Source organism: Zonotrichia leucophrys, chromosome 4A (assembly GCF_028769735.1).
Source record: "Zonotrichia leucophrys gambelii isolate GWCS_2022_RI chromosome 4A, RI_Zleu_2.0, whole genome shotgun sequence".
Lineage (NCBI taxonomy): Eukaryota > Metazoa > Chordata > Aves > Passeriformes > Passerellidae > Zonotrichia > Zonotrichia leucophrys.
Window position 1 is genome coordinate 13,634,130 of NC_088174.1, and position 139,180 is coordinate 13,773,309.

A 139,180-nucleotide genomic window follows, 5' to 3' on the forward strand; every position below is an offset into this window, starting at 1 on the left:
TGAGGCCACCATGTGGGGGCTGCTGGGTCACAACTGAAGCTGAAGGACAAATTCACCTCACTCAACTCCTTCTGCCTCACTATGGTCCAGCCACCTCTGTTCACATCCTGCATCCTCATATCCTATACCCTGCATCCCCCTGCACAGCTCACCAGGACCTACAGGTCACAGGGGAGCTGCTGACCTCCCTGACCATTCCTGTAGCTGTAGGGCCTGGCAGCAGGGTGACAGCCACCATGCCAGCACTGGGGGTGAGCCACATGCCAGCAGGCTCCAGAGCTGCCCTTAGAGACGCCTTGACTCCTCAGCAGAAGAGCATGCCAAGCTCACAGGAAAAAGTCCAGTTACCATGAAGAAATCAACTGAAAACATGGAAAGATCATGAAAACCCTAAAATGGCCTCATGCTTTAAAGTCATTTATTTGTTCTTGTCCTCATAGCACAAATTGGGATGTTTTTAAAACAGAAGTTCTGTTTCCAAAAATACTGACGAGTTGTCAAAAAGCCCTTTCATCAGTTCCCCTCCCTGGGGGTCTGGGAATGCCAGCACTGTGACCCTGCAGTGCTGGCAGCCAGCCCTGTGTGCCTGCCATGGTGTCAGGGTTGTGCCTGTGCTCTCAGGGCGGGCCAGCGGCAGCCACAGACCTCAGTGGGGTCACCCTGACTCAAGTGCCCTGACACGAGGGACAGCAGTCAACGCTGGGGTTTGCTCCTTACCCAAAACTGCTGCTGCCTCCCTCTGCCAGCAGTGGGCAGGTGCCAAGGGGAAGACAAACAGGGCCTGCTTGGCATGCCCTGTGTCCCAGCCCATAGGAGCAGGGTGGGTGCAGTGGCACGGTGTGGTGGCCACCAGGAGAGCCTGTGGGGCCAAGGCACTGAAGGGAGCTGGGGTGTGCAGGACACAGAGTGAGGAAGGATGGAGCTGTAGGAGGATGGAGCTTGTGGGGACTTGCCCCTCTGAGCCTTCATGGGCATGGCCTATTTTATACAGGATTTCAAGAATCTTCAGAAGTTCTGCCTTGCGGGAGCTCTTAGAGACACTGGCAGAGGCTGTTAAAGCACTTCTTAAACTTCTGAAAACACAGAGAATGGAAAACATTATGGCCTTTAGTGGTTCAAAGCGTCTCCTGATTGTTTAAGCCAATCATAGGATTTTTTGGAGGCCTGACCTGATTTAGAGCCATGTGTACGGGCCAAGAAACCTGCTAAGGGCTGCCAGGAACCCGCCCAGCGCAGGGAGCTGCTCCCAGCTCGGAGCATCCAGATGGGTAATGGTGCAGTGGGATGGGTCAGGGAGAACTACAGAGCTGAAAACTATGGCTCTGATCCTCCAAGGAATCCCACGTGGGTGGATTCCAGCGCCTTCATGGGTCTCTGTGTAGCACATAAATTTCAGATGTCAGTGCTCCACTAAGTATATTTCAATTCTAAATTTATCACACAGATGTGTCTGCTGCAGAGTCTTTGGCCTCTTCAAATCTTCCTCTGGGAAGAACTCACTGAGGCTCAGGCTCAAGCTTTGGAACTGATTGTTTTGTTATCTTCTCTATAAAAACCTGAAAGGTTTTACTTGTGCTGGAAAATAATTTTCTTGCTCATATTAAATCCAAATGTTTTCTGTAAGAAGGCAAGCCAGGCACCTGTGGGTTGGCAGACAAGGATTGTTGGGGCAGTGCTTCAATGCTTGTTCCAGTTCACCATCACTTAATACAAGGTCTAGTGAGGAAAGGAAACAGTTTCGTTCCCCAAACACGGCTGTTTTGAATGCTTTCAGCCCTGGAAAAGTTACAGACCCACAAGGAAACTTTTGAGAGAAACAAGAAGCCAGAAAAAACAAGCAGAAAACCCTCCAGCTGCTGCTCCTGGTGCATTGTGTCCATGCCCGCCTCGGGAGTGCTCCGGCTGCTTGGGCCCAGAGCCAGGGCACAGCACAGTGCTCTGGGAGCTGGCAAACCTGGCCTGGCAAACCTGGCCTGGCACAGACCTCTCAGAGCTGGCAAACCTGGCCTAGCAAACCTGGCCTGGCAAACCTGGCCTAGCAAATCTGGCCTGGCAAATCTGGCCTGGCAAACCTGGCCTAGCAAACCTGGCCTGGCAAATCTGGCCTAGCACAGACCCCTCAGAGCTGGCAAACCTGGCCTGGCAAACCGGCCCGTGCTGCACCAAGGGCCCGCAGGCGGGGGCCGGGCCCGCACAAAATAATTGCAGGAGGATCCCAAAAACACGGAACAGCCCTGAGGAGAGTGTGGGTGGGAACGCTCCCCTTCTCCAGCTAGGAACCCTCGTGGCTGTGGAGGCAGCTTGGCTGTCCCTGTGCCCCCAGGAACACCCTCTGGAGCGATTACTTCCATCAGGTTTTTTCAGAAATGCAGGCTCCAAAGCTGGCTGCAAGATTCCCGTGCCAGAGAGAGAAGCTGTTCTCCCTGGGAGAGGGTTCACTGCTAAAGGAAAGCAAGAGGCCTGAAAAGCAAACATTGGTGTGCAATGTCAAAGGAGGGGGAAAACAGATGTGAGGAGGGGAAAAGAGTGCTGGATAGATGGAAAGAAGCCATTAGTCACAGGAAAAGTGGATTCTTGGTGACCCATGGCACAGAATGCTGTCCAGGCACTGCGGCAGCGCAGGAATATTCAGCATATTCTCCAGTCAGAAAAATGCAGAAAACCAGCTTTGGGGACTGCAAACCCAGAGTGGGGCTATGGCAGAGCCCGGGGCACTCCCAATCCCATGGACACAGCCCTGTGTGGCCTCCCTGGGGTATAGAGCTGGGTCCCACAGCCGGGCCTGCCTGCAGAGGGGGCACAGTGGGGGCAGCGCTTGGGCTCAGGGTGAAGAGGAACAAAACACACCGACATGGTTGTTTCACTTCATAGAAACTTTATAAACACTTGCAGTAACCTAAGCTTGTACACATCACAATGGCTCCAGGGCTGATGCTGGGAGCTGCCATGCTGCAAAGGATGATCCCACATTCCCAGCTGTCCCTCCTGGGCCACTGGCAGCAGGGACTGTGCTCACAGTATCAGGGATTGGGCCCCACAGCAGCAGGAATTGGACCCCACAGCCCCCTGCCAGCACAACCAGCATCCCCACCGCTCCAACTGCTGGTCCCCAGTGTTCAGCTGCACCCACAGGTGCAGGAAAAATCAGCACAGACATACAAGTGACAAAGAACTTTATAAGGACACCATGAAATAGTCTGCAAGAAGCTGCCTCTCCCCACTGCTCACACTGTCAGACTGAAACCCAGCCACCCTTGGATTCTCCCTACCCATGGAGCCCAGCTGGGGGGTCTGTGCTGGGCGGTGGGCACGAGCAGGAGGAGGATGTGACTGTCATTGCTCCCACAGAATGTCACCTCCAGAGCCACGTGCATCAGCACAAGCCAAGGAGCTTCCCAAACTGACAGGCTCAAGGGGTCCCCAGACAGTGTCCCAAAGCAAGAAAAACAGTAGGGAAACGCTGGCCTTTTGTGTGGGAGCCACAGGACCAACACCCCAGCAGGGCCAGGGGGTGATGTGCTGCAGGCAGGTGGCCCCACTGCCAGGCTGGTTAGGGCAGCTGGCTCCAGCTTCAGCTCCATTCCTGTTCAGAGATCCCTGATCAGAACCCCTGTGCCTTGTCCTTGAGCCCCTGGTGAGGGCTGCAGCAGGAGGGGCCCAGCATAGCCCCAGGGGCGACCAGTGCATGTGGCACAGCCTCAACTGCCACAGCACAGGGCTGGTTTGGTTTTAAAGCCACTTTCATGTGCCAGGCCTAAAGGAGGGAGCAGCTGGGGCACTGCTGAAGCCAAGGGAGTGAGAGCACCATGGACACGACACACGTGAGCTGTGTGCCATTCAGCAATAAGAGACACGAGGTCACACAGAGGCAAAGTGCCAGGAGGTGGGAAGGACCTGCACCAGGCAGGACACCATGCTCCAGGGAATGGAGCACCTGGGAAGCAGCTGTGGGAATGTTTGGCCACTGGTTTGCAAAGGCTCTCAGCACCTAAAGAAAACCATGCAAAAGGAGGGAGTCATCTTTGGGCAGATGGAGGAAGCAGGGAAATAGCTCTCTGCCATGCACAGCCCTGGAGCTGGGCCCTGGTGGCAGCTGGAGCAACAGACAAGCTTCTAGTGCTACAGAGATCCTGGCCAGGGACACCTCCCAGGCCAATGGGCATCATCCACAGGGCCATGGCTGAGGGACAGGCTGGCCATCTTGTACAGGAAATGAATAAACAAGCAAACAACAAACTGGGCAGTTCTTTAAAAAAAAAAACACCAAACAATGGGTTTGACCCACAAACAGTGAGTTTCAGATCCTCAGCACCTCTTTGCTGGCCACCATAATCACCCAGGATGGAGACTTCTAGGTGGGCCTGTGAGAAGTGGATCTGGTGGGAGTGTGGCTCATGGAAGAGGAGGCAGTGGAGGAAGAGGAGGAGCACCTGCTGCCTCCCCCTCCCAGCTGCATCCCTGGAGGCTGCTGACCCAGGGGTGCTGCCTGAGAGCTGATCCCAGGCAAGGCTGTGGCCCTGGCTCAGTCCAAGCCTCTCTGTCAGTGTAGTGTCCCAGGCCAGGGATGTCCAGGAGGAGATGAGGAGACATCCCACAGAGCTGAGCACAGTGATTCCTCCATCCCTGCCCAGCTTTTGTCACCATGGGCAGCGTTAACAGGCACAGCTGTCCCACACACTGACACTCACCAAGTGAGGGACACAAGCACAAAGGAAGGGGCTTCTCAGGGCAAGCAGGGCAAGAGGGGACTGCAGCTGTTTTGCCCTTGCATCCAAACAGAGGGACTCAGCCCTTGTGCTGTCCAAACACCCTTTTCAAGGTGTGTTTCCCAAAAGTGTGCAGGTGAACAGGGGCTCCACTGTCCCTTCCACAGGTGGTCCGTGTCCCCCAGCCCTGCCCATGCTGCCATCACCTGCATGGCACACACAGGAGAGAAGAGGGAGGAGAGCTGGGAGGGCAGGGAACAGTTCAACACAGATGTGTGGGCAGGACCTGCTCTCCATCGTGGTCTCCCTCTCCTAATTTCTTGGGCCACTTGTGGCTTGGAAATCATCGTCCAGTAAGATAGCTGCTCTCCAGGGCACTGGGGCTGGCAAGGCTCAGCTCTGACTCCTGGGTCACAAGCACAGAAAGTCTCCTGGGTCCAGGGGGGCTGAGGTGTGCTTACAAAGCCTGGAAGAAGAAAACAAGCTCCATGTTCTGTGCAGCAATGCAAACCCACCAGAAATGGCAGAACCACTGGAATCTCACATAATTTGTTTGTTCCCTCCACAAACCCGATAAATGCTGATTTGTCTTACATGTCTGCTTTCAGTTTATTATTCTATTTGTTGTCGTAAACACATACCTTTAGCCTCAGCTCTCATCACTTGGGATCCTGCCTTGTGGTGATGAAGAACTGCATAAAAGGAAGTAGAAGAATAGAGAAAAAATGAGTGCAAGGAGCAAGCTCCAACTCAGCTCCACAAGCTCCTCGAGGCTGGGTAAGGGCAGGGAGGGGTCTGTTTTGCAACAGCACAAATGTTTTCTCTCAGTACCTGCAGCAGCAGCTCTCAGACTTACACACAAACCTGCTCTCTCTTGGGCAGAGATTGGCAGCTTTTCAAAGCAGGAAGCTGAGACTTATTTGGACAAATATTATCACAAATGGCACCTGCTGCCACTCACTGCTGAGGGCTCTGCCCACACTGTCCCCATAACCCCCTAGCTCCCTGTCTGCACACCCCCTTTGCTGGCCCAGCCATGCTCTCTTGGCAGCTGCTGGGACCTAACCAGCCCTCATCACCTCACCCATGACCTGATCTTCCCACAAAGCCTGAGTACAATGGGCACTACACCACACAAATCCACACACCTGGTAACAGGGACCCACAGGGATGTTTCTCGCTTGGCAGATTTAATTTATCAAGTCTGTATCTGGAGTCACATTTTATGCTTTGTGCTCTTTGTTTAGTTTCAGCATTTTAGCTGAGCCCCATCTGCTGTTTGTGAGTACAAGACAAGGCAGGCCTGGGGCTGGGGCTGTCTGTGCTGGCTGTGCCTCAGAGGGGGCACCCTGTGCTGCAGGGCTGCTGCTCTCCACACAGAACCTTCCCCGTGCCAGCCTTACCTGCCTGTTCTTCGGGACGCCGTCTCAAAGAACTTGGTCCTAGAGGCCACCCTGCAAAGAAAACAGGAGAAGTCTCTCCTGATTCGACCTGGCAATTTGCTAATGAGATCTGCTCTGTGCCAGGGGAACGAGCTGCAGCATTGGCAGCACTGCAGAGATCACCTTCAACTGACAGTTCTTGTGCCAAGGCATAGCCAGGCTCCTTCTGTGCTCGCTCCACCCGCACACCACCTGCCAATGCCTGGCTGGGCTGCTTATGGAACCATGACATCATGGAATCATTTAGGCTGGGAAACATCCCCAAGATCATGGAGTCTAACCTTTGACCAAACATCACCACACCAACTAAAACATAGCACCACATGCCACATCCAGTCATTATTTCTGTGCTCTTGCCTATAATCCTATGTGCATCTATGACCTTTATGGTCTTTCCTTTAGTGTTTATGTGCTCCTGCCCATGCTCAAGAAAGAGAAGTTAAATTATCCCAGAGAAGGAATTAAGGGAGTTTTGGCACAGAGCTGACCCTCATGGCACCTTTTGTTTTCTTTAGGTTAATTCCCACTACAGCCAACAGGGTTTCTGACTCTTAAAATCTGAAAGAAATTTGAGGATGAGATGAAGCTGAACTCCACCCAGTTGCCTTAAGATCGAAGCTGGATCTTGTCCTGTCCCAGAAAGTGTCTTGTTTGAGAGGTTTGCTGGAGGCAGGCAGGGAGAGGCTCAGCTCCACCAACCCAGGAACAGCAGGGAAGGGGATGGGGCAAGGCTCAGCCCTGGGGCTGTGCTTGAGCAGCTCCAAAGCTTCGTGTTTGCCTTCACTGTGGCCCCACTTCCCCCCTTGGCCACGCCCTCTGCTCAGCTTTCCAAGTGACATTCAAACCTGCACTTGCACCAGTGCCAAGGAAATATCCACAGGCTCCAGCCACTGAGCCCCCAAGTGTCCCCACCAGCACCAAGCACCCTCCACGGGCTGCTGGCTTACACAGATGAGGGCATCTCCTCTGCTGTCCCTGCTATCAGATCTGGCCTCTGCTCCAGCTTTGGAGGGATGGGAGTCCGGCACGGTGGATCCGGAGGTCTCACAGGGGGACGTGTTATCACAGGCTTATCACCATGGGAACGTGGCTTAGGGACACCGTCACAGTCACCTGCAGGGATGGAGATAACAAACACTGAGCAGGAAGCTCTGGCAGAGGCCAGATATTTATGAAGGGGCATTGAACAGGTCTGTGGGTTTAGTTCTGCCCCTTTGCCTCAACACTCTCTCACTGACAGTGCCAAATAGCGAGAATAGAGGGACAGAGTCCAGGGAATGAAGTTCCCACACTACCTGTTCCAGAAAAGCTTTCCTGGCACTGGTAACAGGGGCTGGACCTGGACCTTCAAGGACAAACTCAATGTAGTTGCTGACTGTGAAGCCGATACTTCCTGGGAATCACAAGTGTTCTTAACCAAACCCTGTGCTGTGCTGCTCTGTGAATGGGAGAGGAACAGCACAAACTGGTGATTCCTGGAGCTGAGCTTTCATTCTGGACACTGGGACACTGGACACTGGACGCTACCTGTCCTCTCCTTGGCTTCTTTTCTTCCCCAAGATCCAGCCAACCTTACTATTCACTTAACCCTTCAAAGTCTTTAAGAATCAAGTCAACAAGGAATGAGTATCAGACTTTACCTGGGCCCACACCTTAGGCTGTTCTGGTCTCCCAGCCACTCCTGCTGAACTACACTGAGAGGACTCAAGGGTAGAGGCCACCACATGCCCAGGGAGGGCTGACTTGGGCACTTGCTTGGCTCTGGCCAGGCCCCAGGCACACACTCACCCTCTCTGCCACAGATGCCTGGTCGGGGTGCCGGTCTCCTGGCCTGCAGCGTGGCAGTCCTCAGGGTAGGGCTGGTCACCACGCCATTGGCTGCCCTGCCAGGTGGCTTGGCCCCTCCATCCTGCAGCCCTTTCCCCAGGCCCAGCTTGCCCAGCTCGGGCTCAGCACGGGGCTGGGGCCGGCTCTCGGCGGGCGAACGCCCCAGCTCGTCCCCCCCTGGCCGGGGCGCGGGCAGGCGGCTGCGGTGCAGGGGCTTGGGGGCCTCCACAGCGCCGCCATTGGGGGTCTGGCTGAGCCTCTCTGCTGTGGAGACAAGAGAGCGGAGAGCCATGGGGTTAGCTGTGTACTGCACTTGATGTGCCTCCAAAAGCCACTCATCCCAGCCCTGTTGTTGTGCTGCAGAACCAGGAGCAAGCAGGGGCTCTGCTGTGAACCTGACTGCTCCCTGCAGCCTCGGGGCAGACCAAGGTGAACAAATGCTTCTGCTCACAGGTCGAGGAAGCATTGAAATGCAAGGCCAGCCCCAACTCCATTAGCAGTCTGGGAGTTTTAAAGAGCAGTGTGAATCAATCATGTTCTGCCAGTGTCAAAAAGTGCACTTTATACCTAAACATCATCACAGCTCTGAAAACTAATGGAGAAAGAGACTTCCAATCTCTTTGGTGACTGTGGAATCAGGGCACAGCCTGCAGTGGCAACTAGAGCAAATCAGGTTGCAGAAATATAATTTTAAGGTGATGTGTCCTTTGCTGTTAATCCAGCTGACTGTAAGGAAATCCTGAAGCTGTTATGGTAATGTCAGAGTAGAACTTGGTCTAGGAAATACCTTCACTGCATCCTGAAAAAGTTCTTTGGAGTTCTTGCTCTGGATGTGGAACTGCCAGCAGCTGAGCCAGCTTGAGACCTCCTTGGGACTCCTGCAGCACAACCCTCCCTGGCTACCATCCCACCAACACTCCATGCAGGTGTTTTTGCCTCTGATGCCACAAAACCTCTCCTCTGGGTCTCTCCTGTGCCAAGAACCAGCCTTAGTTTAGCTAATGGAGCATGCAGCAGGTAGCAGAAAAACCCAAATCTCACAAAATCTGACTTGTGACACGATGCAATCAATGTATGAGCATTTTTGGCTTTCCTTTCTCTCTGAGCAGCCCTCACTGCCTGCCTGGAAAGTGCAGCCCTGCTGCTGTTACCTCCATTGCTCCTGGAAAGGTGTAACAGAAAGCAGGAGGGGTGAGAAGCAGGTAAGGCATCAGGGAACAGCCAGACTGACCTGCACTCTCCTCCACAGAGGCATTGAAGAAGACAGGTCTTTCCCTCAGGGGACGCTTGGAGATGGTGATGGGCTTGTGCCGCCGGGCAGCCACCCTGGGTGGGGGCACTGGGGGGGCTGTGGTGTCTTCTGGGGGGCCGGAGTAGATCTGTAAAGGGAGACACATTCAGGTGACCCAACACAAAGGGGCTGCTGCCCCGCCTTCTGCTGCAGGTGTCCCCTCCCAGTACAGAGAGTGATAGAGGCCACCACTGACACTGTCCCCAGCACTGACACTGTCCCCAGCACTGACACTGTCCCCACCATGGCACCATTCCCACCACTGACACTGTCTCACCACTGACACTGTCCCCACCACTGACACTGTCTCACCACTGACACTGTCCCCACCATGACACTATTCCCACTACTGACACTGTCCCCACCATGACACCATTCCCACCACAGATACTGTCCCTGCAGCTCAGCAAGAAGATCACAAACAGACAATTTGTAGAAGTAAATTCCCCTGGAGCAGATGAGGGAGGCTTTGGAGCTGACAGCTCCTGACCAACAGCAAGATTCCCATTGTCACAGACATAAAATCCCTGAATCACCCAAACCAGCCCTGCATTGTTCCAGATCTAACACTAAAACCCTTCAGCTCTTGGTTTACAATGACACATTTGGCACCAGGAAATTACCTGGGATGAAATACTGGCATAAAAGCAATGCTACTGAGAAGTTTTATCTCCTTTTCTCACTGGTAATGTGGCACCTATTTAGTTGGGATTAATTGAGAGGTTCTCATTTATGTCAGGGCTTTTTTTAAGAGCTGAAAAAGAAATAAATCTGAAGAGCTGAAATACCCCATCAAGGCCCACAGCAGTTGCTCCTCTGCTCTTCCCAGGGATGTTAATTGAAGTTTTATCAGGCTTTAAAGCCTGAGTTACTGTGGAGAGGTGGCCTGAGCTGCTGAACCCAGAGGCTGCACTGCCTGTCCTGGGAGATGTGGAGCTGGACCCTTCCTGGCTCCAGCCCAGAGGAGGAGAGCTGTGCCAGCCCCACTGGCATGCTGGGTCACCACACCCTTGGGCCACACTTCAATATGGAAAAACAGCCTAATTGCATCACTCAGAAAAATCTTACCATGAAGAAGTGTAACATTCTGCTTTGATTAAATGTCTCATTTTGGTAATTCAAACCAAAAATATATTCCTTCTTCTCCAAGCCAAAGAGCAGGGCTAGGAGACCAAGATGGGGGATGGGAGAGGAAAACATGTCCCTGGTTTAAATTCCTTGGTCCCAAGTGTGTGCCTGGGGAGGGCTGGCAGTGGCAGACAGCTCCCACACCCCACGGTCAGGCTGCTCTGGCCCAGCCTGGCTGGCTTTGGATAAATCCATGTGCCAGATCCACGCTCTGCTCCCAACAGCCTGGCCCAATCTGCACGAGGAGAGGAGAAACAACACAGAATCACAGAATGGTCCAGGCTGGAAGGGCCCACAGTGGCTCATCTGGTCCATCCTTGAGCAGGGTTTCCCTAAGGAGCAAATGGCCCAGGATTGTGTCCAGACAGTTCTGGAATATCTCCAGTGAGGGAAGATTACACACCCACTCTGGGAAAAAAACCCCACACTCAGGGCTTGGTGACACAGGGCGGGTGATGGCTCACTGCCTGCTGGGCTCTGGGCAGGGGCAAGACACATTCCCTGCTCCAAAACACAAGGTCTGGAGCACTGAAGTACTCTCTTGCTGTGACACAGCAGCACATGAATTAAAAGCAGCTTGTGTATTATTAAATCAGCAAAGGGTTGCCTGTAGGAGGGAAATTTTTTGGAAATATCAACCTCATTCCTCTATCCTGAGCAGAATCCAATCCTGCTTTTAAAAGAAACATTAAGCTCCCCATGGACACTTATACAGGTACCAAAGAATACTGCTTTCAACACCTGAAACCCAAGCTAAACCAACCACAAATGACTGTGTTCAAGAGGTGGGTGCAGGCTCTGATTTACTTCTAATTGAAAATCAAGTTAAATAACATAAATGTACAAAGATATTGACAGACCCTCACCTTAAGGAGGTCTGTACAGGGAAGAAGGTGTTTTCAGAACAATCAACCTATTTAATTGAACCACAGCATTGAAACATGAGCTGTGGAAACAGCAATTATCCACAAACACTTCATGAATAGTTACTCTGTCCTCAGAGTCTTCAGATTGCACCATATAACCCACATCCCCTCTTCCTCCAAGTCTCATCTGAGCTGTTTGCTCATGTGTGAGCTGAAGACTGTCAGCTCCAACACCGAACTTATACACCTAATCCAATAAATGTGACTAACTAAACCTTATTGCTGAAGAAATTAAAAGCAAGCAAAAGGACATCTGATTTAATTAAAGCTGTCATGCCAGCTCTCAGAGGTGGCAGGGTGTGTTGATTCAGACTGTGCTGCAGGCTGAAGGAGGGGAGCACAGAGCCCCATCTCTGGAGCCAGCGTGTGAGACCCCAGACAAAAACCAGTTCCTGTTTTTCTGTGGGAACTTATTACGAGTGTTCATAGAGACCTACAAAGGAACTGGCTGGTGTTTCCATGAGCTTCTGCTCTGGGTACTCAGAAGCCTGTCTGAGCTCTTCCATCCCATTTCAATCCTTGGCATCACAGCCAACTCCCACCCCCTCATCTGGTCCCACACCCCTTCTGTGGTCCCCACCTGGTTGCTCTGGCTCCACATTCCTGTTGCAAGAACCTTGCTGTTCCAGCTTTGGGGGCCTTTTCCCTTTCCAAAGGGAGCTTTTCCCCTGCCCATATGCTGCCCTGTATTCTGGGAGCTGCCCCAGCCCCTCACAGCAAACAGCATCCCTGAATGAACAGCTCCACGAGAGAGGCTTGGACACTGTGTACTCTGCTGTGAAAAGCTGGAGGACCCAATTCACTCCTTGGAACCCAGGGCTGTTCCCAGGGCAGGAATCTGCTCCCTGCTCAGGATCTGCTGCTCTGGATGCAGAGGCTGGTCCAGTTTTCAAAATTAACACCCAGCTCCTGTCATCCCCCAGCCACCCGACACCCCTGAGCCAGTGTCAGGTATCTGAGAGCAAGGGTGAGCACAGCCACAGTGGAACATTCTGCTCTCCAAAGGCACACACGACAAAGCTGCTGTCTGCACGTGCATCTTCAGCACCATCCCAGCAACCAGAGCCTGGCTGGGTACATGGGTGATGCTCAGGCTGAAATATGAATACCCAGAGCAGATCCATGGAGGGCACATGAGATGCTCAGTTGTGTGAGAGCATGGCCCAGGGACATGGGCACCAGCCTCTGCTCCTCTGAAAGCTCCACCCCAGGCAGCAGCTCCCTCAGACTGCCCCTCAGTCCAGGGAGCATCTCCTTCAGACTCCCCATTCCATCTCCACACCATCCCTGTGTCTGTATCTGAACGCAACCACAGCTGAATTATTTTCATCAACCATTCAACACTTGTCTGCTCTAGTTTTTTTTCCCACTGATTTAACAGTTGTGCAGTGTCTCATCTTGGACTGTGCCCATTAAAACCAATTCTCCTCTGGCCTAGCTCCTGTCTAGCAAAGGAAAGAGTGAAGCCCTGTAATGAGCAGTCATACAATAGGTTTTTTCCCCTTGTTTAAAAAGAAAAGGCAAAAATGCTCGGACTCACTGTTTCCTCTGGGACCAGATAACAGCAACATTGAGGATCACACACCTGCTACTCTTTGCTTCCTCCTGAAGCCTTTCAGAGCAGCGTTACATAAAGCCAGCCCAAGGAGGCTCCAGAAGGAGCCGGAGCTGCCGTGTTGCCACAGCAACAGTCTGCAGGAGCAGGCAGAGCAGCCGGGGCTGCTCCGGGGCTGCTCGGGGGCTGCCCCGTACCTTCCCAAAGTGCTCGATCAGGATCTCGACCACGATGTTTTGGAACTTGATGTTCATCATGGCTGCCACGGTGTCCTCCTGTGCTCGCATGAGGGTGGGCCCGAAGATCACCCCCATGTTGGACGGTGACATCAGATTCTCCCGGCTGTGCTCACACACGCTGCAGGGGCAGGGGAAGGGGAAACAGAGTTTGGTTTGGTTTTTCTCAAACAGATCTTATTCCAAGGAAAAAAAACCAAAAAACAAAAAAAAACAAAACCCAGGATACACTAAGAATCAGTAATTCAATTTTCTTCATTGTGTTTCAGAATTTGTTTTCCAGCAGTGACAAACATGGCTTTAGGTCTGACACACACATTTGGCTCGGGCAGATGCTGGGGAGAGCAATGTGCTGACAGCATCTTCATTTGATCTCTTCCCACTCCCAACTCCTCTTTAACTCTGCAATCAAAGTCATCTGCACAACATATGCACAAAAGCAATCATTTAAATACTATATCCTTTTTATCCACAACTGACTTCTGGCTTTAATTTTCTTTCCTTCTGAAGGAAGAGAACTGAATTTAGGGAGCACGCTATGGTGGTTTCCAATAAATTTCTGAGGGGTGACAGTTTACAGCCCCTGCTCTCAGAGAGTATTTTTATTTTTAAATCATTTGCTGCTCTGTGCATATCTGAAAGAGGATGGAAGGAACCACCAGAAAGAGAAGCATCACTCCATGCAGAGGGCAGCAAGGACAGTCACCGCCTCTGGACAATCCACGTAGAAATTCACAAGGAAATCCACATGGAAATTCACAAGGGGACTAGAGTGGGTAAAATTTTGCAAACCCGACCTCCCAAAAAGCTTTGTTCTGCTGATTCCATTATTCCCCTTTCTTTGGTTTTAGAGGAAAACATCTGCTTACTTGACAAGGTGCTGGATGAGGAGTTCTAACATCTCCCTGTTCTTGTCAGGCAGTTTATAGACCAGTGCATGAATGGCTCCCAGCCTGTAATCCAGGTTCTCAGACTCTGGAAAGCAGCAACACAAAGAAGAATTTGTAGCCAACACTTTCAAACTAAATACACCAGAGAAATTTAAAGCCAAAGGAAACCTGTGGAAGCTGTTCCCTGTGCAGCATGGGAGCAAAAGGCAGCAGAGGGAAGTGAGATTTCACAGCAACAGGATGAATACTGTGAGAAACAAAATGAAGTGGAAAGAGGAAGAAATGGAGCTTGAAAGGGAGCCCAAAGGCACACTCCAAAAGAGGCTGGGCATGGGCAGGTCCTCCCCTTCACACCCTTGTTCCACACACCTGGCAGCACACAGATTCCCTCTGGGAGTCTATGAGCCCAGTGAGCTCTGACACTGAACAGCACCTAAAAATATCCCACAGGGAATAAACCTGAGTCCCTGACCCAAAGAGGTCACCCTTAGAAGAATAAATAATCAGGAAACAATAAAATACTCTGTGTGAAAAGAATAGGTGGGGTCTGTGTGGCTGGGAAGCTCAATGGTGCAAGTTCCTGAGGGAGGGCAGGGAAGGGATAAATGTCCTGTCACACCCAGCCATCAGGGGCTTAACCAGCTCTGAAAATAATAAATCCTGGGCTTGACTACCTTCAGCAAGAGGTGGAACATTTCCCTTTCCAAGAAAAATGGGTGTTATTCATTCTCCAGAGGGACACATGAAGAAGAAGTGGGCATCCCTCCCAGTCTCCCTGTGACATGTGGAGGCACAATGGGATGAGGGATGCTCTAATCCCACACATTTCCAAATGCCAGCACTCCCATGCTAAGGGTGATGACCCTCATTATGCTCTCTGCCTTACAGGACACTGGCTCACAGCTGTCACAGCTTATCTCAGTGGCCACAATGAGGTGACAGCCACATAGCAGCTTCTTGGCTGACCTCTGTTAGTCCCAACTGTGACTCAATCCCAACAGCTACAGCAGAGAAATGTCTTCCATGGGCTGTTTTCAACATCCCAGGACAAATTTCATAACCTAAAGAGAATGCCTACTTATCTGGGGGGTAACAGCACATCCCATTTCCTCACAGGCTTTAAAATAAATATATCAATACTAGAGGGAAACAATTCTTGTGGCTGCTCTCAAGTGAGTGACATCCTCTGGCTCTCCAGACCCCCTGAGACCACAGACCCTGTCTGAGGGAAGGAGCAAAGGAGGGAAGGGAACATCCAGCACCACATCCCCTGCACAGAAAAGCACTTGGAGAAGAGAGCACTGCTCTCTCTACAGCTGAAGCAGTGGGACACACAGAGCTGGGCTGGCAGAGCTCTGCCAAGTGACTTTGATGGACCCTGGCTGGGGAGAGCAGGCCCAGGGACCATCAGTGGGGAAGCTGTGGGACTTACTGGCAGCCAGGACCAGCTCTTTGTGGAGCTTGTACGTCATGACGGGTTCAGACAGGTTCCTGCAACAACCAGAAAGAAAACTCAGCTCTGCAGGGCACTGTGACCCACTTGTGACCCATCTTGGACCAATGGGCAAACTGGCTCATTCCTCAGTGCCACCAAGTCCCAGTGGCATTTCCTTCTGCAGTCAATAACAGTGAAAGAGCCCTCCCCATGGGACTGAGGGATTCTGCAACATCCATATTCATCATCCTTCTTCCCAAAGCTTTTGTCACTTTGCCCTTTTCCACAGCCAGATGTGAATATCTGGCAGCTCATTTCAGCTTTCATCTGGGTCAGGCCCAGTCCCCTTTCCTTGGGGCAGGTGTGACCTGCAGTGCTACCTGAGATAGAACTTCAGTGAGCTGGTAATGGTCTTGATGTCCCAGTCCCCACTCTGGAGATCCACATCCCCAGGGCATTTTGGATCTGGAAGGAGAATGAAAAAGTTTTAGAATAAAGTTCATTCAGAGGTTACTAACAAACAATCTGTTTGGGCTGGGGGATTCCCCTTGAGACACATGAAATCACAGCAGCACACAAAAAGAGTTCCTAATTCCCATGGCTAGGAAAAGCAGAAAAACAGCACCAGTGTCAGGGTTTTGGAGAGGCTGGGGAGTAGTGCTAATGAGGACAAAGAAGGAAACACAAGGTAAAATTTAAGCAGGGCTGAGAAGTCACTGAGAGCATATTCTCTATAGTTTATTTTTTCCCAAGGTTGGCAGAAACAACAGATTTCAACAGGTCCAAGACAAGCTTTCTGACATCCAAAGTAATCTGAATGCCAGCTCAAATCTCTCATTTGCAGCTACTCCCCTGAAGGCTGTTCTGGAAGCATTCCCTCTTGCATGGAGAGGAGGGAGCTCAGGGGAGGCCCAGCAGCATGGAAATACAATTTGCTCCTGCCTCCCCCCCAACAAACCACACCACGTCTGTGGCGCCACAAAGTGAAGGATGTAGTTGTAGGATGGGGGGAAGCTGCACTACAGAAATAAACAGCAGGGCTTGTTTTTGAAAATAAATAGGACTAGAGACTAAAAAAAAAAAAAAAATTGTCTCCTTTGAGTGGTTAAAGATGAAATCCTGCTGCAGCAATTATTTCTGTGGTGTTGGACTTTCCATTATGCTTTCATATTCAGTGGGGTAGCAAGTGGTTACCCAGACCCACGCAGATAAACAAAACAAAAAGGCACTCACTGGTGGGATTCAGAGGAGAAAACCACAGGGCTGCTCACAGGGAGGGTGAGAATCAAGCAGCAATAGAACCTGAGGCTTAGCAATGAGTCACGGGCCAGCAGAGCTGGGCAGATGCCCGAAGCCATGGCTCTGTGAGAACTGGGCATAGCCAGACACCAGTATGAACCAATAAACAACATCCAGAGTAGAAGCAATAGGAAACAGCCAAAGCCTTTGAATGCTGCATTAATATCAGATGTCTGAGCTGGCTTGAGCCCGAGGCACGCCTGAGGGAGGTGAGCTCAATCCCTGCCCGTGCTCCAGCCCCAGGCAGGGCCGGGGAGAAAGGTTTGGCCTTGGTAGGTGGGGATCTACCCCAAAGGGTCCCTTAGAGGCTCACAGGTGACCACGAGGTGAGGGGATGATGGCCTCAGCCAGGGTCCAGCCCAGAAGGGCTGTCCTGGCACAAAGCAGTGCTGCTGAGCCCCTAAACCTGCTAAGACTGTAAACACCTCCCCAGTTGCCAAGTTTGTGTGACAGACAGATCCAGCCACAGGAAGGCTCACAGCAGGAATGGATCCACTGGCCTCTTAACATACATCAGCTCCTTATGGTACACACTGCACACAGTGGGGTGTCCCCATCCTTCCAGAGACAAACCTTACACCAGGATGGAGGGCTCCATGCAAAGGCCACCCTCCCAGTCCAGCTCACTGTGTTATCCCAGGAGAGAAAGGGAAGATGAGCCTCAGAGGGGCCACAGGGACCAAAACCCATGCTGGACTCTGTCCCTCACAAACAATTCAAGAACAGGACAGTGTCATTGCACAGAATAATCAATTCTTACCAAAAAAAGCATTCAGTAACTTCTGCACCTGGATGTTGCTGCCAACAGTCCGGTACACGCCCTCCGTGGTGATTCCTGAGAGGACAAAGCCAAGAGCGTCAGCCGAGGTTTCCTGCTGGTGATCCACAAGCCCCATCTAGTGGAAATGTTCTCCTGCTGCTGGGCTCTGTCCCACACCCCGGCTTCTGTCCCTTATCCCGGGTTATGTCCCATATCCCGGGTCTTTTCCCACATCCCGGGTTCTGTCCCGTATCCTGGCTTCTGTCCCATATCCCAGGTCCTGTCCCACACTCCAGGTTCTGTCCCATATCCCAAACCCTGTCCCACTCCCTGGGCTCTGCAGGCAGGGTCTCTGCTCACCCCAGCAGCCAAGGCCACCAGCACCACCGTGGTCACCATGTCATAGCCAGGTGAGCACAGCCAGGGTGTGGGACACACCAGCCCACACCAGTGTGATTTCTTTACCACGGATTTGCTCAAACCCCCACAGAAGACAAAGGCATTAAAAACACTGGCCAGTGCTGGGACAGGCAGAATCACTCTCTCTCCTAGCTCTGCCAGCAGGGTCTTTGTGCCCCCACTGCTCCCCACTCCAGTGGGCCTTGGCTGCCACAGCCCCAGCAGCCCCAACCCCACATCTGGAGATAAATCCAGGCCCCTGTCCCACACTGGTGATGTTCACTGGTGCTGGACGGTATGTGACAGCCCAGAGGATGAGCTGCCACACTTCCACCTGCTGCTGCTGCTTCACAGACTGGGGCTGAAGCAGCCTGTGGCCACCCCTGCTGCCAGAGCTGCTCTCCTGCCCAGCACTGGGTGTGCTCAGAGCCAAAACTGAGAAAAACCACGAGTGAAAACAGCATAAAGGTGGAACTTCAACCCCAACAGCCTTGGTACAACATTCCAAAGCAGGTGGGATTTTTGCTCCCAAAGAACATGCATTTAACTGAAGAGCCCCCATTCCTCAGCTGAAAGCTGCAGTCCTGTGCCAGTGGCCAACCCTGTACTGCAGGAACCATGGTGTGATCAAGGTCATGGGAAGCACGGCCAGGCTGGGTGAGCTCCTCACCTTTGGTCTCCACTGCATTGATGCACTTCCGAACAAACTTGAAGCCCACCTCATTCAGCTCCACTGTTTGGGACAAGAGAGTTGTGTTAGCTGCCTGAGCCCTCCTGGAGACCCCTGAGAGCCCCCAGGCCACCCCCAGCCTTTCTCAGCACCCAGAGCCACAGTGCCCCACCACACAGAGTGCTCACACCGGCACCCACACCCCCTCAGGAAACACCAGTGATCTGGACATCCTAACAAGGAGTTATTAGTTCCACATGTTCTCTCCTTTTTCCTCAAATCTATTTTGAGTTGCAGCACTGCTCCCTACCCCCTCTCTGTCTTTAATAATAAGGTTAATAATAATAATGATGATGATGATGATGATTATTTGGATTGTATCTGATAAAGACTTAAATAATACTCTCCAGAGCAAAATCTCCCGTAGTTAAAGAGTAGTTAAAGTTATTCCTCATCATGGACTGTGTAATGTCTGCTTATCTACATTACTAGGATTAAAAAGCAAAACCAATTCAGCTTGATGTGCTGAGGAAAATGAGCACAGGGCTTCCTCCACTGAGCTGGGCAATCCTATGGGATCCCTGCATTTTCAGCAGGTTGTTTATACTGATTCTGTCTGCTCTGAGCAACAACAACATCAAGCTTGGACATCTCTTAGCCATGCCCTAGGAATAAGCACAGAACCACCTGGTGCTTGACACTGAGGGCTATGATACCACTGGAATTCTTACCAGCTTTAACCTATGGCAAATAGAGAATGTTTATTCAGTGGAACCCTAATTTACATTCCTCCCAGTGTGATGTGAACACGGCCACACAGCAGGGTTGTGCTCATGCCTCTGGGAATGCTCTCCCCATGCTCATTAGACCCAGCTAGCTACAGTGCTGATGAAGTGAGCTCTGGGACAGAATGCAAGTTTCACCCAGCTGACAGAGCCCCAGAGGGGTTCCAGGGCTCTGCAGGGTGCACCCCACAGCTGACAGGGGGGACACAGGACATGGTGGTGGGTGGGAGATCCAGGGAACTCAGTGCCACCTCCATTGCCCTGTTACAGCCTTTGTTAAGGGACACATCCTCAGAATCTCTCCCTGGGGTTTGGAGGTGCTAACTGAACCTCACATCCCACTGCTCCTTGCTAAATAAAAACTGCTCACTGCAGTTCTGTGCAACTCATCTGGGCTCAGTGCCAGGCACTGTGGTGTGAGAACAGCAGTGACACTGCTGTCACGGAGCGGGGACAGTGCTACTCAGCAGGATTTGAGGATGAGTGTATCTGCAAGGAAAATTCTGCCTGGCCTCGAGGCTGTGAGAGCCCAAAGAACAGCAACAGAAGTGACTCACTTTCTTCCTGCTTCGTGATGGGACTGTGATAAATCTGAAAAAAGGGCGGGAATGGGGAGGGAGAAGCAAAAACATCATCAGCATGATTTGGTATTTATTTTTAAAAGAAAATGCAGCATCCCATAAATCATCCCCAGATTACCCAGAGGCAATCACAGCCAAAAAGACAATGTCCCATAGAAATCTCATTTTATAATTAGGCAAGAACCCATTATCTGCACAATCAAGGAGCTTCTGCTGCCTCCCTGTGTTTCAGTGGGGCACCTATTGCTGGGGAAATTCTCTGTTCTGTAGGCAAACCACAGGGCTCTGCGCTCTGCTCAGACTGAAGGGGCACCAATAGGCACAGAAAGGTGGGAGAACACAGGTGCAGGGTGGGCAGTGACACCTTTGAAAAGAGCTAAGGGCTGCTAAGAGCAGGGACAGGCCAATCATCTCCAGCAGGCAGTGAGGAGCAGGAGTGAAGCAGCCCGGAAAGGCTGGGGTCTGGCACAGCAGAGAACACCCCGAGATTTCAGCGGGAAACCCAAAATCCCCAGCGGGAGCTGAGGGAAGGGCAGGGAGCCCGTGGCGATGGTGCAGCTGTGATCCTGAGCAGCAGCCGCCGGCAGAGGACACTGCTGGGCAGCGCATTCCAGCTGGGAACGGCTCCAGGGACACTCACCGGCTCCTTCCCATCCATGGCCTCCATCCACAGCCTCCGGTTGGCCTCTGACAGCGCCTGCAGCGTGATGGTCCCGGACCTGGGCAGAATTCCCCCAAGGACAGGCAGGGAAAGCAAGAAAAGTTGGTTTCAATAGACAGCAAAGAGGGATTTGCTGCAGGCCCGTGGGGTTTGGGGCCACCAGACATGAAGCTTCTCACCTTTCATTAGTTTCAATGTCAAAACAAAACCTTTTGTCTATGGAGTCAGTCTTTCTCCTTACACAGGATTTCAGGGTCAGGTCCAAGGTGCCCTAGGAGAGAACATGAAAGGCAAGGTGAGAGGACAGAAACATGGGAGAGTTTGGGCTCCTCAGGCCCAGCCCAGCACTGCCCATGGCTCCTGTGCTGACATTCCGATGGCATTGGTACCAGGACACAGGTGGTACTCCCACCATCATCTGTGTAATTTCTGCTTATCTACATCACTAGGATTAAAAAGCAAAACCAATCCAGCTTGATGTGCTGAGGAAAATGAGCACAGGGCTTCCTCCACTGATCTGGCCAATTCTATGGGATCCCTGCATTTTCAGCAGGTTGTTTATACTGATTCTGTCTGCTCTGAGCAATGGCAACATCAAGCTCAGACATCTCTTAGCCCTGCTAAGAGCCCAACTCAGGCCAATGAGGCTCTGAGTTCCAGGCTTGCTCTCAGCCAGAGAATGTTCTGGACTCAACAGCACTACCCCACACAGCAGCACCCTGCCCCTACAGTGCTGGAACACTGCTCCAACCAACCCAGAGAGGCACTCCCTGTCTCTGAGGCCAGGACCATGCTCACCCATGCTCTGACACAGCTGGGCTCTAATTTTTACCAGGACTGGCCATCAGTACGAGTTACCCACAGCACCAATGAACCAAATGACTTTACACAAACACTGTGGGGCACAGAGAGGTAGATTTCTTCACCCCAGACAGAGCAGACATGCTCTGGAGAGGCTCAGCTCTGGCCCTGGGTGTTTGTGTCCCTGCACTGCAAAGAAGAGTTAATTCATAATTTGATTGTGGGTTTGTGGCCAGCTGTGACCTGATGGTGCAGACTACCAATATTTGGGAAAGGCACTAAGTATTCCCAGCCCCTTCCTGCAGTAATGGGCCTTACTAGACATGCTTATAGCATAAATGACAACAAATTTCTCCATACGATAGTTTGGCTATTTCTTTGCCCAGCTCTCTGCCAAGGGGTTGCAAAACATCTATTTTATTTTCCTGCTGCAGTGTGCAGAGCCCTGCCAAAAGCAGAGCATGAGCTCACACACTGGAGCACACAGGCCTGGCTGGGAAGGCCCCGGGGACCACTCCATGGCAGAGCAGGGCGGGGGACTCAGCTGGAGGCACTGGCTGAGCTCCATCCTCCCAGCCCTCCCCTGTCACGAGGAGAACTGAGGGAACTCCCAGGCTTTGGTAAGCCAAAGCACTTTGTGAAAGAAGCAGTTACCCAAATTGCTGCCTTAGCGCAGTTTGGAGCTGCACTGTTACCCCTCTTCTCTTCCCACACTGTCCCAGTCCCACAGAATCAGTGCTGAGAGCAGAAATCAAACCACAAACCAGTGCTGTGAGCACACAGTGCTGTGAGGAAATGCTGCATTTGGAAGCAGGAACTCCTGTAGTAACTTGAGTCATTCAGGCCCTTCAGTGGCTGCCACAGCTCTTGTGGGGAAGGATCAACATCAGCTGGCCCAGAGAAGCACAAGTTTCACCCCAGGCTGAACTCATGGGCCAGCACCGTCTGGTATCTCTCATGTCACAGGACCCACATCTGCTGCCAAACCCTGCAGGGCCTGGGCTCTCAGGGACACAGTGGAGTGAGACCTCTCCTCACGGGGGTGCCTCTTCCAGGTGACACCGAACTGCCCTGTGTGGGCAGGGAGGGCACAGAGCCCACCCCTCTGCTCTGTGGCACCTGCAGGGCTGGCCGTCAGAGGAAGGGAGGCCATACATGGGTGGAAGGTGGGCCCAGTGGTTGGGTCAATATTTGCAGACATCCAACTCACCTGCTTAGCTCCAGGCTTCTGGTCTATGGGTGTCATCCGTAAGGTTTTGGCCTCTTTTTCATACTGGCAGTAATACTTCACCCAGGAGATGCCCAGAGCCCCTGCAGAACACAGGAGAGGCTGGAATCAGCGACAAGGCTGTGGCTGGGTGCAGCCAGCAAGGCATGGTCAGTGCTGCCCACACGTCCTCCCTTCTCTGGGGATGGACACTGACAGCCCTGGGGACATCAACCTTGAAGATGTCTCCATGGGCAAGAGTTAGGAGGAGAAGAGGAGGAGAGGAGGAGGAAGAGAGAAGCAGGAGGAGAGGAGAAACAGGAGGAGGGGAGGAGGAGAGGAGTACAGGGCAGCAGCTGCCTCCAGCACCCTCCCAACTCACAGCTGGTGAAAGGGCATTTGTGGGACTCTGACCACAAGACAGGCTGGTTTGGCCAAGCCCAGCCAAGACCTACACTGACAGGATCCTACAAGTCCTGAATGTCTGTTTCACAAACCCCACTGCTTTTTCCTGTGGGTGAAAACTCAATAATGAAGACAACAGCAGCTTTGAAATACTCTGAAGTTCCTATTTCCAGATTCATAGTCACTTTCCTCTGTTTTCTTACCTGAATCCATTTATAGGAAATAATTAAATTGGTATTTTTTCTGTAATTTGTTTTTAGGTTGCAGTTGTCAGGAAGAACAACTTTTCATACTTGATTTAGAGGGAAGCATAAATAGAGACAGAAAATAGCCACTGGCCTGCAGGAACATGCCACATTTAGGATTTAAAATTACTGAGTGTGCTTTCTTTTAAAAGCAAGATAAACAGACTAAAAATATATGTATAAATAGATTTCTACGTAGGATTAAGAATGAATGCTTACAAAGTTGTCTGTAGCCTCAGAAGTCACAGTTTTGCACAGACTTACGTCCCCTGAGCATTCCTGCTGCGTGGCCATGGAGAGCTGCAGCCAGGTTTTGGAAAACGCTGTATTTGGTCTGATTTTCTTCTGCTCAGAATTACGAGTTTTGCTCTGAGCAGCTTAACTCAGCACTGGTTCCACCTTGGCTGTGCTCAGCTGCTCACAGAGGCTGCCAGAGGGAGGCTGGGCAGGACACCAGATTCATCCTGGTAAAACACAGCCAAGGCAGAGCCTGCCAGAGCTCCAGGCTCTGGAGTCATAAATCCCATCTCAACAGAGTGCAGGGCAATTATCCCTGTGCTGTCACAGATATGTCACTTGGACAGAGCTCTGTGCCATTGCTGCCAGCTGAGGCTGCCAGTGCTTCCAGGCACTGCAGGCAGTGACAGCTCAGCAGTGGCAGAAGGTGACACCCTGGGCTTGCTGTGCCTGGCTGTGGTGACACCCAGGGCAGCAGGGGGTTATGTCAGGGCAGCCTTGTTCCCTATTGCATCCAGCCGCATCCCAGAGCCATTACATTTCTCCTGAGTGTACAGGTAGCCCTCGATGGTGGGCTGCCCAGGCAGCTTGCAGGTTAGGGGTGCTTCCTTCATCCTCTTCTTCAGATCTTCCAGCTCCTCCCGTGTGCTGGAAAAGTGATTCCTTGTCTGGAAACAGAAAATAAACAGAAGCATATTTGAACATGAGCAAAAAGTGAGCTGCAGGTTATTTATTCCTAGAGGAGTAATAAATAAACAAATCTGAGGTGCTGTAGCAGAAATGAATCCGTTCCCAAGGTACAAAACATGGAAACCACTCCACAAATCCACTGGAAACGGGCTATAAGAACCACTGAGCTCTAACGGATGACTGAAGAGACACATCATGTGCAGAGAGGATGCTGAAGGCCACAGCTGGGAGGCCACTTGTTCTTTTAATTAAGGAACTTTAGCACATTTCAAGGTTGGCTGGAGCAGAGGAGCTCCCATTCACACCATTGCTTGGGTAACAGGTGTGTTCTCCTCCCAAAGGTGTTGATCATGCTACAGTGCTTAGCATGAAAGAGTCACATCAACAGGGGGTACCAAATCCAGGCATTTGGATGGAATACTACTTGGACCAATTAATGAGCCAGCAGCAAAACCATCCTGGCTCAGATTTACGGCTGTTGTTCCACAGAAATGAAGGCCAGTCAGGAAAGACTGAAGATAAAGGAAACAGGACTCAGATATTCTACCCCATGAGCAGACTTGGCCAGCAGAGGAGCTTACCAAGGCATGCAGCAAGCCTGCAGGAAGCCAGCACCATTAAGATCAAGGTTAGAGGCCTTCTTATAGTACAATTTCAATCTCTTGACTGAAAGAAAATCTCAGGCTTGTTTATGCACCAGGTTAAATGATGCAACTGCAGTAGCCCCTTCCAGAGAAAACAATTTCATAGACTTGTGAACTGTCCCATGAAAAAAGGGGAAAACCCACGCGAACTGAGAAGGAAATATCTGTATCTGCAACAATGCAAACATGGCCAGACTGCTTGGGTGGAAAGACCTTGCCATCAGAGGTGTGTAAATACAAATGAGAACAGAAGTCACACAGAAAAGTCCTTCAGCTGGGCAGGGACTCACGTTCTGCAGGCTGAGCTGGAGCTGCTGCTTGTATGGGAGGAAATCCTGTGTCAGCTCCACTGTCAGGTTGTTGTAAGTGAAGAGGCTGTGGAGAAATGCCAGCACCTGCAGTGGAGGGAAGGGACACACTGAACTTCTCTGTTTATAATGGAAGGAAAGACGGACAGAGTGTGGGGTTTCAGAAATTACATATGCAATTATTTTTTCCTCACAGCTTTGGAATGCCAGCCTTGGTATGGCTTATCCACCAGTGTCCCTAAAGCCCAAGCTACCAGCCACACATCTGTCTGAATAAAACACCCAGAATGAAAGACCCTGTAGGGAGACCCAGAGCAGATCTGTACAGGATCCCACATCCCACTGCAGCTGGCACTGGGGCAGAGCCACCATCCAGGGCAGGGTACCTGCACTCAGCCAGGCTGGGACAGTTGAGCAGAGCAGGTGACACCTCTGTCCCTCTGCAGACAGACAGCACTCACCAAACCCAGGAGGCCAAGATAAGTTATAATAAGACCTGTAGCTCTGTACAGTGTCCAGCCTGTTCCTCAGAATCTACAGACAGCCAGAAGAAACAGGACAGGGGCTTCACAGTGCTCCAGCCCCACAGGACCTAATCCAAGCTGGCAACTCATCCCCTGCCAGCACATCTGAGCATCAGCAAATGAGACTGAGAGCAAAGGAAGCTCCTACCGGCTCCACAATACTGAATTTCTTGCTTTCTTGTACTTCCTGAATCTGGTACACATACTCAAGGGAGGACTCAAAGAAATTGTGTCTCTCTTTGTCCACCTGAAGATCAGCCTGGAAGAAAGAAGGAAAGGTGGAAAAAGAAAATACATCACATGTAGTTTGAAAATATTTGACTCACTTTTGTCTATCAGCCCACACACAGTTCTGTCCTCACTGAAAACCTGCCTGATGTCCAGCCCAGCTGTGAGCTGGAACATTGGATATTCTTTTAAGTCTGCCCATTTCTGGCTCCCTTTCATTCAAGCATTCAAAACCTCTTCTCACTCTGCAAGGAAAAGGCTTTCCCAAAGCTCTTTTATTACTTTAGCACAAACCTCTTCTCCTGACAAGGCCACCATCTCCACCCTCTTGCCTGACTCCATCTGTGTCCCAGAACCAGCAGCTCTGGAGCTGCAGCAGTGGCAGGAGCACACAATGAGCTCACACACAGTCTGCCTGGCAGAGATGCTTGTAGGTTAATGTGACAACTGGTCTGACAGATCTGACCAGATCCAGCTGCTCTGGTGTGGGCTGGAACAGCTGGCTTTCCTTCCTTGCTGCAACATGCCTGCAGCAGCACCAGCTGGAAGGAACCCCCCTCCTCTGCCTGCCCCCATAGCCACCCAAAAGCAGCAGGGCAGGACACCAGGCCAGCAAAAGGAAAAATAACTGGTTACTTTTCAGCCAGAGCACTTCCCCAGGTGAAAGGGTGGCCAGTCCCCCACTGTGCCAGTGCCACTGGTCACTGCCCTTCACCATCAAGGTGACAACAAGCAATGACAATGTCTGAAGCCACAACCAGCATCCAACAGACACAGGAGAACTATGAGCTTGATTTCCCTGATCTCACAGAGAACTCAGGCTTTGGGTAGATTTAATTGATTATCAGTTTCAATTAGTTATTTTAAGGGATGATTCCTCTCCTTTTTTAAAGACCTAGAGCAGCTGGTGCTGTTGCTTCTGGATCTAACTCTGAGAAAAATTCCATACACACCTCCTGTAACTGAGATTCCTTCTTTTTGGAAGACAAATGCAAGTGGCGATCCAGCATAGAGTAAAACTTCTCTCCATCCTTCTCAAACTTCTTCTTTCTTTCCTGTAGATGCAAAGAAGTTGAAGCAGAACCAGTTACTGGCAATTTCTAGATAAGAACATGCATCAACACCGAGATTCTTTGTGCAATTCTGTATTCCCATGGACAAATTTTGGTCAACCCAGGCAGAGAACAGAAGGCCACTTCTCATTTGCTGTGATTTCACAGCCCCTTGCCTACCTTGGATGCAATTACACCTCAAGACCCAGTCTAGCAATACAAGAAGTATTTTTCCATGCCAACATCATGGCAAAAGCCCCACTGAGGAGGTGCTGTTCCCTCTCTCAATCTCTTCAATATCCAGTAAACTGAAGATGTGCTCATGCATCAAAAACCTGTTCACCACCTCCTGACATGCTGTTCACACAGCCCAGAAACAACTGGGCAAACACTGCAATGTCAGGGACACAGCAAGGTCAAGAAAAGGTTCATTAGATTTTGGCAACTTTCTGCTCTAAAGAGTTTATAATTTGTTTCTGAGAGTACCAGAAGGAAAGCTGAAGCCTGGCAGGTCATCAGGCAGGCAGGAAATCCTCATCTGCCTCAGCAGTGCTGCAAAGAGCACAAATGAACAAGAGCAGCAAACAGAGACATTCAAGAAGGAACCCCTGAGAGCAGGCAGGGAGCAGCAGGACTGAGCACCAGGCTCTTGGCTCCTGTCTGCACTGACTCTGACATTGGCAATCACAAAACAACCAGAGTAGGGGCCAGGTTGACAAATACCCACTTCAGATGGTATCTGACACATCAGGAATTCCTGGGAGGCAACTAAATTACTGAAATCAGGAAATTCCAGCCTGGCAGCAGCCTCAGTGCCAGGTCCAAGCAGCTGAGAGCTGGTGTACACACAGTGCAGGTGTGTATGGGATGCCCAGATCTTCTGTCTGGCTTTTGAAAACTCAAGCAAGTGGAATGCAGTTCCAGCTTTCTGGGGAATTACTAGCATCTTTCAACATCTATCTCCTGAAAGCCCTGAAATCCTGTTCTCTTGCCCCCACTCAGAAATGCATGGATAAGCAAGCATACACCAGTGCCACAGCCAGAGCAGATGGGCTCTGCTGGGTATTAGGAACTTTCCTCACAAATTCAGGAGCGACCACAGCTTCCCCTGCCTGAAGTTTTGCTTCCCTGTTCCAGTTGCAGAGCCTATTCCATCTGTCTGTCTGGATGCTCTGCAGCAGGATGCCTGGGGGCTCCCAAAGCCCCAGGGCTCAGCACAGGTGGCTCCCAATAATAGGAACAAGCATTCCTAGCAGCTGCCTTCCAGGGAAGAGGATTCTCTCCCCACCAGAGTCCTGCCATGGCTGCAGTGAAAGCACAGTTACCATGAGGAAGTGGCACCAGCCCCTGTGTAAGTGTCTGGAGCAGGGCAGACTTAGCCCAGCAAACCTTTTCACCTCAGCAATTGCATATCCTGCTGTGCAGAGCCTGGAATTACAAGGCTCCTGAAGGGAAGTGCATCCTCTGCAATCACCCCCTGCAATATCAGGTGCTGTGACTCTGTGCTAGCAGCCTTACACACCAGAACAGAAAGATCTACACCAAATCCAGAGCAAGAGAGAGTCCTCCAAGGGTGAATCCTAATTTAAGCAGTGCAGCAATTGTGGGCTGAGGCCAGGAAGGAGGATGAAAACAAACCACCACCCTCGTGACTGAGGCTCTGATCAGCAAACCCAAACCCAGAGCAGCAAAAGCATTTGTGGAGCAGCAGTTCCTGTGTCTGTAAGGTCAAACTCCTGGGCTGTCTGTGCCATTAATGCCCAGTCTAATACAGCCAGGAACTTTTCTTGTTTCCATTTCCTCAGAAAGCCTCCAAGCCTCTCAGACAGAGAGTCCGAGCCACAAACCTTTGTTATCATTCCTTCTTTCTCTATTCTTAGCTAGCCTTCTGATGAAATCTTTTCTTCTATTCTTTTAGGATAGTTTTAATATCATATTTATCATAAAATAATAAATCAAGCTTTCTGAAACATGGAGTCAGATCCTCGTATCTTCCCTCACCCTCGGACCCCTGTGAACAGGGTCACAGCCAGGAGCTGTGGGAAGCACAGGGCAAGGGAACCACCAGAGCCTGGTGCTACCATGGCCAGGCATGGCAGAGCCCATGGGCAGGGGGATGTGCCTCTGGATGCAGCAGCCTGGGAGCACATGGCCCCTGGCCTGTCCCAGGGGAGGTGACATTGCTGTGGGAGGCTGTGGTGGCCGTGCACATGGCCACAAGAGCCCATGGAGGAGGCCATGAGCTGTGTGTGGCTGTGGTGCCCACACAGATGGCCACAGGAGGCCACAGCCTGCAGCCACAGGGAGACCACAAACCACCAGGCAGCAGCTCTGTCACCAGCTTGTGGGCAGCTCCCTGGTGGGTTCTGAGGAAGAGAAGATATGGCAGGTTCTGAGGAAGAGGGGTCATCTCTGCTCAAGGAAATACTGGTGAAGAGAAAGGAAGAGCCTGGGAGAGCAGGGGAGCTCCTTCTGCAGCAGGAGCTGGGGAGCCAGACAGGAACAACTCTGGGAGTGCCTCCTCCTCCGGCAGCAACCAGGCAGGCAGGGGCACACTGGGGACAGGGAGCACTGAGCTCTTTCTGGGGATTGAAGGGACTGGGGACAGGGAGCACTGAGCTCTTTCTGGGGATTGAAGGGACTGGGAATGATGTCCAGGATGGACCCATGTGTGACAGGACCACAGTGCAGTGTGGCATTTTGGGCCACTGAGAGGGAGCTGGCCAATCATTCCCACTCTGGTAATTAGCATGTAACTGAACAGCAGAAGGATGACCTACAAATCCTTCTGAGCTGGCTGCTGACCAGAGCAAGCCAAGACAGAAAAAAAAAACAACACAAAAAATCACCCAGACTGAAGCACAATCTGGAAACACGAGCACAAATTAATTCCTCATGAATATTCATCAAAGGGCAGCACCACGTTTGCACTGAGGTTTGCCAAAAGGCACCACCCACCTTCCCTTTGTTTCTCACTGGGAGACACTGAGCAGATCCCACTGAGGGCAGGCAGGAGGGGGCTCTGAACCACCCTGTGCTGGGAGCTCTGGCAGGCACTGCTGTGCCCAGGGATGGCACAGCCCATGCTGGGAGCTCTGGCAGGCATTGCTGTGCTCAGGGATGGCACAGCCCCTGGGACAGCACTGCCTGCCTGCTGAGGCAGGTGATGCAGCAGCAGCTCTGGCTGCTCTGTGTGTGCCAGGTCCTGCTTGCACCTGGACTGCCACCAGCACTGGGGTGACACTGAAGCCCCTCAGCAGCTTCAGGTCCTGCTCATCAGGGGGAAAAGGGCAAACAGACTTGCCAAAACTCCCCCTTAACCATTAGTTGCTAATTAGGGTCCTCTGAAATTACCCTTTTCAGGGAGGTGGAGTGAGTGGCAGGTGAGAAGCCCAGCTCATGGGCCGCTTCTCCTCTCCATAAGGAATCAAACACACTTTTCCTGCTGGGAGCCCCCACCTCCATGCACACCTGAGGGGTCTGGGTGCAAAAGTGGTGGATGCAGGATCATCACAGTTCATTTTTAAGAGGCATCTGCAGTTAATTTAAAAACAGACTTCTAAAAAGTCAAGGCATGTAGAAAGAGCAGTTTTGTTAAAGCACACTCAGTTCATCCTGGCATTTTACCCTCACCCACTGCTTTCTCTCAAATGCTCCTTAGGCCCTGCTCCCCCAGAGATGAAAGCAAGCAGAAGTTATTAACCTCCCTTTCTTTTAAAATTATAATTAATGAAATTAATAACAGAATTACCTAAGACCTTGTAGGAATATGTTATCTCCTATGGAAGAAATTTTGATAAACACTGCAGCTATTCAGCATTCCTCTTGCTCTTACAGTACATCCCAACAAAATTCTCCCTCTGATTTTTTTAGTTGGCTTTGTGTTTTTTTTAAAAAAGCTGTTTCCTTCCAAGTGAAACTGGAATTAAACTTTTCTATTCAAATCCTCCTCGGCCAGCTCTTCCCCAAGGGTCCCAGCCCCACATTGTGGAGCTGAGCCCCAGGGCTTGGAGAGAGAGGGATGGGACCTCCATGTGCACCAGCTCCTTCCCAAACTCACCCTGGGCCATGAGTGCCAGAGCTGGGCAATAAGTCAGCTCAGGGGATCCCTTTTATCTGTGCAGTGTCACCCACAGTGACAGCAGGTCCCAGGAGAAGCAGTGACCGTGGGGCTGTGCGGGAGGGAGTGGCTGGAGGGGCTGCCCCGTGTGGAGCACAGAGGAGACTCCCCTGCTCCCGGCTGAATGCAGACTCAGATGTGCTGCTCAGACTGGCTGTGCTCCAGCCAGAGCCATCACAAAGCCTCGATTCAAGGGCTCTTCCTATTTGGCTGCAGCAGCTCGCACAGGGAACAGAAAACATCTCACAGAAGGCGACGCTGCCAAAATACGGAAACTGAGCAGAGGGCACAAATTCCCTGTGTCATGTCTCCAGGCTGCTCCACAGCCTGCCCTGGGCTTCTGCCCCTGGTGCAGATCAGAAAGGGTCCATGGGGTGATGGAAGGCTCAGCAGCGATGGGAGGAACCCACACTGACAGAGCACAAATGAGGAGCCTCGTTTGTACTCCCCCCCCTCCTGCTGCTGGCTGGGGATGGCCCAGAGATGCCCTGCAGGCTGGCAGGTGAAGGAAGGCTCTGTGCCCAGGGTGACACCTGAGGGTGCAGCCCACCAGCAGTGTGGCTGCTGTCAGGGAAGCATCAGAGCTGAGGACACAGGGCTGGAGTGGCTGGGGCTCACTCCCAAACTCGCACCCTGTCAAGGCTTTGGGGTGGCACTGGGGACAGGGGTACCTCCCTGTGCATCCCTGTCAGCATGGGCACAGCTGGATCCTGGCACGGTGCAAGGTGCTGTCCTGTGAGCTCCTGCATGGAGCCACAGCACAGCCCTCTTCCCACCACAATGCCCTGGCACCCCTGCAGCTCATGCTCCTCACAGGAAACAAAACCCCAAACCAAACCACAATGGCTGAGCCACCTGCAACACCCTCCTGCCCTCTGCCACCTCCCCAGCTGCTCTGAGCAGTGTCCTGCCACTGTCACCACCCTGTGCTTCCACACAGAGTGCATGCCATGCACAGGAACTGAGGAAGGGCTGCAGGCTGCCAAGTGAATCCGTGCCAGTGCTGGGGCAGTGGCACCAGCCCTGCTGAGACCCGTGCCTGCCATCAGGGAAGGGAGCAGGACATGGGCACAGGCCTGTGGGTGCAGCCAGCTCAGCTCTTGGGGCACAGCAGGCTCTGGGCTGGGGGCAGAGCAGCCCTTACACACCTCCGGGGCTCTCTGGGACAAAACCAGCCTGAAGGACATGAGGCAGGGGCCGTGGGCAGCACCTGTGCCATGCTTGTGGCTGCAGCTCTTCAGAGGGCTCCTCACACCAGCCCTCAGGGCATGGCAGAGGGCAGGAGGGCCATCAAGTATCTCTCCTCAAACCCTGTATTTATTAAAAGTCAAAGCCTCCAGATGGGCTGGGCTGAATCCAAGCCTCAAGTGTTCTCCAAAACATCTCCATTTCAGAGCTGGGCCAGAGCCAGCCCCATTTTAAGCTGCCGCTGAGTAACATGGAACCTGGATTTCTTGATAGCAGACAAGGGAAAAATGATCTTTTGTGCTCCACATGTGCAGAATTTGCTTTTTATAGCTTGTTTCTTTAAAAGTTTGGTCCATCTGAAAGACTCATTAGATGCTTTATGTAAATATTTCATAACAAAAGCCCTATGACTATAATCAGGTTCTGCCTGCTGGCCTCTCCTGCTTTCCCTCCTTCCCTTCCTCCCTCCCACTCCACCACACACTTCTGTGCAGAAAGTATTTTATTCTCAAAAGCACTGACTGAACAAAGGAGAGGGGGTGAAGCAGCAAGAAGGATCTCCTGGCTGAAACAAGCACTCCTTGCTCAGGACAGAGGCAGTGCTGGAATCAGGCCAGGAGAGAACCCAGAGAATTCAGGAAAAGATTTTGGAGACTCTTAAGATTGAAAAATCAGACTAAAAGTCACAGCACGAACCCTCAGCCAGCAGCTGAAAGCCAGCATTGAACAGGGAGTTTGTGAGTGCCTGAAGTCAGAATGCAGTGCAGCAACTGCTTGTTAGCAACAACAGGAGAAAAATCTGAATTCAAAGACAGTAACAGAAAACAAATCTGTTTACACTGAAAACAAACAAACAAACAAACAAACCTTACCTTGGTGAACCCTATCTGCTCCTTCCGAAAGTTTTCCAAAGGTTTGATCAGCAAATCACTCGCATTCTGCACCTACAGGGCAAAGAAAAAGCATTTTAATTGCAGGGAGCTGATCAATTTTCTCCTAAACAGAGGCTGAACAGGGCTAGAAGCCAAGAGCTCTGAGATTCTAATGTTTTTGACTGGAAACTTCTTCTCTGTCTGTAGGTGAATTCACTTAAACCATCTGTAGCTGCTCTTTCCCATGGGTGACACACAGCAAACCCCAGCCACATCCCAGGAGGCTTTGGGGACACCCTGTGGGTGACAGGGAGTGTCCCCCACCTCAAATAAAGGATGGAGTTCCCTTGTCTCGAGATTCAGAACAGCCAGGGGAAAGGGAAAGCCTGCCTGTGTCCCTTCCACTCCTGCCTCATGTCTCAGAGATCTTTCCTGGGTGGTGCTCTGCCCACCTTTACCATGAATCCACATGAAAGTGAGCTCACCCCAGTTTGTATGACTGGCTCCAGCTCCATTCTGGCACTGGGACCAGCTGCTGTCTGTTCCCATCCCCACTCCCCTGACAGGCTCTGTCCCAGGCTCCAGAGAAGGGAGAGGGGGACAGAAGGGGACAGCACCCCACAGCATAGCCCCTCAGGGGATTTAAATCTGATGAACACAGTGTGAAACCTCCTGAGGGAGCTGCTGGAAAACACAAGTGGTCCTACAAGTAGCGGGGAAAAAAACCCCAACTTTGAAAATTGGACAGTGCCCATAACCCCTGAAACACCTTCCACTGCTGCCCCCACTGCCAAAGGAGCCACTCTACCTGGGATGTAATTCATAATAAAGAAATATCTCAGTGCTTTCCTGGTTTCCTGCAGTTCCTTGCCTGCCCATGGCCCCTCTGGCCCAGCCTGGCAGGAGCTCCTGCTGCTGCACGAGGCAGGGGAAGGCAGAGCCAAGCAGCACATTCCTGGCACGCTGCACGCTCTCCACCGAGCCTAACCTTCATGTTTTTCCTGGAATTAGGGGTGGAATGGGAAGCCAGCACTGGCTCTGGAGGAGCCTGGAGAGGCTGAGGGCACATGGCAGCAGGAAGGTGATGGCAGTGCATTGTACTGGACCAGCACTGATGGGCTCAGGGACACCTGCCTTCCTGCACCCAGCAAAACTGAGCAAAAACACTTCTGATTCTTTAACCCTTGGTTTCCCCACAGTGAGCAGCCCCTCCAGCTGCAGGGCCTGGGGCTCTGTGCCTGCCTGAGCTGCCTGGGAGAGCCACAGCCCCCCACTCCTACTGCTGTGCCTGCCCATGCTCAGGGCTCATGGACAGATGAGTGCAGAGCACATTCCCAGTGCTCCCAGCTTCCCTCTGCTGAGAAGCCTGACACAGAGACACATGGTGCTGTGGCTGTGATTTGGCATTCAGGAATGACAGAGCCCAGCTCCCATCTCCTTACCATCATGGACCTCTCCAGCTCCACTTCTTGCAGCAGCTCTGCAAACTCCTTAAAGGACTCAGCTGTAAGAGAAGAAGAGGCTGGTCAGGGGAGCTGGGACATGGCACTGGATGTGGCACTGGAGTGTGTGACACACATCAGGACACTCCAATGTGGCTGCACCCCCAGCATGGCCATCTAAAGGCTGACAAAAAGCCAAGAAGAGGTGGCTCCTTTTGGCAGAAACTGAGTGAGGCAATGCCAGGTGCAAGCTGGCCTTGAGGGGTATTTATGTATGCAAGGGACAGGAGGGTCTCCCACCCAGGCAATGAAGGAGTAAAGGCCCTGGGAAGGTGAGAGGATGTTAATTAGCTTTTATTAGGAACTGTGTTATAGAGATGGCAATATAGGTGGCAGAGAAGGGGCAAATGCAGGGAAAGGCCAGAGAGGTAGAAAGAGAACTGGCATCCCCAGGGCCTGCAGCAGGACAGGCCCTGCCACTTTGGGCAGGACAGGGGTGCCTGGCCTGGCACCACCACAATGGACCTGGCACCTCTGTCCCAGGAAGAGCTGCAGAGGCTTGCCAGGACCAGGACAAGTCAAATGAAAATGGCCTGGAATGACAAAGATCACATGCAGCACCAGGAGGCACAAAGTCCATGCACAGGAGGAAAGGCAGTAGGTGTAGACATCGTCACAGACACTGACACCACTCCCCAAAATGTCAGCAGTGAAACAAAAAGATCTCATTGATAAGCAGTTGGGAGTCCAACTATAATAAAAAAAGCATGAAACCTTTCCTTTAACAAATTGAAATAACACTAATTCAGCCTGATGAGATAAAGGACTAGGTGGGAGCAGCTGACCCCACACCAAGGGGGAACATGCAGCCCCTCTCCCTGCCCATCAAAGGAGAACTTGGGAAGGGGCTGGATTTGTCCCAGGGGAGAAAACCCCTCAGCAGCAGAGCACTGACAGTGCCAAGCCAAACTCCCCTCTCCCTGGGCTGCAGGCAAGGCTGGGCAAACACCTGCCCATGCAGGTACTGTGGCTGTGTGCTGGCTGCCTGGGGGAACACCCTGATCACCCCAGTGTACCTGGGAGTTAGCTGGGAAAGTTTCCCACAGCTCCAGCCTGCTCAGCACAGTGTGGGACAGGTCTGGTGGGTCCCAGGCTCCCTCTTGCCCTGGTGGAAACATCCCAGAGTGGCTCTGTGAGACCCCAGAGCTCTGCAGTTCAGACCCTCCCTCCCTGCTGGGCTGGGCAGGGCAGCACGTGGGGGGCACAGCAGCTGTACAGCAGTGCAGGCACAGGATTCACTTGTCCCACAGGTCAGGGAGAAGTTGATCCTGTGCTCCCTGTGCAAGCTGAGAGTCCTCTCTCCTCATTCACAGCAGCACCTTGGGAGAGGTACCTGTCCTAAAATCCAGTGTAAGGATTCATTCTGCAGCTGCTGAGACACACAGAAGGGAACAAACAGCCTGGTGACACGGGCACTCAGCTGGCAGTGGCACAACAGACCTTCCTGATGAGTCAGGAGCTTCTGAGCTCTCCTCCAGTGATTGCTCCAGCACCCAGCAATGCAATGGCCCTACAGCTCATGGTGCTCACACCCAGGGCCACATGTGGCTGTCACTGTGGCTCCCCAGGATGGTGGAGTGCATGGACACCAGGGACCTGAGCCAGGAAAAGAATTATCACAGGGAGAAAGAATCCAGCCCCAAACTTACAGGGAATATGTCAGTGCATAAAACGTTCCCTAGCTGTTTTTCCCTTTGCTCTACAGGAAAAGCCCAGGAACATTTTTCCTGGCTCCAGTCACAGAACAGCCCACTGAGTGTGACCCTGCAGCACACAAAAGGCTCAGACCCTGCTGCCAGCCCAGCAGTGCCTGGGGTGGATCTGTGCTCCTGGCCTGGGTCAGACTTTGCCAGCCCATGCAGGGCAGTGTGGAGCAGGGGGGCCACCAGCAGCCACAGCCTGCCCAGCCACACGTGGGCAATGACACCTGGAAATGCCAGAGTGACTCTGCTGAGCAGCCAGAAGCATTCCAGGAAGATCCTTACAGGATTCCAGGTTCCTGTGCCTGGGAGGGAAGAACATTCTCCCCCATTTCACTGCCCCTCCATCTCTGCAGGAGCTGCTGATTTGTGTCATGTGAGGTGACAGTGGAGGAGCTGCAGCTATGGGGTAACACAGGTGCATCCATGACCTCTCACATGCCCAGGGGAAAGTGCTGCTCACGATAGACAACATCAGCCCAGTGTCCTGACTGCCACCTGCAGTGTCCCCGCTGCCACCCGCACGGGTGCCAGGCTGCGCTGTGCCCACACAAGGAGAGAGCAGTGTGACTTTAGCTCTATTTACAACCCAAACACGTTCTCTTGCAGAGCATAAGAAGTGCCTGGAAGTGTTGTGCTTCCCTCCCATGCCCTGCACATGAAATGAGCTCTGCACTCCCACGCAGACCCTGGCACCCTGGCAGATGGAAGCTGCTGTGTCAGGAATAAGGAAGCCTCAACCCCTGCAGGCACACCAGGGCCTGGGTGGGAGGAGAACACAGCCCAGGCTTCTTCACAGGGAAGCTGGGGACCTCTTCTTGAAAAAGCAAAACAAATCCTCCCCAGCAAAACTGAAGGGAAACACGCTCCTTTCACCACTGAGAGTTTTACATCTGCTCTCTTGCTCTCCCCCATCCCACACTCCCTTTATTCAACCTCTGTCATTCCCAGCAGCCTTGCCTGGTTGCTGGAGCTTTGTTCCTTCCAGCCAAGAGGAGGGACACTCCTTTCCTTGCATGGCTGTTTGCCTCAGACCACTCAGCTCCCAGGAGGGGCATTTACATGGCAGAGTTCCCCCCTCCCTGACCCGTGTGTGTTTGGAAGCTCAGACCTCTGCTGCCATCACATTTGGAGGCTGACTCATTTCCAGTGGGTTTCACCCAGAGACTTTCCATAAAGGAAACAAGCTTTGGAGGGGCAGGCTGCAGTCTGCTTCATGTGGCTTTAAATACAACAGCCCAAGGAGCAGGCTCTACTTCCTTCCCCTTCTGACAGCAGCTGACAGATCTGACACCAGCAATGTCACACTGCTGCCACTCTGCAACCACTGCCTGACAAAAGCTGGTTTTCTTTTTTACCCCTCTGTGCAGCCCTTGGGAGCAGCCTGGAAAAGACCCTCTGCCTTGTGCCCCACCCCATGAATGCCCTTTGAATTCTCCTTCCTGGACAATGCCCTGTGAGCCTGTGGGCAGCCCCAGCTCCTCAGCCCAGGCTGGTGGCCCAAGTGTTTTGTCTGATGGGGCAGGGTGAGAACCTTGGGGGCTGAGGATGCTCTGTTGTCCCTCCTGCACCCCCTGTCACCCCCACAGAGTGCACTCACCTCACTAAGCCAAGAGCAGATTCATGTGAAACGTGCAGGGTTTGGGGCATTAAGGGCCCGGGCTGTGGATGCTGAGTGACTCCCAGAGCTGAGCTGGGGGAGGGCAGGGATGTAATATAGCTCCAGGATCACTAATCCCCAAGCAGATGTGCAGGCAGCAGCCCTGCAAGGCTGCCCAGGGCACAGATGGCCATTGTTTTCCATTTGAGACACATCCAGCAGCCCTTTTTCCCAGCAGTTTGCAGCCTGGTGCCCTTGCAGGGCAGCGTGGGGCTGTTTGTTCCAGCACAGCAAAGGCAGCTCTGGGAGCAGCACCCAGATCTGGGCTCCCAGAGCTCTGGGAAGAGGGGCTGGCTGGGAGGTCAGCACCACACTGCCTCCTCCCCAGCACCTGGCAGCACAGAGCAGGCCTGGAGCCATGGAAAACCTCTGCAAATTATCCGCTGAATTGGGAATGTGAAACTCAACCCGTGACTGCTCAACTTCAGAAAATAGGCTGTGGAAGAGCTGCCTGGAACCCGGCTCCTGAGGCTGCTTAAAAACCATCAGGCAGGCTAATTCCTAGAGAGGGAGACTGTTCCAATTGCTGGAAATCAGCTTCAAAAAGCAGAGACTCACCAATATTGATCTCATCATCTGTTAGTGTGTCACCGATGAAGTCAAACTGGAAGGACTGCAGAGTCTGGGAGAACTTCTGCACTGCTGAGGAGTACCCTGGAAAAGGACAGAGCAATCAGATGTGGGTTTCTGCAATTGTTTTACAGAGGCTGCATGTCCTAGGAATTTATCCTGATGGAACAAGACCAGAGGAGGGTGGTTATGAAAATCCACAGGCATTGGGAATTTCAGCGCTGCAGAAAATGCTGCAGCATTAATAACCCTCAGAGGCTGCAGAGAGAATTGGATTTGGGTTTTTTCTCTCTCTGAAAAAGCTTCTGCAGCACTAATGGATGCATCACACAGTACAACAACTGATCAATGGCCTTGTGTCCAGCCACAGACAGGAAGGGACACTTCCCTGCAGGAAAACATTGAGGAGATACTTCAGGGCTCTGTGTGCACAAGCACAGTTCCTTGGAGCACAGGGGCTGTTGGACAGGCTGGCCACTGTTCACAGAAATTGTTTCATAATATGAGAGAAAAATCTGTAGAGTCAGAAAATAAATGTGAGGGAAAAGGCAGGACTAAAAATAACTGTTCCTGTGTGGGGTCATGGACACAGGCAGGCCCTGAGGGAAGGACAGTGCCACAGAGCACACAGCTGAGCCAGGGGCACCCACAGATGGCCCTGGGACCTGCTGCTCCTGCTGGTGAGGAACAGTCTGGGCTGGAAGTAGAGAAATGGCCTGATGTTTCCTGTGGCTCAGTCCAAATTATTTTTGGACCTTGCAGAGAAGTTTCTGGCCCAAAGGATGCTTTGTGTCTTTGCACCCTGTGTGGCTGCAGGACGTGTCTGGATGGCGTCTGCTGGCATTGGCAGAGGGGCCCTGGGACGTGACAGTGACACCAGCACAGAGCCTGACCCAGGGCCAGCAGGGACAGCACACTCACTGCACTAACCACATCATCCTGCACAAAGCTACAGCAATTCCTGAGATACAAACAGAAGGAGGCTGCACTTGCCTGACCTCAGAGAGGAGCATGCAGGCCACAAAAAGAAAAGCAAAGGAATAATGCAAGACTCTGATTTGCATTGCTACTTCTAATTTGGGACTCCAGCTATGGGCACAGTTCCAAGCTGGACTCCTTTGTGGCAGTGCACAGAGACAGGACTTTCAGAAATTCATGAAATTACAAGAGGGGAAGATGTGACAGCACAGACCATATGGGCAACCAGCTCCCACCACTGCTTTGCCAAGCCAGCACCATGACTGCTGTATAGAGGAACTTGGTATACATGGATGGGTTTTTTTGATTTGAAAATAAAACTTACTACTGTGGTGGCAATCATGGGATGCTCTGAAATGCTGCTGTGAAGGGGAGAGAAAAATTGGACAACATTGAAATAAATGAATGTTGGGGAAAAGAAATCAAATGGCCTGTGTGGGACCCTGGCAGGTCCCCAGACCGCCCTGCTTTTCCTGTCCCCAGGTCAAGAGCTCCTGACCCTCCCCAAGGTCCCTGGGCAGGCAGGGGTGGGGGCACTGCCGGGTCCCCAGTGCAGGCTCAGAGTGCAGTCCCTGCTTCTCCCTCAAAAGCCTCGTTCAGCAGCTCCCTGATGGGTCAAACCTTGGCTCCTGAATGGGCAGATTCAGGCCTGAATGTCACTATTTAGCCCCAGCTGCCAGGGGCTGGAGCACGTAAATGGGTGAACTCTCACAGAACGATGTCATTGACTTGATGGAAAACCTCAGCAAATAATTCCCCCTCAGTGCCCCAGTGCTCACTCAGGCCAGGCTGGAGGCACATTCAGCCCTTGCTCAGGGGAATCTTTGTTCATCCCCTGCAAATCCTCGTCACTGTCACCATCCCTGACGCTGCTGTGGCCCCATCCAGCCCCTCCCTGCTGCTGGTCACAGGTGATCTTCAATCCTTCCCTCCCAACACCCCTCCCAGCCCAGCGTGTGTCCTTGAGCCCCTCTGAAAGCAGCAGCACCCCCATCTGTCTGTCTGTCCGTCTGTCCCCTCCATGGGTGCTGGCTGGGGGCACGTGACAAGGCACACAGCTCCAGTGTACCTGTGAGCAAGGCAGCACACACAGGTCCCAGGGGTGACACCTGGCAGGGACAGAGGGTCTCCATGTGCTGTGTGTCCCTGTCAGCCCAGGAGAGAAGGAGGGAGAGAGGGAGGGGGGTGTGAGCCCGTACCCTGCGTGCTTGGCAGGCTCTGGAGCAGCTCCTAATGGAAACCAGGCTTCTCCAGAGCAACACAACTCCACTCCCACACGTAGAGAGCCTTGGCTGAACATTGGCTCCTGACAGAGCTCCTGTGTGCATGCACAAGGCAGCATCGCTGCTGCTGCAGCACTGCCACAGCCCTGGGGTGTGAGTGGGACACAGCACAGGGATCAGTGACTGCTGGCACTGTGGGACAGCTCTGGGGTGTGACAGGGACACAGCACAGGGCTCACTGACTGCTGGCACTGCCACAGCCCTGGGGTGTGAGTGGGACACAGCACAGGGCTCAGTGACTGCTGGCACTGTGGGACAGCTCTGGGGTGTGACAGGGACACAGCACAGGGCTCAGTGACTGCTGGCACTGCCACAGCCCTGGGGTGTGACAGCGACACAGCACAGGGCTGATTGACCACTGGCACCATGGGAACAGAAGATGTCCCCACTCGGGGTCTGTGTCCCTGCAGGGCCCAGCACCAGGCCCTCAGGCAGAGAATTGGTGTCAGTGCTCAAACACACTGGGTGGGATGTTGCCCCTTCCCTCGGTGGCACCCGAATGGCAGTGGTGACTGGTGACACCCCATCAGGCAGGACAGGGGGGCTGAGGAGAAAGGGATAAGCCATGGCCACAGGAAAGAGGCTTGACCAGAGGAAGGAGCCAGCAGGAAAAGATTTGCTGTGGAAAAGCGGGGCTCCATCCCACGCTAGGAGAGATAACTCTGTGTTCTCCCTTGTTTCAACTGTTGGAAATGTTTCCCCTTCCATAAAAACACTCATTTGCCAAAGGCTGCTGCTCTGCACCCCAGAGCCTGGCAGGAGGCAGAGGCAGCTGCAGGGCCTGTCCTGCTCCCCCAGACCCATAACCAAGGATCAAGGAACAGTGCCATGCTCCAAGCTGGAATATCCCTGCAAACAGCACTGCCCCACAGACCCTGCCTGCTCAGCCTGTTTCCATGGAAACACACCAAAATGAATTTCATCAGGAGTCCTCAAGGACTCCTCTCCCTTCCAGCCTCAGGAAGCAATGCCAAATATCACCATTTGTGGTTACAGTAATTTACTCTCCTAGTCAAAGTGAAGTTCCATCCCTGCACAGAGTGGCCCCAACAGGGCTGCAGGGAGCAGCAGTGCCAGCCATGCCAGCCTCAGGAGGCACACACAGAGCTCAGGGCTGTATTTATGTGTGGATAAACACACTTCCAGAGCCATCTGGAAGGATGTGTCTCACAGCTTGCTCAGTAAGAAACTACGATTCTCACTTCAAACTTTGACAGCAACCACAGGTAACCAAAAACCACAAACCAAAAAGTGCTGCTACCACTGCAAAACCCACAGGTCTCTGACAAATCACAAACACAAGCAGAGCTCCAAACCAGGCTGTACTGCTTCTTTTTCCTCCAATGCTTAGAATTTAAACCAGAAGGAAGCCATCACCACAGAAAAGAACCCTGGAGGAACAGGGTGAGCAGACACAGGCAGAGAATGGGGCACGGAGGTGCTGCTGAGGGTCTGCAGTGCTCGAGGTACCACAGGTGCACAGCCTTAATTAGCTCTACTAATTGCAACCCAGGTCACAGTCTGTGTGACTGCCATGGTCCTCTGTTCCCAAGAGAGGAAACCATGCCCCTGAGCACACAGAAATGGAAGTGGCTGTGACAACCAAGCAGTGACAGCTACGGGGACCAGCAGGATCCTGAGCCAGGACAGGAGGGCTTGGCCTGGGCTGCCTCATGGAACACCACAGGACACAATGGGAAGTTAGGTGTGACACAGGGACAAAAACCAGCCTGATTTCTAGAAATAAACACTTTGAAAACCAACAGAACATCTCCAGCTGTGCAGGAGAGTGGGTGTGGAGGGTACACATCACATTGGCCAGGCTGCCAGCACCCTCACCCCTGTTATCCACACCCCAACAGCCCTTGTTTAGATGACATTGTGCAGCAGCTGGTATACAGCACCACTCTGCTTCCTAGGAAACAGCCAGGTGGGAACTGCTGCTCCTCCAGAAGCTCAGGGGCAGAGCAAGCAGTGGGCTCAGCAGCCCTTTGGCTAATCCTCATCACATGCTGCTCCCAGGGAGCAAATTAAGGAAGAAAAAACAAAATAAAAACACCACCCCTCTACTCATCATCTTTGCAATCACTGGCCAGTGACACTTTCAGTGAAAGGCAGTCCTGAGTTTAATCTGATCCAGCTGAGCAGTGATGGGGCTGCAGCATCCCTGCCCCGCTCCTAGGAAGGGACAGGATGTCCCAGCCCACACTGGAAGGTGGGAAGTGACTTTCACTGCTCTCCCTGTCCGCACCTACACATGGAGAGCTCAGGGAAGAGCAGCCAGCAGGGATTTCCATGGGGGAAAAGGCAATTCCTGAGGTTCTGCACGTGCCCAACCCACAGATTGCAGTGCCAGAGCAACACAGTCACAGCTTCAGCTCTGAATAAAACTCATAAGGAATCAACAGGGAAAACACAACCTGGGTTTGATTGTGGCACTGCAAATAACCAGAGCAAAGCTAAGCAGGAGCTCCATCTCTGCACTTTGCTTTCTTCTTCTCCAGCTTGAAAACAGAACTATCAAAGCTGGCCACACACTTTCCCTTCAAATAAGCAAACAAAAGACAATAAAAGTTCACTCTGCCCTTAAACAAGGGCATTTTAAAACATGGAAATTTTTGGGTTGGGATCTCAACCCTGGAAATCCATCTTTGTCAGGGAAACATTGCAAGACCCTGACACACAGCAGCTGAGGACACACCTTCATCTCCTACCAATGGTCCCTATGGGTGATTTTCTCCTCCCTGGTGGAGAGCTGTGCACAGCATACATACAGCCTGATAAATTCCACTTTTCCCAGCACACAGAGAGATGGCTGTGATTCCTAAGGAGACAATAATGTGCCCATTGTTACCAACTCCGGCCAAAGAATTCCCCATGGGGAGTTGCATCACTAAGGAGAGTGATCACCATCACCACCCTGGGGAGGAGGTTCTGGACACAGTACCCAACCCACTGCTCCTGGGGAATTCTCTCTCCTTGCAGCACTTTTAGGAGCCAGCACACAAAGAAAGTGGCCAGACTCTGCTCCAAGGTGTTGGATTTACACTGTGTGTACTACCTGCATGAAGCCCCCAGTCTCTGTCCCACAAAAACAGCTCAGGCTGGGAAGCCATGAGCTCCCCCTCTGAGCCAGATGTGCCATCAGGATCAGGAGCAATGAGCCCTGACTCATGGAACACTCCCAAATACTCCACAGCTGCTCAAACACAGAAACATGTTAAACAGGTTAATTTTCTCAGATGAGGATATAACCTTCTAGTTATAATATATAATATAACCTATTTATAAATAAGCTTACAATTAGCCTTCTAGGTAGTCCCAAATCCACACAGGATCCTGCAAGGACTGCAGCCCAGAGGAGAGATGCTCACTACCAGGGATCACTGAGTGGCCCAGGACAGGCAGTGCCTGGCACTGACCCAGGCCAAGCCATCCCCTGAAGGCTCTGTGGGGACTCAGAAATCCTGACACATTGGACAAAGGCGATTTTTCCCACACTGACACGGGTTTTCCATTTGCCAGGAGTAAGTGGCTAGCATGAAGTGCTAAAAATAACTTGCTATATTTAGCTGTGCTTTACAAATCTCTTGTGAAGGAATTGACTGGATGTCTCACACTGTCACACATTTACCTCTCCTAATCAGCCCTTCATTGACTGAGTTGTTCATAAGCTGCTGCTTCCCTTTCACAGCCAGTCCAACCCAGAATCCAGGCATTAGAGCATGGCTGTGCTCCCAGTAAAAGGCCATTTCTCAGTATCTCTCCCTGACCTTTTGCTCTGCTAGTTGGTTACCTGCCCTCTGGACCATCGCCTCCACTCGCACATCCCCCTCCCACTCTCCACAATTTCTGTTTCCTGTCCTAAACTTCAATCTTTTATTATGAATTATTCTCCTTGCCCAGCCAGCCTTGTGGGAAGTGCCCAAACGAGCTTGACAGGCTTATTTTCTTATTTACTGTTAAATTAAATACCCAAGGAGCCAGACAGCAAGGGTTCACACTCATCACACAATTCTCACGCCTGCTTTATCTCCCTCATTGCCTGAAGGAAACCGGCTCTGCAGAACCTGCCATGCTCCAGATGAGCTGGCAAAGGTTATGAGGCTGCACCTCAAAGCTCAAGGCAGTTAAACACACACAGGGGCTCTTTCCTGCATGCCTGGAGCACAAGGAGATCATGGATCTCATCACCAATAGCTTGGAAGTTTGGCAACATATCGGCCCAAAACCCCAACCAAAACACAAAGCAACCAAGCAAGACTGGAAGCACAACAAAGTTTTGGGGTATATTGGTCTGTTTTGGGGAAAACTGGGAGGGAGTGATGTGAGATATAGCTTCTGGGAGAAGGATGCACTCTCACCCTCCCTGGGGTTAAATTATTCAGCATCTTCTTCCCAAGACCTCCATAGTGACAGATCCATTGATCAGGAAGAGAATCATGCAGCAGATGATGCCTTCAGAATTTCAAAGCAAAGACATGGGGCACACCATTCTCCCAGTGACACTCACTGGCTTGTACTGCTTTCCTAGAGAGCACCACTTCTGTACATTTAATATTTTTATAAGGGACAGTGTGCTGGATGAATTTTTTTCAGTGATTTGTGCTTCTGCAACACAAGGGCAGCACAGGATGCTGCAGCACAGCCTCCTGCCTGGCCCAGCTCAGCCAGGGCACCTCTGCTCTCCCCACCGCAGCAAAATTCCTGCTGGCATCAGCACCTCCCTTAGTGCTCCTCAGGATGAGCCACGGGTAAAATTGCACTGAGCCATGGGTAAAGCTGCACTTTGGAAGCCTGAACTTCTCAGAGATTAGTTTTTTCCCTTTTGCCATTTTGCTGGCCTTTCAAATCAACCTTGCAGCCCTGCAAAGCTGGAGGAGTTGCTTCAGCAAAACTGGGAAGAGACACAGGGCAGCCCGCCCAGAACACGTGGCCAACCGAAATGGAAGTTAAGAAAAGATGAGCTGCCTTAGAAATCAGCAAAAGTGGTGAAATGCACAGTAAGAAATAATGCAACTCCTGGGGTTGCAGAGGCAGAGAAGAGTCACAAAACACCGTCACAGTTCTTGGTTCATCACAGACCAAGCCCAAGCACAAGGCTGGTGCTGCCACACCTGCAGGAATTTCAGGCCAGCTGGTGTCCCAATCCAGTGTCAGCACAGCAGGGATTGCTCAGCACTGCCCTGGGGCACAATTAACCCGGGTGCAGGAGGGACAGCCCAGCTGGGGGACAGTGCCCAGCTCCATGGGCACCAGAGCTGCTGCTGGAAGTGGTGGCAGCTCCTGAGCTGGGCAGTCAGCAGCTCCCAAACCCTGCATGGGAGGCTCCAAGGGTGGCAGCATCCTCAGCTTTCCTGAGAACTCCCAGCACAGAGGCTGCTGGGTGCAGCAGGGATGGCCAGGTGAGAGCTGGGTGGGGATGGTGCTGCCAGGTGAGTGCTGGGGATGGCAGGGCCAGGTGAACTGTGGCTGAGGGTGACACTTTGGGGCTGGAAGCCAAGCAGGCAGCCAGCTGGAAGCAGGGTGAGGCTGGCAGGTGGCTCTGGCTGCTGCACCTATTTATACACCTCATGTGGGACATCACTGTCTCATAGAAGGCAGTCACTACCTTCAGAGTGCCAGCCTGGGGACAGGTCCTCGGGCTGGGGAATGAAGAACAGGCTCTTTGAAAGATAAAAATAAAAATACATGAAGCTGAGCCACGGAAAACAAATGGATTTTGCCCTCCCTTGGGAGGAGTGAGCTGTCAGGGAGGGGCAGCAGCCGCTTTCCCAGGGGCATCAGAGAAGCAGCAGGGATCCCTGCAGTGCTCCAGGCTGTCACTATGATATTTTCTGAAAAATCCCTTTGCTAGGATTTTTCTCTTGAGAAGCTTCAGAAGAAAAGAAAAACAATATTTATCTGCTGCTATGGAATGCAACAGGTGCATCTTTGATTGGCTTATGTTGATTGTTTCTAATTAATGGCTAACAACAGCTGGCTCGGGCTCTGAGAGTCATGAGCTTTTGTTATTCATTTTATTCTATTCTTTTATATTCTTTGCTAGCTTTCTAGTGAAATCTTTTCTTCTATTCTTTTAGTATAGTTTTAATATATAATTTTAATATATACATAATTTTATATATATAATTAAATATATTTAATTGTAATATAATATATAGTTTAATATAGAATTTTCTTAATACATATATATTAATATATATCATAAAATAATAAACCAGCCTTTTGAAACATGGAGTCGAGATTCTCGTCTCTTCCCTCGCCCTGGGACCCCTGTGAACACAGCCACACCACCCAGAGCTCCCCGAGCAGGCTCCTGGCACGGAGCTCTGGCTGAGCAGCACACAGGGTGTGCTCCAAATCCGCGGCTCCCGCTGCTGCACAGGCAGGACGGACACGGGGAAAACAAACATGAAAACAACGGACTCTTATCCGGGGCAGAGCAGAGCGATCCCCACGGAGCCGTCTCATGATCCGCATGTCCCTGCAGCCCCCCTTCGCGGGCAGGGCAGGCTCCGGCGGGCGCTCGCTCCAAGCCCCGATGATTTCAGAGTTTCCCTCGATAAGGGCGCAGCGGGGCTGGGCAGGGGCCAGCTGAGTCACACAGCGCAGCCAGGGAGGGAGAGAGCCCTGAGCCACCAGGGCGGCTCAGCAGCGAGCCGGGGCGGGGAGGGACCGCATCCCTCCGGGTCCAGGCTGGGAATGTGCATCCCCCTGCATCCAGATGGGAATGTGCATCCCTCTGGATCCATGCGGGAATGTGCATCCTTCCGGATCAGGCTGGGAATGTGCATCCCCCTGGATCCAGATGGGAATGTGCATCCCTCCGGATCCATGTGGGAACGTGCATCCCTCTGGATCCAGATGGGAATGTGCATCCCCCCAGATCCAGGTTGGGAATGTGCATCCCTCCGGATCCAGCTGGGAATGTGCATCCCTCTGGATCCAGGTGGGAGCGTGCATCCCTCTGGATCCAGGTGGGAATGTGCATCCCTCTGGATCCAGGTGGGAGCGTGCATCCCTCCGGATCCATGTGGGAATGTGCATCCCTCTGAATCCAGGCTGGGAATGTGCATCCCTCTGGCTCCAGGTTGGGGGATGATGCCAGCCTGTCCTACACCAGCTGGCACCTCCTGGGAGGCTCCTTGGCACCATCAACCTGACCTGCACACTTAGGGGAGCTTTGCCAAGAGCTACCCCCACTCTGGGCACCTCTGCAAGGACTTGGGGGTCTGGCTTTGTGTTTCCACATCAAAGGGTCCCCCAATGCTCTGCAAGTCACCAGTTCATCCTTGAAGTGTCCACAAGTGTCCAAAAGTGTCCCTTGTTCTCCATTCTCACAGCTGCAAGGTTTAGTAACATTAAAAAATCTATTCTTGTTTTAAACATCCCCAGGCTCTTCAAAATCAGGCTTGGCTGAGGGAACAGGCTAAAAAGGAGCGAGATCAGACCGAGAGAGCAACTGACTTCTGGGCTGTACTTGTATTTATAGATTTTATCTCAGGCTATTCTGCTGCTCTTATCACCACTTGAACAACTCATGACCGCCTGTTCACCTGCACGGAGAATTCAGTGACAGGAAAGGACAAGGGGCACAGACACCGTGTCTGAAAGTGCCCCAGGAGAAAACAGCCTGGCCTGGGATCACTGCTCCCATGCAGCAGCTGTGAGACACAACACAGGCCAGCGTGGACAATGCACAGAACAGAAACAACAAGGTTCCAGAAGCTTTCTCACTCACACGTGTCAGATCTTCAGACAGAAGCTTTATGTGTTTGGAACACTCATTTAATGCTGAGTAAGGAAAAATAACTGCTGCCTCCTGAACTTCTCCAGCAGTTCCAAAGCTGCTGCATTTTGGTGCTCAGTATCTGTAAATAGTGCTGACTGCTCACCATTTTTTTTCTACTAACTCACAGTTCTCCAAACCTGTGTTCCTGCCAGGCAGAGCCTCACAGCAGCACCTGCCCCTCTGTCCCTGGAGAATGGCCCAAGCTGGCACTGCAGGCTCTCCCTGCAGCCCAGATCCATGGCTGGGCAGCCAGGGATCAGTGCCAGAGCCAGGATGCAGCATGGCCAGGATGTGCCACAGGTGTCTGGCAGAACACAGCACTGTCACCCCACAGAGCCAGGCTGGCACCCAGCAGGACAGAAAAGCCTGGGGGCAAGCATGGGATGCCACATCTATAGTTATCAATGTGCCACCAACAGCATTAGGAATAAAATATTCCAACAATACCTCAAGGAAAAAGCCAGAAAAGTTGAGTCCTCATACAGTGACTCAAGAGGAAACTCTTAGGTCAGCAGCAGTGCTGCTGTGAGCCGTGGGCTGTGAGACACACAGAACATGGATAACACCCACATCCTCCCAGGGAAGGAGCCAGAAAAGCCAGCAGAAGATGGATGAAAAGCTCCCTGCATGCCTCATGTGCAGCACAAGGAAAAATATCCTTAAACACATGAAAATGATTTTGCCTTTTGTCCTGGCCCCTTGTGCTGCTCTAGGCAGGCGAGTGCTTGGGAAGCATATCTGGGCTGGAAAAAGCCATCACAAAATATTGCACATTGGTTTGTTTAAGCTGGAATAAAGCTGGCCCAGAGCCCTCCCACCAGCCCCTGAGCTGGCAGGGACAGGGCAGGCTTGGTGCTGCGTCCAGCCACCCCTGCCCTGGGCTTCCTAAAACAAACCCAAGCCTGGGCACACCTGGGCATGGATGGAGCAGCTGGAACCAGCAGGAGCCAGGGGGGAGGCTCAGGAGCTCAGGACTGCAGCAGGGAGGGAGCAAGGGACAAGGAGCCAGGCCTGGGGACATCACGGCATAGCCAAACCATCCTCAGCCACGGGTAAAGCAAACCAGCAGGGACAACCTGTCCAGCCGGAGAGCTGCTCCAGGGGGAGCAAACCCCAGCAAACACCTCCCTGAGCCCCAGAACAGGGAGTGGGATCTGGTAGAGCCTGTGCTGGCCCCTCACCGCTCCTGCCTGCACTGAGGATCAGCTCTGGTGCTGGGGGTGAGTTGGCTTTTGGGAGGGTTTTTGTTCTTTTTTTTCTGTTATTGTGTTTTAGTGTCTGGTTAAAGCCTGTCTGGTTTAGATTTGCACCAACTGGGGCCCCAGTGCTGTGCTCAGAGCTGGGAGCCCAGGAGCAGGAGCTGCTCCATCAGCAGCTGCAGAGATGCCCTGTGCCCAGCTGAGCTGAGGGTGCTGCAGAGATGCCCTGTGCCCAGCTGAGCTGAGGATGCTGCAGAGGCTCCAGGGAGAGCTGGGCTCTGGCTATGGGTGTGATTTAAGACAAAGCTGGGAAGTCAGGAGACAATTTGACAAGTTACCAGCTCTAACTGGTGCCCTTACTGGCTGAAATCCCCACTGGGGATGGGGAAGACCAGCAAGGAGCCAAGAAGGGATCACATTATTGCTGGAGGAGAGTGATGTGTTTTCCAGCAGGTCATTTCCCCCTGCTCCTCACTGTCTCATGGCTCAGCTGTCCTTGTGGGACAGGTCATTGTCACTGCAGCTGTGCCTCCCAGCAAAGCTGATGCTTGCCTGGAGAGCTGCAGCCTCCCCTGTGTGGGATAGGCTCGTTCCTCTTCCCCATTTTCGAGAGGAGCTTTAGAGTTGTTTGGACAGTCCCCAGGATCTGGCTGTGACATGCTGCAGGAACAGATTCCATTGCCCCACAGCCTTCCCATGAACCAGGACATGGGGCTCTGGGCAGACAGGTCACTCTGGGTGCCTTCAATCCCATTAAAATAACCTGTTCCAATGCTTCAGTCCCATTAAAATAACCTGTTCTAATGGTTCAGTCCCATTACAATAACCTGTTCCAATGCCACGCTGCTTCCCACACACCACAGCATCAAACCCCCAGGCACCACATCCAACAAGAGCACAGAAACCTGTCCAGAACAGGTCTGCCATGCTGGGGGACATAGGAATTCCCTGAGGGGACACGTCAGTTCCCACACACAGCACTGCAGGCCTGCAGGGGTGATGATGATGATGATGGAGGGACCTTCCCTGGGTGTCCAAGGAACCCCATTCATGGGGAAAAACTTACACAGTCCCTACACATTCTTTGTCACTCCATCCTTCAGGATGAAGTGCTCAGAGTACCTGGGGAGGCTGGGAAGTGCCAGCACAGTCCCAGGCACTCTGCAGAGCTCCAGGCTGGACAGAAATCAAGTGCAAAACCACAAACACAACATTTGCATGAGAGCTCACAGCTCTTCAAGCTTCAAAGGACAATTTTCACCATCACAGCACTCACAGGTACTAATGAGAAAAGCCTCCATCTGACATTTCTCCAGCTCCATTTGATATTTAATTGGGAGAGAAGATCAAAGACCAGGGGAAATAGGTGGTTTTGCTTTATCATACACACAGCTGAGCACAGTGAGCAGGAGAGATTAAAGCACAGAAATAAACTGCAGTACAGCAGCCATTCTTACAGCCACAGTGATGCCAGGGAGCCACAACTGCTGACACCCCTGTGGCCTGGAGCACGTGCCCTGAGCAAGCTCCTATGTCCCACCATGGCCATGGAGAGCTCTGGGAATGGACAAGCTGCTGCTGGAGCTGAATCCCCAATGCCCACAGCAGGTCCTGATCCTGGCCAGCCCAAGGGGATGGGACAGACACCTCCCAGAACTCCTCCCTGCCTGACCAGGGACAGGCCATGGTCTCAGCAGTGCCAGTACAATCTGTGGGACCAGCATTGTCACTTGGCACTGCCAGTGACTCTCCATACTGCTGGCACAGAAAACAAGGGATGCAGCCAACTTTACAGCAAAAATAATTTCCATTTCTGACTGAAAGCATTATTTTCTATTATTGGCTTTCACACCCAAGACTGTTACAAATGAACAATATTATTCCCTGCTTTAGTCAGTTTAATTCCCCACTTGGCAATACTGAATTTTGTCCCCTTGTGGTGTCCTGTGTATTTGTGACTACTCAGCAATACTGAATTTTGTCCCCTTGTGGTGTCCTGTGTATTTGTGACTACTCAGCTGCTGGGGGGTGTCAGTACCACACTCAAAGGCAGCACTGGTGGGGCTGTGGCTGCAGGATGACCCTCCCCAGGACATGGTGGGCTGCAGGCCCCTGGAAGAACTTCACCCCTGGAATTTTATTTGCTCCAGCTGGTGACACAGTTGGGTGGAGGGAATGGAACCAGTTTCCCTTAATCCATAAAAGATCAAATGAATTTAAAACCCCCTAAAGACCCCTCTCATTCAGGTAACCTGGTCTTGAACACTTCCAGGGATGGGACAGCCACAGCTTGTGTAGGTAACCTCTGCCAGGGCTCACAGGGAAGAATTTCTCCCCATTATCCCATTAATTCTGCTCTCTTTCAGTGTGAAGCCATTCCCCATTGTCCTGTCATTCCATCCCTTGTCCAAAGTCCCTCCCTGCCTTTCTTGCAGGGCCCTTCAGGTACTTCACCCTCTCTCCACATTGGATCTCACTCTCCTGATGGCACCACCACCACTTTTGCTGAGGGCACCTCATTCCCACCCTGTCAGGGGGCACAGAGGGACTGTCAGCCATGGCTGTCCCACTGGGATCTGCCAGCTGGCCCTGGTGAGGCCATGCCCAGTGAGTACCCCACATACCCACAGCTCCACATGGATAGGATTCAGAAATATATCTATTTTTTTAAGTTATTTATTAACAAAACACAGGGAGCTGATGGAAGCCCAGGCAGGATTTGCCCCAGCACCTCCCTGGCAGCTTGCTGGATCAGCTACAAAAACACCCCACAGCATTTCAGGCAAGAAATCCTCATCCCTGGGGGTTCTCAGTGCTGTCTGGGTGTGCTCTGCTCTCTTCTGCTTCTGCCCTTCCTCCCTGGGCCGGGTCTGCTGACCCAGCGAAATCCCTCACATCCCTGTGCACTACAAACACTGAAAAGGGAAATGGTTTTGAACAAAGTGATGAAGAAAAGCATTTCCACTAGCAAGCGTGTTTGTTTTAATCCCTCTGATTTCCATTTTGCTGGGGGTTTTTCTTTGCCCTGGACTGTGCAGAGATTTGAGTTTTTGTACCCACGTTAGGTCTCACAGCCCCGTGACATCGGCAGTTTCAGTCACACCAGCTTTTGTCTCTGTTGCTTCCAGATGGGCAAACACGGGCTATTCCAGCCACAGCCTCGATAACAAGGAAGCTCTGAATTATTCTGAACAAAAGGGCAGCAGCTAAACCTATTAACACCAACTGAAACCAACCAGCTGGCAGCAAAACCGCGTGTGACCAGCGTGGATTGTCTGTGTCCCTGCACTGCCCCCATGGATGCTCTGCTGGCCTGGATAACAGCATGGACAACAGCAGAGAATCATGGAATCATCTGGATTGGAAAATTTTAGATCATGGAGGCCAGGGAGACGACACAGGGAAGGTGTGTATGAAGGTGGATCCAGCTGTGGGTAAGGAAAACAAACCTAAGCAGTCAGAAGGACAGTGTCAAACACGTGGGACTCGGCGGTTTCAGGTGACACAACCTGGCCCAGGCGCTCTGCTGATCTGTCAGCACTTCTGAACAGGCGACTCCCGCAAAGTCAACACTGAGATCGGCATTCATTGGGAAAAATGCTCACCGCGGTTTGCAGGATGACAGAACGCCGACAACAATGGGAGGATTTCCAGCAGGGCCCCTCTCACTCACGGGGGTCCCGCAGGGTGTCGGGATGGCCGGGACGGACCCGCCCCGCTCCCCCCGCTCCGGGGATGCGGGATAACGGAGCAGCTTCCCCGAGCGGGGATCACCGGCCCCAAACCAGCACATCCATGGCAAGGCTCGGCGGTGCCAGCCCAGCGGGACGGGGGATCCGGCCCGGCCCGGCCCTGCCTGGGGACAGCGGCGGTGGCCCCAGGGATGGCACTGCGGGGACAGGGACACGCCGGGGATGGGAAGGGAAGGGCAGCCCTGCCCGGAGCGCTGCAGGGCACGGCCCAAAGGAGCTCCAGCCGGAGCTGCGGGCGCTGCCCGGGGAACGGGACACCCCGAGCCCTGCCCCGACCCCCGCCCCTCCCGCTCACCGCGGATGGCGGCGATGAGCGCGTTGCCGTCCTTGATCACCTCCTTGATGAACTTGTTGGTGCGCTCCAGCTCCTGCTCGTAGCACTTGAGGCGCTCTCGGAAGTCGGGGCTGTCCAGGTAGCAGTCGCTGAACTCCAGCGGCGGGTGCCCCATGGCCGCGCCTCGGCCCGGCTCCGCCGCGCTGCGCCTACCGAGCGCTGCCGCTGCCGCCGCCCCGGGCGCCCCGCGCCGCCGGCATCCCGCGGGCCCGCCCCGCCCGCCGGCCCCGCCCGCCGCTCCCCGCCCGCTCCCGCTGCCGCGCCTCGCCCGAGCGACCCCCGCCCGCCCGCCGAGCTTCCGGCCGCGCCGCTGCCGCCGGGAGGTGTAGTCCGGGATGAGAGGCCGCCCACCCGCCTAGCCTGGCCCGGCCCGGCACGGTTCGGTTCGGTTCGGGCGCTCCGGGCCGGGCGCTGCCGCCGCCCCCCGGCCGCTCCCAGCGCGCCCCCTGCCGGCGGGGCGGGGCCGGTGCCGCCTGCACGCGTTGCCATGGACGCCCCGGCGGCGGCGCGTGACGCAGCGGCTCGCGGTGATGACGTCAAAGTGGCCTCCACGTCGCCCGGGCGGCCAAGATGGCGGCGGCGGAGGGGAGCGGGGCCGGGGGGACCCTGGTGAGGGCGGCCGGGGGAGCCGCGGGGAGCCGCGGGAGGGGAACCGGGGAGGCCGGACTGAGGGCAGGTCGGGGGCGTTCGGGCCCCCCTCTGTCCCTGAGCAGGGCCGGGCAGCCGGTCAGGTGCTGGGCAAAGGCGCAGCGGGGTCTGGAGGCCCGGGCGGGCGGCGGCTCGTCCGGAGGGCGGGGATGGGGGCGAGGAAGGCGACAGGGAAGGAAGACAGGAAAGGGGACAGGGTCGGTGCAGGGCCGGGGGCTGCCGGCCTCCGCCGTGCCCTCCGTGCCCCGCCTGCCCAGCGCCTCCCGCAGAACCGGTCGGGCCGTGCCCTGTTTGCCTTCGCCTCCGGGCACCCCCGAGCTTTGCTCGCCCGCGGGCGGGGAGAGCTTCAGCCCTGTTAAACTGGTCCCTGAGCAGCCTCGGTGTGTGCCCGGGCCGGGGGTGTCCGTGTTAATGCCAAATGTTAATGTTAATGTTAAGTGTGGGTACTCGGGGGTGGTGCGGCTGTGCAGCCCTCAGGCATCACCTCCCTTCAAACACGGCTTTTTATTTATTTATTTCAGTTACTGCCGGAGCAGAGCACAGAGGGGGTGGGCTCTGGAGGTGGCAGCGGACAGGCTCACACACACCTGCTCAGCTCTTCTGTCACTGCTCACATCGGGCAGGGACAGCCTGGCCCTGCTGCAGAACCTTTTCTTTGTTGTATCCCTGAATTCTGAGCAGCTCTGTCCATCCCCAACCCATCTGAAGTGCACACGAGCATGTTTGTGTTTGTTCCTAAAGGTTTGTGCCCATTCAGTTCCCAGGTCTGGCAGATGTGTCCATATCCCAGGACATTCCAGTGGAAGGGGAGATCACTGTCCCTGTGGGATCTCACTCTCCTGATGAGGATTTCTCCACACTGGATGAGCCAGTCAAGGACACAATTGTGAGTCTGAGCCCGTGGCTGGGGTAAAACTCAGGTTTTCTGGAGGTTTTGGCAGCTGTTGTGCAACATCTGTGTTTTTGCACAGCTCTGTACTTCAGTGGGGATTGTTTTAGAGCTCATCACATAAAACAAATTTCTGTGGGTCAGAAAGTGTCTGAATTGTGGCCCAAAGTTTCTCTGTGATCCTGAAATCAATGTGAGGGCAGAGACCTCAGTGGGAGCTTGTGAGAAACTCTTCTGACTGAAGGTGTTTTTCATTTATTCTTTTTTCCTAGAGGAGCAAACAAATTGTTGGTTATATTCTGGTGTTATTAAAAGCTACAGTGTTGTGGTTGTTAAAGAAAAGGATGTGATGCTGTGGTTGTTAAGGAGTGCAGGAAAAGCAGTCATTGTTTGTTGCAGAGGGTGCTACGGAACTTGTTGGGTTGGATCCTCTCCTGATTTAAACATGAACATTCATGTTCCTTTACTTGTGTCTCTTTGCTTTAGCTGGGAGCTGTAATTTTTGTGAGTGGATAAATGAAAGTGTTTTGTGTTTGTTTCAGATGAGGGACCTGAAGGCTGTTGGGAAGAAGTTTGTCCATGTCATGTATCCCAGGAAGAGCAGTGCCCTCCTCAGGGACTGTACGTGCAGGGGATGGGGGTTCAGGGGGGCTGAGCACCCTGAGCAGCAGAGCTGGCACCTGGGGTGTCCCCAGGGCTCTGGGGCAGGGTGGGTGCAACTGGCAGCTGCAGCAGCTGCTGGGTCTTGAGTGGATTGTGTTATAGATCATGGGGTAAGGTGCTGGATAAGAGAATTGTAAAGCAGTGAGATGTGGCAAATGGCACCTTGGGAGTTGGGCAAGGGGCTGTATCACTCCCAGGAGAGTGTAACTGAGATGGTTCTGTGACTTTTGTGATGTGTTTTCTGTCTCCCTGCAGGGGATCTGTGGGGCCCATTGGTGCTCTGTGTCTCCCTGGCTCTGTGAGTATTCCGGGGGAATTTGGGGTTTTGTAGCCTGATGCATGAGCGAAATGAGATGTTAAAAATTACTCATTAATGGGTTAAGATCAGTTTCATCTGATCCCTCTCTGTCTTGTGCAAGCACTGCATTGTTGGGTTCTCTGATAAAATGTGTTTGTGACACTTCAAGCCCATTAGCACCTCCTGTCCCTAAATTTAGGATTTAGGGATGAACTCTTCCTGGTCCCCTGACCTAGGAATGGTTTTACTGAAGGTGTCTCAAGTTATCCTGGTCAGCTGTAGTGCCTGCATCCTGTAGTTATTTCAGGGCTTCTCTGAGGCTGCTTTGTTCAATCACACACTATTCTGCTGCCTTGAGAGGTACCAAAACTTTGGTACTTTAATTTCCATCTCAGAAGGGAATCAAGCCTGTTGTCCATGGCTTGATTCCCTTCTGAATGCTTTCACAGCCCTCAAAACAGGGAAACAAATGGACTGAAATCACCTCAGTTGAGCCACAACCATTTTCCTTTCCTATGCAAAACTGAGGATATGACGAAAATATAAAATGAAGGAAAAACTGTGGGCCTGCTCCATTCTGGGAAAACTCCATCTGTGTGTTCCCCAGTGCAGCTGTTTCTCCCTGTTCCCCACTCCAGGATGCTGCAGGGTGGCTCTGCAGACAGCAAGGATGATGGAGGGCCCCAGTTTGCCGAGGTCTTTGTCATCATCTGGTTCGGGGCCGTCGTCATCACGCTCAACTCGAAGCTCCTGGGAGGCACCATGTGAGTGTGGGTTTGTTCTGTAGAGCTTCTCTGTGCACAGAGCTCTGCCCTCACTGCTGTTTCCCTGATGCTGTCTCCCTGTGCAGCTCCTTCTTCCAGAGCCTGTGTGTGCTGGGGTACTGTGTGATGCCTCTGACCGTGGCCATGCTGGTGTGCAGGCTGGTGCTGCTGGCGGGCGCGGGCACCGTCAGCTTCATCATCCGCCTCATCGTGGTGGGGGCCATGTTCGCCTGGTCCACCCTGGGTGAGTCCTCCCTGACCCTGGGCAGCTTGATCTGGGCATTTCCTGAGGCAGAACCAAAGGGTGATCTAGGCTGAAGTGGCCCTAGGCTGCTGAAGGGCTGTGGAAATAGTTCTTCCAATCTGAAGCTGAAGGGTTGTAGAAATAGTTCTTTTAATCTGAAGCTGAAGGGCTTTAGAAATAGTTCTTCCAATCCTTGAGCTGACAGAGGTTCAGCCTCTGTCTCTGCTCCTGGTGGTTTCCATGGTCATATGCAAACTGCCTTGGGCAGCAGGATGATGATTTAGTATTAAACTCTGTGAGACTGTTTGGTGGTTTATTCTATGATTAAGTTATAAGTACTATTATAAAATGCTGATTTTATAGAGATACATTTGTATGATTTCTTCTGTAAGTCTGGCTCTCGTTGTACAGTGTTAATTAGTATTTATGGCCAGGCTGGTTGGGGCTTGGAGCAACCTGGGCTAGTGGAAGATGTCCCCTGGAAGGTGTGGCAGGGGGTGGAACTGGATATCCCTTCCAAGCCAAACCATGCTGTGATTCCATGATTCTATGACTGTGTCATTCTGTATGATAAACGAAGTTGTGCTTGGTGATTACAGCCCATTGCTTTGAGCAGTGGTTTGATTTTCAGCACAAGTGCAGTGCAGATCCTGGCTGTGAGGGGGCTGTGAGGGTTGTGCTGCTTGTGCTTCACAGGTTTTGTGTCTCTGCAGCATCCACGGCGTTCCTGGCAGACAGCCAGCCCCCCAACCGCAAGGCCCTGGTCGTGTACCCCATCTTCCTCTTCTACTTTGTCATCAGCTGGATGATCCTGACCTTCACCCCGCAGTGAGCACCATCCCAAGGGGCTGCTACACTGACTGGACTTTCTCATGGACGCTGCAGTGAATCCTTGGCTTTATCTCCTTCTAATTTATATATAGGGATACTGTAAAAAGGCAGGTTGTGGGATAAAGCCAGAGGGCTGCAAAAAGTGCTCATTTGTGTGTCACTCTTTGTGAAAGATGCTGAGGTCCAACTGCTGAGGGGTTTATTTAGCCCTGTTCTCTACTGGTGTTAAATAAACAATGCCCACTGGGACAGGGATTGCTCCATCTGAGGAGAAAGTGGGAAATCCTGGATTTTCAAGCTGCTGGGAGATGAAGATTTTGCACGAGTTGGCAGATATCCTGCCCGTGCTTGGATTCTCACTGAAGATAAAAATGCCTTATCAAACCATAGAACTTCACTGCAATGATGTGTGGAGAGGAAAGAGATGTGTCTGACTCTTTTTCATTCCCTTCTAGAGTGGTGGGATGTGCACCAGCCATTGTGGGACTGGGGCTTTCCCAGGAAAGGAGAGTTCAGTCAAAACTCAGTTTTGCAGGGAATGGAGCTGGTGGCAGGGAGTTGCTTTTGCCCATATCCAAATGTTGTGTGTGTCCATCCCTTCATGTGGCAGGAGAGAAGGTTCCAGCTTGGTGCCTTCAGCACTGCCTCTGTGAGGGGACTGTGGGCTCACTGCAAGCTGCAGACCTGTGACCAGAGGGAACAAAGCTCAGAGTCCTGCAGAAATGCTGAGACTGCTTTGTAGCAAAGTCTGGGCTCTCACGCTGCATTTGGGAAGTGAAAATTCCTTGGGAAGTACCATGAATGTGTATCTATGATAAAAACAAAAAGTTCTGTGCACAAAGTTGAGGTTTTGCTGCACAGGCTGTTAGGGTCATAAAAACCCTACCAGGGCTTGGGCCCCAAAGTGTTAAAACAGCTTGAAGGAAGGGAAATAAATGGTACTGGAGGTGTTGGTGCTCTGAAGCAGGATGTGAATTCTGCTCTCACCTGCCTCTGTGTGACTGTTCCTTTGGTTGTTCATGGGGACAGCAAAGAAATGTGTGCAAATGTGCATTTTGTTCCCTTGTACTTCCCAGGAGATGTCAGACACTGTTCTGTGGGTTGTTCTGTGGGGTTTTAATTTTGCTTAATACTTTAATAAAAGGGAGGGGGCTCCACCAGTCGCTGCAGGTTCATTGTGTACCTCTCCTGGGTACAAGTGTGCAAGAGTCAGGTGCATTTTGGCACAGACACTGGGAGCTGGGACTTGCTTTTGGAAACTACAGAAATGATTCCTGTTGTCTGTTGTTCTCATTCAGCAATCCATGAAATATCTGGGGTGAAAAAGCTGCTGTAAAATGTCCTTTTTCCTACATTTGTGCAGACAGACTGAAACTGAGGTCTGTGGGTTCTGCTGAGGTGTGAATGTGCCTAATTTCTACTTCTTTGTGCAAGAGCTGTCTGTGCTGTAAACACTGGCAGTGGGTGGGAGCTGGGATGGAAATTGCTGAATTTCACATTAAAAGTGCATTTTTGCATTAGTGGATAATGAGCTGCTGTGTGTGGCAGGGCCTGCCTGTGGCACCAAGGGGCTGGAGGGGAGCTGTGGTGGTTGGCAGACATGGGAACCATGGAAAGGGGAATTTTTAAGCTTCCATTAAATTATTACTGGTATGGAATGTGGTTTTTCTTAAAAAGTGTACAGTTTTTCCTTCAATTAAATGTTAGTTCAGCATTTGAAGCTGAAAAGAAATATTCAAGGGAAATGGATGGTAATGCTGTTGATGGCTATGGTGGGATTCCTTGAGCCAAATCTTTCTGTCCTACAAGAATTTAACCACACTTTGAAAGAAATCCTTGGATTCTCTCTGGGTCTTGTGACTTGAGCTGCTCTTCTATCTCAAGGATAATTGGAGTAGCATTTTAATTGGTCCAGTAATATTTTGATTCTTTTTACATTTCTTCAGAAGGTCAAAAAGCCCAAACTGGGGTTTGTTCCTCAGCCACCCTGGAGCTCCTGCAGAGCCCTTTCTGTGACAGAACCACATGGGCACATTAAACACAACCAAACCATTTTGGTTCAGGGAAACAAAACGCCTCAAGCTTGTTTGATATTTGCAGATGCTGGAATTAATGCAGCTGATTGATTAATGCAGCACTTGAAAGTGCTGGTGTCACCTGTGAGTGCTCCCTGAATGTCCCTCATCCTGTGCAGCCAGGTGTGCAGCACATCCCTCCCAGGGGCCCTGCAGGGGACTGATCCCTGTCACCAACAGAGGTTTAATTTGTGCTGGAAATGTCTGTTGTGCTTTCCAAGGAGAAAGGCTTTTCCTTCTTGTTTAAAGCTGCTGGGGATGGATGACAAGGAGAAGCAGCTGTGTTGCCTATAATGGAGTGTTTGAACTGCTCTGCACAAAAATGGCTGATTTCCGATGCACAAACCAGGCTTTCTTTCCTACTAGGATTTTTTTAATATTGTTTATCAGCAGAAGTTGTTATATATGTTTAATTTTCAATTTTAATACCAATAAAAAGGAAAATAATTTATGTGCTTTAACTTGAAGAATTCAAACAGGCTGAAAGTCACGTGGGCAGTGTGAGGTGTGGATGGATGGAAGCTCTGTGCTCTCTGTGGCACCTGGCCTGACTGGGGCAGGAGGGCAAAGCTCCCCAGTCCCTACCCTCGTGTCCCCTGTCCCCACACAGCAGGACACGTGTGCCACTCATGCCAAAGCCCCTGAGGCTGAGCCAGGACACGGCCCTGGCCAGGCTGGGATCCTGCTGGTGCTCACACCCTGCTCCTGAAGGAGCTGTGGTGCTGCTGTACCCCAAAATCGGGGTTCCAGTGGCTTCAGGGCTGGGAGGTCTCAGGAGCCACCCAGGGGACCTGTGTGTGCCTCAGTGGTGCTGACCAGGGACCATCGGGGGCAATGGGGGAGCAGAAATCTGGTAGGAGGGAGCCTGATGGGTCAGTGGATATTAACCCATCCCTGCCTGGCTAATGAACCAACGGCAATTAAACCCATCCCTGAGCCACAGCAGGGTTTGAGGCAGTGACCAGAGGTTTGTCCACGCTCTCGGTGACAATGAGGACATCCATGACACCACCCTGGCCAGGGAGCCTTGGCCCGGAGCTGGTGGCAGCAGGGACACGCTGCCCCTGTGCCGAGCATGGGCTGCGGGGCTGGGGACAGCCACCATGGGCCAGCGGTCACCAGAGGGCGGCAGGACCGCGCTGTCCCTGGCAGCTTTCTGCAGCCTGGTTGTCACCTCCGCGCGGTTCCCGGGAGCTCCGGGGAGCACAGCCCGGTGCTCGGTGCCGCAGCCAGGACCGGGCTGGCCGGCAGCCCCGGCAGGTGAGCTCTGAGCTGTGAGCTGTGAGCTGCCAGCCTCAGCTGCCGCCACCTGCCACCAGCGCGGCGTGCCACACCTGGCCCTGCTGCGGGGTTTCTGCCTGCTCAGCCATGAGCAAGAAAACACTTTCATTCAACAAGTGTTGTTTTGTTTTTTTAAAGACAATTTACCAGTCCTGGAAATTTCTCTGTTCTGCTGAAAAGAGGTGTTCCCAAGTGTAGCTCTGGGCTTTGTACTTAGTTACACTTTGTTTGGATGAAGCTTGAATTTAGCATCTTCTCTAAGTGAATCTTTTAAGGGAAATATTCTGCATGCTGAATTGTACCCTAGGGCAAACAAATGGGGCAGGTGCCAGTGGAAGGACGGATTTTCACAGTAAAATCAGGAAGTGTTACCCACAGAGGGCTGCTGTTGACAGCTGGGACTGTGAACTCCCGACCTTTGGCTCTCTTGGCAGGGCAAGCAGGTGACATGGCTGCACGAGCTGGAAGGCAAGCTGGAGGCTGCTGAATCTCCACACTGCAGGTACTGAATGCAAGGGCAGTGCCAGGGGGGATGGGACAGGCTGTGTCCAGCGCAGAAGGTTCCTCATTGGAGGTGTCAGGGGAGTGTCACCGAGGGCAGGTGTGACAGCCCAGCACGGGGGCAGCTGCTGGGACAGACACAAGGGTCACTGCATTGCTCTGCTGTTACCTTGTCTGGGGCAATGCCTGTGCTGGAGGGCTCAGGGTCTCTGGGAGACAAGAGCGAAGGTTTGCTTTATTCATTCTGAGTCCTAGTTGGAATAAACACCAATAATAAGTACACTTCCTGATGCAGGAAGGATAGGTTTGGTGCTTCTGCCCCAGTTACACTCTCTGAACCTTGTCCCCTCAGCCCACGTTTCAGGGAGGGGAACAGGGCAAGTTTTCTGGAGTGCCACAGCTTCCCTGATACCTCGTCATGTCTGTGCTCTGAGCCCTCTGTGTGCGAGCAGCTGCTGATGATGCTGCTGAGGGAAGCAAGGGAGCATTGTCAGAGCCTTGGGGACAGTGGGCACGTGGGCAGGCAGGGTCCTCCCACCTGGGAACTCTGTTCTTCCCAGCTATGCCCAGGTGGGAGGAGATGGAGTGATTCTCTGCCTCAGCCGAACTTCCCCTGCCTTGCAGCTCTTTCCAGGAGCCTGAAACACACCTCAGACAGCCTGAAATCCACCCCAAAGAGCCCCCTCCAAACCCCTGCTCTTCCCCCAGTGCTGCATTGCCAGCAGAAGAGAAACGGGCATGATGGGAAGCACACCCTCCTCTGAAAGTATAGGGGGAATTTGGTATTTTAAGAGAGAAATGAAAAGTACAAACCCAGCTGGTTGAGTTGTAACTGTGGGTCTGCCTGCTGTGGTGAGGAGAGCATGGAGGTTCCTGGAGTGAGGGCCATAACACCCCTTTCTAATCAAATGGAATGGAAAGGAAAATGAGGAAAAGCAAAATAAGTGTAGCCTCCTGTGTGGCTCTTGCTAATGATTTTGGTTTTGCATTGCCAGCTCTCCCAGTGGTGGTGAGGGTTCCACCCACGGACCATGGAGCCGAGGAGCACTGGGCACCAAGCAAAGCCACCAGTGTCCCCAGGCCAGCAGGATGAGCCCCTGACCCCGTGCTCTTCTTTATCAGCTGAAGATGAGGAAGGTGTCTATGGCTTCCTCTGTCCAAGGAGCAGTGAGTGCAGTGCTGAGGATGAGCCTGGTTATGAGCTGATCCATGGCAAATCCTTGCAATTCCTCTGTGGATCTTTTCCCAGGAGAAGGAGGAGGCACCAAACAGGATTTATCAGCCCCACACAGGGACCTGCAGGGCACAGCAGGGATGCTACAGGCCACAATAAATTCTTCAGCAGCAGTGAAGTGTTGGCCTTTGGTGAACATTCCCACACAAAGCCTGGGCACATGCTCAGGCACAACGAAACAGAGCAGGTGGGGCTGCTCAGGGCAGACCTGGGGAGAGCCCAAAATGCCCTGGATTGCAAGGAAGATGAGGTTAATGCCTTCCCTGTGTCTCCTGGGGAAGTGAAGGCATGTCCTGGACATCTGGTAAGTGTTCCACATGGTGGCTGTGGGTGGCTTCTCCCTGTGCCCCATTCCCTGCTCCCTAGAGGTGCCCAGCTGCTCCTGAGGTTGGGATGCTCTGGCAGACATGGATGCTTTGTCTTCTCTTTTCCTCTAAACTCCTGCTTTAAGCTGGTGATGTGCAGTTCAAATCCAGTGTGTTAAATTGCCTTTGTATCCTTTAATAGCGGGTTGTACTACCCTGAGGGGTTTCTACCCAAATAGGAGCTGGATTTGTGTTCACCCCCAGCAGAGCAGGGAGTGTGCCAGGGATTCAGGGCAGAATATGTTCCCCCAAGGCCCTGCAGGGAGGAGAATCCTCCCTGGCCAGAGGAACTAGCACTGGCTGTTTTCCTCTATGTTTGGTCTGGGCACTGTGGGCTTTTCTCTCAGCTCCTCCTGTGCCTGGGGCCCAGAGGCTCCTGGCTGGGCTCCCTCACTGCAGTGTCTGTGCTCCTTGGGCAGCCTGTTTGTCTGTCAGCTCCCAGTGACACCTCTGTACCCCTTTGAGTGCCTGTGCTTACTCATGTGAGCATACTGCCCCTCAAGTCATCTGGTCCTGGTTATTTGGGCTGCAGAGAGCTCGAGGCTCCAGAGCCCTGGAGCAGAGCAGCTGTGGGGCCAGTGGAGCCATTGGAGCAGCCTTGTCCCCATGGCTGTTCTCCTTCCCCATCCCTATCTCTGTTCTCGTGCTTCCCACAGCTGCTGCAAGGCAGGAGCCTGATAAGCTCATTGATATCTACAGGAGAAAGGCAAAGGGTGAATTTCAGAGCTCAGCAAGAACTGCTGGAATTCACCAGGATTGTTTTCTGGTTCTTTTCAAGTCTTTTTCAGTGTTTTGTGTCACTGTCTCAGGATCATAAACAGAACATGCAATTATTTATCCTGGGCACTGATTTAAATCCTTCCTCTCCCCATAACTCAGCCCCTCCCTTAGCAAAACCCACGGGGCTGAGGTCTGCTGCCTCTTCTTTCTCAGGGCTTTGGAATTCTTCCCAGCAGCAGGAACAGGAGCCTGAGCACAGGGTATGGGGACAGCCTGCTCTGCACCCTGCCTGCAGCCAGGATCTGTCCCCAAAAAACCTCTTCTACCTCTTGGTTCCCTTTGGGGTGGCAGCAGCTCAGCCCTGTGGCAGGGGCTGGGACAGGATCCCTCTCCAGGACCAGCCTGGCAGCCCCCGCGGCCACAGGGGGCGAAAGGAATTCGCTGTCACATAATGGGGCTTTGTGTGTGTGAGGGTTGGCATAAAGGGTTTTCTGAAGCTGCCTCAGAGCCTTTCCTGGCGTCCCCAAAGAAGGCTGGCAGTGGCACGTGGCTCCTGTCCAGCCTGGAAATATCCTGGGGTGTGGTGCCCAGGGGCATGGGATGGGCACGGGATGGGCACTTGGCGTCCCTGAGCATGGAATGTCTCTCCTTGACCATGCCTGAAGGAAAGCTCATCTTTGGGCAGTGGTTTTGACTGAACAGGTGCCAAGGGAAGATGTGCCTGATGCTGTTTGCTGTAAATCCTGCTCTGATGCTCCTTTCAGGGAGGAGCACCGTGTCCCTGCCAACCCCCACTGCTGCTGCCTGCCCGTGCCCTGCGCCCCCTCAGCTCTGCTTTGGGGTGCCCACAAGACCAGCCTGGCTCTGGTGGGGTTGACAGCAACCCCAGGCTCTGAGGGCACCTGGGCTCTGCACTGGGATGGATCCAGGCAGTGGGTCATGGTGGCAATCCTCTGGACACCCCAGAGTGCTGCAGTGTGACAAACTGGGCACTGGTGGGATTGCAAAAACCCCTGGGTCTGTCACCTCCCATCTGCTCTGAGCTGCATGCTTGGAGACCAGGGGATTTGGTTTTGATTGTTGGCACCCAGGAGCTGTGGAGTCCCCCATCCTGTGTCCCTGTCCTGATGCCATGTCCCCAGCTCTGCCCAAGAAGCTGCACTGGACAGGGTTTACCTCTGGATTTGGGTGTGGGAAAATTGGAACACAAATGGCCCAACCCTGCACAAGTGAAGGGAGGCTGGTGTGAATTCATGCCACAGATTCAGCTTGCAGACACCTGCCCTTGAGGGAGCCAGCACTGCACCTGACAAGATTCCTCTGTCCTGGGAGTTAATCCCAACCCTTGGCCAGAATTAGGGCTGGGATCCTCCCCAGACAGCAGCTGTCACCAGAACTATGTGCAAAAATACCCAAGGAGCTCAGATGCAGTTTATTAAATGGCATTTCATGGTGCCAGCCAGAGGAGGGGTGTCCCTGTCACCTGTGGCTGTTTTTTAGCTGCTGAGTGTGCTGTCAGTGGCAGGTACCAGTGCTGAGGGTGAGTGTGAGTGTGAGTGCACACATGTGCTGCCAGCCCTCCCCGTGCCACCATGGGAGCCTCCCTGCTCCAGCTAATAATAAGAGCTGCTGCAATTCCTTGGGCTGCTCTGGTGCCTGCCTTGAAGGCAGAGGATTAATGTCCCAGGATTAATGTCCCAGCCAGGCTCCAGCAGCTCAGTGCTATTCCCAGGGGTAGGAAAAACTGCCTGGTGAGCATTCTGCTTATGTGCCCTTTTGTACTTCAAAATGCAGCTTGATTTATATTTCTTGCTTTCACAAAGGCATCTTGAAGGGAACTAGAGAGCAGTAGCAGCAGGTTTTTGTTGGAGTTCTGTCCTGCATGGGAGTCTCTGTAAACACCCCCAGACAGTAACTCTTGGGTGCTTGAATACAAATGGAGTTAAAATTGAATTAGAATATGGCTCTCAAAAAATCCGTTTCCTTCTGTATCACTTGTGTCTATTTGTAATTTGTGTATCTTGTCTACAGTATCTCAAACATGTCACTATTTCAGTTATACTCTTTTAAGTGTGTTTAAATAGCCCCATGCTGAGCACAGCCTCAGGCCCCTGTTGGCTCTGGGAATTGGGGTGGGAGCACCCCCCATCTGGTGCAGCAGAAATTCCCCAGAACTATCATGGACTGGTTTTTTTTTTCAGTGAAACTGGGAGGTTCTGCCAGTCTGTGAGGATTAGTCAGCTGCAAAGTTTGTTTGGTTTTGTGTGTGTGCTAAATCAGTCGGTGTTTGTGAATTCTCTCACTGGTGTTTGCAAACTGGAGCATCCTGTGTGGGGAAATGTACAGAGCTGTCTGTGCCAGGACCCCTCAGGGGACAGGGAGTGCAGGAGGCTTCCTGGGAGTCCAGTGCACATCTGGGCTAAACAAAAGTGTCACTGGCTTTGGAAGGTGATGCTTCAGCAGGACACCAGCGCTGGGAGAGGGGACATCCCCCTGTGCTGCCCCAGCCCTTGGAAGGGGCATTCTGAGGGGATGCCATAGGGCATTGGGCCTGGCTGGCTGCTCCATCCCTGTGGGATGAGGGATTGATGCCTTTGGCCCGGGAGGCTCTCCAGGGTACTGCCCTGCTCACCCGAGCGCTTCCTTCTGCCACAGGAGCTGCACGTGGGGATTAAGTAATTGCCTAATTGTCCGTCCCAGAGAGAAGCTTTCCCTCAGGGCTGGAGCTCCGGTGGTGCAGCCTGTGGTTTGTGTGGCAATCCCCGTGTGTCCTGAGCCCTCCCAGGATGTCCGTGCCCCGCACATCCCACCCCTGAGCCACTGGAGACCGGAGCACATCGGGATTATTTCAAATGAGGAGCTTTTCAATGGAGAAGCAGTGATGGCAAGTGGGCAGGGGGCTCACAGGTGGCCTGTGCGAGCTGGGCAATGTCTTCTGCTGCCCTTGGCCATCTCTCAGCTGCTTTCTTGTGCTCTGCTCGTGGTGGTGCCTCTTTGGTGGCATCAGAGACATTTGTCCTCTTGGGCTGGAGCTGGGCACGGAGCTCTGAGCAGTGCTGGCCCCACAGCGCAGCCCCAGCCCTGGGGAGCTGTGGGGTGCCATGGGGTTCTGTGTGCTGGCTCTTCCCGGGCACAGCCCTCGCTCGGGGGCACACAGAGGGGTTCAGCCCTGTCCTTGCCCTCTCTGCCTCCCCACTGCTGCAGTTCCCCCGTGTTCTCCCTCCCCCGTCCCTGTCTCACCGCCCTCATGGTGTCACAGCCCCAGCACCGCCAGCACCGGCCCCGTGTCCGGCCTCGGGAGAAGAAAAGGGTCCCTGTTCCCGCTGTGCTAATGGGGAAACGCCAGCTCGGTGGGAGCTGCGCCCTTCCCAGCCTCGGGAAATGCCTGTGCCCGGCGGAAAGTGGAAAATCCCCGAAAATCCCCGTGTGCCGCGGGCTCGGGGCTGGGCCGGCCCGGGGGAGGCCCCGCTCACAGCCCGCGGTGCCAGCGCGGCCTTTGCGGCTGCGGGGACCCGGCCCGGGCTGGCACTGATCCTGGGCGACAGCCACCACAGCAACAGCTCAGCGGCACTCAGAAATAGCCCTGGGCACGGGATCCTCCTTCCAGGGAATGATCTGCTGTGGGAAGAGGCTGTACCTGCCCTCCGAAATTCCGGCCCTGTCCCGTGACTTTCGGAGAAGGCGGGATGTGTGTGGCCGTGCTGGGGCTGGTTGGTGACAACCTGATGTCCTGGGCACTATGGGCAGCTCTTAGTGAATGTCTACAGGGTGACATTCTCCTTGGAATCAGCTTCTTAAAATTAACTCAGGTTTAAAATGGGTTCTCATGTGGGTCTGAGGAGGATAGTGACACACACACATGCACACACACATATTTATTTATAGAATGAATGGGTATTGCATTTGCTTGTCCTGTAAGCTCGTCTGCAGAGTGGGTACATTAGGAATTTTGGGACGAGCCAAATGCAGCAGTAGGGTCAGTCCCCTGTCCACTCAGCAGAAATACCCACTTGGTGTGCACAGCTCCTGCCACCTCCCCATGGATCCAGTCCCCAGGAGCTATTCCTGCCGAGGACAGTGTCCTGGCACGCTGAGGAAGGATCCAAGATGTAGCATTACTGGAATGCTTTTGGGATGACCGGGTAGGAAGAAGCTACACAAGTATGCAGAAACCGCTGTGGTTTGTCTCCCAGGCCTGGGAAGGAGACAGCCTGCTTCTATTTGTGCTAGCTCGGCTTTTTTAGCTTCTGGAGGAAGTGGGAGAAGGACCCAATGCTGCTGGAGCCAGCAGGGGCAATTCTCTGGGTCCTGGCAGGGTTGTGGCTGAAGCAGCAGGGCCTGTCCTGCTCCAGAACAATGCACGGTGCTGAAGGGTGAGTCCCTGATGGGAACAGGAGCCCAGTGCCACCAAGCCTGGCAGTGCCTGCCTCTCTGAAGGGACAGTCCCTCCTGTGACAGCTGCCTTCAACCTCACCCAGGCCCAGATGTCCCAGAGCCTGTGGAATCATTGAAGAGACTGCTTGGACTCCCTGGAATGACAATGGCTGAGCCTTTCACAGGACCCTGTGCTGGCAGTGCCCTTCCATGTGCTGGCCATGGTGGTGGTGCTCTGGCAGCCTCAGCCCCAGGACAGCAGTGCCCAGTGATCTGAATGAGGATGGCTGACAGTGAGCAGTGCCCCAGCTGCCTTCATCCCTGCAGGGAACTATTTGCAAGATAAACTTGCAGTTCTTGAGGCAGTGGTGGGTGAGTTACTGAGGGTGGGCAGCAGCATTGGGCTTTAAATCCCGTGGGGATTTAGATCCCTGCTAGGACAGATGACCTTGTGGGCAGCGTGCCACAGAGGTGAGACTGTCTGCCCAGCCCTGGGATTTTGAGGGAGGAGAAAAGAGATTGGTGTACAATGCTTGTGCTGCCTTGGTGTCCCCAGCCCTGCTGGGGACATTAGTGGCCCAGTTACACCAGCAATGCAGGGGACAGGGTGAGGAGCTGCAGCTGGTGCCAAGGCTGGGAGCGGTGCCAGAGCCCGCTGAGGAATGAGTGAGGGGGAGATGGAAGGAGGCAGCTGGAGCCGGCGCGGGGACTGCTGCTGCCTGTGAGCTCCATGGCTGCTGGGGCCATGGCAGGGCTGTGCCAGTGCCACCAGGGCACTGCTGCCACTTCAGGGCCCTGGTGCTGCTCAGGTCTGCTGGATGCTGGATGCTGGCAGTGCCTCATGCTGTCCTCTCCAGGCAGATACACCTGACATGGTTATGTCGTGGCCGTCCTGCTTTTTGTGCTTGCCTTGTCTCCCTTATCCCCATGCTTTGGGGCCCCACACCCCGTCCTGGCCTGCCCTGACACGTGGCACTGGACACAGCTGCCACAGGCACCAGCTGCTGGGGGCTGGGTACAGACGTGTCACATCCTGAGCAGAACCATTGTGCTCTGGCTCGTGTTCCTCCTGCAGGTCCTGTCAGAGTGGAGCTGACACCAGCCCGAGATGGGCAGTGGGCAGGAGTGATGCCACTGGAGAGCCTGATGCCAGTCCAGGGTGGATGACAGCCACCAAGGGTCCTTGGGAGCTGGGCTGAGCCCAGGCATCAATGTGGATCTGCTTGTCCGTGCTCCCTCCGAACTGCTCACACAAATCACCAGTTTGTGGGGTGTTCTGGTGTGCCTGCAGGAAAAATCCTGGCCCAAGGGGCTGCGAGTTAGGGGCTGGCACAAATGTTTGTGACTTGACCTTTTATTGTGGCGCTTGTGAACAAATGATGTTTGCAGAAGGCAGATAAGGAGCTGTGAATAGCTGGAGTGAAGGGCTCAGATATATATCTTGGCCGGGGGGGTTCCCCTCTGTTGTTTGCCCCCAACAGGCTGGCCCTGGGTGATGCTGCTCTGCTGTGCCCGTGGCTCAGCAGCACCTGAGCACGCAGGGATGGCACCACGGCTGGGTACACCTTGTGCCTGCAGAGGAGAGCGCCAGGAGCTGCCAGCCAGCTCGGGCAGGACCCGAGCGACAATCTGAACCGTCCAGGGTTTGGGTTTCTAATGTCCTACATGTGCCTTTGACAACCTAAACCCCCCTTCTCCCGCTCTGGCGTGTCGGTCACCCCTCGCCCCTTCCCACTGCCTGCGAATGGGAGCAGCTCGGGTGCGTTCCAGGCAGGAAGGAAAGCCTGGAGCTGTTTAAAACTCGCAATCTTCAGGGAATTTCAATCGCGTCCAAGCCCGTTCCCAACCAACTGAATAACGGTGCAGGGTTTGAATGCTGGCCCGCCTCCGCCGCCGCCGCCGCTCCTCCCTCCGCGCCGCCCGCACCGGGCTCCGCCGGCTCCGCCGCCGCCGCGCTGCCATGGGGGTGCCGCGGGGGGCTCTCCCCGCGCTCTAGGGGGGGTCTGCCGGGCCCCCCGGCACATCATGCCATTGCTGGACTTCTTCTGGGCTTGCTTCAAAAGAGCCAAGGTAGGGGAGCGCTGTGTCGGTCCCTGACACGCTCCGCTTTGCGAAGCCTCGGCAATGGGCGCGCTGGGGACGCGTCCCCGGCGGTGTCGGCGGCTGCTCCGGGGATGTCGTGCATGTGAGAGGGTTTAATTTTGGCTGGGCCATGTGTAGGTGCGCTGGTCCCTGTGCCCTGAGCTCTCCCGCTGCCCTGTCCTGGGTCACCGTGCCCCGGCAGCCCTGGTGGGCAGGGGACTGTGTGTGTCTCTCTGTCTATGTGTGTCTGTCTGTCTGTTTTTGTGTGTGTGTGCGCACCCTCAGCCCCCCAAGGTGGTCAGCCCATGCCAGGAGGGTCCTGCCGTGCCTGCCTGTATGGTGTGGCCGGGCTGCGATATCCTTCCCAGCCCAGAGGCTCAGGTCACCCGTGGTGTGCCTGTGGGACCGTGGCCAGCCTGGAGGGTCAGGGCAGCTCCGAGCAGGATGACAAAGGAGCAGCAAGGCCAAGGGCTCCCAGCTTTTCATTTCCTGCAGCAGCAGTTCTCATGGCGTGACTTCTGAGGTTTTTCTTTAGGGTTTAATTCTTCATCTGTCACATTAATAACAAACAACTCTCCCTGCCTCCTCCTGATCACTGTTGGCTTATTGTGTCCCAGCTTGTGCAGTGTGGTGGGAGGTGAGCTGGGGAGATTGTGGAGTTATAGTTAGTGTGAATTTCAGGAGCTTCAGATTGGGAAAAGTGTTAAAATCCCTTTTCAGACAGTGCTGTACACCAGGCTGTGTTGGGTGAGTGGATCTGCTGTGGTGAAATGGATGTGGAATGCACGCTGTCCCCCCGGGCTTTCAGTGTGCAATGCTTAAAATAGTTGAGTCTAAAAATGACATTTGTGAAATTCATTGGTAATATTAGTGGCTGTCTTGTCCCTGCTGTCTCATCCCTGCTGTCTCTGGAGAGCTTAGCTGTCCTCATTAACCCTGTTTGTCCCTGTGTGCTGCCTGTTGGCATTGCCATAGTACTGGTGGTGGCAGGGACAATGACGCTGGGGCCTGCATGGCCACTGGCACGGCTGCAGCTTGGGAAGGCTCCAGCCTGGCCTGCACAGATTCTGGTACTCAGGGGTTTCAGCCTCCTTGGAAGCTGGAAGCACCCAGCAGTCCCCTGCCTTCAGCCCATGTCTTTGGCCCATTGTAGGGTCTGGTGGCCCAGCTGGCCAGGGCACCACCCTTCTGGTTGCCTACAGTGGCCTCCTGTAGGGCTGAGCCTTCTGCCTCAGCCTGGACCCCTCTCCTCCCCGTGCCAGCGCTGCTCACCACCAGCAGGCGAGGAATTCTCACCTTCCTTGCTGAGGAATTTCTTGAACAGGGAGAAACGTGCTGGGCTCTGTCTGTGGGACTAAAGCTTTCCAGGCTAAATGAGGTGGATCTGTGGCTGGTGGAAGGTTTCATGGGAAAAGGAAGGTGTGGGAACAGGTTGGGCAATGCCAAAGGATCTGGAGGAGCTGGGTGACCTCCCCTGTGGACAGGGGCACGCTGTGAGGTCCAGCCCTGGTGATGGCACCCCTGGGGCGTGCAGGGCTGGGGAAGCACAGCAGCAGGGACATGGTTAAGCCTGGCTTCCCTGGGCCAGCTCAGCCCTGCTGCCCCGGCAGGAAGAGGGGTCCCGGCTCTGTGGGAAAGCCGGGCTCGTCCTGCGGTGCATTCCTGCGGTGATCCCGCGGGGCAGCAGCACTGGAGGGGCTCAGTGTGCACCCAGACAGGGACTGGGGACCCTCCCGGGCTCTGGGCTCACCTTGGGACTGGGAGTGGGGACCTTCTGCTGCTCCTCCACCTCTGCAAAGTGCTGCTGTGTCCCCAGTGCTGCCCTGCTGCTCTGAATCCCGTTTCTCATGGCTTCCCTTGGGAGCTGGGCTGGTGGGTGCCAGGTTTGCCATCTTTGCCCGGTGCTCAGGGCCTTGGGAGTGGCAGTGGTGTTTTACAACCTGTGGGGTGATGCCCTTGGGAGAAGCCTTTGCCAGGCCCCAAGCATCATTGCTTGTTCCAGCTCCGGGCCAGCACTGCTGGTCTCAGGTCACTTCTGGGCAAAGGGGAGGCTGGAGCAGGGACCAAACCCAGATGTGAGGGGCAGCATTCCACAAATGTGAGAATTAAAATGATTTAAAAAAATTATTTTTGTTTGTTTTCTTTCTTTCTTTTTACAGAAATTCACCTTGTTAGAAGATAAAAAAGATGCAGGTAAGCTGCAGCAATAATCTTTGGGGCAGGAGTGCCCTTGCTGTTAAACAAGGGCAAGTGAGCAGGGATCATGGGAAGAGGAATGTTCCTTTGCTGGGTTCTTCTGCCAGCAGTGTGATTTTCCCCCCAAAATGTTATTTTCAAGAGAATATATTTGCAAAGGAACCTTGTTTCCTTTTCAAGTCCTCTTGTCTTTGTGGTGAGCAGCTTTGTGCTCGGCAGATAATGCCATGGGGAGCTCCAGAGCCTTGGCACTGCAATGCCATGGGCAGGAAGGGCACCCCTGGCTCAGAGACCCCAACTTTGTGTGCCTGGGGTGTCTCAGCCATGATTGTGGGGCAGGAGGGCCTGGCAGTGCAGCTCAGGCTGATCCTGGGGGTTGTGCATGGCTGCTGCTGCCCTGATCAGACCCCTGCCAAGGTGGGGGCATGGGCTGGAGATGGGGCTGCCCGCCCATGAGGGGTTTGTGGGGGCTGGGGAGGCTGGAAGGGGTCTCTGGGAGCAAGAGGAGGAGGAGGAGGGGGAACATGTGTGTGCCAGCAGGACCAGGAAGCAGGGATGGGCATGGGGCTGTGGCAGGGGGGCAGAGGAGCCTTTCCTCATCCCACTGTGGGTGCCTTGGGGGTCTTTGTGCAGTGACACCTCCAGAGTCAAACCTGTCCCATCCTACACAGGGTGTCCCATGGCTCTGGTGGCTCTGGAAGTGGTGGCTCTGCTGCTTTGGGCACAGGGCTCAGGACATTCCTTGTGAATGCTGGCTCTGGTGCTGGAGGTGGGTGCAGTGGGGCTGCCCACACTGCTGGCTGGAGCCCTGGCACCATGGAAAGGGAACCCACCATGCAGGGAGCCCATGGCATGTGCCTGGGGTTCTCCAGGCAGTTCTCTGTCCAAAGGGTGGTGCACTGAGGGCCTCTTGTTTTCATGCACATAGGGATGAAGTGAGCTCTGAGCCTGCCTGGTGAGAGCCCAGAGCACAGGAGAGCTCTGGGTAACAAAAGGTGCTTTGTGAGAGAGCCTCAGAGGTATCTTGGGTGGTCTCTGGCCCTTGCACGGGAGAGATTAAGAGCATAAAAGTCAAGAGTTAAAGAGCCCTGTGGAAGGGAAGGGGCAGGGAAGGCTCCTATGGATCACACTGTGATTGGGATTTTGGGGCAAAAAATGTTTTTAGGGTTTTTTCCCCCTTGGTTAAAACTGCCTGTAGAATCCAGGTCTCTCCTGATGGAAGCTCAGTGACACTCACATGACCCCAGGTGATGCCTGCCTGTCACATGTCCCTGTCCCAGCTCTGGCTGCTGGAGGGATGCTGGGTGGCCATGGGCTCTGGGGGCAGGAGGAGCAGGAGCCTCATGTCCTGAGCAGGAGCCTCGTGTCCTGAGCAGCTGCAGAGTTTCTCACTGTGGGATTTGTCACCTGTGACTTGATGTGATGATGGAGCCATAGCAGCTCCTGGTGTCACTGTGACTGCAGCAGCACAGTGCCTGGGGCAGGCTGGAGTTCTCCCTTTCCCATGGATTACACTGGACCAGCCTGCAGGGGTGTTGTGACCTCCACTGGGAAGGGGCCAGGGCAGGTCCTGCTGTCCTCTTCACTCATTGTCCCCAGAAGATGCTCAGACAAAGGGGGCATTCAGGCTGTGGGCTTGGGGACACCATTCCCTTCCCTTATGATGATTTCAGTCACTTTGGATGGGTGGCACGAGGACTTCAGCTCCTGACACAGTGGCATGGGGCAGGGTGGAGATGGTTCTGCTTCATCCCAGCAGCTCTTGGTGAAGTGTCTTGTCCATCAATTCCCAGAGCTTGCCTCTGACTTTCCCCCTTCAGCACTGCTGCTCTCCCAACACACCTGGCAAACTCCCTGAGCTGCTTTCCAGGCATGGACAGACCCACTCCCTGCCCCCTGTTTGGAGCTGTGGTTGTGCTGCCACAGCCCCTTCCCTGAACACTGGCTGGATGAGGTCATTAAAACACCTGGGTATGCCATGGCAGCTCCTGCAGTGATGGTGGAAAACAACTTGGATTTCATTTGCCTTCTTGGAGGTGATGTTCCAGCCGTGGATCACATGGGGACTGCTGTGTCCCTGCTCTCCCTCCTGCTGCCCTCCCCACATCAGAGCCCTCCCTTGCCCACCCTGCAGGCCCCTTGGCTGCATGGGACACAGAGCCCCTGCACAGCCCCAGACTGAACCACTGGAACAATCCCAGCTGGGTCAGGTTTCCATGGATTTCCTAACCCTCTGTTTCCTCTCCAGCATTCACTTCCCATGTATTGTTCTGGACTGAGCAGAAAGGAAAAGCTTAAGAAAGGAAAGGCTCACAGCCTGGCCATGCACCTGAAAACTGCATCCTCAGGATAAATTCCTACCAACAGCAGCACCAGGCCCTTCCAGAAGGGACTGGGAGGTGCTCTGCCCATGTCACAGAGCAGTGGCTCCTCTTGCTGCTCAAGGACAGGGACAGAGCTGGTGGCTCCTCAGCACAGCCAGACAGTGGTGTCACAGTGGTGACATTGCAGCCTTTCAGGGTGGGCTCCTGTGGCTGGGTGTGCTGAACTAACAGGGAAAAGCAGCACAAGGGACGCGGCTGAACTTTTGCCCCTGCATGAAATAATAAGGTTGTATTTACTCAGCATCTGGATCACCGAAAATAACCTGCTAAATTTAGCTGTTGTTGATGTGCTGTCACAGCTGAGCTGTTCTTCTCTCCTTACACAAAAATCTCCTGCCCTGGCTTGGTGGGTTTGTGGCCTGAGCACGAGGCCCCGTTCCTCACCTGACCTGAGCCCATGGCTGTGTGTCCCTGCATTTGGGGGCAGAAGCAGAGACTGGGATCTGATTTTGTCAGTCTGAATGTGTTGGAAGGGAGAGGGAATGGGACTGGCACGCCCTGGGGTCTGTGGTTGTGCAGGGGCTGCTGCTGTTGGCACTGGGGCCATGCTCTGGCTGTGGCATCAGAGGGGACCCGTGGAGTGAGTGGGATGCTGGATGTGGCAGCAGGGACCCATTCTGGAACTCCTTGAGAAACTGCTGCTCTTACGTGGTGGAAAAGGCAGTCATGGGGCTGGGCGTGGGTCAGAGTGCTGGGAAGTAGAAAAGCTGAACCGAATGTGATTGTTTGTGGGTTTGGTGGGACATGTGATGAGGGGATTCTGTGCTGCTCCTTCCTCTTCCTCTTCCCTGCCCTCCTGGGTTCAGGCTTGGCTGGTAAATCACCAGTTCTCATTCTTGTGTCCCTCTGCCTGTAAAATTTGTGTAGCTCTGACCCCCTGATGACTGCTGCAGTGACAGAGACCCCTCCCCCAGCTCAGCTCCTTCCTTCTGGGCTTTAATTCCAGGGCTGGAAGTTTTCCCATTTCCTGTAGCTAACAAAATACAGATTCCCCCCTCTGGACAGCAGGATCCGCTCACAGGTTGGGGGATTTTCTTTGAAGGCCAGAAAGGAAGAGCCTGGGTCAGAGAGAAGGTTTTTCTGTGTTGGTGAGTTTCAGAGCACGTGGGAAGTGCAGGGAGCGAGCTGGGAAAAGGCTCCTTTAGCCACCTCGTGCCCGGAGTGTCGCCAAGTTTTTCCCATGGCAGCAAGGAGCGACTGAGACTGAACGGAAAGTAACTGCAGGCAGGAAAGTACATTTCTATCTGCATCCTCGGGTGGTTTGCATGAGACTGAAAGGAGTGAGAGGGAAGTTCTGAGTGTGGTCATTTCCCTGAAATTACCATGAGAAAATACACTGAAAACTGGTGGAAAGGTTTGGCTGGGCAGTGGTTTTTCTTTGGTCAGAACTTGGACATGCAAACTGCCTTAACATGCAGTTAAGGTAATCCTTGTGCCTGAAGCAGCCCCTCAGTCCTTCTGGGCAAAGCTGGTGCGCAGGGAGCAGGCATGGGGCTGTGGGAGCCTCCTGGGGCTGTGTGATGCTCACGGGAGTTTGTTTTCAAAGCCCGAGAGGTCAGATGGGGAAAAAGCAGTGTGAGGTGTTGGCAGGCCAGTCTGATCACGTTAATTCCTTCCCTTCTTAAGAAGAACCCCTGAGCCCTGCCCGGGAAACATCCCTCCCCCCGGGGAGCGGAGGCGGCAGCGGAGCGGGGGTGACTCAGTTTTGGGGGGATGCAGGTGGAACACGTGGCTCAGCATGACCTTCACCTCGGGCCCTGGTGATGCCCGAGCCTGGGGGACGGGGCTGAGCGGGATCCCAGGTCCCGGGGATGCTGCGGGACCCCCGGGGCGAGCGGTTTTCTCGGCCGGGGGGGCTCCGCCGGGGCTGCGGGGCTGCGGGCGGAAGGGGAGCGGGCGTTCCCCGGGAGCGGCCCCGGTCCCGTGCCCGCATCCCTACGGGGGAGGAGCTGCAGCTGGGTCGGAGTGCGATGGGTCGCCGGGACGTGGCCGGGGTCGCGGCTCCGCGCCGGGGCTCCGGGCGCTCCCTGGGGCTGCGGCTCCGCCGCGCCGCGGCCGCGGCTCCGTGCGGGGGAAAACGGCGCGGGCGGGCAGGTGAGTGCGGGGCCGGGGCTGCGGGGCCAGACAGGGGCTGCGATTAGCCCGGTGCAGGGGCCAGCCCGGTGCAGGGGCTGCGATCAGCCCGGTGCGGGCAGCGCTGGCAGCGGGGCCGGCGCGTTCGGTGCGCGGCGGGCGAGGGACGGGACTGGCGCAGGGCGGGCTCCGTGCGGGTCAGTGCGGTGGGCGCGAAGGGCAGAGTACAGACAGGGGATGCAGCTGACTGAGGGGCGCGGACTCTGCTTTCCATCCAAACCCGATTTTGCTGGTGTTCTGGGCCGTGCCCGCCTGTCTGTGTGATGCCGGTCACAAAGCCGAGGCGGGGACTGTTCTGAGCCGACTGGTAAAGCAGATCATCCACCCAAGAGTCGGTCAGGTGAAAAGGACTTCCACTTTTCATCAAAGAAAGAGCTTTATTTTGTATTTGATAACGTTTTAATGATGCTTGTATCAGTCATCTTGTCCAGGCTGTGAAAATGCTTAAGGAGTTTTTGTTCATTTGGAACTCGGGTGCTAAAACTGGTTTGATGTGGCTTGTAAAGATGCCTGTGATAACAGGGTGTGGGTAATGATCTTGAAAGCCATTTATTTTGGGTTGTATGAAGGAGGAACTGCTGCTGCCTGGTTTGTCCATCGGCTGTGATGCTTAGTGGACAATTCCACCTCACACCTGGAGACTCATTCTTTCTGCTGATAAATGATCCCTTCAGGAATGGCCCAAATCATGCTGGGTGGACGGGGTTATTCCTCAGGGATGAGAAGATAAGCTTAATTTATTGTAGGCAAGGGGGAAGTCGAGTTCTCTAAAGATCTCCCACTGCCAGACCCCGTGCCAGTGACATTGCCTGGCTCAGAGCTAGCACATGTGGCAAGTTGCAGCCAGGGCTGTTTGCCCCATGGGTCAGGGGGGACAGGATCTCTTGTAGGGAACAGGAGATCATTTTGTGATCATCCACATGAGAGCAGGGAGCACAGATCCTCTCTGAGGTCTCTTGGAGGGTCTGTGGTTGCTCCCAGGAGCCAGCCCTGCCAGGAAGATTTTCACAGGATTGTTCAGCATCGTCTCTCTTTTCACACATGCTGGTAACCCTGTGCATGCTTCCAAGGATGGACCAGAATGGAAAACCACGTTCTTTGACTTGCAAAGCACTGCCTTTATCTTTGGGAGCACAGCACACTTGCCTTGCCATGTGTCCCCTGAGCAGCCCTGCAGCCCCCTGTGCCCCTTGGTGGGCCTGTCTGGAGGGAGCAGCAGCAGCAATCCCCCCACTCCTGATGTTAGGAGAGGAAGCTCTGACTCGGGTGGGTGAGGCAGGAACAGTTGGATAATGGAGCTGGTTGCTCATCACTTGCCAGGGTTTTGCCTTCCAGGAGCTGGGGGCTTTCTGCTCTGCTCCAGCAGTGGCCACATAATCCGGATTCCTGGGATAAATTCCTGCTGTTTCTCCCAGATCTGTGGCTGCTGTTTTAATTGCCCGGAGCTCCAAGGCAGACACAGGAGCCTTGTTGCACAAACCCAGCTCCATGAATGATGCTGTTGTGTGTGTCTCTGAGCTTCTCTTTTCCTCCCTCTCGCCCTCCTCCTTTGGAAGCTGGGGAATTCGGCACTGCTGAGCTCCTGCCTGCTGTGTTCATGCAGCTGGCAGCACAGCTCCAGCTGCCATTTCGGGTGTGCCAGGCCACCTCTTTCCCCTCATTTCCCTCTCATGAAGGACATTGAAGCCATCCTCCTCCTCTCGGCTGGTTTGCTCCCTTCCTGCTGGTGTGAGGCCAGTGCTGGAGCATCCCTGTGGTCCTGGAAGCTCCAGGTGGATGGGCAAAGGTGGTTTATGGCCTCTCTGTTCTGCAGATTCACTGTTTTCAGGGGGGTTAGAGTTGCCCTGTGGGCCTGGGGCTTCTTGTGGGATTTGCTGGGTACCCTGTGGTTGGAAGGGCTGCAGTGGCAGCACCTGGGTGATGCTTTTAGGGCTGGGGACTGGGAAAAGCCAACAGGTGTTCTACACTAGGGCGGCTGGACAGAGATAAATGGGGCATCCCAAGGTGGGCAGGGATGCCAGTACAGGCTGGGCAAGCTCTGCCAGGGGGTGGCAGCCTTCATGAGAAAATAACACGAGTTTCTCCATTCTCCATACACAGCAGTGGAAAAACAGAGCCATGGATAATGCATTAGCAGAGCAGGAGTCCCCTGGCAGCTGGGTGTGACACACATGCCCCAGACCCCATCACTGTGGGGCTCTGTTTGCAGTTATATGCCTGAAAGAAAACTGTAATCTTCCCCCCCCCCCCCCCCATTTATTCGGGTTGTTGGGAAAAGCAGCAGTGAAAAGGCTGTGATGTGCTGGAGCAGACTGTGTCCGGGGGTGCCTGGTTTCCCCTTCTGCTGGGGGTTCCCAGCTGGAACAAATGTGTTTTTCCCGTGGATTAGGAGCCGTATTTTGTTCCTTTCTGCCATTTCCTTGCTGTGATCCTTCAGGAGGTTTCATGAACCGGGGGCAGCAGAGGGATCCGTGTCCCGCAGGCTGTGGGGGGGGTCGCGCTTTGGGACCCCCGGGCCTCGCCTGGGAGCGGCCGCCCCCGCTGTCCCTTCTGCCCCCGCCGCCGCTTTCCAGCTCAGAGTCTCCGCGAGATTTCCTGCTCTTGCCTCCACACCCTCCCTTGTTCCTTCTCCACGCAAGGAACGAGCGGAAAAATGCCCGAAACCTCCGAGCCCGGTGCTTTTCCAGTGGCCATCACCGTGATGGGACCATCCGGGTGAAAAAACCATCCCTGTCCCGGGGTGCTGGCTTTGGGGGTCAGCCAGCACCCGAAGTGTTTCCAGAGCCTCTGCTCGCCCTCTATCCCTTTTTGTCCCCTCCCCATAAGCCAAGGAGCCGGACTGTGGTGGGGTTGTGACTTGTGGGGGTCAAGGCTCGGCTCGGTCCTGACACCCGGATCCCCCTGACCCCTCCTCTGCCCGCGGGTGCTCACAGCCTACCTGACCTCCCAGTGATCCCCCCAGATCAACAGCTTGTCCCTGCGCTGGGGCTGAGCCCGGGGGGCACTGGCTGCCTCTGTCACCCCCTGGCCGCCCCTCGGGTCCAGCTGTCAGGGGCTCTCACGCACAAAGCTGCGGGAGGGGTTTGCAGCCAACAAGAGGCGCATTGAGCAGCCTGTGCCGGGTCCCTTCCCTCCGCGGGACAGCCAGGGCAGGGGGGGCAGAGGTTGGTGGGAGGAGAGTCAGGAGCTTGGGAAGGAAGGAAGGAGATGTGCCTCTCAGACTATGAAAACAATGGGGAAAAATCCTGTTTTTAAACTTGATTCTCCCGTGTTGGGAGTTTGGGCATCTCTCCAAGCAGTGATTTCCAGAGGAAAGGTGGTTTCTGGCATCTCTGCAATGTACCTGGTCTCTCTCCTGTTTTTCTGGTCATTCCACCCACCCCAGATCACTGCCTGCCTCCATCTCACCCTCTGCCTCCTCTGCCTCTCCCTCCATGCTCGGGCTGGTGCTTCCTGGCCTCCAGCCCTTTCACCTCTCCTTGCTCACAAAGATTTCATCCTTCAAGTCCATTTTAAGCACTGTTTTTCCCTCTTGCAAATCACCTGTGGCTGTAACCCTCTGGTGTGACAGAAGTGTATGGTGCAGAGACAGGTTGTGAGGTGTGTGAGCCATAAAGAAGGTCCTCCTTGCTCTGTGCTGTTGGAATAGTAACTACAGAGCAGTGCTAGGGGATTTTTGGGGACAGTAATAACTACAGAGCAGTGCTAGGGGGTTTTTGGGAACACGAGTCCCTGTGAGCAGCCCCACTGCTCCTCTCAATGCCTCCCTGTGGCTTCCACTCCAGCTGTTCCATCTGCTGGCTCTGACCACAGGGAGAGCTGGGGACAGCCAGGTGTGTCCAGAAATTGTCCTGGGGCTCCTCTGTGTGGGGGGAACAGCCTGAGGGATCCCTGTGTGTGCTCAGCCCTGTGGGGAGATGGCAGCTGTTGGTGTCCCCATCCTGCAGCCCCACGGGCCAGGCCAGGCCCTGCAGTTGCTGCTGCCAGTCTGGGAGTGGAGGGACAGGAGTGGATGAGCTGGGGGGACATGGGGGCCTAGGGCACTGCAGGACATGGACAGGGGTTCCACTGGGTTCCACGTGTGGCACAGAATCACAGAAAGGTTTGGGTAGGAAGGGACCTTAAAATTCATCTCATTCCTTCCTTCACCATGGAGGGAAACTTTCCATTATCCCATTGCTTCTAGCCCTGTCCAGCCTGGCCTTGGACACTTCCAGGGATGGAGCAGCCGCAGCTTCTCTGGGCAATGTGTGCCAGGAGCTCCCCACCCTCACAGGGAAGAATTTCACCCCACCTAACCCTTCTCTTTTTCAGTGAGAAGCCATTCCCCCTTGTTCTGTCCCTCTATCTCTTGTCCCAAGCTCTCCTGGAGCCCCTTAAGCAGTGGAAAGTTCTCTAAGGTGTCCCTGGAGCCTCCTCCAGGTGAACACCCCCAGCTCTCCCAGCCTGGCTCCCTGGCAGAAGGGTTCCAGGTTTCATCTCCATTTCCCCCTTCCCCCATGCGGCACCGAGGAGCCCTCGCCGCTCCAGCCCGCGGCGGGGGCTGCGGGCACGGGGCGGTCCCGGGGCGGGCGGTGCAGGGGATGGGGGCCGGATCCCGGGTGTGGGGAGGCGGATCCCGGGGATGGAGAGGCGGATCCCGGGGATGTGGAGGCGGGTCCCCGGCTGTCCCGTGGCACAGCCCCGCACCTGCCGCTCACACCGACAACAGCCGGAGCGCCGGCTGGCACTGCCGGGCCCGGCCACCGGGTCCCCCCTGCGCCCCCCGTCTCCCCCAGAGCCCTCCGTCCTCCCCATCCCTCGACAGGTCCCCCGAGAGCTCCGGACGGGGCACAGCCACCAGGTAAATGGGGAACCTGCGGCTGGGGGTCAGTGCAGAGGAGGAGGAGGAGGAGGAGGAGGAGGAGGAGGAGGAGGAGGTGGTGGTGGAGGTGGAGGTGGATTTTGGGGAAAAGCAGCCGGCAATCTGCTGTCTTTGGGCTGTGCTCCGATTGTTGCACAAGCGTGGCAGAGTCCCTTCCTGAAATCACTTCCAGCTCTGTGTGTCGTGGAGTGAGTCGACAGGCGGTGACGGAGAGATACAGTGGCCTCGAGTCGTGCTAGAGGAGGTTTAGTTGGATATTAGGAACAATTTTTTTTCTCTGAAAGTACTGTCCAGCCGTGGCACAGGCTGCCCGAGACAGTGGTGGAGTCGCTGTCCCTGGAGGGGTTTAACAACTGTGTGGCTATGGCACTTGGGGACGTGGGTTAGTGGTGGCGTGACAGTGCTGGGCTCGGTGGTCACAGTGGGTTTTCTAACCCGAATGAGATCCTATGGTTCACCTGTGGCTCCAGCAGCACCGGGATGCCTCAGATGGGATGTGTGGCACTGGTGTCCCTGTCCGGACGGACTCGGTGCCTGGAGGAGGTGGCTGTGCTGCAGGCGGGCAGGATGAGGAGTTTGGAGCTGGCATGCAGCTCCTGACAGCCTCGTGCAGAAACTGGATCCCCTTCTGTCCTCCCAGCTGAGTCACGGCCATGTGTGGGGCGAGAATCCGGGTGAGAATCTGCCTTTGGAGCGGCCGGTTCAGGTTCGGCACGTTCAATTCGGCTCAGCCGTGCAGACCCGCATACGGCTGGCAGGGCTCAGGAGGGATGGGGATTTGGCCACCTGCCTTTCCCCAGGGCTCCTCCTCACCTCCTCTAGCTGGGATTAGTGCAGGTAGCCTGGTGGCTGGGAAAGCACGGATTTGCCATCTGTCAGGGGACTCCAGATCAGCCCCTCTCACTGCAGTGGGGGAGGCTGGGCTCTGAGTCTTGGGCTCTGAATCTGAGTCCTGGCTTTCAGTGCCATGGGCACATTTGTGGCAGGTTTGGCTCCTTTGGAGGCTGAGCTCTATGTCCTGGCTTTAAGTGCCCTGGGCACGTTTGCAGCAGGTTCCCTACCAATTGTAGTTGGTAGGGAGGGGTAGGTTTGCTGTCCCTGTGTCATTTGTCACACTGTGACCCAGCAGTGCTCTGGGGAAGCGTGCTGCCAAGGTGAGAGGCTGCTTCCTCAGGGGCTCTTTGATGTGCCGAGCTTAAACACCGGCTCTTTGTGTGTTTGGATTTGTGGTTTGTGTTCTGAAATGCTCTGTGTGCTGAGGGCAGCAGAGCCTCTTATACTTAAAGACCTTTGTACAGTCCCTGGGTGTTGGAGTGCATATCGTGAATTTTTGGCAGAAATCCACACTCTTTTCCACTTGCATACGTGAACTGTTATCAATGGCTGTGCCTTTTTCTGTTTGCACTCTCACCAAAGCCCAGCTGAGGAGGTGGCTGTGCAGCCACCCCTTGCTGCTCAATAGGATCAGGGGCCACGGATCAGCTCGCATCCCATCAGTCTCCCTCCATTATTGCAGGGGGAAAATCAACTCCCACCCTTATCCTGACAGCTTGTCAGTATTTTCTGTGTGTGGCAAAACACGAAGTTCCAGCACAGAGCAGGTATCCAAGCTCCTTCTGAGGAGCAGCTCACGTTCCTGCCATGTGCTCGCACTTCCTCCAAGAAATATTTTTCTGATAAAAGACTGAGTGCATAAATCCAGCCGTGCTTCCGTTGAGAATTCCTCGTCTGCATCGCCTGCAGTGCCCAAACCCCAATGTGTGCTCAGGACAGGCTGCCAGCGCTTCAGTTTCGTAAGAGAACAAAATGTGGTTGTGCCCAAGGGCACGTCAGTACTTCCCTTTGGTTTTGTACTAATTTCAAAAAGATTCGAAGGTTCTCAAAGTCAATTGAAGTGAGTGGGAGAATGAAAGGTCACCCTTTCCCCGAGGGCATGCTGAGGCTGCTGCGTGACTTTGGGCAGGAGGACCAAGCCTGAAAGTTGGCTGGCACTGAAGGGTGCAGGCAGTGCTGAGGGTAAATCACTGCCAGTAGAGAGAAGAATGAAATCTCCTTCCTTCAAGTGATCACTCTGTGTAAAGACTGAGACAGTTTGCCTGTTGCAGGGGTTTGGGATTTTCCCTCAGTGTGGCTTTGGAAAGGCTTCTGCATTTGGTGTCTGTGGGAGTTTAATCCCCAAATTCAGGCAGGGTCTGTGGGAAGGGAATGCCTTTGGAGTGGTTGCTGTTGCCCTGATTCATGGGAAGCTGGGGGTCCTGTGGTGTGGTGGGACCGGGGGTCAGAGCACCCCTTACACAGGAATCTCCTTTCCTCCCCCCAGCCCCATAGCAGAGATGTTACTCCATCCCTTCTGCCTATTGGATTTGGTGACAAGGATTACCAGAGCCCAGGGATGAAAGCTGAGCTGTTTTTGTGCATGTAAAAAGCTTTAGAAGTGGCATGGGGGCTGTAAAAGCTGAGATGCTGTTGCTCTGCCACTCTTCCCATCCCATGCCGTGCCCACGCTGGTCGTGCTGCAGCAGCAATGGTACTCCAAGGCAAGAGGAGCTACAGGGAGTTACAGCTCCCAAAACCATGTCACAAGTTTGCTTAGCATGGGAACATCTCCCCAGAACTGGGGATTTCTTATTTCTCAACTTCCCTTCTTGCACGTGGTGTTCCACCCCTGCTGGGACGTGGGACAGAGGTGTCTGGGGGTTAGCCCTGGAGGAAAGCTGTGCTGGAAGGTGACTGGAGCCTCCAGGGCTGGTGGCCAGGGCAGAGGAGCTGCTGTGAACCTTGGAGCAGAGCTCTGGAGGGGACTGGCACATTCCAGCGAGGCCGGGGGTCTCGGCAGGTTAATGATTGAGCTGCTCTGGCCCTTTGGCTCCTGCCATTTGCAGAGGCACCTTGGCAACATGGGAACCTTTCTAGGCTGCTGGGGATTTAAAGAGACAGGGCCTGTCCCTACATTTCTAGTAAGAGGATGCTTTTTTGGTGCTCTTCTGGATTTTTGTTATCTGTTTGCCTTCTGTTCACTGGGTGTGTTACCTGCATGTCCTGCAGGAGGAGCATTGTTAGTGTGGAGCTGTGCTGCCCATTTCAGGCTCATCACCCTCTCCCTGATGATACAGATGTGACCCTGATCCCACAGGATGTGGCTTTTAGTGGGTCCCCGTGTGTCCCCTGCCTCTGGGTGCTGTGACACCCATGGGTGGCCATGTACCCAGCCTGCTGCTGTCCCCTGCAGCTGCTGGGTTAATCATTGACAGGTCCCTGTGCCACGTGGGCACTGGCCTGGCTGTTTGCAGAACCCTTATCAGCATGGGGCACTTGTCACCCGTGCCAGTTCCAGGCAGAGCAAACGTTAACGGCAGGGCTGGAACAGCTTCAGCAGCTCGGGGACCCTCCCCAGGGCTCAGCCACTTCCTATCCCACTGTACTGGAGGCATGTTCAATCCCAGCAGGGCTGCAGTGTCAAAGCCTGGGGGTCTGCAGGGCAGACAGACTGGTGGGGTGGTCAGGATGAGCCCTAGAACATCTGGCATGGTTCTGGGATGAACATCTGGATTTCCATGGGTGCTGCAGCCAAGGCTTGGTCCCATTGCTTAAGTGAGAGCAGGAGCTGGTGGCTTGTGCTGAACCTGAGGCGTCCTGTGTGCCCCAGCCTGGGTGAACTGGGGGATCTCCTGCCCTGCAGGTGCAGGGGAAGAGCACAAGAAAGCTGACATTTAAAGGGAAAAGGAAGAAAAAAAGAAAAGGAGTGAAGAGAATGAAGCTTTGCTGGCAGTGCTGAAGGCTGGGCTGCAGCAGGGCTGGCTCTGAGGCTGCAGGTGGGGTTTGCTCTGTGGGGTTTCAGAGGGTTGGCTGCTGGCCCTGCTGCTCCTGCTGAAACTGGAACTGCCCCTGGCCAGGGGTGTCACAAGGCTGCAGGACAGTGCCCTCAGCGGTGACGCAGAGGGCACCTGACCTCGTTTCATCAGTGTCATTGGGAAAGAGCAGGATGTTTGAGCCGGGGCTGGTGCTCCAGCTCTGTTTTTCCAGGCAGAGGGTTGCCCCATGGCCTCCAGACACCTTCCTGAGCAAATCCCAGGATGGCTTTGCATGAAGAGAGCCACTGGCATGATCCTCCTGGAGACAGACACACTGGAGGCTCACATGGGTTGTGGCTGGGTGAATTCTCCTGGTGTGAAGTCCTGGGAGCTGTGGTGCTGCTGGCTTGGGAGCAGCAAGGATGTAGGAGCAGCAAGGATGTAGGATGTTCTCCCCTAGGTAAAAATAATGGACAAAGACAAAGTGCAAAATCAGGGAGAAGGCAGAGATTGTCTCTCTTCTCCAGGCAGGTGATCTCTCTCCTGCTGAACCCCGAGCCCTGGCTGCTCTCTGGACACACATTTGCTTCCCAGCCAAGTGGCAGCTGACCCCACGCTTCCCTTTCCCATCCCCATGCCTGGCCTCACACCTACAAAGCTCTTCCAGCTCTGCTGAGAAATTCCCAACCCCAGCAGGCATGGAGGCGTTCTGCAGCAGCAGCTGAGCTGGATCAAACCACTCGGGGCTGAAAGCACCAAGTGCTGCTTATTAAGGGGATATTCAGGGGGCTGGGGACACAGGGAGTGCTTTGCCCTTGGCCTTGCTTTGGTGTCCTCTGCTGTACAGAGGGAATGGGATCACCCTCTCTGTGGCTGTGACCTGTGAGTGCACGGGAGCACTGCCAGATCCTGGCACTGAGCTTATTTATTGTTTTATTTATTGTGCTGTCCCGTGCTGGAGGGCCCAGGAGAGCGAGCTTTCTGCTCTGGGCTCTTGGCTTTGCTCTGTCCTTGACTGACTGCTGGAGGCAGCTGCTTCTCCACCTCCTGCATTTCCTGCATTTCTTCTCTTTCTGCTTTCTTGTGCCGGGTGTCAGGAGGTTGGTGTGAAGGCAGCGTTTGTGCTTCCTAAGCGTCCACGTGTGTCCCTGCTGGGCTGCAGCAGCTGCAGGGCTGGCAGGGGGCTGGGGGGGCTGCAGGGGCCCGAGTACCCCATCCCTGCCCTCCACAGCAGGCTCAGGAGCCACATTCCCATCTGCTGGAGATCCCAGTACAGCCCCTGAGGGACCCTCGGAGGGGGGAGACTGACACAGCCCACTCAGGGCCCCTGTGGAAAGGGTCTGGCTGGGGAGGGGGGCACAGCTGCAGCCCCTGGTGCAGTGCAGGGCCTCCAGCAATGCCAACAGCTGGGCAAGTTCTGCCCAGTGCCTCTGGGAATGGAGCCAGAGCTCTTGTGAAGTCAAGAGTGGGTCCCCAGCTATGAGCCCCTTTCGGGGATCCCGTGCTTTCCTTGCCAGGCAGAGTTTGTGTTTGGATTCTGGGTTTTGTGCCATTTTTTTCAGGATCTGGCAATGCCACAGATAGGCTCTTCTCACACCACCACTGCAGACTCCAGACACCTTGAGATTCCCTGAGGCACAGAGGGAACATTTGCAACATTTGCAGCAGGGACTGAAGGGGTTAATAAAGCTGCTTTGCAATGTGATTTAAAAAAAAAAAAAAAAAAAAAGCCATTTCCTTCTTGTCCAGAGACAGTTTATTTTCTGGGCATTCTTCGGGACGCAGGGAGGTGCCTTTTCTTTAAGGCATTTCCTGTAAGCAAATTTATATTTGGCCTGGGGAGGGTGGGGAGAGGAGGTGGGTGCTGGGGAGGGTCTGCAGCCGAGCTGGGTGACCTCAGCTTTGGCTCCTTGTCCCCAGTTGTGGAGGTAGCAGCTGCGGGAGGCACTGGCTGGGCTGGCTGTCACTGCAGGGCGAGAACGGGGTCCTGCAGGGTCCCCTGTGCTCCAGCAGTGCTGCTGCCACTGTGCTGAGCCTGAGCTGGCACCCTTGAGGCTGCTTTCATGCCATCCCTTCCATTAACTTTAAGATGATGAAGATAAAAGGTGCTGAACCCCGTTATCCTGTGCTTGGTGTCTTCCCTCCCCCAGGATGGCTTTGATTGCCACTGAAAAGTCCAAGAAGCCAAGGTGGAAATGCAGCAGATCATCACCATTCACTGTGCCCCTGGGGTGGGTAGGGCAGATTTAACTCTTTCCCCGAGGATATTTGGTCAGATCCTGGGCCAGGGGATGCAGCCAGACCCCGATGCTTCAGGCTGTGCTCCCCCAGGCTCGAGCTGCTCCCCAATGTTCCCCGTGCCAATTTTCTTCTCCCCCATTTTGTTTTCCTTTTATTACCGTGATTTCCTAACATCGGAAGAGGCGAGTTATGAAACTGGAGTTATCCAAACACGTCTTGTTTGAAGATAGCGTTTCATGCAGCAGATGCAGCTTCCTGCCCTGTAAATGGCTCCCATTGTTTTGCCTTGGCTCCTGGCCCCACAGTGCTGGGGTGTCGCTCTGCTCCAGCAGCCACAGGAGTGGTGGTCCCAGGGCTGGGCTGGGAGCACTGGTGCTCTGAAAGCACCTGGGGCTGCCTCAGGTTAAAGGCAGGGAGCTGGCAGGGTGCTGGCTGGGTTGGCTGCAAACATCACCTGCAAGCTGGGGTCCTTGTGTGCTGGACCAGGCACAGGGGTGGCACTGATGGATGGTGTGTGCATGGCAGGAACTAGGGAAAAGTGGGAAAATAAAAGAGGTGGTGCTGGTTGGTGTGGTGAGGACACTTCCCAGCACAAAAGAAGCAGCACACATTTTTAATTTAATTTTTAAAAATTTCTTTTTGTGTTTAAATGCAAAGAGTGGCTTCAGAGGTGACCCTCAGGTGCTGCTGAGGCACTGGGAAGAAAGTCTTTCCTGTGAGAGTAGTGAGGCCCTGGCAGCACAGGTTGCCCAGAGAAGATGTGGCTGCCCCATCCCTGGAAGTGTCCAAGGCCAGGCTGGATGAGGTTTGGAGTAACCTGGTCTGGGGGAAGGTGTCCCTGCCCATGGAACTTGATGAGCTGAAAGGTCCCTTCCAAACTAAACCATCCTTTAGTCAATGATTCTGTGATCCCTGTGGTGCTGTGTGATTGACGCAGTGCTAACAGTCAGATTTGCTGGTGAGCTGCAGTTTTGTGCCCTGTGTTCCCCCTGGGCGCTGCCAGCCTGACCTTGGGTGTGCGTCCTGCAGCTCCAGCCAGCTCTGGCTACTGCAGGATCCCGGGCACAGGGAGGTGCAGCAGGAACAGGCTGGGACTTGGTGAGTTTTGGGTGGATGTCCTTCCCCACCGGCAGAGCTGCTTTGAGAGGAGCTGGGTGTGCCCAAAGCTCTTCCTCTGACTGAGGAAGCCCGGTGGGGATCACGCTGTCCCTGGAGCTCGGGCACGGCTGCCATGCTCAGACATACTGTGAGGCTGCCTCTCTTCTCCTGCTCTCCACAGCCTTCCCACCTGCTCGAGCAGCAGGGATTGTTTTTTAATTAATTTTTTGTTTCTGTGAACACTGTTAGGGGCTGGGGAGCTACAGCTGTTTGCTCATTAATGAGGTTCTCTGCAGAACCGTGGCAGGAAGCAGTGCTGGACCCTTGGCTGAGCTCGCAGGTTGACGCTTTTCCTTCCTGCCCTTCTCAGCAAAGCAAAGTCACTTTGTGGCTGCCCCCACCTCAGCCCCTGCTCCCTCCCTGCTTTGGGTGTCAATTTTTGCTCTGAGGGTTGGGCTGGGGTCTCCCAGGCAGGGTCCTGAGTCTTGAGTCTCTATTCCTTTGGCCATAGCAGTTGGAGACGAGAGAGATAGCAAGGTCAGCAGTCTCAATGATTGGCGTTTGATAAGGTTCCCTGATATTTTATCAGTGGTCTCTGAGGACAGAAGGAAACTTTGTGAGTTAAGAACATCTGTCTTGGCAGGGCCACATCCCCCTGAGTGCTCAGTGCTGGCTCAGAATGGAACTCAAATCCTCGGAGATCCCATTCTGTCCTTGCTGCCAGCACCCACAGAAGTCTTGGCTGTTCCTGGGCTGTTCTCTGGCTGTGCTGGCAGAGCCACTCACCTGCCCAGCTGCTTCACCTGGCATTTACCTGCTCTCATGCTGCTCCTTGAGCAGGGACTGAGCTGTGAAGGGCTCCTGGCAGCATGTGAAAGACTGGGTTCCATGGATTATTGAGCATTTGTGTTTCTTGGCCAGGCTCCTCAGCCCACCGTGGCACAGAGTGATGCACTGGTGGCTTTGCCAGTGCTTTCCCTGTTGTTCCAGCACTGCTCCCTTTCAGCTCATCCCCAGCTCTGCCGAGCTCCTGGGTGGGGGATGGTGTTCTGCAGTGGAAGGGGGAGGAGATGCCATATCCCACCTCTCCGTGGGAATGCTCTGGAGACCCAGGAGAGCCAAGACCAGCTCCTGCAGCCCTGGTGGTGCTCTCAGGCTGCATGGACCCTGTGCCACCCCACAGTGCGTGGGCAGGTGGGAATGAAGCACTGGGTGAGCAGCCGGCGGGAAGAGCGGCGCGTCCTTGCGAGCGGTGGTCACGGCCCAGTGTCACCTGTCACATGCCAGGCAGGGCACTGGAGCATGGCTGGCCTTGTATGCATGGCTGTGGCTCAGTGAGGTGCTGCTGGGTGAGCAGCCACACATCCAGGCTCTGGGACTGGGATTTTGGGCAAATCAAGGCACCAGCTGGCCTGGATGGGGCTGGGGGCAGGTGCCGTTCATCCCTGAAGATGCTGAGGTGTGCTGGGGCTTTGGGTCCCTTCTGAAAACTTGCATTTGAGTGAAAAATTAATAATAAAATTTGATGGATAAAGTTCTAGAGGGGTTTTGAGCTGATTGATTGACCACAAACACATCAGCCAGCAGCACTGGGGGAGAGCTTTGCTCAGTTAAAGGCTTTCTCAGAAATACCAATGGGGCAACTGCTGCACACTGCTGGGAGTGGAAAGAAACATTTGCTTGGGGAAAGATGAGCATTTTAGAGTGTTGTTCTGAAAGACACAGCCCTGCCTGCTGGGATGGCTCCCCTGCCATGCACAGCTGCTGTGGTGGGGGTTTGGCTGGGGAGGTTCCTCCCTGTGTGAAAGCAGTGGCTATTCCAGAATGACTGTCTTGAGGCCAAGGGGTTCTTAGTATCACCCCTGGGAAGCTGTGAGCAGGCTGGAGCCTTTGCCAGCCTAGCACCAGCCCACCATCAGGAGGGGATCTGTGCCCCACGAGCAGCCCCATCCTCACCGTGCCCAGCTGTGAGCACCAGCGAGGCCATTGTGCTGTCAGGCCCAGACAAAAAACCCCAAGTGGGCCTTGCTGTGACAAATCTTTTCCTTACAGAGGGGCTTTCACATGGAAGGGAAGCTGGAACAAACATGCCCGTTCCTGCCAAAGGCGCTGCTCTGCCAGTAACTGGCTTCTGCTTCCTACTGCAAGTGGTTGATGTGTGGAATTGGGGCTTCCTGCTGCCTGCTGACCCCTGGGCTTCTCCTTCTCCTGACCCCACGAGCTGTTCCTCTGCTCCTGACCCTGCTGCTGGCAGCCACCACTGTGGCTCCGGTGTGCTCGGCGTCATAACTTCCCATGAGCCAGAATGGCTGTGCCAGGGGTGTGAGCTCCTGTGCCTGGAAATCCCTCAGAAGGCTGGGAAGTGCTTGATTAATTAACCAAATTGAAGAGGAGTTCTTTGAACCATGTCTGGGAAGTGTTCCACCTGACTTACAGCAAAGATCTTGGATTTGGGGTTGTTTTTAGCTGCGGAACAGCCCAGATCCCTTCGTGCATCCTGGGATCCTTCCTGATCCATGGCTCTCCTCTGTGTGCCACAAGGCTTTACTTGCCTTGGCTCCTCAGAAAAGCTGTTTTTTACATAAAGGACCCCATTTTGGTCTATGCCCAGGTGCAGGGTGGGCTTGGGCAGGCTGGAAAGGGGCACAGGCAGACCTGGCTGTGCTGGATTCCCTGGTGGGAGGCAGATGGATGGGACCATGTGAGCTGACTCTGCCATTCCTATGAATTATCCTCAAGACCAGCGTAAGAGTCTCTAATATTGCTTGAGGCCAGGTTTTTCATCCTGTTTTATAATATTCCCTGACATTCCCCACATTCCTGGCAATGAGACTTCTGTATTTTTTTGAAATGTTCCTTCATCTCTTTGGAAAACTGTGACATCCTTTAAGACTTCTTCAAAATGCTTTCGTCCTGCTGTTCTGGCACCTCCTGTTAGCTGCATAAAGAATGGGAAGCCTTGAGTTTCAACTCCAGTCCCAACATCATCTCTTTCCAGAAAGGGGAACAAAGAAAGAGATGTAGACCATGTGCTCCTGTTTGACTCAGTGACCCCCCTAAACCTGATGTCCCTGCTGTGTTTCCACCCCTCTCTGCAGGTTTCAGTGCCCCCCATGTTTTTGGGATGATATAGGGCCTGTCATGTGAGTTTCCATCGTTGTCACAGCCTGTGAGGACAGCAAGGTCTGGGTCTGCAGGGTCTGACCTGCCCGGTGTGAGCTGAGGGCAGGTGGGATGTTTTCCAGTGCTGTATCCCTAGATAGGAATGAGAGACCTGTGGTGTTTCTCACCAGGAATCAGAAGCAAGGGGAGAGATGATGCTCAGCTCATTCTGGAATGATTTCTGCCAAAGCTCTGGTTTGGGAAGTGCAGGCACAGGGAATATGGTTTTCATTGCTGAGAGTAATCCTGTGTCAGCCACAGCTTGTTGTTTGGACTGTGCTGACCCTGCTGCTTCGGGCTGAGAGGTGAGCACACTCCTGCTGCTTGGGGAAGAAACATTCCCAGGGCAGGTGGAACACACTGGGCTCAGCACAAAGCGTAAATCTGTAGGGAAATGGGTGCTTTAATCTGGATATCTCACATTGCAAAGAACTCAAGAACTGCTATTCTTGTCCTTGAACCATCTTTTTGAACTTTTTGTCCTCTTTGATATCTTGAGGGACTGGGAAATTTATGATGATGAAATTTATGATGACCCAGCCTTGGCTGTCACTTTTCTCATCCCTGGCACACAGAACCTTCTGAGAGGAGCCTCAGCTGTGGCTCACGGCTCTGGTTTGGTGATGATGAGGGTGGCCAGTCTGATGATGAGAGGGAGTTTTGGGGTGTCCAGACAGGACAGACTCTCCACCAGCCCCTCTCCCAGCGCCTGCAGCCGGCACCATGCGGGACGCTTTGCCCTTAACCCTTTATTTCTCGGCTTGGCACGGGAAGCTGCGGCTCACCTGGCGGTCCCGGGGTGCCGAGCTGTGCCGGACGGTGCCGTGCCGGGCTGGGCAGGACGGCGGGGCTGGGAGCGGGACCGGATGGAGCCCTCCCGGCGCTCCCACCCCCGCCGTGGCGCTCAGCCCTGCGTGGCCGGGATGTCCTGTCTGCCGGGGACACGGCTCGGCTCGGCTCGGCACAGCACCTCTGCCATGGAATCAGAGACCTTCCAGCCGCCGCTGGACAGCGCTGGGTGGCCGAGGAGGGCGTGAAGGAGGCTGGGGGGGGGGGGGTGTCATGCTGATATTTTTTTCTGCGTTTAATCCACGGGTTCCAATGAACAAAGCCGGGATTAACAGCTCCTGCCATGGTGAGTCTGCTCGTGTCCCGGCTCTGTGTTTGGATTGGGAGGCTCCAGGCAGCAAACGCTCTCGGGGGAGGTGGGAAAGGCTCTAAAATGACCTTTTTTTCTTGTTAGAGATTTCTTGGAAGCAGCGTTTCCTGTGCAGCAGGGCGGTTTGCTCCGGCTTTTACACAGCGGGGGCGAACGCAGGGTTCAGAGGTGTCGCTTGTGTTGCTGTTAAAATTGTTGAGGAGGTTTTTTTTTTTTTTATCTTTTCTCGAAAACCAGAATTTGCTTCACTTTTTTTGCCATGCCCGGAGCGGGGATGTGCAGGAGCCCTGTGCCCTGCTGGGATTGGGGATGCGGCTGAGTGGGGCAGGGATGCGAGCGGCGGTGGCAGTGACAGAGCAGGGCTGGCATCTGTCACACCGTGAGCAGCTTCTCCTCACCCTCTCTGCTCCACACTGGGGCTGCAGCCCCGGCAATACTTGGGTTTATTTCTGCCAGAGCCAGCCAAGCCAGTGGGAGCGCTGCGAGCCAGCTCCTCCTGATCTCCGATTGTTTCCTGAGCCAAAATCCTTTGGTGTGAGCCTGAACCCCCCCGGCCCTGGCAGGCATGGTGCTGGTACCAGCCATGCTCTGGGATGTGGCATCAACTGCTGACACCAACTCACTGATTTAAAAGCAGTTTACAGAAGAAGGAATAGAGAAAGAGTGGGATTTGGAGCTGTGGGGTGGAGGTGGAAATACCCCAAGCAGTGTCCGTGGGTGTGGGGTGCAGCATAAGGGGGTCCTGATGGGAGAGACCTTGAGCAGGTGACAGTCCTTCCCATGGCACACAGACCTGTGAGCTGGTGACAGTCCTTCCCCTGGGCACACAGACCTGTGAGCTGGTGACAGTCCTTCCCCTGGGCACACAGACCTGTGAGCTGGTGGCAGTCCTTCCCTTGGCACACAGACCTGTGAGCTGGTGGCAGTCCTTCCCCATGGCACACAGACCTGTGAGCTGGTGACAGTCCTTCCTCTGGGCACACAGACCTGTGAGCTGATGGCAGTCCTTCCCTTGGCACACAGACCTGTGAGCTGGTGACAGTCCTTCCCCTGGGCACACAGACCTGTGAGCTGGTGGCAGTCCTTCCCCATGGCACACAGACCTGTGTCTCCCTGAGAAATGTCCCTTGGCTGCATTTTTGGAGTTTGGGTTATGCCTTGATGTGCCTGGAGGGATCCCTGCATGGACAGGGATTCTAAGCCTGCACCCCATGAGCTGACGGGGACCTTGTGCCCAGCTGCACATCCAGGACTCCTTGGGGTTAAACTCCTGAATTTTGCAGATCCTTCTGGGATTTCAGGAGTTTAGCAAGGAGCGCATGCAGGCACCTGTACTTCCCCTGGGCAGCAGGGACCAGTTGATAAACAAAAGCTGAGTCTGCTGGGGAAGGAGGAAGGATCATGTGCTGAGCTAGGAAATACTTAATTTGGGGTTATTTTTGTGTTGCAAAAGAAGAGAAGAGAGCCCTAAAGTAACTATTTATGCCTCTACTGGGAATTCAGTGCCTGTTCCTTCATGCAAGGGCTCGTGCCCGTGCCAGGGCTGTGGCAGTGGCCACTGGCTGGGTGTGACAGCCATGGTTTGGGCTCCCTGTCCCTGGGGACAGGTAGGGCTCCCACCAAAGCTGCTGCAGCCTGAGCATTCTTCAGCCAGCAACGGGGTGGGTTTGTGATTCTGTACAACATGGAAAAAGCTGCAGCAGGACCACAAGGGAATTCTGCTCCATGGGTTCCTCTGGTAACACACGTGTTTATGCTAAATAAATGCATAAAAGTAGGAGGGCATTCCCTCGTGTATTAAGGAAATAACTGTTCTTCAGTGCCTGGATTTAGCAGCAGGAGCTGGAGGTTGTTCCTCGGCGTGGGAAGCAGGAGAGCAGCTGCAGCAGGTAACATCCATGGGAGATACCAATGCTCCAATGGGTGATTGGAACTCCCTGCAGAGCCAGAGCTGCTGCTCGTTCTGTTTTTTTCAGCAGAACTGTTGGTGTTTTCCTTTGGCTTGGCCTTCCTTGGCCTTTGGTGGTGGCTGGTGTTGGGTCTCGTGCAGTACTCTGGATGCTGACCTCAGTCCATGCTGGGTTTAATGCTCTTCCAGATGGTGAAAACTGGAAAGCTTTTGCTGTTGTCCATGTAAAGAAAAGTGAGATGTGATGGCTCCTCACTGGGAGGTGCAGCCTGGCTGGTACCTGTGGTGGGCGATGGATGCCGAAGCTCCAGCACTGCTGGCTGCCCTTGGAGCGACGGCGTCCGCTTGTCCAAACAAAGGGCGTGTGAGGTCCATGGGATGGCCAACAGGAAAACGGTGCAATTTTAGAAAGGGTGGACTACAGGATGGGCAAGACAGATTGATTTTCTTCAGCATCCGAGTAGCTGTTCTCATCTGGCTCCTTGTGGATGTCTCATGACTGTTCTAGGCCAGGTTGGACGGGGCTTGGAGCAACCTGGGGTTGTAGAAGGTGTCCCTGCCCATGGCAGAGGGCCAGAATGAGATAATCTCTAAGGTCCCTTCCAACCCAAACTATTCTGGGATTCTCTTCTGGACTTTTCTTTCTGGCTTCTGCAAACACCAGATAGAAGGAAGAAGCTTCACCCCAAGCCTGGATCCAACAGAGGTGACTAGTGGCTGTGCTGGTGCTGATAGACTTTCTTGGGCTGGAGCACAGGATGGGCTGGAGCCAGAGACTCTCTCTGCTCTGAGCTTGCATTGCCATTGCCTTTTCAGAGGTGGAACCCCATGTTCCCTCCATGCTGGGCTTGCCCTCAGACATGGTGGGCTGCTGCTGTGTGCTCTCAGCACAATGGGACAGTCCTGCCCTCTCTGTTGTTCCTCTGGGCTCAGAGCAGCTGCAGAAATGCAGGTGGGGGATGCAAGGACGCATCAGGGTCCTCACCTTCCTGGCCCTTTGTTTCTATTCCTCTCTTTTTCCATCCCTTGTACCCCCCAGACATCTGCTCTGCAGCTGCAGCCTGAGCAGTGGGACGTGCAGCCCTGAGCTGCCGCAGAGCTCCTGCTCCCGAGTGCTCTGGAGCTGCTGGGAGGAGATGTTCTATAGGCTCAAGGGGCTGCAGGACTCTGAGGAGCTTCCTGGGGGAGCAGGAATCTGTAATGTGCTATAGGACACTCCCGTAGCCATCACAGCAGTGCCAGGGGACACTGACTTGGTCTGTGCCACCCCACTGTGTCCTGCTGCCAGCATCCATCAGATGGCATGTCCCACAGCACTCAGTCCTTCTGGTGCATCTCATGTTCAGCCCTGCCCTGTGGGATCTGTGAAGGTGTTTTGGTGTGAAGAAGGGGCTTGGCTTAGTGGTGGACTCAATGATCTGAGAGCTTTCCCATCTTAAACCATTCCATGATTCCATAATCCTACACGTCATTTCTTGTGGCTAACATGTCTGCTTCAGCGCTTCCTTCTCATCTCTATTAAGAACAGCACTGGCTGTAAACCTGAATTTAGGTTCTTCTGGGTGTTGTTTGAGGAAGCAGAGGTGTTCTCTGAGCAGGTTGGGCCCCTCTCCCAGGTGCCTCCTTTTGTGTGGACGGGTGCTGCAGCCTCACCTCGGTTTCCTGGTGCCCGCGTTCCTGTGTGGTGCAGCACAAAGCTCTGCACTCTGTGGGCGTGGAGGGCTGAGTAAACCAGACCTGAGGCTGCTGTTGGGTTCGTTTGAGGGGAGGAAATGAGAACTACCACATTCAGCTGATAAGGGTGGTCACACACAGCCCTGGAGCCCAGCAGAGGGGTGAGTGGGCAGAGATAAGGTGGGGGAGAGTTCTGGAGGGCTCTGATGGTGCTGCTGGGGGTTCTCTGTGCCCAGCTTGCAGGGATTATGATCCAGATCTGATCCAGACACCCAACAGCCACAGTCTCCCTGCCCTGTGGTGGCCAGAGGGGTTCCTGTGTGGGTTGTACCAGCCAGTACTCACAGACACCATTCAGCAATTCCCATAAAACCTCTAGGATCATTTTTACCCCTGAACGTCCCTCGTGTTCATGTTCCCAGCAGCTGTCTGGGGGTGGCAGAGGGCTCTGCTGCCATCCCCCATGCCAGGTGCCATCCCCAGGCAGCAATGCCCTTGGGGCAGACATTTCAGGGCTGGAGGTGCAGGAGGCATTTGAGCAATTCCTGATTGGTGACATAGCAAGGAGCAGTTCCCAAAGCTTGTGGGAACCATTTACTGTGTGAAGGTTAATTATGGAAACACACCGTGTCTGGGAGGGCATCCAAGAGCATTCCTCATTCCTGCCCATGTGCCCTATCCATGTCTGTGCTGGCAGCTCCAACATCTCTGCCCTCTGCTGAGTGGAGCTGGCAGCAGGAGGTGCCCGTGGCTGTGTGGAGCTCTGTGAGCCCCCTGCCCCAAGAGCCCAGCTGGGTGGGCACTGAGTTCAGATGTGCCCAGTGCTGGGAGGGCACCATGGGGGCTTCCTCCAAACCCCCCTGGGAGGGTCTGGGATTGGCCCTTGGCATCTGTGGGAGAGATGCCCTGCTCAGGAAGGCAGCTCTGATTTCTCCAGGCAGAGTCAGTCCCTCTGTCCCTGGTAGGATTCACCTTTCCCATGGGACACCTGCTCCAGCTCCTCGTATTCTCAAGCAGTGAAGGCACATCCCCCCGGTTCAGGAGAGGAGTTGGGACTTTCTGTCTTTCCTGTAAAAAGCAGGCAAGAAACTTCTACTTATAGCTGGGAAGGAAAGCCCCTGTTGTAGGCAGTTTTACTTTCAGGCAGGATGGAAAGAAATCACACCAACACGAAAGGAAAAAGAGCAATTTTCTCCTCTTGGTGCTGGGGCTGAAGCTTCCCCCGCAGTGCCAGGCAGCTGCTTCCAGCTTTCCATGAGGTCACATGTGAGCATTTTTGTGGTGGGGTTTTCTCCTCACACGCTAATTGGCTGTGTGGGACGTTTCATGGGGATTTGGAACCTTGCTGTGGGAAGCTGAGAGCCTGGCCTGGGACTTCTTGTCAGTTTTGATTGTTAAAGTGAAAGTGCAGAGCTGGGGTTCTGGAAAGTGGCTTTCCTGCCTGTAATTCTGCTGGCCTCCAGTGTTCCAAGTTGCTTGTTTTATAGCTTTTATGGAATGTCTTGTGCTTTTCCTTTTTTTTCCCTGGTTCACGCCTGTTCCAGAGTGGGTGGATGGAGCACCAAAAGCACTTGAGAGAGAAATATCAGGCTCCAGACACTCACAGCCAGGAGCCATTCCTGCTGGAGTCACCGGTGGTTACCCCAGGGAAATGCCGCAGTGGAATCACTGCAAGAAGGAGATTGGGGAATTTTGTCCTTTTTTCTCCACTTCACTGTTGGTTTTCATCCTTTTCTTTGGGAACAATGGGAACATCTTCTCTTCCTTTGTTTTTGATTTCTACTCTTTCCTGGGAGTGCTGGGGGGCTCAGGCTGGGGGGATTGGACCCACTCAGGGTGTTTCTGATGGACCATGGTAGCACTGGGGTTACAGTCTCTGCCTCTTGCTGTGGAAACCTTTTCCTTGGGAAACACCTTCCAGCCTCAGCAGCTGCTGGACAAGGGCAGAGGCTTTGCTGGGGCAGGATTCTCTGGTGGCTCAGAGGATTGTGCACCACTGGGAGCTTTTTCCACTGAAGGTGTTGGTGCTGGTTTCCCTTGTGGGATTGCCCAGGCATTTCCTGAGGGCTCATCTCCCATGGAGAGCTTCCTCTGGAGCATGAACCATGATGGGGCTGCTGGTCTGCCTTCCCTGCCTGCAGCCAGGAAGCTGGTGGGATTTATCCCCTTGTTTCTCAGGGATGCATGGACTCTGCCTGTACCCTCTGCCCGCTCCTCCTGCTATACAACTGGAGTGGGACGATTTCTGCACCATTAAAACCACAGATCCCAAAGATATTGAGTTGCTCTAAGCTCCTGGAAATTGTTTTCTGACCAGTGGAGGCACAGAGACCCTCTTTGTGCCCTGCTGAGGGTGGATGTAGTGCTTGATGAGCCTGCATTAGACATCAGGGAATCCTGGCATCTGGGGATGTTGGGGACCCATCTCTGTCACTGCTGCCTGGGCTCAGGCTGAGCTGGGTGGAGGGTGGAGAGTGGAGGGTCTTGGGTTTCTGGGCAGCAATCCCTGGGCTCAGGGTGGATTCCCAGTGCAGGCTGCAGCAGGGATGTGTGCTGGGCTCAGGTCCCATCACCCTGCCCGACAGTGAGGCTCCTGAGAGGTGGCAGGGAGGGCTGGGAACCCGGCTGGGATGGGTGACCCTGTGCCCAGCATTCCACGGCAGGAGTGTTTGCCTGCCCGGCCTTTCCTGCACTTCCCTGGGAAAGCACGTCCATGGGAAGGGCGGGAAGAGGAGGAAGCTGGCTGCTGGCTCCCTCTGGGACAGGACACTTGGAAACCTTTTCTGTGACAGCACTTCTGTCACAGAAACCCTGTCACAGAAACATCAGGAGGGCTCAGCCTGGGCTGGTCAAACATCCCCCTGCTCTAGGGGGATTCTCCCTGTTGGAGGGGCTCTGGGGGGAGGCAGGACTTGCCAGAGCAGGCAGAGCCTGGGAGCTGGCTGCTGCACAGGAGAGGAGAGGAGGGGTGGAGGTTTGGGGCCCTGGCCCCCCGCCAGCCCTGCGTGGGGAGGGTGGAGGAGGGAAGGAAATGTCGTGCTCTGACTCCGCATTTCCACCCCGGTGACGGGAGGCTGAGCCCAGTCCGGCACAGAGAGAGCATCCTGCTGCAGCCCCGGGCTCTGGCTGGGGTGGCTGTGGTCACACTGGGTGTCCCCAGGCTCTGGTGTGGCCCCAGCCATGCTCTGGTACCAGCTGAGCCCTGCTGTGGGCAGGGGTAAGCTCAGCCAAGGCCCTGCTCCTGCTGCCCTCCACCAAACCCATCCCTGGGGCAGCATTCATGGCACAGGTGGGACATTGCTGCTTTTGCTCGTGGCTTGGGGCACACGGAGCTGCAGTCGCTGGCTGGGATTGGCCCCATGGAATTCCCATTAGGAGCAGGGTCGGGCAGGAGTGGGACCTGGCAGGGACTGTGGGAAGTGGCTGTCCCTGGGTCCTGCCTGCTCCAGGAGTGTGGGAGGGATCTGTTTCCAGAGCTGGCATGGCCAGGGAGGGTTCCCAGGGACCACCAGGCTTGGTGTCCCTCTGCTGGAGAGATGCAGCCATGGGGTGGCCTCCCCATGGGGTGTTGGGTTCTTTGGGAGGGATGTGGTGCTCCACATGGACCTGCTGACCCAGGATAGCTCCGGGGTTGAGTTCTCCACTGGGATTGCTGGGTCAGAGCCCTGTTGGGGGCAGGAGGGGTCAGCCCTGGGTTTTGGCAGGACTCATGGCATGGTTAATGACTGCTGTGCGGTTTGGACCCGGATCCAGATGCTCATTCCAAAACTTCTTCCCAAAACTTGCCAAGTATTTGGGTCCAGGGCTTTGGCTTAGTCCTGTTCTGAATTGAGCTGCTTATTTGGAACTTTTTTTTTTTTTTTTTTTTTGCTTCTGTAAGTTTGGAATTGGGAATGCAAAGTGTAGCCAGAGCTCTGGGCTGAGGCAGTGGGCGGATGGGGATGGAATCAGGGTATTCCAGTGCTGGGTGGGTCTGGCTCAGCTCACTCTGTGCCTCCAGCAGGGACAGATCAGCCCCTGAGGCTGCCAAGGCATTTTCTACCCCTGAGGTCAGATGCTGTCACCCTCAGCAGCAGAAATGTCATCGGGCCAATGGGTGCTGACTCTTGGCAATGCCTTGCTGTGGCTGCAGGAGCTCTGGGCTGTTTCTCTAAACTGGAGGAATTTCCCAGGAAATGCTGCTGGCTGCTGAATGGGCTCATCTGGGCGAGGGCTGATCCCTGTGTGAGGGGTGGGAACCAGCTGGGCGAGGGGTGAAGAACCCCACCAGGGATTTGCTGCTGACTGGGACAAACACCAGCTTGAAAGAAGAGGTGGGGAAGGCTGGGTGGTGGGAAGGAGGTGGGGAGGAAGGGTTTCTTTGGCAGCTTTGCTCAGGGATGTTTGCAGAAGTGATCAGCACTGAGCTTTGACGAGCTCTGACCTGATGATTACAAAGAAAGATCTTCCTCTTCTGCTTGGCCAAGAACTGTGTTTGGTTTGGAGAGTTCAGAAACAAAACGTTTCATCAGAAGGTTAAAACTGCATCTTGTGGCCCTGTTGTTCACGTGGCATCACTGTCACCTCCTGCTCTTTGCCCAGTGCTGGCAGAGAGCTGCAGCTGAGCTGTGTCTGCCCAGGAGCCCTGGCTCTGCAGCCACACATCTCCTCTGCTCTGTGCACATGGAACATGGGCTTGGGGTCAGGGCTCTGGGGTGTGGGCTGTGTTCTCAGGGCGTTGCTGCTGCTGGCAGGGTGCTCAGGCCAGTTCTTTGCTCTCTTACAGAAGCTGAAGCCAAGGAAGCGTGTGACTGGCTGCGGGCAGCGGGGTTCCCCCAGTATGCCCAGCTGTACGAAGGTGAGAGCTGCCCCCTGCCCCGACCCTGCTCTGTGCCTGCCCAGGGCCTCCATCCCATCCAGATTCCAAGGGGGCTGCAGGGACAGCGCCCACAGCTCCAGGGAGAGGAGGGGACAGAGGGGATTGCTCACTGATGATATGATTGTTTGTTACACTTTGAGCCCTTGGCCACGGCCTGGAGAACCAGCCAGTTGACTTCCCTGCATTCCTGAACTTTTCCCCTTCAGGCAGGGCTCTGAGGAATCCTGGGGCGGCTGCTTTGGCCAAGGGCAGCCAGGCTTTGGAGAGCCATCAGCTGTGAAGTGGTTCAGGGAGTGTTTGCCGTGGGTGGGAGCATAGGAACAGCCAGTGTAGGTAACGTGGAGAGCTAGCATGTTCTCCCTCCTTGTGTCCCTCCCCACTCCCACAACCCCTTCCCTGCTCCAGCCTGTCCTTCTGAGCACCCAGCCTGGAGCAGACCATGTTCCTACACCCACCTCCTGTTCCAGGCGCCCAGGGCGGTGGCAGAGTGGCTCTGGTGGTGCTCGCACAGCTCAGCTGTGTGCTCGGAAGCCCCGGGGGGATGCTGGTCCCGGCGGTGCGAGCAGCGGCTGCAGCCGGCCCCGTCCGGCCGGACAATAGCGGGAAGCGGGGCTGGGGCGGCCGCAGCCGGGGCCATTGTTCGGCCGGGCACTGCCCCCGCTCCCTGCAGCCATCCCCGGGGGTGGCTCCATGAGCAGCCTGCTGACAGGGCCTATTTTGGGGGGCAGGCCACACGTGTTCCTGCCGGGATGCCCAGCCCCAGGTGCTGGCCCCAGACAGTGCTCACAGCTGGGCAGTGGGGAGCACTGCTGGTGCTGCAGCCTGTGGATCAACCAACCCGTCTCCAGCCTCTGGCCACAGAACTTCCCACATCCTCCAAGTGTTTCCCTCTGTTTCCCTTCCCGTGGGGATCACACTCCGTGGCTTCATGGACAGATGGATTGAGACCCTTGGGGCTGAAGGTGCAGGTCCCACATGCTCAATCCCAGCAGAGCTGTCTGTGCTCAGGGATGAGCAGGGAACTGACTGGAGGCCCTTGGACACCTTATCACCCTCACCTAACACATCTGGGAAGAGCCATACCCAGGGACCCTGGGCATGCCCCACGTCCAGGTCATCTCCAGCCACTTCTCCTCCTCTTCCCATGCCCAATGCTGCCCTTTGTCCTGATGGAACAGCTGGCTTGGGATCTGCCACTGATGTCACTTCCTTCCCCCAGAGTCATTATTCCCTCTTGACATCAGTGCTGTGAAGAAGGACCACAGCTTCCTGGACCAGGATTCCCTCAAATCCCTGTGCAGGTAACACTCCCTTGTCCCCCCTCTCATGGAATCAGCAGGAGGATGTGGCACAGACAAGGACAGCGGCCCAGGCTGATGGGGTGGTGGGCTCAGGGGTGCCTGATGTGTGGTGGCTTAGTAGGGTGCCTGCCTTGACCTTGGCTGGGCTCAGAGTCTGCTCCAGTACTGTCACTCCCTCTGCAGTAAGAACTCAGTTGTTCAGGTCAGGGAACATTGCTGGTGCTGGGTGGTTCCAGGGAAACAGGAGGTTTTTATGCTTCATGTGATGCTGGTGTCCCAGTTCCAAGCAATGCAGCCCAGCCCACTTTCCACCTGAGCACGGCGCTGCTGCAGCTGCAGGTTTGGGAGCTGTGCAGGGCTGGAGTGCAGAGAGCAGTGTGGGGGCACTCAGAGCAAGCCAGAGCTGGCACCCACAGCAGGGCACTGACCGATGGTCAGTCTGGATGGGCCGTGTGTCACTCGGTGCTGTTACTCAGCCCTGCCTCGTCTCTCCAGACATGTCATCACAGCCATGTCCCTGTGCTGGCTCCATGCTGTCCCTCCCACCCAGAACAGAGAAAAGGCAGGAACAGGGTCTGTTTCCTATTTGTTTCCCAGCAAAGAGGCTGCTGTGCTGGGCAGGAGGGGATCCCCGTGCCATTGCCTGGGTGCAGTGAGGCAGGAGGTGATAGGAGGTCTCTGCCTGTCCCTCCCTCTCTGAGCTTTCAGGTCCTTTAGTCATTCCCTGTCTGGGGCACAGGAGCTTCTGAGGTGATTTTGCTGTAGTAGCCTGGAGCAGACCACCCCTGCCCACTTGCCACAGCAGCTGGCATGGGCATTGCCTGGCTTGGGCTACCACCTGGCATCGTCCCCTTGTTAGTCAGGTGTCCCTCTGACTGTGGACTCAAAGCAGCAGGTGACAGACACAGCCAAGGCTCTAAGGCAGGAAAATCAAAAGAAGCCAAAGCCATCCCTGTGATTGCAGCAGGGCTGGGGCAGGGGCTGGGACCAGGGTAAAGCCACTCTGTTTCTTGCAGGAGGCTGATGACCCTGAACACCTGTGCCTCCATGAAGCTGGATGTTCACTTTCAGTGTAAACAGGTAAGTCCTGCATGCTCGAGGCAGGTGAGGGGCTGAGGGGTGCAGGGGATCATGTGCTGGATGTGGGGCAGTGTCCTGGTGAGCTCTGGGACTACCCTGGGCACAGAGTGGCTCCTGGAGGCCTCCACTGCCAAAGGGATTCCGAGCTGGCTTAGGGGGTGACCACGCTGCTCTCCTCCCCACCTGGGGCCCTGCTGGTGGCCGTGCCACTCTGAGGTGGGGGGATGTGCTGACCCTCAATGGCTCCAACCGATTGATCATCCCCTGTCCTCAACCACCCACAGAATGAAGACTCTGAGGAGGAAGTCGACTTTGCCATCAGCACCCGGTGGTCCTACCAGAGGGACAGCAAAAGGTGGTCACGGGTGGGGTCCGCCGATGCCGTGTCCCAGGGCTCGGGGGCCCTGAGCTGCACCATGCACCCGGTGTCCAGCCGCGAGAGCGTCCTCACAGACCTCAGCACCAACCCCGAGGCCACGTCCCTGCACAGCACGGGCAGTGTGGGCAGCGTGGGTGGCACGCTGGGCACTGCAGCCGTGCCATCCCAGCCCCTGTCCCCGCTCCGTGCCACTGCCACCACCTCCAGCTGCAGCCAGAGTGAGGGTTCTGCCCCGGAGCAGCCCTCGGGCCAGGGAGAGACCTCCAAAGAGAAGCTGAAGAAACGACGGTCTCGAAGCTTCCTGAAGCGGATCGAGTCCCTGCGGAGGAAGGACAAGGAGAAAGCCAGCCCAGACGGGAGGGTGGCCCCGCACAGCAGCGCCACTCTCCCGCCAGGATGGGGTTCTCTGACGGGTGATGGGGACCTTGCAGCCACCAGGACCAACTCCTCTAAAAGAGGGACCCCTGCCCCTTTCCACAGCAAAAAACACTTCTTCTCGGTATCATACAGGACTAACCGCCTGCTCGGCTCCGGGGGCACCAAGGGCAGCTCTGACCCCAAACGCGGTGGAATTTATTTGGAGGATTATGACACAGACACAGCCCCTGCCCCCAGCGGTGCCTGGGCTGCTGCCGAGTGCCAGCGCCGGGCTCGCCATGGCGATTGCCTGGTCTACATCCCCTGTGACCACAAGCCCGGCACTTTTCCCAAATCCCTGTCCATCGAGAGCCTGTGTCCCCTGGCCGGCGGCTCCCTGACGCACTGGGGCGCCGGGAGCGCGGCCGTGGGGCTGGGCGGGGGCGGCAGCAGCAGCAGCGTGGAGGGCTCGTCCTCCCCGAGGGGCTTCGCCCGCCGGCGCCGCGGCTCCTGCAGCTCCCTGGGCAGCCGCGTCAGCGTCTACGACAACGTGCCGGACTTCGGCAGCAGCGAGGATTTCTGCAAGGACGGGGAGGTCGACTTCAAGAACCTCGACGACATCCTGCAGCAGATGGGGATGCTGCAGAAGAAGGTGGAGCTCTGGTGTAAAGCTGTCTCCCCTGGCCTGGATGGAGAAGAAGGGGGCGACGAAGAGGAGGATGAGGAGGAGTCGGACTCGGGAGGGGAACCCTCCAACCTGCATTTCGAAGAACAGTCCATGTCGGATGTTGGCACGTCTGCCAGTGACTTTGATAGCACTGGAAACTCCCTCAACGAGGCGGAAGAGATCGAGACGCGGGAGCGCCGGGATTCGGGGGTAGGAGCATCCCTCACGAGACCCTGCAGGTACCACAGAATCCCGAGGTGGTTTGGGTGGGAAGGGACCATAGAAACCATCTCGTTCCACCTCCTCCGCTATGGGCAGGGACCTTTCCACTAGACCGTATTGCTCCAAACCCCGTCCAGCCTGGCCGTGAACGCTCCCAGGGTCGGGGCTGCTGCAGCAGGGAGGGTGCACAGCCCGTGGGTCTGGGGAGGGAGCAGCGGCCGATCCCGTCCTCGGGGCTGCATGAGGAATGCAGGAGCGGGAGGGAGGGGAGCTCTGCCGGAGCCGCACGGAGCGGGCAGGGCAGCGCAGCGCGGGGCGCGGGTGCGCTCTGGTGGCCGCAGGACACCGCTGCCACCGCTGCCAGCACTTCAGCACTGCCGGCCCTGTGTGCCTGCACAGACCTGCGATTAAAAGGTTTTTCATTAATCAATAACGAGTGTAAATGCAGCCTCCGCTGTGCCAGTATTCCCCGGGGCTCTCCCCAGCAGAGCTACGGCTGGTGCCGAGCTCTCTGGCTTTCCTCACCCAGTTTGGCTGTGCTGGAGGGTGATGTGGCAGTAACCATGAAGGAGTGGAGAGCGGTGGGGGTTTCCTCAGCTGGGAATGTCCCGTGTGTCCCCAGAAAGCTGCGTTGGCACAGCTTCCAGAACTCGCACCGGCCCAGCCTGAACTCGGCCTCGCTGGAGATCAACCGGCAGTCCTCAGCCCAGCTCAACCTGCTCCAGAAGTGCTCCCTGCTCCGGCTCACGGCCATCATGGAGAAGTACTCCGTGCCCCACAAGCAGGCCTGGACGTGGTGAGCTGGGGAGAGGGGGACCAGGATGGGGCCCACGGGCTGCAGCTCGTGCTGTGTGCCCAGCCTGGGGCAGCTTCAGGGTGTGGAGGGGAAAAAGCTACACCAAGGGCTGTCTGCTATGGCAAGTGTGAGCCAGAGCTGAGCCCCGGGCTCCTGGAATCGCCCTGGCTTCCAGGGGAGCTCCTGGCATCATCTGCCACTGTGGGGGCTGCAGGTGTTCGTGGGGCATTAAAAATGCTGCAGCAACATACGAGAGTGGGACAGTGGGACATTTTAGCTTAATAAAAGGTGCTGCCATTCCTGCTGGGAAGCTGCCTTGCTAGTATTGCAAATACTGCAGAAATGTGTTTATGTGTGTGTATTCCTAGGATCCTGCTCTCTCTGTGAGGGGAGGTGCTGAGGGCACCGATTCATTGCACTGATGTCTCTCTGTCCACTCTACAGGACTGTCCCCAAGTTCATGAAGCGCAGTAAAGTCCCTGACTACAGGGACAAGATGGTTTTTGGGGTGCCACCCATCGTCAACGTGCAGCGGACGGGGCAGCCCCTGCCCCAGAGCATCCAGCAGGCCATGCGCTACCTGCGCAGCCAGTGCCTGGACCAGGTGAGGCTGTGGCTGCTGAGATTTGGGGGGAAAAACAGCTTTGGGGAGTCCTTTGTTCACCTCTTGTGGTGTGTGCTGAAGCAGGAGGGTGTGATTGTCCATGAGAACCCAGCAGCATCCCCATGGCCATCCCTCAATCAGTGTCTGCTTGGGTTCAGGGGTGATCCCTTGGGGAGGGGGTCTTTGCCTGTCCCAGTGGTGCCCACCCAGGCTGGTGCCCGCTGATCCCCGCTCTGCTCTGCCAGGTTGGCATTTTCCGCAAGTCTGGGGTGAAGTCCCGGATCCAGGCGCTCCGGCACATGAACGAGACCAGCCCTGAGCACGTGGACTACTCGGGGCAGTCGGCATACGACGTGGCCGACCTGCTGAAGCAATACTTCCGCGACCTGCCCGAGCCCATCTTCACCAGCAAGCTCACCGACACCTTCCTGCAGATCTACCAGTGTAAGGGCCGGCCTGGGGGCGCCTCGGGGAGGAGGGGTCCCTCTGTTTGGATGCAGGGGATGGTGGTGGCCATGAGGACATCCCACTGACGCCGCCTCATGTCCACAGTTGTGTCCAAGGAGCAGCGGCTGCAGGCGGTGCAGGCCGCCATCATCCTCATGCCAGACGAGAACAGGGAGGTGCTGCAGACCCTGCTCTACTTCCTGAGTGACATTGCCTCAGCTGAGGAGAACCAGATGACAGCTGGGAACCTGGCTGTGTGCCTGGCCCCCTCCATCTTCCACCTCAACGTGTCCAAGAAGGAAAGCACATCACCCAGGTAAGGGCTGGCTGAGCTGCCCAGTGCTCCTTCCCTGCCTGCTGTGGGAGGAGGAATGGTGACACATGGGGAGCCTGTTGGCTTTGCTCTGTGACACAAATGAGGGGGTGCCCACCGGTGCCAGCGCTACCTGATCCCCCACAGGGCCATACACAAGAGGGGCACCATGGGGAAGCCGGACCAGAAGGACCTCAATGAGAACATGGCTGCCACGCAGGGGCTCTCCCACATGATCATCGACTGCAAGAAACTCTTCCAGGTGGGTGACAATGGTGTCCCAGCTCTGTGCTGCCCATGGGAGGTGTGATCTTGCTGGCAGGTGCTGGTTCTGGGCCGAGCTGAGGGCATCCTTCCCTCAGCAGGACAGCAGCCACCAGCCATTCACCCTGGAGCCAAGCCCAGATATGTCCTGTGGTGCAGGCTGTATGTCCATCCTCCCCACTCCCTGGGGAATGAGTTTTGGTTTTCTGTGTGTCCAGAGCCATTCACAAAGTCCTCACAGGATCTCTCTGCCTCACTGAACATCCATGTGCTTTTTGGCTTGCAGGTCTCCCATGACATCTTGCTGCAGCTGAGCAGCTCCTATATGGCTGCAGATGCTTATCCCCATCCCCTGGCTGACTTGGTGTGCCAGGGAGAGAGCAAGGATTTACACTCCTACTTTGAGCAGAGTGTCCAGAACCTGCTCAAAGAGTCATCAGAGAAGTTCAAGGGATGGCTGAGCACACCGGGGCCCCTGAACACGGAGCTGTCCTGCAAAAAGGTAAATTTCTGTGCAGAGGCTTAGAACATGCAGGGAGATGTGCATGATGGGGTGACCTCTGCAGCAGCCAGAGCAGGTCCCAGCCCATCCCTCACTAGCCAGCAGATGGGACTGTGCTGCTCTATGGCAGTGGGAGCCATCAGTGCAGCTGCTCAGGAGTTGGCACTGGGGGTCCTGTGGGACAGTCTGTGTGACCCTCCCCTCATCCCCTCAGGTTGGGGATGGGAACCCTCTGCGCCTGTGGAAGGTCTGCACGGATGTCGAGGCCCCTCCTGCCACGGTGCTGCACCGAGTGCTGCGGGAGCGTCACCTGTGGGACGAGGACCTGCTGCAGAGCAGGGTGGTGGAGGCTCTGGACAAGGACATGGAGGTGTACCACTACGTGACAGACAGCATGGCCCCGCACCCGCGCAGGGACTGCATGGTGCTCCGGTGAGGGGGGCTCGGTGGGGCACATCCCCTCTGTTGTATTGCACTGAATAGTTCATTTAGTTGTTGTTTTGCACTGAGTGGTCCTTATATTGCACTGAATATTTGGCCTTATATCACATGGTTTGTTCTTCCCCCATCACATGGTCTTTCTCTCACCCACCCCAGTACCCCCCAGTGGTCTCTTCCTGGGTTACCCCTCGCCACTCCTCACTGGTATCCCACTGGTTGTGCCCCTCCTCCTCTGCCTCCCATTCCCCCGGGTATAAAAGTCTCCTGCCATCAGGCCATGCCATCTTTCTCTCCTGGGGAGCCAACAGAGCCTGAGGTGTCTCCTATCAAGTCATTAAACAAAGGACATCCATCCCCATGTGGAAAAGAGCACTATCAATCTTTTCCTTTCATCTATGTATGACAGTGTGGGGTAGGGTCAATAGCTCGCCAGAGTGGACACAAAGAACCCATTGAGACACAGTTCTACACTCCTCTGCTCCAGCCCCATCTCCTCCTCCTCCTTTCCTGAGCTCTGTGGGGTCCCCACTGTGTGATCCCATGGAGGGCAGGCAGTGACGGCTGCTGTGTTGCAGGCGCTGGCGCACGGACCTGCCGCGGGGAGCCTGCCTGCTCAGCTCCCTCTCGGTGGAGCACGACAAGGTGCCGGTGGAGGGAGGCGTCAAGGCCATCGTGCTGACGTCCCAGTACCTCATCGAGCCCGGCGCCATGGGCCGCTCCCGGGTCACCCACATCTGCAGGGCTGACCTCAGGTAATGGGACCCTCAGGGTGGGTGTGGAGCAGCAGCAGCAGGATGTGCTGCTCCATGGTACTGCCAGGGCCTCTCCTGCCCACTCACCCCCTCCTGCCTCTTCTCTTCCCCAGGGGTCGGTCTCCCGAGTGGTATAACAAGGTCTTTGGCCACCTCTGTGCCATGGAGCTGGTGAGGATCCGAGACTCCTTCCCAGCCCTGAGTCCCGTCGGCCCCGAGACAAAGATCTGAGGCAGCAGGAAGATGCTCTGTCCTTTAAGACGTGGACTTGCCATTGGATCCAGACTGGGGCTCTCAGCAGGAAGCACGGTGTGGTGCAGTGCCCGTGGAGGGAGACAGAGGCACATATTTATAAACATCCTTTCACCCCAGGCTGGGCAGTCCCGTGCCACAGCCCAGGTGCTGCGGGGCAGGGTGGCCACAGAGGGGAAGCCATGGTGTCCCACAGGAGAAGTGGGGGAGCAGAGGGAAAGAGTGGCCATGGGGGGACCCCTGAATGCAGCCTGTGGCAGGAGCTGGGGCCCCCACACAAGCCAGGAGCAGCAGTAGGGCTGAAGGAGCGTGGAGTGAGGCAGGAGGAGCGAGCAGGGAAAGCGGGGCCGTGTCCGCAGGTCGCAGTGCAGGGGTGGGAAGTGAGGGTGGGCAGTGAGGGGGGACTGTGTGTGTGGTGTCACCCGGTGGGGACAGCCAGGGAGTCACTGTGTGGTACTGGAAGAGGCTGCTGTTCTGGGAGGAGGGGGCTGCCTATAGATACATAGGTGCCAGCCCCTGTGGAGGGGCAGATGGAACCTGCTGAATGCGTGGAAGAAGCAGCTCTGTACTCCTGTGCCTTGCTCTTCCTTGGCTAAAAGCCCTCTCTGTGCCCTGGGTGTCACTGAGAGGAGGGGTGCATGGACCATGTTCCAAGCCAAGGCCATCCTCAACCAGCCAACCCGTTATTTGCATGGGGCAGGACACTGGAGCCCTGGAGCAGCTGTGCCTGGGTGGGAAGCGGCAATACCTTGGTGGGGAGACACTCCCCAGACCAGCTCCCCCTTTGTGCTGCCCTCAGTGTTGAGGGCTGTACCCAGAGAGGGAGGAGGGAAGGCAGGAAGGGCAGTTGTTTGGAATTCACCCCTCTTTGGGCAGCTACACATGGCCCATGCCCACCTACTCCCTGCACAGACATCCATTCCCCTTTCCACCCCTTCCTTCCCTTCATGAAGGAACTGTTCACTGGAGCTGTCAGCACCCAGGACATGACCTGGTTTCTCCATTCAGGCAGGGACCCAAATTCCCAGACGTCGTTCCAGCTGGAAGGCAACACGACCCATGAGCTGGGGACCCCCAGTGTCAGTTTGGCCATAGCTGTCTGTCTTTTGGTAAAAAGAAAAGCACAAGTCAGCCTCTAGTCTGTGTTTTTATATATATGTATTTTATATATATAAATATAAAAGTGTAACTAACATGTGGGGGAGTGAATTTTATCCTGATATTTTTTTAAAGTGTTTCTTTTTTTTAATCTATAAATACTTGTACAGGTGGAATATTAATATATAACTCTGGTGTCAGAGCTCAGCATCAGGTGATGCTCACTTACAGCTGGTATTTTGTATTTAAGGGACTTCTGTTTTGTATCATATGAAAGTGCAGCAGTTGTTTGACTTGGATTGGGGCTGCTCTTCCCATCCATGCAGTTAATAAAGTACTAACAAGGTCTGCTGGCTGACGAGGAAACCTCCATGTTCAGGGCTCCAGCACTGGAGCAGCCCAGTGCTGAGCAATGTGTGCTCTTGGGGCAGCCCCTGCGTGGGTGAAGAGACTCAAACCCAGCATTTTCCACATCCAGCTGTGCTCCAGGGCCTTGCCAGGGTTTGGGGCTCTCCTGGCATTGCCATCTGCAGCAGGCAGAGCACCTGGAGGAGGAAGATGAGCATCCAGCATCAGTGATGCTGATGAAGAACAGCCACATTGTGCTGTTGAATTCCCTGGAGGAGACACCTCTGGCTGCTGTTTTGGAAGTAGTGATGGGAATGGGGTGGAGCATGCTGGAGTAGATGAAGATGATGGTGATGAAGGCTGCAAGATTAAAGCCTAGAGAGCCTACCCTCTCTGAGCTTGGGATTGGCAGCAGCAATCTGCTCTGGCTTTTAGCACTAATGGGCAGAGGTATTGGGGCAGCCCTGGCTCATCCCAGATCCACCATGGCCAGGGCTGCAGCACTGGGATGGAGAGGGTACCCTCCCCACCCTGGGATGGAGGCTGAGCTGGAATCTCTTCCTCCAGGGTCCCAGCAGGATGGCAGCACTCCACAGAGCCACCCAGGCACCCACTGCTGGAGGGGAGTGAGCTCTCAGGGACCCCCACTCCCACAGGGACCTGTCTTGCCTCACACTGTCCCCATCCCCAGGTCCCAATTCCCCAGTGGATTGAATGAAGAGTTCCCCACCCCTGCACAATGCTGTGCTGGGTGCAAACACTAAATAACACCCCAAAGCCTCTGCAAAGCTGGCTGGAGCCATCCCAGGGCTTTTGGGCTCACCCCAGCCAAGCTCCCAAATCCAACTCTCCTCACCACCATCACCTGATCAGTCCAAAACTGTTTTCTTCCAACCCCTGCTTTGCAGACACAAACATGTAAAATCAATTTCTTACTGAAATCCTCCAAGTTTCATTAACAGAGATTTATGTTTTCTCCCTGCACATTATTACAGATTAATCTTTTCAAACCTTATAAAAGCCAATCCCTACAACCTAAGAAACCCCTGCATTGGGAAATGATTGCAGAGCAGCAATGCCAGGCTCAGTTTGGCTTAATTAGAGATAAAAGGAGAGGAAATCATTCCTTATTAGCCAGTCAGGTAGAAGCTGTACTGTATTTAGAGTGCAAACAGCCCAATTACAGGGAGGAACATGCACAGTTGTCTTTCATTACAGGTACTTGAAAATGTGCATCTGGGGAAAATTAATAATGATTCTGAGAAGCTGTAGCCATCCCAGCTGGCTGTGTGGGCCATCCCCTGCACAGGAGTGATGCTTGTCCTGACTATTTCCCCATCCCTGGCATCCTGGGGCTGTTACCTCAGCCCTGGCAGAAGGATCTTTAAAGGCTCAACCACAGCTCTCAGTGCACAGGTAGCGCCTGGTGGTGGAGTTTATCTGCCTCACCCCCACCTACCCTTCTCAAATTCACCTCCCTCTGTGCCAGGGCAGGGCCCCTGTGACTCTGCAGCTTCTCTGTCTCCATGAGCAGAATGTTCCCCTTGCCCTAAATCAGCCCCAGCCAGGAGAAACCCTCATGTCCCAGGGGATTTAAGCAGTATCTTCATGCTGGGGGGCTTCCAGTGGGCTGGAATAACTTTCTCAGGGGATAGGAGTGAGCTGGTTTCTCTTCCTGCACCCAGATCAGGCTTTTTAATCCCAGGCAGCAGCTCAGCACCACAGTCACTCACTCCCACCACCCTCCTCATGTGGGGATGAAAATGGGAAAGAAAAGGGAAACTTTGTGAGTTAAGAACAGCTTAGCAATTAATCCAAAAATTATAATGCCAATGAAGAGAGAGAAATAAACCCAGGAGAAACAAGTGATGCCCAGTCCAGTCACCCACCCCCTGCTGTCACAGCATCTTTACACTCTGGCTGTATTTCTCAACATGAGCTTTGTTAGTGGTCCAAGAATTTCCCACCCTTTGGCAGCAGTCCTGGTCCAGCTCCTGGGACTGCACCTCCTCCCAAGCCTGGGTGATGTAGGGCTGTTGGACACCTCCCACCACGGGTTCAGCCTCTGGGTCGTGCAGCCCAGCAAATATTACAATGCAGACCCTGAGGGGCTCCGGGAAGGCTTGTGCAACCTCATGGCATAGATTTATATCCTGGGATTGCAAAGGTGTGACCTCCATGGCAGAGCTCTGCAGTCATGTCCAGGCAGTGCAGCATGGCTGGGCAGGCCCCTTCCCACCAGGATAACTTTGTGTTTGGGCAAACCAAACCAGCTTTTCCTTTTGCTTTGTTTGCCACTGGGATGAGCCCTCAGTTCTCACTCAGGCCTGTCTTCCCTGGAGCTTTTTCCCTGTCTCTGGATGAAGACCACACCACCGGCCTGGCCTGGCAGTCACACAAACAGGCACTCTGATTTTAGCATTCCTGCAAAACGGACATTGTCTGGTGATGGATAAAATGGGAATTCAGGCATCCTCCCTGCCTGACTCCACTGACAGAGATGTGGGACAAAAGCATTCATTTTTACATAAAAGAAAGGGCTGTGAACCCATGCAGTGCTCCCAGCCCTGCGTTGGCATCCTGACAGACACAGCTCCTGCTGGGATCACACACCCACCTTGGAGAAGGGCCTGCCCTGTGTCCTGTGGGATGGTGAGTGTTCCCAGCAGGAATCCCAAGGGATCAGCCCACTCCAGAAGACACAATATCCATCTGCAGCTCCCAGCCCAAGGCACCTCACTGGGCTCTGCACTCCTTTTCTGTCCTCAGGTGCAGGTGAAGATCCTTCAGGCAGAAAAGAGATGGAAGGGGGCAAATGGGAGATAACATTGCTTTAACTGGGACTTTGAAAGACTAAAAAGGAATACAGACAGAGTCCTGCTGGAAACAGATTGCACAAATCTGACCAGATCCTGAAGGTAAGTGAAGTCAGACAGTCCTGGTGGCAAGGGGAACACCCAGATGCTGAAGGAAGCAGGAAACCAAGTGGTTCTTAGAAGCAGGGATGGTTTAGTGGCACAGCTACAAAACAGACGGAAGGATATTTGGGCAAGGTGCTCAGAGGATGCTCCAGCTCTCCTTTCAGTGACAGTCAGTGTGCCAGTCCCATGGTTTTTAACTGGAATGAGGACACCCTGCAGATCCCTCGCTGTGGCTGCAGAGGTCAGGAGGGGATCCCATCCTCCCCAGCTGCTCCATCCTCAGTGCTGCTGCAGCTGAAACTGGGGCAGCATCGAGGCACTCCCAGGGCACTCCATGATAACAGAAGTGATGCTGCTCCCAAGTGCTGATCATTCTCATGACATCCTGTTTCTGCTGAGGGCTATGAGAGGCTTTCTAGGGCAGGAGAACATCACATCATCTGCTGCAGTTGTGTGCTGTGGGACAGCTGGCAGGCGAGCGGCTCCTGCTGCCCTGCCCTGCTCTCACTGCTCCCTCAGTGCCTCTAGAACAGGCAGTTCCACCCTGGGTGTTTTCCCTGCCTCTGCAGCCCTGCCAGGAGCTGGTGGCATTTCATGTTTCTTCCCAAAATATCCAGGGTTTGTACTGTCTCTCATCAAACTCCTGTTTGTCACCTGCTGTGAGTTTATCACATTTGTTATTTTATCAAGACAACAAAAACCTCCCCAACCAAACAAACCCCATCCCAACAGCATCACGACCTCTGGTTCCAACTGAGATATCTCCATAAAGCACAGCCCCTTCCTGGAAAACCTGCTTTTCCCAGAAACTTCCCCAGCATCCCAGCCCCAACTCCAGATGTAGAAGCAACATTTGCAATAATAATCAAATCTTTAGCAAACATCATTAGTGACAGCTTGCCAATGAGCAGAAATAATTACAGGTAATTGCTCTATGGACAGCCAAGCAGGGAACACAATTTTCTCCATGTTAAACAGGGAAACACAAGTAGGGAAAGAGAAGAACCAAAGTTGTGTAAGGCTACAAAATGTGGAGAGACATCCGCTCTGACCGTTCACCACCTCCTGCTTGTGCAGGGGCCTGAACCACAGCTCCAGGAGCATTCCCGAGGCTGGCATCTGGAGGCACAGCTGGATATTTGCCTTGTCACCGTGCCCCTGGTGTCGTGCCCCCAGCAGGACACCCCGGTGTCCCCCTGTCCCCTGTTGGGACTCTGCCATCCCCACCCGGCTGCTGTGGAACACCTCGGGAGAGTCACAACAAACCGGTGGCAGTTCAGGGCACCGCGGGGAGCGGATTATGCAAATGAGGACATCCGCTTTAATGGCATTCCAAGATTTTTAGTCAAATTTAATTACCTTCCTTCTTCCCCCTCCTCTCTGTGCCCGTCCCTGATCAAATTAAAACAAACAACCCCCAGCAGAGTGTTTGTGACAGGAGTCGTGTTGGAGACTAATTAAAACCTGACGATTGTCACCGCGACGAGGCTGGCAGGCGGCACGGGGACAGGGACAGGGCACGGGGACAGGGACAGGGCAGGCGGCACTGGATGCTCCCCATGGCAGCTCATTATCCGCTCCCGTGTCACTGCTCCTACCCGTGCCACGGCTGGCAGGGAGGGACCTGCAGGAGGAACACGGGGTCTCAATTACTTCTGCGATAATTTAATGGACTAATTAATAAACCCGTGTGGCACCTTCTCCAAGGTCTGTGAGGGATCTGCCGTCTGCCATGGAGCTGGGGAAGGGACAGCTGGGCTCAGTGCCCTGTCACACACTGTCCCCTTTACAGGGATGGTCCTGGGCACACAGGGGCTCAGGCTGGTGCAGGCAGCTCCCTCCACGCCAGCCCAGCGTGGGTTCTGTGTTTCTGCCCTGCTCCCCCTTCCCAGCAAAGCTCCAGGTTTCACCTTGGTGTCGAGGCACCCCCAGTGTGCTCTCCTGAGGATTTTGCCTTTTTTTCCCCCTGTGTTTTCCAGGGCCCGTGTGTGCTCAATCCCCCTGAGACTGAGCCAGCTGCTCCAGGTCCCTGTTCCCCTGGGCACACAGGTCCAGCCGGGCTGGGATGGACGGATGGATGGATGGATGGATGGATGGATGGATGGATGGATGGATGGATGGATGTTTGCAGGCACTACTTGGCCGAGCAGTGGGAGGGAACAATCTCCCTGTGATGAACCAGCTGTGACCCAGCCCCTCGCAGCCTCTTGTTATGGCATCGATGAAGTCACTAAATGATCCCTTGTTCATATTCCCGTAAATCAATAGGTCCTGGCGCTGTAACACACTGGCTGGTTCCAGTATTTTAGTTGGGATAGTCCTCAAGGGGAGCTGGGCTCGTTAATTAAATCCATCTAATCAATCTGGCCTGGAAGGGCACCCGTTATTTATTCATCAGAGGCTGCAGCGTGCAGCCCAGGCGATCTGAAAGGCAGTAAATAAACATGGAAATGAAAAGCTGAGGCAGCAGAGTTTGCCTGGGCCTGGGAGACTTCAGAGCCGGGTCAGATAAAATGGGATCACATGTTTAATTTAACAAAATCCAATAAAAAGTGCACCTGGATTGAATGAAATCCCTGGGCAGGGGGAGCCGCCAGGGCTGATGCAGGAGGAGCTCCTGGGGGTTGGGGTGTGCTCAGGCTCTGCCCTCCCTGGAGAGCCCATCCGTGTCCCCACACCCAGGGACACCTCAGGCTGAGGGCAGCACCAGCTCAGCAGCTTCCCATGGATTGTCCTGCTCAGCTGCCTCTGCTGCCGAGGAACCCACACCACGGTGGGGCTCACGTGTTCCTGGAAGTTAATTACAAAGAGAGCCTTCCAGGAACTGGGGATGAGGAAAATCTGAGCTGATGGATGAGAAAGTGAAGGAGGGCGGTATGTCACTTTTGAGCTCACGCTTTGCAGAATTGTTCCCTGCTCTAGTGTGAAATGCTGAGCGAGCTGAGCTGCCAGGAGAGGGTGAGCTCCCCCCTGTCCCTCCCCAAGCCTGGTTTTGCCATTGTTGGAAACCAGAGTTGTTTCAATATTGCTGTGATTGCAAAGATCTGCAAATCAGTGCTGATTAAAATATCACTGCTCTGAGTGGGACATGGCTGAACCCCTGGTCTGTTTGGATTGCTGTCTCTTGCAGCTTGAAGAGCTGAAATATCCATTCCTCTGTCTTGGTTTTCATGCACAAGAACCTGGATTAACCTCCATGGTGTTGGGACTGCCCAAGAACATTTCCAGAACAAAGGCGGAGGGTTCCTGAGGAGTGAGGGCAGGAGCCCTCTGTCCTGCAGCCTCTGGGAGTTTTCACCAGCCCTGGAATGAGGCTCCTGTTGCAGGCAGTGCCTGAGGGATTCATGGATGGATAGCACAGCTAAATACTGGGGTGGCAGTGGGAATGTGGGTCTCCATCTTATCAGAAGGCTAATTAATTACTTTATTATACTATATTATTCTATGCTATATTACATTATACTACATTACATCTAAACTGAATCTGCCAAGCACTCCACTGCACAGAATCTCATGACTGTCAGTCCTGACACACACACACCTGGATCCAACTGGTCAGTGAATCAAAACACTCACACCAGAATCCAATTATCAATTCCTTTCAGGTAAACTATCATCCACGATGCATTCCTCTTGTGAACAACACAGGAGCAGTAAATGAGGTAAGAATTGTTCTTTTTCTTTCTCTGAAGTTCAGAGAATGTGAAACCCAGAAATGTTCTTGGGAAGAATTGTGCCTTGCTTTTCTCTGTGAAATGTGGTGACAAGGCATCAATGTGCCTGTGCAAAGAGACCTTCTTGCACCTCTGCAGGGGCTGAGGAAGAACCTGGAAGAAGGAGAGGGGAAGAGTCTGGTAAAGACCCTGCAGAACAGAGACCAGCTCTGGCTGGCCCATGGTCAGGGTTTGAGGCTGAGCCCCCCATGCACAGGAATGTTCAGAGCTGGGGTTTGCTCCCAGCTGCTCTCCACACCCCTGGGTGACTCTCAGAGGGAGGTGGCTCCCCTGAGACACTGAGGGCAGAGGTAGGAGGAGGCCTTGGCAGTCCCGTGGGTGGTCTGAGCCAGAGTCCGCAGGGGAAAAAGGTGATTCAGGTATGGGTGGGTGCTGAGCCTGTCACGGCACAGGGAGGGGCTCAGGATTAGCCTGTAAATCATAATTAATGAATATGCAAAGAAGTGTTTGTCCCAATGCAGCTCCCTTCCAATGTGAGAACCCTGATTTGGATGTCACCTCACCATGAAGTCATTTTCCCAAAGCCCCAGACGGCTGTGACCTGGAAAACTTCTGCAAAGAGATACTCTGCTCACATTTTGTGAGTGCACTGGCACTGAGGAACAAGAACTCTTTGGGAACAGCTGCTGTGGAGGGGGACAAGTCGAGAGAGCAGGAGAGTGCCCTCAGCTGCCTCCTCCTCCTCCTGCTCCCTGGGATGCCTTGGGCTGGCAGAGCCTGCAGCCTCCCTCCCTCCCTTCTGGTTCATCCAGCCCAGCAGCACCACCCACAGCCCCAGCCACGGGCAGGGTGGGGACAGGTCCCTGCAGGGCCAGGGCAGAGCTCAGGGATCCCCGAGGGGGCTTCTGCTGGGGGATCAGAGGCCAGACCTTCCTGAGCCCCCCTGTCCTTTGCCAGCTCCTGCATCCCCTGGGCCAGGCTGGTTCCTGTGGTACCTGGGGCTTTCCCCTTCTGCTTTCCTGGGAGCTTGCAATGACAGGAACACAAGCTGTAAAGTGGTTTCAGTGGTGAAGAACGAAGCAGGGTTTGCATCCAGCTTTGGTCCAATCCAGTGTTTTTCCGAGCTGGTTTCTCCCCCTGTGTCCCAGCCTCCTGGTGATTCCCCACGACCTCATTACTTCTGAGTTAACACAATGCACTTGGCTGCTGGAAGATGGTTTATTAATTCTGGACTCATTCCCAAGAAGATGTGTCCTATCTAGAGACAAAATGCTTTTATCATGTGTCCCAAGATTCTGGCCGACCCTTTTGGTCTCCAAGCTTGCTTGGGGTGAGGATGAGAGCACAAGGAACAATAAATAGAAACTTTCAGACAGTTTTTCCTCTGAGGATCAGAAAGCCCAAACACACCTGCCCAGAGGGTGTCCAGGGCAGGGGATGGGGAGGAGACAGTTCATCAGTATCCCTGTAACAGCACGGGAGCTGTGTCCTGGATGAACAGAGCACATTCCCCAACGCAGCGTGTTCCTGAAATCCCTGAATGGAAAATCCATAGGCCTGGAAATGAGTGCATTTGTTCTCTCTCTGTCTCCATTGTTAGCTGGAGGAACAGCTAACAGAGTGTGTCTTCTCTGGGGGCTGCAGCGGGAAGACAGATGGTGAGAGTGACTCCAGCTGTCAGTCCCTGGAGATGTGTGGAGGAATCAGTGTTTGACATCTGATTTAGCTCTGCTCCCCCCTCAAGTCACCACCGTCCCTGGCTCTGAAAGACGTGTGTGCTTCTCAGACGGTTAAATTAAACCTCTCCCAACCGAGGGGCACGTGCTCAGTTCCTCAGAAATGTCAGCTGGCAGCTTGTCAGCAGGAGCCAAAGGATCTGGGTTCCCTCCCTGGAATCTGGGTGTCTGCCTCCCTCCCCTTGCAGGGCAGAGTCACACTGGCCTGGGGGAGGACTGGCAGCCAACCAAGCAGGCAGAAACAGGCATGAACAGCTTCTGGAAAGGGGGAGCCTTTGGGGAGCATCCCCTTGCCAGGGCTGGCTCCAGAGTGGGGACAAGCCAAAGAGAGCCCTGCTTAGGGGACCGGCTGTGTTACCTGGGCAGGGACACCTGAGAAGCACAAACACTGGAGAGGAGGAGGAAGAGGCAGACATTCCACAAGAATCTCCATCTGTATGCAAAGGGAGTATGGTCCAGGGCTGTAACGTGTCCCAGATGAGGTGGGAAGGGCTCAGCAGAGCATGAGTCACTGCAGGGGAGGGGAGAGCAGCTCTCTGATAAGAGGTGAAGCAACTTCCTGTGGCTGCTTAATCTTCATTCACTGACTCTGCCAGTGGAGCCTTGCACAAGACTTGGTGACCCCAGCATTCAACCCCGTCCCTTGGCTGCTGGACAGTCCTTGTGTCCCTCCTGGGCAGTGGCAGTGAGGTTCTGGTACCCAGAGAGGGTGTGGGGCAGGGAGACATGAGAACTGCCTGTAGGGTCAGTGCAGATGGGGCTGCCTCTGGAGACTCCAGGGGGTTCCTTTTCCAGCACAGTTTGGACCCATCCCAGCCCCATTGGCATGCAAAGCTTAAGGGGCACCTTCCACTGTCCCAGGGTGCTCCAAGCCCTGTCCAACCTGGTCTGGGACACTTACAGGGATCCAGGGGCAGCCACAGCTTCTCTGGGCACCCTGTGCCAGTGCCTCACCACCCTCTGAATACTCTCAGTCTTCTCTCTCAAGTAAATCTCCCAGTGTTCGAGCATTTCCCTCCCATCCTTCCCATTCTTCCCGGTGATCCTCGTCTGTCTCACACTGCTGCGGGTCTGTCCATGTGTCTGGGCACGGTTCCGCAGTGGGTGCATGTCCCTCTGTCCGTGTGGGTGCGGGTCCGTCCCTGGGTCTGTCCGTGGGTGCAGGTCTGTCCATGGGTTTGTCCGTGGGTCTGTCCAGTCTGTCCATGAGTGTGGGTCCGTCCCGGGGTCTGTCCAGTCTGTCCGTGGGTGCGGGTCCGTCCCTCGGTCCGTCCGTGTGTCTATCCGTGGGAGCGGGCCCGTGCCCGGAGCCGCCGCGCGGGGGCAGGCGGAGACCGCGGGAGGAGCGCGGGACTGGCCTGGCTGTCGCTGCTGCGGGAACATCTCCTGGATGGAGGCGAAGCCTGGAGCAGGGGGAGCCCCGCGGGCTGCGCTGTCCCCAGCGCGGTCCGCAGGCTCTCCTGGGAGCGGTGGGACAAGGAGCTGTGAATCCGAACCGATGCAGGGCTAAAGCGAACAACTCCACCGGGAATGGCTCCATACTGCCGGGGCAAAGGGGTGAACGTGCAGGTGACAGGGCAGGGACAGGCAGAGGATGGCCCCGCGAGGTGTGAGGGCACGAGTGAGTGCAGAGAGGGACCTGTACTGGGAGAAGCCCCCAGAGTGCTCCCGGACTCCGTCTGAGCTGGGGGTTCTGTTTGCATCCATCCTGGAGGCTGTGAGGATGGATATCCACACCTGCAGATCCTACAGGCAAACACTTCCAGAGTCACTCCCGGGGGTGCTGCTTGGGGCCACCACCTGCTCCTGCCAGGAGCATCCTCTCCTGGGGCTGTTTTACCTCATCTTGGGTATGTTGCCAGGAGCATCCTCTTCTGAGGGCTGTTTTCTCCTATCTTGGGTTTGTTTCCACCCCCCCTCCCTCCCCGAGGTGTGTCCCACTGGAGACACCCGTGTGCCAGCGGGATCCTCGTGCTGGGTGTGGGGCTGGCACAGGCCCCAGCTGCCACCACCATCCCTGCCTGGGCTGCCGTGGTTGCCGGGGCAATGGATGTGATGTGATAAACAGAGGGAAATGGGGATGACGCCAGCAGGGAAAGGGCAGAATGGATTTTATTTCACGTTTATTGAAGCACAAATTGCCATAAGAACCAACTTCCTCGGGAGCAAACAAGGGAAGCTGAGACCCTCTGGGCTGCATGGTCTCTCTCTGGGCTCTGAAACAGCCAACATCCCTGACCTGCTGCTTGAGCTGAGCTGTGAGTTTTCCATGGAATTGTCCATTTACATTTGGATCCCAGAGTGTTTGGGAAGGATCTGCTGTAATCATGAGGCTGGGATGGCCACACCAGCGGGCTCTGCAGGGAGCTGCTCCCTTCTGCAGGATGGGGAAGGAGATGGTGACCCGAGGGCACACAAGAGCTCTGCTGCCTCTGACCATGCTGGGAGAGGGCTCCAGCAGAGGTTATGACTGGTTTAACACCAAATAAGGAATAAAAAAATTCCAGATTTTGCATCTACATTTGTGCAAGCTCTGGTGGTTGATGTATTTCCATCTCTTTCTCCCACCTTCCTGGGCTGCAAGAAGTAGATTGGAGAGACAAGGAAGATGCTGAAGGGCTAGAGTATGCCCAGGGAAGGGAATGAAGCTGGGGAAGGGTTGGGAGCACCAGGAGTGGCTGAGGGAGCTGGGAGAGACTCAGAGAAAAGGAGGATCAGGAGGGACCTTCCTGCTCTGCACAATTCCTGACAGGAGGGTGCAGCCAGGTCAGGATCAGGCTCTGCTCCCAGGGAACAGGGACAGGATGAGAGGAAACGGCCTCAAGCTGTGCCAGGGGAGGCTCAGTTGGATATTGGGGATAATTTCTTCCCCAGAAAGGTGGTGAGGCACTGAGAAAGGCTCCCCAGGGCAGTGGTGGAGTCTCCATCCCTGGAGAGATTTAACAGATGTCCTCTGGAAGAGTTACAACAGAGGAGTTTAGGGGAGATCAAGTACCTTGGAGCTGAATTTCCATCTGTAGGTAACAGTACCCCCCTGGGCTGGTGCTCTCTGTGCATCCGTGTGTGTCCCCAGCACAGCCCCCAGCACACAGATGGCTCCTGGCCGGAGCAGGGATGAGCCAGCAGTGGTAACCTTATCCTTGCTGCAGATGGAATTGCATTTACTGATACTCACACCCAGGAGGGCACATGTACAACTCTCTGGATTGATCTGCAGAGAGGGGAGGGCTGCTCTGAGTGGGAAGGGCAGTGGGAAAATGAGCCAAGGAATGCTGATCCATACAAAGCCTTCCCAGGTACCCCACTCCACGCAGCTCCTGCTGCCCTGCTTCCAGCCCATCCCATTGGGGGTGAAATGGAGAAGCCCTGGAGGAATTTTAAAGTGTCTACAGGAAATACCTGAAACTCTGTGCAGCAGGAAATGGAAGTGGAGGAGGTTGAGTGGCCATGAGGGCCGGGACACTGGCCCAGAGCATCCTCAGTCTGCTGTGGCTGAGGATGTGGAGGGAAAGGGATTATCTACAGCTGGTGAAACAAAGGAAAAAGGTTCCCTTTAAGAGAAGAGGAAAGATTCTCTGCAGTCACTCACAGAATGCCTGGTTGGATAATCCCCCTGTGGAGAGGGGAAATGTGCTGCTGGTGCTGATGGGGATCATTTATGGGTGAAGTTATTGGTGATTTATGTTTCCAGTGAGCTGGATGAGAGCAGAAATCCATGGAGAAATGGAGGCAGAGGCCAGAAGACTTGGCTGGGCATCTCTTCCCCATGCCCCACTTTGCAAGGCTCTATTCCCAGCTCAGATGCTCTCCCTCTGATCCCTGTTCCTGCCATCCCAATGGATGAGCTTGGAAGTGGCTCCAGCCTGCCCAGAACATATCCCACAGGCACCACCAGAATCCTGTGTCTGGAGATGTCCAGCTCTTCTGGCCACGAGACCCTCTGGGGAGAACAGACAGGGGTGCCTTGGGAGGAGGAGGAGGAAGGGGAGGAGGAGGAGGAGGAGGAGGAGGGCAGCAGGGTGAGGACACACATCTGCTGCTGGGAGCCTGTTGGGAACTGAGCACCCCCTCACCCTCTGGTCTCCTCATCAGTGACGAACACGTGCACCCAGGGCCACCGCAATGAAATATATATTTATAACAATCATCATTATTATTCTTTCATCAATTTTCTCTCCCGTGGATGGAGCCTGGCAGAGACTTCAGAGCAGGCAGAACTGCTAAAGCAGAAAGTAATGGTGCCCCCAGGACGAATAAACGGAGCACTTCAAACCAGCAGATGCTGCGGAAAGCCCCAGCGCAGGAAATATCTGTGGAATGAATCGGGAGCTTTATGGAGCTGGGGCTGAAGGAAAGGGCTGCAGGAAAGTTCACCAGCCCAGGAAGGGAAGGAAATAGGGAGGACCAGGAGCTGGCACCTCAGGGTGTGGGGCTGGCACCCTGGGGAGTGGGGCTGGCACCTCAGGGTGTGGGATGGAGTCCTTTGATTGTTTAGGGTCTGATGTCAGCCCTGATAGGAAAAACAAGCAGTTCCCTGCTCATGGGTGCCCCAAATGTGCAGGAACCAGCAGTTCAGTGAAACCCAGGAGAAGATGAGGGGTCCCAGATGGGTACAGGTTCAACCCTGAGCAAGGAGAGACAGAGCTCTGATGGATACAGGAGCTGAGGAGCACTAACTGCAGCAGCATCCTGGGGACAATGGGAGGCCCCTGCTCCTGCCCCTCTTCACACTTTGCAGCTCCAGTGATCCCCACACTCCCAGCTCTGGTTTAGGGAGCCCTGGGCAAGGCCTCAAGAGATGGGACCCAAAGGACAGATGGCATCACTGACTGTGCACAGCCACCACTTCTGCCCAGTGCCAGAAAAAAAATCAATAAATTAAGAAAAACAAGGTTCCTGTCCTGAAAAGCCTTCAGACTCAGGCAATCCAGCAACAGCTGGGACAAAGGCATTCCTGCATGTGCTGCTGAGGTTTGGCACGTGTCTCCTAGTTCCAGGTTGTTTTTTTTTTTTTATAGTACATCATAAAATAATGTTCTATATTCTATATATTTTTATGGGCGGCGGGAGAGCAGTAGAATGCAGGGATGGCAGGAGGCTGGCCAGGAGGAGGGAGGCTGGGGGAAAGGGTCTCCAGAGGAGCACCAAGGTGGGCAAGTGCCCTGGAAGCAGGGTCTGGCCTGGGGCAGAGGTAGCAGCACCTGGAGGAGGGATGGGTCTGGTTGAGCATGGCCAGGGCAGAGCAGGGGCAGGGAGGGATGGCTGGAGAGGGGCCATGGCCCTGATAGCTTTGTCTTGTGGGATGTGAGAAGAAACCTTGGGCTGGAATGAGGCTGTCCCCTCCTGCAGCAAGAGCTGAGACATCCAAGGGCTTTCTCATCCACGTACTGGGTGCTGTGTTATTCACAGCCAGAAAAACACAGAGGGATGGAAACAAAAGCTCTGAGAAATTGCCCTCAGCCCAGCCCTCAGGTCCCTCTGAGAGGGCTATGGGTGGGACTGCTCTGCACAGCTCTGGGAGGGAGGATTCATAGCATTGAGGAGATGGCACCATGGCGTGGCAGGATGATGGCACCACAGACAAACCCTTGGCTTTAGCCTGAGGGCACAGGAGTCTGACCTTTCCCAGACAGCCACACCTTGGTGGCTGAGGGAAGATGAACCAGTGGCACCAAGACCTGAAAATGGGTTTTCAGGAAGTGAAATGTTTCTGGGAGTCGGAGAGCAAAGAGCTTTGGTGAGAGAATTCAGTGTCCCCAGGCCATTTGAGCAGTGGCCATGTCCTGGGCCTGCTCTGTCCCCACAGCCCCACACTGTGGGACAGGCAGGGCCTGGTGTGGAGCCAGGGCCCAGCTGGCACCCAGCCCTTGGCCGCACCATGGGCTTCATTAGATGCTTAATTTTTAAGCTGTTCACGAACTTTACGGGCTCTTTCCTGGCCCAGAGTGGAAACCTGCCTGTGGATCCCTGTGGCGTTGCAGGCCGTGCTGCCAGAGCATGGCGTGCCAGGGCCTGCGCCGCCGCTGTGGGTGGCAGGCCGTGGCACCCACACGAGACTGTGCCAGGCGTGTTCCTGCAGCCCTTCCTGGGCTATCCCCCCTGATCCATGCCAGGCATGTTCCTGCAGTCCTTCCTGGGCATACCCCTCCCCTAAACTGTGCCAGGCGTGTTCCTGCAGCCCTTCCTGGGCCATCCCCCCCCACCCTGTCCATGTCCCTGCAGCCCTTCCTGGGCCATGCCCATCTGTCCGTGCCAGTCGTGTTCCTGCAGCCCTTCCCGGGCCATTCCCATGGCAGCCCAGGTGATTCTTTCTCTTTGCTCCCTGCCCCTGGGGCAGCTCCCAGCCTTTGATTCCAGAGGCTTGTCAGGACACCTCAGCTGCTCCAGAAGGTGCATGTAAACACAGTGATTATAAAACGCAGTTCCAGGGGCTGTGCTGAGGCTAAAAATGACACTGAGGTAGCCTAGAGAGAGTAGGGTGCCACAATAACTGTTCGATTTTTTTAAGTCCCCAGGAGGTCTTAAAAAAACCCCACAGACACATGTGGGAGGGGGCAAAGGCCTGGGGATGACACCCCCAGAAGACAGCAGGGAGGAGAATGTGTTGCTGTAGAGCCCAGGGAAGATTCTCTGACTGTTCAGGGAGGAAGGAAAGAGCAATTTTTAGATAAAGTGACTGGACTGCCCTGACAACCACATTGTCTATTAGTGGAAAGTTGGAGGATTTCAGAGAGAAAGTGTTATGAAGGTCATTTATTCTGTTCAGCTCTGCAGAGCAGCCAGGGCCTCACCATTCCTGGCCAGAGATGGAGAAGCTCGTGGATGTTCTCCCAGTAAAATACAGCTGGGCAAGGAAGATCACTTCTTTCCTCCTTCCTTTACAGTTTCACACCTTCCTCTCACCCCATCAGAGCTGCCTTTTGCTGTGGTCACATATTGACACGTGCTAAAGTTGAGGCCCAACCAGGGGAGATTGGTAGGGAGGGGTTGTGGAGCTGAGCAGAATCCAGGGTGGAACCTGCACCTGCCCCTTCTCTGCACAGCATCAGCTGTGGGGACTGCCACAGGGATGCTCTGGTGGTCCCTTGGTGCCCTTTCAGCAGAGGGTCCCACTGACAGTCCTCAGCAAAGCTCTCATTAATGCACTCCTTGCTCTGGATTGGAGGTGATCAGATCTTCAGAGCCTGCTCTGGCTCCTCCTCACCCTCAGTCCTCCCCTCCAGCCCCATCTCCCTTCCTGGGGCTGTATTTATCCTTGCAGCTTTGAGGAGGGGTAGGAATGGGAGCAGGATCTGTGGCTGGAGCAGGAGTTGTGGCTGGAGAAGGAGTGGTGGCTCTCGCTGTGCCAGGCACATGAGCTCTCTCCAAGCCAGTTGGAGGGGAAAGCTCTTCTTCAGAGCACTCAGGGTATCCCTCTCCATTCCCCAAACAGACAGGCTGTGGCCAGCAGTTAATATCCCTCTGGCACAGTGCCCTGCCCAGGCAGGGTGGCAGGCTCTTCTTTTAATAACTTATTTATCTTTCCTTATTGCAGGAATGATGACAGTTTTCATTATTAAGCTGCTAGGTAATAGTGTAGCCTTTAGTGGGAGCTGACTCATCATCCCCTCTTTGCTGACATTTGGATTCAGTTCCCCAGGAGAGCTGTGACAGGAGCAGGGGCTGCAGGGGCTGGGCAGCTCTGGGGCTGGCAGGGCAGGCACAGCCACTGGGCAAACACACTGGGCACATGTCCTGTGAGGCTTGGGTCCCCAGTGATGCTCCTTTCCCCCCGTGCTGTCCCCATCTCTGCTGGCCTGTTGTCCCTGTGTTCTGGAGAGGCTCCTACCCTGAGGAGCTGGTGTGTGCCACACCATGGTGGTGCCACAGCAGGGAGATTGGGGACATTGAGCACAGGGTGATGGGAAGCACAAGCAATGCCACAACCCCACCCCAGCCCCAACCCCAGCCCCAGGGGTGGCAGAGACATGGAGAGAGCTCTCCAGCTCCTGCCTTGCCCTGAAAGCAGCATCCTCCTCCCCAGCCGGAGGATTTGGAAACCACCAGCCCACAGAGGTTGTGTGTGGGCACCATGGGGCTGGAAGAAAGCCATGGCACAGCTGGAGAGGCTCTCCCTGCCCTGCTCAGCCTGGCACTCCTCTGGCCAGGGGGAGCTCCCTGGGGATGGTGGCACTTGGCATTGTGGCCATGCCAATGGAACAAGGGCAGAGCAGGAGGGACACCTGGGACCCAGCCATGTGCCTGTTCCAGGGATGCAGCACTGCCACCATCACTGGGCTGTGCTGGCGGCAGCAGCAGTGATATATGAAATCAATTAAACATGACCCATTTTAAATTAGATGTACAAACACGCCTAAAGTTAAATGAGGGCTCTTTATAAAGAAAGAATGCAGTGTGGTACCACGTTAAATGAGAAACTCATGTCCTTCCCAAGTGGGAGCTTCCCAGATTTACACGTGGGGCTGCCTTTGCAAAGCAGCCCTTCTCCTGCTGCTGGACAGAGGCAGGTTCCCACAGCAGGGGTGTCTGGCTGTGGGGACAGGGAGCCATTGGTGGGACTGGCAGCTGGGAGGGGGCCTCATCCTGCACCTCCAGAAGCCTTGAAGCCACTGGATGGTTCCCAGTGTGCATCCAGCTCCCGTGCTGGGAACTCCTGCTGCACCCTCCTCACCCCCCCAGCTGGACCCTGCTGCTGAGCTCGTCCATCCCTTCCAGATGCACACCTTGAATGCACACCTTGCTGCCCTTCCAGAGGGAAAGAAACCAGGAAAAAAGGGAACCAGTTTCTAATTATGCCTTGTTTGCTTTCATTTAGAGCTAATTCAGCCCACACAAAAGTTACTCACCCTATTAAAAGAAATACATATTTATAAAAACCCCCACAGATGCCTGATTCATTTTAGACTGTAGAAATTAAGTTGCGGCTATTTCCACCTTTCCCCCTCTGATTACAAACTATTTGCATCTCAAAACAAACCATCTTTAATTGGGACCAGAAGTTGCAGGGCTCCTCTCTCTGGCCTGGGTAGTGAAACAAGTGGCACCGCCTTGAACACTTCCAGGAAACTTCCACAGCTTCTCTGGGCCCCCTGTGCCAAGGCCTCACCACAGGGAAGAATTCCCGCCTGACCTTTCTCCTTGTGCCTTGGGGTGGAAGGAAGTCTTTCTGTCCTGTCCCTCCATTCCTTGTCCCAAGTCCCTCTCCATCTGTCGAAGTCCCTGTAGGCACTGGAAGGGGCTCTAAGGTCTCTCTGGAGCCTTCTCTTCTTTAGGTGAACACCCCCAACTCTCCCAGCCTGAGCTCTTTACCAGAGCTCTGACTGTGCTGGGGACACTGTGGATGTCCCCTTGGCCATGCTGCCAGAGCCTGTGTGGGACATGGACAGGTGTGACTGCTCCCTCCTCTCCCCTGTGGGCATTTTGACAGAATGGTTGTGAATGAAAATGATTTTCCAAGGCTTTTCAGCCATCCCAGCTCCGTGCTGTGCCTGTGGCTGGTGCAAGCCCTGGGTACCCAATGCCCTGAGGCACCGGGCACTGCCCTGCTCCCACCCCAGCAGTTCCAGCTTCTGGTTCCTGGGGGATATCAGCCAACGTTCCCCTGGAATAACATTCCAGAGATGTTTACAAGATACATACAGAAAATAAATACACAAAAAGAGAATTTACTAAAAATAATAAATCTGAGAAGCTGTGGAACTCCTTGCCTGCCCTGCTGGCATTGCACAGTGCCTGGGTGTATGCCCATGGACTGCGATGGGGAAGTCTGCAGAGGTTTGGGAGAAGATGGGGCTGTTTGCTTTTCCCATCCCCATGTGAGACGTTTGGAGCAGGACATGGAGCTGGGAACAGCCATTCTCCCCGGGGTCAGGCTGCTGCAGGTCCCACCCTGCCCAGATCCCCCTCCCCAGCTCCCTGTGCCCCCCAGGATGCTGCGCTCAGAGCGGAGTGTGAGGCAGCTCGGAAGTGCTGTGCCAGAGGAGGAAAAAGCAGCCTATTAATTAACAGCAAATGTACAGTTAATGGGGCTTTTTCCCTTCCTAAACAATTCATCAAAATGATTTCATCGAAATTTAGCTGATGGGGCGCGAAACGCAGCTGCTCTGTCCTGCTCTGCGCTTTTTCTGTCCTGGCAGGAGCAGAACGCTGAGAGTGCAGCCGTGGGTTTGGGATTCACAGTGCTGCAGGATCGGGGCTCTGGGACTGAGTCAGTGCCTTTGCCACTGCCAGAACTCAGAAGATAAAGGGGCTGTAAGTGAAGGAGCTCCACTGCACCAAGCTGACAGAGCGCTCACCCCTCTCTTTACACTTTACTGCCTCAAGTTCATTTCAATGTGGAGCAGAAATTCCTGTTGGGCTGGTCTGGGGACTGCAATAGAGCCAGGCAAGGGAGGAAGGCCAGGCTGGCTCTTGGGGAGGCTGTCCTGGATATGTCCTGCTGTTATCCAGTTCACCTGGACAACAGACTGAGCCCAGGAATGGCCTAGCTTCACAAAGTACTTCAAAAAACAATAAGGTTGTTAAATTTTTAGGGGTTTTTTAAAGGTTGCTCTTATATAGGAAGAGGGAAACCAGCTGTTTACAGCTTTAAAGGCTTGGGTTTTCCCTTAGAAGTCACAGGGCTTTTGGAATTTAAAGGTATAGAGAAAACCTAGAAAACTGCAATATTTCGAAGCGCTGCCTCCACCTGGACTGAGGGCAGGCACTGTGCTCTGAGCAGCACAGCACCCAGAGTGGGATGAGATGGAATGGGATGGAACTGAATAGAGTAGAATAAAATAGAATAAGAATTAGAATAGGATAAAAATAAGGATAAAAATAAAAATAAAAATAAAATAAGAGTAAGGATAAGAATAAAAATAAAAATAAAAATAAAAAACTAAGACTATGACTAAGAATAAGAATAAGATAGAATATTATATTTTCAGCTGGAAGGGACTGACAAAATCAATCCGTTTCAACCACCTGATACTTTCAGAAATCACCAGAAGCTGAAGCACTTTAAGGACAGTGTCCAAATGCCTCTGACACCCTGACAGGCTTGAGACACTGACCCCCTCCCTTAGAAGCCTGTTCCGGACATGTGGGGTGGGAGCTGCAGCGATGGACAAACAGGATCCAGCTGCCAGAGGAGCAAATCCTGGAGCCTCACAACTTTCCCATCCAGCCATGAAACAATCTGCTGATTTTATTGAAACCAGATCAGCAGCTCCATCTTGCAGCCGCTGCTGCCGCGGGTTCGGCACGTCCAGCAGCCCCCGGGAGCTGCGAGGGGAGCGGCGAGGGGGACACAGGAGAGGCCCTGGCCACCTTCCCACCAGCCTTGCCCACACTCACAAGGTGGACACATGTTTTTAGGAAGGTGGATCAGGCACTGCCTGCATCTGGAGGGGCTCCTTGCAGCCCTCAGGGTTCCCATGCAGTCCCAGCCCAGGTTCATCCTAAAGGTTGCAACTGAAACTGTTCCTAAGTGAGTTCATGAGTAAAATCCTCCAAACCTGGGGTCTTTGTGTGGTGGTACAGGGAAATCTGGCACTGGAGCATCCCTGGACTGAGAGAGCACAAGGACAACACTGGATTTCTCCTGGAAGTGCTGCAAAGCCTAGAGATTCCATGCTGGTGGAAATCAGCCCTGGTGAGCCAAGCAGACACAAGAGAGGTTCACACAGGGGCTCAATGATGTCAGCAGCTGGCAAGTGCTGCCACACACTTGGTGCTAGGGCTGGAAAGTCTGCACAAAGATTTGTTCTTGGTTCACAAACCTGGATTTGGGACTAAGCCTCCAGGAGGGTTCTGGATGTCCAGGGGGCTCTGATGGGGTCCCCAAGGGAGCTCATCTGCCCCCAGGGATGGAGAGAGGTGAGCAACAGCATAAAACCCTCCAGCCATGGCAGACTGCCCTTTAATGTAGCAGGAGGAGCTACAGATTGAGGGGATTGCAGTGGGCCCCTCTGAGTCACTGCTGAGGCATGGCAGGGGTCCCACACCATTCCCATTTGAGGGTCCTGGTGTGGATGCCATGGAGGGGCTGGTGGAAGGTCTTCATTTGCATCTGCAATTCCTGGGCAGAGAAAGCGTCAGCATTCGTCTTGCTAAGGAACTCCAGCAAGGTCCAACCTATCCAAAACCAGCAGCACTTGGAAATCAGAGGCACCATCCCAGCTAGCACTGTCCCTCTGCCCCTGATGGGACAGTGACAGCACTGGGGGGTCAGGGAGGGTGACTGGTGCTGGACCCCAGCCTGCTCCCTGCCCTCCCTCCCTGGGAAAGCATCCCTGCTCTCCAGGCAGGGAGACAATGGGTGCAGCCCCCAGATGTGCTTAGAGACCCCCCAGATGTGCTTAGAGACACCCTTGATGTGCTTAGAGTCATCCCAGGTCTGCTTAGAGACACCCTAGGTGTGCTCACAGAGCCCAGAGCTGCTCATGGACCCCCACACTTACGCACAAATCTGGGATCTGCTCACAGAACCCAGATTTGCTCATGAGCCCCCAGGTTTTCTCTCCTGGGTTCATTTATTTCTGATCAGCAGCATCAGGGCAGAGTGAGGGCCTCCCTCCCACGGGACACAGGGATCACCTTTGTCTGTGCAAGGAATTCACCCAGGCGTGCTGCAATAACACTCTGCCTGCGATGACTTAATCCTGGCAGCCTCTTTCCATGCAGGAAAATATCCTGAATGTTTTAACAAGGCAGAGAGTTATCCAACTCCTCACCTCCCCTGTCAGCTCAGAGAAACCATTCCCAAATTTCCACAGGGATGTGAGCAAGGCAATAACTGGGATGATGGGCTCCTCTCTGGGACCACTTGGCTGCAGTCTGCTGAAGAGATATTTTGGGTACTTTTTTTCTCTGAAGCCTGAGGTTTTTTGAAACAGAGCAAATTAACAAACCCCGGAGCTGGCTGATTTCAGCTGAGTGTTTTGATGAATAATGTGCCATAATGGGCCCAAACAAGCTGGGGAGTTTATCTCATCCCACTGCACATCCCATTCTGTGTCGCATCCGCTCGCTCCCAGCCCTCCTGCCCCAGTACTGATTGGAGAGTCTGTTCTCCTCCATCATCTGCTCTGGCTGCTCCAAAATGGAATATTTCGAGGATTCTAGAGAGAAGGGGGGGGTTTGTCTGCCAGAAAGCCCTTCTGCTGAGAGGTGTCTGCAGGAAGCTGAGCACAGTCAACTTGCAAAGTTGGGAAATTTGCTCAAAATGCAAATCCTGTCCCTCTGGCTTGGATCCCAGCACAGCACAGGTCATGGAGGTGAGGAGCAAACATGGCCCCAGGTATTCACAGCTTCCCAAACCAAACACCTGAGCTGGTTTGGGAACGGATCCATCATTTCCATTTCCGTACATATTTATTACACTCAGCTCTCCTGGGTAAAAAACAAGTGCAAATTGAGCCATTGATTGATTGATCATTGTGTGCATTTACCAATTGGTTTCTATTTATCTGTTTGAAAAATACCCACAAGCTTTAAAAGCCAGATTCTCGCTGATGTCTAGAAAAAGAGAATTACAAAAAAAGATGAGGGAAACCTGCAGGTCAGTTTGTGGGACTGGTTCCCACTCCTGAGCCAGGATGCTGAGAGCTCCTGAGGGATCATCCTGAAGTGCTCTGGGTAGGATCACAGGACCACAGAATCATTTTGGTTGGAAAAGGCCTCCGAGATCGTTGAGTTGGTGGTGCCATGTGTTCCTATTTATAAATTAATTAGATCTCAAATGCACTGTTGCTGTTGTGGGCTCCCTGGCTGGTGGGATCTACTGGTTGGAGACAATGCAGTTCTGATGCTCAGCAGGACAGGGAGTGGCTGGACATGGGAACAGGCTCCCCAGGAAATTGATCATGGCCCCAAGAGTTCACAGAGCATTTGGACAACGCTCTCAGGCACACGGAAGGATTTTGGGGCTGTCGTGTGCAGGGCCAGGAGTTGGACTTGGTGATGCTTGTGGATCCTGAGTGATTTGCCCACAGGTGAGTCCAAGGGGCCACTCACAGCTCAAGCAGTGGCTGAGGGGTGAGGAGCTCTTCATCTCCATCCAGTTCTGAGCCACAGCTGCTCCTTTCTCTAATCCGTGGACAAGACATCAGGAGTAGCAGCATTCCTGAGGGAGCACGAGGGGTTTATGTTGGGAAAACACAAAGGCTGTTCTGCAGCACTGGGATGTTTAACCTTGGCCAGGAGGAATGGTTGTGCTATTGTACTGCACAAAATTAATTCTTCTAACCCCAAGAGACCTGACCAATGGTGGGCAGCTCCCAGCAAATTCCCAGATTTACACTGTCTCTCTCCTATCCCAAATAATTGCATCCGTTAGGGACCTGCATCCATCAGGGACTGGCAGCTTTCCCCCTGCAGCTTCCCCCAGGGCAGAGACCTGCACCCTTGCCGTGGTGGTGCCCAGGTGGGCAGCTGTGCCAGATGAGCAGGCAGCTGGTCCTGGTGTGCAGGAGCTGGCAGGGATGTGGTGCTTGCTGTGCTGGAGCCTCGCTCCCCTCTGCCTCATTCACCACATTTCCTGTTGTGGGACAAATCTGCTTTTTGTGTAAATCTGTCAGCAGCAAGAAGTCAGTGAGTTTCCCTAAGTGAGTTTTTCGTGTATTTTTAATAAAGGTCACTCTGTGTTTACTGGCAAAGACGATCGATATCGGCTCATAATTCATGAAGGATCCCACTGGTCTGTAACGACCTGTGGTCAGAGCACACCGAGAGCCTTGTCCACACCTCTCCCAGCCCCCAGAGGACCCAGCTGCCTTCTGCCCCTGCCCAGCTCCCTTCTGTCCCTGCCCAGCCTGAGGGTCACTCCCTTGGAGCTGTTTCCTCCTCATGTCCTGAGTGGGGCTGGCAGGAGTCCCCAGCCCAAGCTGTCCTGGCTGGGCACTGCTCCTCACCCTTTCCCTGCTGCAGCCTGAGGGAGAAGCACCCATTTCCATCCATCCCCTGGGTCCCAGGCTGCTCCCAGAGCTAAGGGATGAGCTCTGATGGGGCACATCCAGCAATGAGACTCCTGAGGTGCCCATGGGTGGACATGCTGAGCCCCTGGCAGTGGCTGCCCCTCTCTCTGAGCCCATGACATCCCCCCCGTGGCAATGGCTGCAGGGAAGCTTGGGCTGGCTGTGATGAGGGAGAGCAGGAGGGGAGAGGGAACAGGAGACTAATGCCTTAACAAATTTGATTTCAGAGCAAACGAGCTGGCTGCTGTTGTGCAGCACTGGTAACCTGGTTTTGTGTTGCTGGCTGCAATGGGAAGCGTGGCTATTTTTAGGCTCTTAATGCCAGTGGAAGAAAAGAAAAAGAAAGGAAAAAAAAAAAAAGAAGAAAAAGAAAGTATAAGCCCTGAGGTAAATAACTGGGCCTGGGTGGAATTGGGGTGAGCTCTGAAGGTACATCTGGAGCTGCTCTTCCCAGCGAGCCCCATCTGAGGTCCAAGCAGGGGTGTCCATGCACAGCAGGCCTCAGGGTGGTGCCTCTTCCAGGGGGGGACTGGGACATGCCTTGGCTGGATGGGGACACTGGAGTGACAGGAGGGCTCCAGTCCAGGAGGCTCAGCAGAGACTCAGACCCAGGGATGGCCCTGGGGCTTGTCCTGCTGCAGGGTCACTACATCCTGCCCATCCTCTGCTGCTCTCCAACAGGAATAATCACTGAGCTTCCCTAATCTGCAGTGAATGACTGGGGGACCCAGGGTGAGTTAATGAAATCTGTGTCTCAGTGAGTTCTGTCCCACAGCCGGGGTCATCCATCACCTCATGCACTGGGATTGCCCCTTTCGACAGCTGCAGCTTATTTTTAATTATTGATACTATCTCATAATGTCCCAGTAAATGTGTGGAAGTGAGTTTTGTGGGAACACTGAGGTTCCTGTAGAAAGATCTGCTCAAGGGGCTCAAGGGAGCGAAGAGAAGGGAAAGCAGTTCCTGATCCCACAAACCCCCAGCACTGGGGACGCCTGTGACAGAGCTGGGCTGAGGCAGCTGCCCTTATTTCCCTCTGCAGAATCCAGCAGGTCTTCATGCCCAAACTGCTCTCCCACCAGGCACAAATTGCCTTTGTCCCCGCTCCAGCCTGCTCTCCACACCCTCCTCCTGTCCACACTGTGCCCAGGGTGCCCCCGACCTGCCCCATCCCTCTCTCCCTCTCTGCCTCCCCAGCCAGAGGTATTTTGCAAACACAAATGCATTAACAAGCTGGCGAGAGCCCCCATACATATTTCATGTTTAACATGCCCTCGTTTCCTCCCGGTTAATGGATCTCTCCCATTATGCCTCTGCCTGTCTGAGCAGGATACCTTTTCAGTGGAACATAAAAGCTGCTCCCTGGTGAGGTGGAGAGGAAACCACTCAGCTCTGGGATTCAACCGCCCGAGAAGCAGAAGGTCCAGTGCCTGCCCTCGTGTGCTTGGAATATTGGGCTTCCCTTACCAGCTCCTGTTTCCCTCCCTCAGTCCATTTCCCCTCCTTTTTCCCCCCTTTCTCACTGAATTTTGCTGGCCGGGGTGTCCCTATCACATTTTGCTCCTGGAGCCTCCTGTGCTGGGGTGATTCAGGCAGAGCAGAGGGACTCAGTCAGAGCTGCTGGTGGGAAAAACTCGGGCTTAGGGAATGAAAAAAAGAAAAAGGAATTGATCCAGATTTAATAAAATGTTACATTTTACTCGCAGGGAAACATTTGGTTTGTTCTGAAGTGCTGTTTTTTAAAAAGTAGGATTGAAGGGTGTTTTAAAAAAGTGAGGGGTTTTGGAGAGCAAAATCAACACATTCCATTGTCGAAATGTCAAAGGGAGGTTCTTAATCTGGGAAAAGGAAAATTTAATTTCAAGATCTCAGTGTGACTGAAATGAAGGCGGAAAGAGCAGAATTGGAGTAGCTGCCCAAGGAAACTTGTACACAACAGGATGATTTCCCATTGTGGGGGCTCCAGTGGCAGCTCTGGGGCTGTGGGACCCCTGATCCCAGGGGACTCCTTGGCTCTGCCCTGCCCAGTGCTCTGTCCCTCAGCCCAGGGTGGGAGCAGCCCTCCTGTATCATGGGGTGGGCACAGCAGTCAGCTCTTCTGTTTGATACAATTAGAAATTCCACGGAGCAGGAATGAAAACAAAGTCTGGGCCAAGAGCTGCTCCTGCCAAGGCGCCCTCGCAGGGCTCTGGCTCCCATCAGGTGCTGGGGTGGTGGGTGTTGATAGACCCCGATAAAGTGTGCACACAGCAGGAGGGACACAGACACCCTGTGCCACTGCCACCGCTGGGGACCACGCCAGGGCTCCCTGGCTCATCCACAACATCACAGCACCAGGATCTGGTAGTGCTGTGGATCCTGAGGGCACGGCTCAGCTCCAGCTCTGGGAGCAGCTGTGCTGGGATGAGATCATCTTCTCCCATTTCACTGGCACGGAGGGATCCTCATCCTTGGATGCCAATGGTGTCCCCCATTCCCAGCCCCATTCCTGGCATCACCCATTCTCAGCCCAAAATAATCTATTTTCTGCATGAGGTGATCTGGAGCATCTCCCAGCTGGGAGTACAGGGGGGCAGTGGGAGGGTTGTGCCCCAAATTTTGGGTACTGGGGAGGGAAGGGCATCCAGTAACCTCCTGACTCTTCAGCCAGACTTGAGGTCCCCTCTGTGCCCCCTCTCCTCCTCCCTGCTTCCCTCCATGCCTGCTCCCTGCCTCCAGACCCTTTTTCCTTTTCCATGCAGGATTTTAATCTAATTTTCTCAATGCAAATCTTAACAGGGAAAAGCCTTGAAATCGAATCTCCAGAAGTCTACTTTCACAGTTCAGAGATCTGATTAAATTGCAAGCTTGGTTAATATTTGGTGCGATGGGGGGAGGAAGAAGGGGTGGGAGGAGAGGGGAGCAGAGTGAGTGGATCTGTCGGAGGGGCTGGGGCCTTTTCAAATAATCTGTTTACCCCTGCAGCTAAGGAGCCCATTAGCAAGTGTTCTCCGTTCTAATTTCCCGTCGTGCCGTGTCCCGCAGACCTCACTGTGTTTATTTGGAGAAGCAGAACAAAATTGTTTGTATAATTAGATCTGCTACAAGGGCTGCCCTTGAAGGGTCCCCAGCAGGAAGCTTTCGATTGCAAAGGGCCCCTGCTGCCGTGGACCCCCAGCCCCAGCCCCCAGCACAGCCAACAACAACATCATCCCACTGGGATGGGCTCTGGGGGGCCCAGATGTGTTCCCTGCCCCTGGACACGCAGCCCTGCATGGGGCTTTTCCCAAGGGAGGAAGGAAAGGGCTGCTCTGGCTGCTTGCTCCAATCCCTGCCAGGACAGGGACAGCCCCATGAAAGCTGCCCATCCTCAGCAGCCCAGAGTCTGGCTGCTCCAGCTTCCCACCAAAAGCTGGGATGTTTTCCAGCTGTGTCAGTGTGGGGAACCTTCCTCCTTCCCCATTCGCTGCCCCATGGCTGGAATTCCGACAGAGCTCCCCCCAAACATCTCAGAGCTGGGGATACTCTCGGTGCCAGCTCTGATTGGAATCACCAGGAGGTGTTCTGATGGCTGACAGATCCCTCCTGCTCCTCCTGTGATCCCACCCAAGCTTGGAGATGGTTATTTTGATAGGAGAAGCAGCAAGCAGTGATAGGTAAATCAGATCTGGCAGAGGCAGCCCCCTGGACCTACTGACGTTCCTTTATTTAAAGAGCATTTTACTGAAAAATAATTTTTTTTGGCCGTTGACAAAAAATTCAGTGGG

At 54.4% G+C, this 139,180-nt stretch overlaps 3 protein-coding genes across 8 annotated transcripts; 2 read left to right on the forward strand and 1 right to left on the reverse strand.

The window, feature by feature from the left end:
• Positions 1-2,857: 2,857 nt before the first annotated feature.
• Positions 2,858-54,062, reverse strand: OPHN1 (oligophrenin 1). 2 transcript variants are annotated; one of them, XM_064712641.1, is made up of 24 exons: positions 53,847-54,062; positions 38,533-38,628; positions 34,555-34,616; positions 33,113-33,184; positions 26,834-26,935; positions 25,801-25,911; positions 25,111-25,215; positions 24,025-24,154; positions 22,603-22,703; positions 20,771-20,862; positions 20,571-20,649; positions 19,907-19,940; positions 18,565-18,627; positions 17,496-17,570; positions 15,817-15,901; positions 15,434-15,492; positions 13,981-14,086; positions 13,073-13,232; positions 9,207-9,354; positions 7,937-8,236; positions 7,096-7,261; positions 6,110-6,160; positions 5,348-5,398; positions 2,858-5,172 (listed from the first exon to the last, which is right to left on the reverse strand). In XM_064712641.1, exons 1-23 carry the CDS (start codon positions 53,998-54,000, stop codon positions 5,356-5,358), a joined length of 2,394 nt encoding a protein of 797 aa, XP_064568711.1. In that variant the 5' UTR covers positions 54,001-54,062; the 3' UTR covers positions 2,858-5,172; positions 5,348-5,355. The 2 variants fall into 2 exon arrangements, with proteins under 2 accessions (XP_064568711.1, XP_064568710.1); XM_064712640.1 differs by having other exon boundaries at positions 7,937-8,239; positions 53,847-54,061.
• Positions 54,063-54,426: 364 nt separating this feature from the next.
• YIPF6 (Yip1 domain family member 6) lies at positions 54,427-59,880 on the forward strand. The gene is made up of 7 exons (XM_064712642.1): positions 54,427-54,494; positions 55,291-55,419; positions 55,965-56,043; positions 56,341-56,383; positions 57,022-57,147; positions 57,234-57,391; positions 58,105-59,880. Exons 1-7 carry the CDS (start codon positions 54,456-54,458, stop codon positions 58,221-58,223), a joined length of 693 nt encoding a protein of 230 aa, XP_064568712.1. The 5' UTR covers positions 54,427-54,455; the 3' UTR covers positions 58,224-59,880.
• A 10,825-nt stretch (positions 59,881-70,705) lies between these two features.
• On the forward strand, positions 70,706-111,895 carry STARD8 (StAR related lipid transfer domain containing 8). 5 transcript variants are annotated; one of them, XM_064712644.1, is made up of 15 exons: positions 70,706-70,842; positions 73,014-73,047; positions 102,231-102,302; positions 103,543-103,624; positions 104,641-104,704; positions 104,989-106,346; positions 106,952-107,125; positions 107,570-107,729; positions 107,975-108,173; positions 108,282-108,492; positions 108,637-108,751; positions 109,040-109,255; positions 109,470-109,687; positions 110,272-110,448; positions 110,562-111,895. In XM_064712644.1, the coding sequence occupies exons 1-15, from the start codon at positions 70,798-70,800 to the stop codon at positions 110,677-110,679; spliced, it is 3,243 nt and encodes a 1,080-aa protein (XP_064568714.1). In that variant the 5' UTR covers positions 70,706-70,797; the 3' UTR covers positions 110,680-111,895. The 5 variants fall into 5 exon arrangements, with proteins under 5 accessions (XP_064568714.1, XP_064568718.1, XP_064568716.1 ...); XM_064712648.1 differs by lacking the exons at positions 70,706-70,842; positions 73,014-73,047 and adding an exon at positions 77,512-77,528; XM_064712646.1 differs by lacking the exons at positions 70,706-70,842; positions 73,014-73,047 and adding an exon at positions 82,339-82,410.
• The last annotated feature ends 27,285 nt before the right edge of the window (positions 111,896-139,180 follow it).

What these genes read in the sequence shown, in the direction of transcription:
- OPHN1 (XM_064712640.1), bottom strand. Translation starts at nt 54,000, where the DNA reads ATGGGGCACCCGCCGCTGGAGTTCAGCGACTGCTACCTGGACAGCCCC. An exon ending in CAATGCAGTGGAGACCAAAG is followed by an intron (nt 17,571 to 18,564) that starts GTGAGGAGCTCA and finishes TTGTCCTCTCAG; the next exon opens with GAATCACCACGGAGGGCGTG. An exon ending in CTCATCCAGCACCTTGTCAA is followed by an intron (nt 13,233 to 13,980) that starts GTAAGCAGATGT and finishes CTGCCCCTGCAG; the next exon opens with CGTGTGTGAGCACAGCCGGG.
- YIPF6 (XM_064712642.1), top strand. Translation starts at nt 54,456, where the DNA reads ATGGCGGCGGCGGAGGGGAGCGGGGCCGGGGGGACCCTG. An exon ending in GCGGGGCCGGGGGGACCCTG is followed by an intron (nt 54,495 to 55,290) that starts GTGAGGGCGGCC and finishes GTGCCCATTCAG; the next exon opens with TTCCCAGGTCTGGCAGATGT. An exon ending in CAGTGCCCTCCTCAGGGACT is followed by an intron (nt 56,044 to 56,340) that starts GTACGTGCAGGG and finishes GTCTCCCTGCAG; the next exon opens with GGGATCTGTGGGGCCCATTG.
- STARD8 (XM_064712643.1), top strand. Translation starts at nt 100,646, where the DNA reads ATGCTCTGGTACCAGCTGAGCCCTGCTGTGGGCAGGGGTAAGCTCAGC. An exon ending in TCCCTCAAATCCCTGTGCAG is followed by an intron (nt 103,625 to 104,640) that starts GTAACACTCCCT and finishes TGTTTCTTGCAG; the next exon opens with GAGGCTGATGACCCTGAACA. An exon ending in AAGGAAAGCACATCACCCAG is followed by an intron (nt 108,493 to 108,636) that starts GTAAGGGCTGGC and finishes GATCCCCCACAG; the next exon opens with GGCCATACACAAGAGGGGCA.